The 144,179-nt window shown below is 43.2% G+C and overlaps 2 protein-coding genes across 4 annotated transcripts; both read left to right on the forward strand.

Annotated features, from left to right (window-relative positions):
• The first annotated feature begins 20,527 nt into the window (after window positions 1-20,527).
• LOC311227093 (putative ATP-dependent RNA helicase ddx6) lies at window positions 20,528-68,957 on the forward strand. Of its 3 annotated transcripts, none has more exons than XM_084312627.1 (13): window positions 20,528-20,678; window positions 21,713-22,826; window positions 22,915-23,019; window positions 25,231-25,360; window positions 29,897-30,043; window positions 37,654-37,748; window positions 38,055-38,177; window positions 54,347-54,475; window positions 54,603-54,719; window positions 65,917-65,980; window positions 66,088-66,189; window positions 66,588-66,808; window positions 67,472-68,957. In XM_084312627.1, the coding sequence occupies exons 2-12, from the start codon at window positions 22,584-22,586 to the stop codon at window positions 66,788-66,790; spliced, it is 1,458 nt and encodes a 485-aa protein (XP_084168753.1). In that variant the 5' UTR covers window positions 20,528-20,678; window positions 21,713-22,583; the 3' UTR covers window positions 66,791-66,808; window positions 67,472-68,957. The 3 variants fall into 3 exon arrangements, with proteins under 3 accessions (XP_084168753.1, XP_084168751.1, XP_084168752.1); XM_084312625.1 differs by having other exon boundaries at window positions 20,528-20,667; XM_084312626.1 differs by having other exon boundaries at window positions 20,528-20,667; window positions 66,588-66,794.
• Window positions 68,958-81,295: 12,338 nt separating this feature from the next.
• On the forward strand, window positions 81,296-100,798 carry LOC311226393 (mitochondrial import receptor subunit TOM40 homolog). The gene is made up of 10 exons (XM_084311823.1): window positions 81,296-81,341; window positions 82,025-82,242; window positions 82,631-82,698; window positions 86,414-86,506; window positions 91,536-91,637; window positions 91,814-91,919; window positions 92,483-92,605; window positions 93,001-93,077; window positions 97,730-97,832; window positions 99,605-100,798. Exons 2-10 carry the CDS (start codon window positions 82,026-82,028, stop codon window positions 99,742-99,744), a joined length of 1,029 nt encoding a protein of 342 aa, XP_084167949.1. The 5' UTR covers window positions 81,296-81,341; window position 82,025; the 3' UTR covers window positions 99,745-100,798.
• The last annotated feature ends 43,381 nt before the right edge of the window (window positions 100,799-144,179 follow it).

Below are 144,179 nucleotides of genomic sequence, written 5' to 3' on the forward strand. Positions count from 1 at the left end.
TTGGGGGAAACACCACATTGGTTATAAGGTCGGCCCTGAGCAGTTCATTTCGCCAGCTGTCATCATCCACCACCCAGACTTCCCTTTAAACTTCACCACACAGACTTAACCCTTTAAACTTCACCCACCACCCAGACTTAACACTTTAAACTGCACCATGCACCAAGACTTAACCCTTTAAACCTCACCATCCACCACCCAGACTTAACCCTTTAAACATCACCCACCATCCACCACCCAGACTTAACCCTTTAAACTTCACCCACCATCCAGACTTAACCCTTTAAACCTCACCATCCACCACCCAGACTTAACCATTTAAACGTCATCATCCACCACCCAGACTTAACCCTTTAAACTTCACCCACCACCCAGACATAACCCTTTAGACTTCCCCATCCACCACCCAAACTTAACCCTTTAAACTTCACCATCCACCCCCCAGATTTAACCCTTTAAACTTCACCCACCACCCAGACTTAACCCTTTAAACGTCACCCACCACCCAATCCATCACCCAGACTTAACCCTTTAAACTTCACCCACCACCCAGACATAACCCTTTAAACTTCACCATCCACCACCCAGACTTAACCCTTTAAACCTCACCATCCACCACCCAGACTTAACCCTTTAAACCTCAACATCCGCCACCCAGACTTAACCCTTTAAACGTCATCATCCACCACCCAGACTTAACCCTTTAAACTTCACCACCCAGACATAACCCTTTAAACCTCACCATCCACCACCCAGACTTAACCCTTTAAACTTCACCCACCACCCAGACTTAACCCTTTAAACTTCATCATCCACCACCCAGACTTAACCCTTTAAACTTCACCATCCACCACCCAGACTTAACCCTTTAAACTTCACCATCCACCACCCAGACTTAACCCTTTAAACTTCACCACCTACCACCAAGACTTAACCCTTTAAACCTCACCATCCACCACCCAGACTTAACCCTTTCAACTTCACCCACCACCCAGACTTAACCCTTTAAACGTCACCCACCACCCACCTCACCATCCAGACTTAACCCTTTAAACTTCACCCACCACCCAGACTTAACCCTTTAAACTTCACCATCCTGATAGTATAAAACTGAGTTCTTTGGATTGATATGATGAGCCAGGAGACGAAGGTGAAGTCAATCGATGGTATTTATTGACACAGGAACACACAGAACGAGGAACAGTCCTGGAGACCACAGCCCTCCATGGGGGCTGTGTGGCTCCAGAATGATGACACAATCATGGCTTAAATACTATGTGGGTTCCAAATTTAGCGAGCCACTGGTTAATAAATAGATGATCAGACAGGCTTGGTCGTATATGGTCATATGTGGGGTTATATGTGAGCTGTTGCTGAATCTGATAATATGTCCATCTTTGCTCCTCTCACTCAGTGGCCTGTGGCCGGATACAGAGGTCACACAGGTCAAGGTATTTTGGGTTCCTGGCTGGCGTCGTCACTCGACCCATTGGCACAGTGGGGGCGATTATGCTCTCACCAGAGGAGCTTAGATAGAAGAGCTTAGAAGATATTAGATATTAATGATTATATTAATGAAATATCTATCAACCCCTCTCTTGACATTAATCAAATATGTCAACACAACAGTTCATTAACACTTTGATCGCCATGGTTAAATTCATAATTTACCATCCCTCGCCATCTCTATTTGTCTATGGAGAAGTTCCCCTTCTTTGCAGGGCTATAACTTTTTAAATTGTATTGCTAAATTGACATTATTATGGCCCATTCAATGTCCTATATCTATTGTTCAGGGTGTAGCAACGTTATACTTTTTCATTCACATATTCATACTAAAATACGGTCTAAAGTATAAGTATGTTTTTATCGTTTTCTGCAGCTTTCTCCAGAACGTGATTTATAGCTCCAAATGCATTATATTGATGATGAAATAGTTTGATAGCAATCGGCGCGAGATAAAAAATGTCAACTGGACGTGGTTCTAGAAGATACTACGTATCATCTGATGTTGACCGGATGGGCGGGGGGTCGTTTATAATTCCGTGGGCAACGTTATATCATTCATCTAGTGTGGGTGATATGATCATCAGAGCAGTTAGTAAAGAACACGTTGGAAAATAACGCTGGATCTTACCGTATCTTCCTCGCGCCGTTGGGCGATGAGCGTGGAGCAGAGATATTCCTATTATGGGATGTATAAATACCCTATCCATCTCCAGGTTGTATAATAGTATATACATCCAAATCATGTTGTTTGTCGAGTTATTTGCACCGATCTGTGTTCACCGTGTCAAGATGGAGTCCTGCTAATGATAGCAAGTGCCCGGACGAAATATGGGTGAGCACCACTTCATCCACATGACTTCCTGTTGGGCGATCTGCCGATCGGCCACCAGATGGCGCTCTTGAACCGTTAGAGAGTTGAGTGGAGCTCAGCAGTATATCTCAGGTCCCCGGAGGAGAAATATGATTTCGATCACAGATTTTTGAAATATTGATATCAAAGACGTGTTACGGCATCTTCGGCAGAATGAGCATGGCGGGCAATGACGAGTTTCGGCGATTCCGGCGATTAAAGTGTTAATGGACCATAGTCTGCCGATTATCAACCATTAAACACATCATAAGAAAACTAAACAACAGTTAGAGAGGTGAGAAAGAGAGAGAAGAGGGGGGGGAGCGAGAGGGAGAGAGAAAAGAGAGAGAGACACAGATTTGCATTTCAAAAGAATTACACCTAACCCTGAACCCCCCTTACTCAGGTGCACCCCTTCCGTTCGGATGCATTGATCCTTCCCTTACTTAGGATACACCTACCCCCAAAAGGTTGAGGTAAATCATACGTCGAACCAACCAGCCTTGGATGCGTTGCATCCGGGTGCAGACCCCCTACCCCCAATAGAGGTGCATGCAGGTCTCCCTTCCCAGGGCAAAGTTCTCCTTTTTGAATGAGAAGTCCCTGTTCCAGAGTGCGGCTCTAAGGCAAGATGTCTCTTCCGGTGGTCTGCCTCAGTGTCTTTGAGCTGTCTTCTCCGCATCTCCCCAGCTGGTACCCCGTCTCTTCAGCTCTGCCTCAGTGTCTCTCCTGCTGCTGTCTTCCTTCTCGTCGTAGATGATCTGTACCAGGCTGTGGTGTTTGGCCTCGCTGGGTGGAGGAGATATGGGGCTTTAGCTGCCTCCTCCTCCAGCCTGTAGGTTGGTCTCCACAGAGGACGGCGAGGGCCGTCTGCTGGTGGTCTGGGTCTCTGACGTCTGAGGGGCTGCTGCTGGCATCTCTCCCCTGAGAGAGCCCTTTCTGACCAGCACAGACTGCTGTCTGCCGACCTCCCTCTTTGCCACAGCTGATCCTGAAGACGCGCCGCAGACAGCTGGTGTCTGTCTGGATCTTCTTGCAACGTCTTCTTTGCCATTCTCCATGTTTCCTTCTTTCTGATGACAGGAGTTCTCGTTCTGTTACTGAAGCAAGAGCACCAGCGGTCCTTCTTTGTTGTTCTTGGTCCGTCATCTGGCTCAAATCAATCTCAGCAGCGCCTCCATTTGATAGTATAAAACTGAGTTCTTTGGATTGATATGATGAGCCAGGAGACGAAGGTGAAGTCAATCGATGGTATTTATTGACACAGGAACACACAGAACGAGGAACAGTCCTGGAGACCACAGCCCTCCATGGGGGCTGTGTGGCTCCAGAATGATGACACAATCATGGCTTAAATACTATGTGGGTTCCAAATTTAGCGAGCCACTGGTTAATAAATAGATGATCAGACAGGCTTGGTTGTATATGGTCATATGTGGAGTTATATGTGAGCTGTTGCTGAATCTGATAATATGTCCATCTTTGCTCCTCTCACTCAGTGGCCTGTGGCCGGATACAGAGGTCACACAGGTCACACAGGTCAAGGTATTTTGGGTTCCTGGCTGGCGTCGTCACTCGACCCATTGGCACAGTGGGGGAGATTATGCTCTCACCAGAGGAGCTTAGATAGAAGAGCTTAGAAGATATTAGATATTAATGATTATATTAATGAAATATCTATCAATCCACCACCCAGACTTAACTCTTTAAACCTCACCATCCACCACCCAGACGTAACCCTTTAAACTTCACCACCCAGACTTAACCCTTTAAACTTCACCCACCACCCAGACGTAACCCTTTAAACTTCACCATCCACCACCCAGACTTAACCCTTTAAACTTCACCCACCACCCAGACTTAACCCTTTAAACTTCATCATCCACCACCCAGACTTAACCCTTTAAACTTCACCATCCACCACCCAGACATAACCCTTTAAACTTCACCCACCACCCAGACTTAACCCTTTAAACTTCACCATCCACCACCCAGACTTAACCCTTTAAACTTCACCATCCACCAGCCAGACTTAACCCTTTAAACTTCACCACCCACCACCCAGACGTAACCCTTTAAACTTCACCCACCACCCAGACTTAACCCTTTAAACTTCACCACCCAGACTTAACCCTTTAAACTTCACCATCCAACTGTTTGTGGCCGGTGATCCCATGTTGATATCAGGAAATTCTTGTGACTCTGGATTTAAAACATGAAGAAAAAAAACTGAAAAAAACATTGCACATTATACCAAGTGCAGAAGCATTGATTCAATTAGGGCACAGAATTAGGCTACATGGCTACCAGATTATATCTTCTGCAAGAATACTAACTATTCTATATTTCTACTATTCTACCTGTTTGTTTCTCCTTTTACCAGAGTATTATTTATGTCTACTTTTACCAGATTATTATTTGTCTACTTTAACCAGGGTATTGTGTATAGCCTATGTCTTACTTTAACCAGAGTATTGTTTATATGTCTACTTTAACCAGATTATTATTTGTCTACTTTAACCAGATTATTATTTATGTCTACTTTAACCAGAGTATTATTCATATGTTTAATGGAGGCTGTTCTCCATGCTAAATTTACACAAGTGATATTGCCTGATTCGGCACAACCACACCTTTCCACCAAGCCATCATCTAATTTATCTTTGTATGACAATACCTGGCAGAGCTACTAAAAATGAAATAGGCCCAAGTACAATAAACGTTGTAATTGATATTTCCACATATTTAGGTCCATGTTTATATAGGTCTGCATTTCCTGGTACATACATCTAGATCAGGGGTGTCAAATTCATTTTCACCGAGGGCCACATTAGCATTATGGTTGCCCTCAGGGCCAAGGACAGTATCAGTATAAATGTAATGTAAAATAAATGTAACAACTCCTTTACATATTATTAAATAACTTTCTGTATTTATTACTTATTCAAATTACAAATATTACATATGCATTTGCATAGATTTGAGTTATTTTAACATAAACAGGAATGCAGGAATAGGAGTGGCTGGATCTGCGCTGACATGGCTGACATCATACCTCAATGACCGCTCCTACCAAGTGTCATGGAGAGGGACTCTGTCGGCCACCCACCCCCTGCGGACGGGTGTGCCCCAGGGCTCGGTCCTAGGACCCCTTCTCTTCTCCCTCTACACTAAATCACTGGGTAACATTATCACGTCTCATGGCTTCTCATATCAGTTATGCCGATGATACTCAACTCTTCCTCTCCTTCCCTCCCTCAGATATCCACGTCTCTGAGCGGATCGCGGCCTGTCTGTCCGACATCTCCGCCTGGATGACGACCAACCACCTCAAACTGAACCTAAGCAAAACAGAATTGCTCCACCTGCCGGCCAAATCCTCCCCCCTGACCGACCTCTCCATCACAGTCGAGAATGCAGCTGTGACCGCATCCCCGACCGCCAAGAACCTTGGTGTTGTCCTCGACGACCAGTTGAACTTCTCTGCTCACATCGCAGCGACAACCAGAACCTGCAGATTCCTCCTGAGCAACGTCAGAAGGATCCGCCCCTTCCTGACAAAAGAAGCCACCCAACTCCTCGTCCAATCAACAGTCATCTCCCGCCTCGACTACTGCAACGCACTGCTAGCTGGCCTCCCGGCCACCAAGCCTCTTAAACTCATTCAAAACACAGCGGCCCGCCTGATCTCAAACCTACCGAAGTCGGCCCATGTCACCCCACTTCTTAGGGACCTGCACTGGGTCCCCATTGCTGCACGTATCCGCTTCAAGGCCCTAGACCTAGCATACCGTGCGGCAAAGGGAACCGCTCCCGCCTACCTCCGGTCAATGGTCTCCAACTACACACCCTCAAGACCCCTACGCTCTGCATCTTCTGGCCGCCTCAGACCTACTCCTATCCAACTGTATATTGGATTATCGACGAAACCTTACTTGGTCCCAAGAAGAGGGTCTCGTGTATTATTGGGTTAGGACATTTACTGTACATTGGAGGGGGTTGGGTTAGGACATTTACAGGGGCCAGTTTCGAATTGCAGTCTCCCGTAGGTGCTCTTTGAGAGTGGTTTTTGAAAGTGGTAGTGATTAGGGATGGGTACCGAATTCGGTACTTTTGAGGTACCGAACCGAAACACGTCGGTACTACCGAGTATCGAATCAAGTGAGAAACCAAAAAAATAAATAAAAAAATATATTTTTTATAAAAAATTTTTTTTTTTTTTTTTTTTTTTTTACTTTTTTCTTTTCATGTCAACGTTCACACGCACAATATATGCTTACCTAGGATTTGACTTGATTCAACAACAAAGCAGTCGGAGCAATGACAAGCCGAAAACTGTCGAAATTGTAGTTATTTGAAGTTTGGATTATTTTTTACGACTGAGGTAGGTAAATTAAATTTCGACAGTTTTCGGCTTGTCATTGCTCCGACTGCTTTGTTGTTGAATCAAGTCAAATCCTAGGTAAGCATATATTGTGCGTGTGAACGTTGACATGAAAAGAAAAAAGTAAAAAAAAAAAAAAAAAAATTAAAAAAAAGATTAATAAAAAATATTTTTTTTTATTTTTTTTAAAGTACCGAAAAAAGGTACCGTTGGGTACCGGTATCGATTCACAGGTACCGGTACCGGTATCGGTTCAAATGTGAAAGGTACCCATCCCTAGTAGTGATCCACATTCCTTTACAGCTGTGGGTAGAGCTTTCCACTAAGAACATTCCTGATGAATTGAAAATGGGGGACCCTGGTGGAAACAAGACGAAAGTCTTTCTCTGGTCTGCATCCCCTTAACAATTGTGTGTATTGAGCTGTACTGTATTGTACCCATTCTGCAATCTGTTAATAAAGTTTTCAATCAATCAATCAATGTTACAGATGTAGCATTTTACTAAAACAAATGGCTGTACACAACCTTGCAGAGGCCATACATCCAACTAATGAGGTGGTTTAATTACAGAAAACATGTGTCTGCATGAACACACAAGTTCAACTGTAACTGTACTCGAAAATAAGAGTTGTCTCAGTTCACAACTATATTGGTCAAGTTTTGGGTGGGACTTGTTATGTGTCATACAACATAGCAAAGTCACACAGCCAGTTTGGATCTGACAGTTCAGACAATATTTATTTAGCCACAATAAAGCGTTAGGTTATGACTATAACCAAGTTCTGTTAGTTAGGGGCGATGCTTGGCATCGCCACTGCACTATCTCGCGTACGTGCACGCGTACTGAATAAACCACAAATGTACCTCTAATACCAGTATTAGTCTGACCACACCCCTCATCAGCTTACCTTCATAAGCAGGTGTGTGGTCACCTGCTCTCCTCCTTCCCAAGCTTTCACCACAAGGTGAGGACAAGGGCTGCAGCGGCCGTCCGATGCCAAGCATCGCCCCTAACTAACAGAACTTGGTTATAGTCATAACCTAACGTTCTGTATCGTTAGTGGCTTAGCTTGGCATCGCCACTGCACAAGGGAGGCCAAGCGGAGCCACTTGGCTGACAAATACACCCCGCTGACAGCCCCCCAAAACCATCAGAACAGGGAGGGCCGAGCCCCCCCGACCCCCCCTAATGGAGGGTAGCCCCCCTATTAGGGACGTCACGGGAGGGCGACGGACCCGACCGTGCGAAGAGGCACTCAAGCAACTCAACGCACAGGGTGAGCAGACCGTGGCTTGACCCCACGACTACACACACGCACAACCCGCATGCCACCCGGGAACGAACGGAGGAACAACCTCGTTACTGCCCCCAGAATCACGGGGTCAAGGGCAAACCCAACCCCGTGGCAAGGCCGTAGCAGCGGAGCACGAAGGAAGACCCAGACCCACCAAAAGGACTGGACTCCCTAGAATGGGGGCCCGGAGAAGTCCATGATGCCAGCATCAAGACCCCACCAGGTGGGCACGTAGTGCCCCGCCCCCCACATCGCCAGCGTATTCGGACAAAGGCCCCTCAGTTACTGCACCTGGTATTCCCAGGCGGAACCAACCAGGCCAGAACCTGCCCAGCTTCCGAGATCGGACGCCGTAAGCCGAGCGGGCCCCGTCCCCCCAATAGTACACCGCCTGGCACACTGACCCTGCAGAATAGGCAGTCAGCATGGCCGTAAGCACACAAAAAAGGTTAACCAACGGAAGCAGGCAGCGCACCGGGGAAAAACCAGGCAACAGGCTGTTAACCCTAGCCTGGAGACTGCGGACGAGACAGGCGCCAGAGGGGACAGCTGAACACAGCCGCCCCGGCGGAAGGAGCGTAAGCTGGCGGTGTTGCATGACCAAGCCTCCATTTAACAACCCCCACCCAGAGGGGTCGAGGCAGAGAAGGCTGACACGATTGGCAGACGTCATGAACGTGCAGGGGCACCCTCAAACGGTGAACCCGGGAGTTGACACTGCTCCAACACACCAGGGAATCAACCACCTCGGTGTTACCCAATGCGGTGGTTGTTCCTATAACCCCTCAAGAAAAAACTCCAAAACACACCTGCGGGTATACACCGGCTATACCGCAGTACAAGTGTTTCAGTTTCCAAAAAGGGTTAACCCAGGCCTACGGGTCGCAAACATCACTTCGGACCGGGCCTGGCGGTACGGGAAGCACAGGGTCACCAGAGGAGGTCAAAAAACCACCCCCACAGGCCCCTCTTCGCCATGCGTGAGAGAGGAGCGAAAAATAATGGAGAACCAGCCCCTAAGCACACCGTACCCGGTATTCCCCGGCGGTCTCCCAACCAAGTACTAACCAGGACCAACCTGTGTAGCGGCCGAGATCCGACGAGATCGAGCGCGTACAGAATGGCATGGCTGTAAGCCATGACGACAGTGCTGAGTAAAAACATACCCAACCAGGGTCTCCATAGCGCTTAACCCTGTGACACCCAGACCGACCTGGCATTTTTCCCCCTGAAAAAAGCCCAAGTCCCTCAGGGTACCAGAACAGCAGATCTGCATCCCCGGCGGACAACGGGTTCAACTGATCTGGACCAGCGTGACCAGAACCAGTCCCGTGCCCTAACCACGCCGACATGCCTACTCCAGGAGAAGGGCAGATATGCGTGTTGATCTTAACATGAAAAGAAGGCGCCACCCAGACGTTCGGACGAACCGCGCCTGGTGGCCCACCCCAAGGGCGTGAGACCCCACTACATATGTTCAGATCCATCCCGTCATCATCCCCCAGACATGAACGAGAATCCGTCGACAACCCACCCAGGTCATGGGATGTGGTCGCCGGAAGAGGAAAAACCCCCATCCCAGTTGCTTTATAAAAACGCTGTTTCAACCACAAGCAACCAAGGCGTGCCAGTCAATCGCCTGTTTACAGCGAGCTAGCACTATACGTGCGTCGGGACACACCCCCATCAATGAACAGGCTATTTAGACCTGTCATTGAATCCCCAAGGCGCCCAGGGGAACGACAAGAGGGGTGTGACACTCCCTAACTCCAACACTTCTGGAATAGAAAGAAGGAAGCATCAACAGTATGTATCCCAGTCTACACAGCCGGGGTAAAAAATGTTCACATTTTTACATCCCACCACCCTCCCATAGGAAAGAGACGGGGATCCCCAGAGAGACTTCCCACGCGAGCTGTACAGATTGAAAAGAATATATTGCACCTTGAGCCATGTAAAAAACTGGTTTTAGGGCCTCCGGGGAAGAGGCACCGAACCCATACACACTCAATAAACGAATTGAAGCGAATATACATACAATAGAAAAGGACCCTTCTAGAGGGTCCACTCACTTTGACAATCTGAGGAGGAAGGCTCTGTACTCTGATGGAGGCTTCCTCACATGGAAGAAGGAGTCCGAACTCACAGAAGGCCTGAGTAGGCGCTTGGTGAGGAGGAGCCCTGACCACCCCCCCTGAAAACAGATCCATCACATGGACCTGAACAGCACACGGAAGTCCTACCAACAGAGACGCGCACGGTGACGTACTCTATGGCGGGGGAATTCCTGCGGTGCACACGCCCAATATACCAGGCCGTGGGACCAGGAACTCCCTCCCCCCCCCCCCCCCGTAACGTGCCGAACCGCCACGTGACGGGAACCTTGAAGGACAGGGGGTGTACCCCTGACCGACAGAACAATTGGGAGAGGAAAGGTTACCAGTTCACCCCTTTACGACCCCACACCCATGATACGACGTAACGACAAAAAGAGAATATGACACAGTCATAGTCAGCTCTATGAAGCGTTTCACAGCTCCACACAGCGCATGAGCTAACCTGCTATCTGATTTTTACTAAGGAAAAACACAGAATAGAGAAGGCTCTAAGAACCCCGGTCCAACATACACATGTGCTTCTGTGGCCAGTACAACCCAGTTGTAGGTCACATGACACACACAACCCATCATCACCTACAAAAAATGGCAAAAACACTCAACAGAGGAACGCCGTTTTTTTTCACAATGAGAGAATACATCATTCTTGATTAGTATCGACCACAGGCCTTGCTAAGCACACATGACAGCAACCAAACCAATTTCCTTTTAGGAAATAAGTTTCTCCAGCAGATTTAGCACAACCTCAGCAATCAAGCTAAGAGTCACATCGTATCCCTACCACACAAAAGACACAATTAATGCACAACATGTCTGATAGGAGGTGATAAAGTCCCCAGGGAACCGGGGGGGAAAAACACAATCCTCCTATTTTACCCTCAATACGGCCAGTTAAAACAGGAAAACCTGTTAATGTGTGAACTCACTGTTCATTGTCATTACAGTCTGAGAAAGAACATTCTTTTACTCACTTGTCACCAAGCATAGCTTCATAGGTCAGTTGCCTTAGTAGTGAGTACACGGTACACATAAACACCATGATGTTTCTCACACAACAACCAGATCAATACATCACGATCTGCACGGAGAAGCTAACTGCCAGTGACAAAAACAGCTCACACACAACCCGCAACGTATCCCAAATGCATTGCAACAACACACGTTTTGGGAAAAAAAACACCGTTATTCACAATACATTTAGCAAGGTAAAACCAGAAGACGTGTTATGAGGTCTGGCCAACCCCGTACCTACCCGGAACGCAGATCAGCGAAGTGCAGTCACAAGACACCGTAGAACACAGCCGTCCTGTGTTGTTCGACCCGGGCAGCGTCGCCGCTCCACCAGTCGCTACAGTCCTCTTTGTTGACGCAATCCCCGTCTAGGCTCAGGCAGGGTCGACGAACATCCCCTGTCAAGGATGACGTCGTGGTCAAGAGTGTAAAACATGTTAAAATCAAAGCACGTTCAACAGAATAGCATCAAGCTAACGGCTGCTCCAACCGTTCGGGTGCTATTGCTTCCGCTCGCGAGACGCCGATCTAACGACGCACGCGATCAGAAGCGAGCTCCCGGCGGCGCGCGTGAAGCTAAGCTACCCCGCGCCAGGCCACTGACCGGCTAACCGTAAGCCATGAACATGTAAACAATGACATAACACTCACCCAGACAGGCCGCCGTTCTGAACCCCTCCTCACTTTTTAAGAGAAAAGAGAAAACAAGACGTCAACACCGCTTCACAACGGTGACATTACCACGTCCGGCGGAATCAGCACAGTACCAACTGGCCTGTATAGCTGACTTTGAACATGAATCTGCCGCTATCGCACATTACATGCACATATCCCCTCGTGAAGGAATACTCTCATTTGGATATGAAAGATGGGGTCTTAACACGGCGACAGAGAGAATCCACTCGTCCAGAACACACAGGGATCACCAGTGTCAATGGTCGCGGCCCACTAGTTAAAACTACAATGGTCGCCAGACCAAGGCCTTCTGTCGCCTAGGCGGCTAAACAAAGGACCCTAGCCTGGGGCCGGTTTCCATAAACTTTGTCAAGTAGCCCCCATAGCACTAACAGACAAGTGGAGCCCGCCAGCAAACACTACTCACCCAACCTGGAACGCACCGCTCCTCACAACAGCGGCATGTCCGACAGTTCAGCTGTGGCCTGACAGGTTTCACCCCAACAAACACAGCAAGGAACTGCAGTTGAGAAGCATGCAGCGGCGTGCTCCCAATACGAAAACCGGTGGAGGGTTTTTAGAATGATCATCATCTTCTAGACACTCCAGTACGAAGACAATATCGCCGTATTTTCTCGAAAATAGTGAGAGAGAAAATAAAGATATGATGTCAACGTATCCTTGTTTCCCAAGCTGTTCCTAATCCAATTTCTTCCATCATGGTGTCAAGTGTGGGGATCTACCGAGGCACCTCTTCCTTGTGGTGAAAGCGAGAAGGAGGAGAGCAGGTGACCACACACCTGCTTATGAAGGTAAGCTGATGAGGGGTGTGGTCAGACTAATACTGGTATTAGAGGTACATTTGTGGTTTATTCAGTACGCGTGCACGTACGCGAGATAGTGCAGTGGCGATGCCAAGCTAAGCCACTAACGATACAGAACTAGCATTCACTGCTGCATCGTTTTTGGCTGTAGGTTTACTTTTGTTAACATACTCTGCTGCGATTGCAGTCTGCCTTTTAATTCTTGAACAATTTGTTGTTTTGCTTGTCCAGAGGCTAAATTTGGCACGGGTTTTGTGTTTGGTGTCAAAATGCCGATGTAGATTGTACTCTTTGACGATAGACACCGCATTCACAACACAAAAGACATGCCATGTTTTATCCTAGCCCTTTTCGTGACTGTGATAGTGCATCACAGTCACGAAAGCCGGGGATAGTTTTATCCTTGAGCACAAGCGTGTATTACTTCCCCATCTTTCTTGAAACTGCCTTCTTCCATAATATATCTTATGCATCAACTTTTTTCTTCCTGGATATGTTGGCATCGTGAAGATATTTCTCAATTCGACTTGTTGGTGAAATCGCCGTAGATAAAAACACTGACGTACGTACACTGCGATCTACTGGTCACACAAACACAATCGACATGAATTGCACGCAGGCAACTACGCATGCGCAGATTGATAAGGGCTCTGGCCAATCCAGAGACTCCGTGGGCAATCTGCGCATGCGGAGTTTTAGGGAGTAGGTGCGGAAAAGTGACTGTAGCTCTTGATTGAAAAGTTTATTAACAGATTCCAGAATGGGTACAGTACAGTACAGTACAGCTCAATACATACAATTGTTAAGGGGATGCAGACCAGAGAAAGACTTTCGTCTTGTTTACATCAGGGTCCCCCATTTTCAATTCATCATATGACACACACGACATACAGATAGACAGTACTGCTATCTATACATTTATGACATACCAGATTTGCAAATACAGTACTGTTTGTGATACTAAAAAAAAATCCAGAAAAAGAGTGTATATACATTTGACATAGAAACTGTACATTGGAGGAGGTTGGGTAGGTGGGGTGGGGTTGGGCTGTACATTGGAGGTGGGGGGGGGACACACACTGTACACTGTACATTGGAATACTGACATACATTTGACATAGAAACTGTATATTGGAGGAGGTTGGGTAGGTGGGGTGGGGTTGGGTGGGGCTGTACATTGGAGGTGGGGGGGGGGGGGTTGGGTACGGGGGGCACTGTACATTGGAATACTGACAAGGTCATACTTGGTCTTTACTGTACAACTGGGTTAGGACATTTGTAGGGGCCAGTTTCGAATTGCAGTCTCCCGTAGGTGTTCTTTGAGAGTGTTTTTGAAAGTGGGTAGTGATTCACATTCCTTTACAGCTTTGGATAGGGCGTTCCACATTGATGTAGCATAATTGCAAAACGTGTTTAGTCCCTTGTTTGAGCCGAATCTGGGTTTTACATGATTTGTGGAGCTCCCTCTGGTGTTGTGATTGTGGTATTCACTGACCTTTGGGAAGTATTTTGACATGTACATGGGTACCTTGGTCGTGTAGTGTATCTTGTAGACCAGGCCCATTGCAAGTTGCTGTACTCTGTCGTCTACTCTAAGCCATCCTAGGTTGGCAAAGTGGGCAGGGGTGAGGTGGGTTCTAGGAGTCAGGTCAAGCAGTAGTCTGACTAGTTTGTTTTGAGATGTTTGTAATTTGGTTTTTAGTGCCTTTGAGGTGCTTTGGTACCATGAGGTGCAAGCATAGTCGTAGTACCCTTGAATGAGTGCTCCTGCCAGAGTCTTCAGGGTATTCTTGTTTACAAGAGAGGAGATCCGGTACAAGAATCGAGTTCGTTGGTTGACTTTTTTTTATTACATTGGATGCCATTTTGTAACAGGAAAGATTAGCCTCTAGGATGGAACCCAGGTAGGTAATTTCATCTTTCCTTGTGACAATATTGTCCCCCACTGTAACTGAGAAGCCGTCGGTCTTGCTGAGTTTGTTATTTGAACCGAAGAGAATGGACTCTGTTTTGCCCATGTGTAATGATAGTTTGTTGTCGGCAAGCCATATGCAGATTTTGCCTAGTTCCGAGCATGTACATGTCGAGGTACTTCCCAAAGGTCAGTGAATACCATGACCACAACACCAGAGGGAGTTCCACAAATCATGTGCAACACAGATTTGGCACAAACAAGGGACTAAACACGTTTAGCCAGTGTTCGAATTATGAGGGGGCCAATGGGGGCTCAGCCCCCATAGCTATAGTCTGAGCTAGCTTTTTTTTTTTTACGAATTAGTATTATTTATGTTGCCTAAATAAATTGGTAATAGATCATATTTTTCTTTTCAGTTTTTAAAAGAACTGAGTAATTAATGTTGTGGAATAGGCTGCATTTCACCTCCAAGCCGCTATGCGTCACCCATGAGTTTAACGCTACTCCAACCTAGTGAAGAAGAAGCAGCAAGCAGCTGCTGTAAACAGAAAGCTGCCGGTCTGTGTCCTGCAACTAAAAACATAAACACTAAACAGTACGCCACATGCCGCCAAAAAGAAAGAAAAAAAAAAAGGCTCAACCCGCCGCAAGGCTGTACAAAGCTGGACAGCTTTGGTTTTATAAAAAGGCCAAAGACTGACGCTGTTAGTGTAGCAGCTAGCAGCGCTACTGTCACTGAAGTTGACACTGCTAGTGCTAGTACTAGTGTTAGCTCTGCTGCTCCTGTGCGCAGTGCGCCTGTTATTGTTACCGCGCCGGTTGCCACTGCCAGACCCGAGTCTCCACCACTAGACCTGGACTGCGCTGCTACTCAACCACCACAATGCTGGGGTCCGAGTCAGTGGAACTTTTGGAAAAATAAATATGACTGGTTATTTGCCAAGGAGGGATGCATTGGCTGCCTTCCATGTAAAAACGCCAAGATATTGTTAAATAAATCATTTGGAGCCCATTTGGCAGAGCAGTGGATGAATGGGACTGTGACTAGCTCTCAGAGCAAGAAGTTGAGGAAGAGAATATAGTCGTCACTACTCGCTTTGGATAAAAGAGGTCAGTGGTTTGAATCCCGGCTCTTCCAGTCTGCATGTCGGTGACATGCTGCAGTAGTTACTTTTCTTCTTGTTGTTCTAAGAAGATGCTGCTACTATTTTTCATACAGTTCTTGATTACCTGTGCACATTTGTTTATAACATTATTTATTTTGATTTATACAAGTATTTATTTTATGTTCATTTTATGTTCCCCTGTAGAGAGGAACTGAGGAGGGTAGAAAGAAAGAGAAGTCACTGCTGCTCTGTGAAAATGAGTTTGACACCCCTGTAGAGAGGAACTGAGGAGGGCAGAAAGAAAGAGAAGTCACCGCTGTAGACAACAACTGACTCAATTTTGGATCTAGAATTCTTATTTCTTGTGATAATATAAATTAGATTGGGAGAGTAGCTTAATATAAGCCTAATCTACTGGGGGAAACCTTGTTTTAACCTTTGAATAGACTGCTACCTAATAAGGTATTACACTCTTATCTTTTCTTATATAATTTTTTTTTTTTTTTTTTACGAATTAGTATTATTTATGTTGCCTAAATAAATTGGTAATAGATCATATTTTTCTTTTCAGTTTTTAAAAGAACTGAGTAATTAATGTTGTGGAATAGGCTGCATTTCACCTCCAAGCCGCTATGCGTCACCCATGAGTTTAACGCTACTCCAACCTAGTGAAGAAGAAGCAGCAAGCAGCTGCTGTAAACAGAAAGCTGCCGGTCTGTGTCCTGCAACTAAAAACATAAACACTAAACAGTACGCCACATGCCGCCAAAAAGAAAGAAAAAAAAAAGGCTCAACCCGCCGCAAGGCTGTACAAAGCTGGACAGCTTTGGTTTTATAAAAAGGCCAAAGACTGACGCTGTTAGTGTAGCAGCTAGCAGCGCTACTGTCACTGAAGTTGACACTGCTAGTGCTAGTACTAGTGTTAGCTCTGCTGCTCCTGTGCGCAGTGCGCCTGTTATTGTTACCGCGCCGGTTGCCACTGCCAGACCCGAGTCTCCACCACTAGACCTGGACTGCGCTGCTACTCAACCACCACAATGCTGGGGTCCGAGTCAGTGGAACTTTTGGAAAAATAAATATGACTGGTTATTTGCCAAGGAGGGATGCATTGGCTGCCTTCCATGTAAAAACGCCAAGATATTGTTAAATAAATCATTTGGAGCCCATTTGGCAGAGCAGTGGATGAATGGGACTGTGACTAGCTCTCAGAGCAAGAAGTTGAGGAAGAGAATATAGTCGTCACTACTCGCTTTGGATAAAAGAGGTCAGTGGTTTGAATCCCGGCTCTTCCAGTCTGCATGTCGGTGACATGCTGCAGTAGTTACTTTTCTTCTTGTTGTTCTAAGAAGATGCTGCTACTATTTTTCATGATTCTTGATTACCTGTGCACATTTGTTTATAACATTATTTATTTTGATTTATACAAGTATTTATTTTATGTTCATTTTATTATCAGATGATAATGTTACTTACTGTATCCTGATAAATGCTGCTGTTGTGCCATACAACTATTTATTTTCCATTAGATTATTTTGTTAGTTTTTGATTTATAAGTGCAGAGACAAATAAATGTTAATTCAAGTTCATAAATTTGGTCTAATTTTTAAAATTAAATTGTATTTTTTCAGATGCAAAATGCAAATAAGTAAATATGGCATTATATATCAGAGGTGAGTAAGAAAATGAACAAATATTGATGGTTAAGAATGAGCCTGAATAATGACATCACACAATAGTCTAATGCATAGGTGTCAAACTCATGGCCCGCGGGCCAAATGCGGCCCGCCACGTCATTTGATGTGGCCCCCCAAGAGCGCCGGTAAAAAAATAGCGGCGTTAAAATAATTGTGGGTTAATGCGTTAATAAAGCTTTGACAGCCTTAGTTATTACACATTCTTACACATACATGTGTGTTGAACATCTGAGGTATTGATGAAGTAACAAAGGAAAAAAGCCAAAAGCACTTACTCCTCAGACATTCTTTGACAATTTTACAGCCCAAAATACAAAAAAGATCCAGGCGGAATAGGTAACAAAGGGTTGAAGAAATATTGTCTGAACTGTCAGATGCAAGCTGGCTGTGTGACATAACCGAGCATCTCGCTCAATTGAATAAGAAGCTGTAGGGACGCAAACAAGTCCCACCCAAAACTTGACCAATATAGTTGTGAACTGAGACAACCCTTATTTTGTTATTTTTGAGTACAGTTACAGTTGTGTGTTCATGCAGACACATAATAGCAATTTCATTACGAATTGAAAATGGGGGACCTTGATGAAGTAAACAAGTCGAAAGTCCTTCTCTGGTCTGCATTCCCTTAACAATTGTGTGTATTGAGCTGTACTGTACCCATTCTGCAATCTGTTAATTAAAGTTAATTAAACTATCTTCCATTAGTGGCCTCTGCAAGGTTGTGTGCAGCCATTTGTTTTTGTAACATCTGCTACATCTGTCCCACGTGTTCTTTGCAGCTCAGTTGTTAGTTCTGCCCTTCTTGACTGTGACAAAAAGGTTTTGAACAAACTTAATGTCATACCTTGTATTTGATGATATTCTTCTTTGTTATTTACTTGAATGGTTTGATCATTGATTGATGGAGTAATATGGGGTTCTGATAAACTAAAATTATTTGTTAAAATAACATAAGCTAACATATATTTCTACATCTATGCAAATGCATATGCAATATGTATAACTTGAATAAGTAATAAATACAGAAACAACATGTTTAACAATATGTAAATGAGTAGCTACATTTATTTTACATTACATTAACATTAATACGGTCTTTGGCCCTTTGAGGGCAACCATAATGCTGATGTGGCCCTCTGTGAAAATGAGTTTGACACCCCTGTAGAGAGGAACTGAGGAGGGTAGAAAGAAAGAGAAGTCACTGCTGCTCTGTGAAAATGAGTTTGACACCCCTGTAGAGAGGAACTGAGGAGGGCAGAAAGAAAGAGAAGTCACCGCTGTAGACAACAACTGACTCAATTTTGGATCTAGAATTCTTATTTCTTGTGATAATATAAATTAGATTGGGAGAGTAGCTTAATATAAGCCTAATCTACTGGGGGAAACCTTGTTTTAACCTTTGAATAGACTGCTACCTAATAAGGTATTACACTCTTATCTTATGAGCTTGTATAGCACATCTGCAGACATATTGATCTAGTGTGTAGACTATTCTCTTATAGCCAACTTTTGTCATCACGACTTTATTGTTTTACAGGATAATATACTGTACCAATACTGTAGATCTGTCTCTGGGTACTTCTTCTCTTCTCTCATTTCTGGACTCTTTTTGTATCACAAACAGTACTGTATTTGCAAATCTGGTATGTCATAAATGTATCTGTACTGTCTATCTGTATGTCGTGTGTGTCATATATGTTATGATGAATTGAAAATGGGGGACCCTGAAGTAAACAAGTCGAAAGTCTTTCTCTGGTCTGCATTCCCTTAACAATTGTGTGTATTGAGCTGTACTGTACTGTACCCATTCTGCAATCTGTTAATTAAAGTTAATTAAACTATCTTCCATTAGTGGCCTCTGCAAGGTTGTGTGCAGCCATTTGTTTTTGTAACATCTGCTACATCTGTCCCACGTGTTCTTTGCAGCTCAGTTGTTAGTTCTGCCCTTCTTGACTGTGACAAAAAGGTTTTGAACAAACTTAATGTCATAGCTTGTATTTGATGATATTCTTCTTTGTTATTTACTTGAATGGTTTGATCATTGATTGATGGAGTAATATGGGGTTCTGATAAACTAAAATTATTTGTTAAAATAACATAAGCTAACATATATTTTTACATCTATGCAAATGCATATGCAATATGTATAACTTGAATAAGTAATAAATACAGAAACAACATGTTTAACAATATGTAAATTAGTAGCTACATTTATTTTACATTACATTAACATTAATACGGTCTTTGGCCCTTTGAGGGCAACCATAATGCTGATGTGGCCCTCTGTGAAAATGAGTTTGACACCCCTGGTCTAATGATTAGAATGTTGTGTGATGTCATTATTACTTAGTATTAGACTAATCCTAATGAGATATTCCTCTAAATATGACTTCGAAAACAGCCACAATTCCAGGAAAAAAAATAGTAAAAAAAAAAGATTCAGGGGGCCCCCATAGCTCTCAGGTGATAATTCGAACCCTGCGTTTAGCAATTATGCAACATCAATGTGGAACGCCCTCAGCCGTAAAAAAATGTGAATCCCTACCCACCTTCAAAACCGCTCTAAAAGAGCACCTATACAGGAGGCTGCAATGCGAAACTGGCCCCTGTAAATGTCCGAACACCCTCCCTGTCACCCACCCCCTCCTAATGTACATTTCCCTCCCCCTCGGATGTATATATTTACTGTTAAGATCTCTGTTTAACAAATACTGTATATTTGCATATCTTGTATGTCACAAATGTAACAGTACTGTATGTCATGATTAGATTAGAGTAGATGATTAGATTAGATTTGTATGTCTGAATACTTGTATGTTGTGTATGTCATAAATGTCATTATGAATTGAAAATGGGGGACCCTGATGTAAACAAGACGAAAGTCTTTCTCTGGTCTGCATCCACTTAACAATTGTGTGTATTGAGTTGTACTGTACTGTACCCATTCTGCAATCTGTTAATTAACGTTTTCAATCAATCAATTCAACTGGCATTCATCATTTCCAAATTATGAGCTTTTTTTCAAGGGACCCAGCGTGTTGTCCCGAGCTCCGACACCGCGGGATAACAGCAGGTGGCAGTAGGGTTTTCGAGTTCACATGTGATAAACAGGAAGAAAGTGACGAAGAAGAGAAGACGAAGAAGAAGGCGACCATGTTGAATTAGCAAGAACAAACACAATAGCGACTATTTGTTTCGAGTAATGTACTAACTAAATATACCTACAACACGAGTAATTGATCAGCCGCACACAATCTACCATAATACAACACAGGAAGAGAGAAAGGTGGGTTTGCGGTATGTTTAAGTCATCCAATTTAATATAAAAAAATAGCCGAGTCTCGTTAGCGTTAGCTGGATATGTAGCCATTAGCTAACGCATTAGCTCATCAACCTGCTGTCGAGCCTGCGGATCGTGCCATAGCTCGTTGGCTTGCTTCTATACTGTTAACACGTTGACCTAAAGCATAATCATGCAACTTATACTTAATTAATTGTGTGTTAAGTACCAAATGAATTATGAGGAGTATCGGCGGTGCTGCTAGCAAATGGCTAACGTTAACGTTAGGTTGCTACTAGCATTAGCTAACATTAGCTTTACTTTTCCCGAGACGAAGTGTCACAAACGTATCCTTGACCTGAGATTAGCTCCGTCTTTTTTTCAATGTGCTTATCGCTGACAGTTGAAGCTAGTAGCGACTAGCGAGTCAGTGCTGGTCGGCTGCTAACCTAAGGTTTGTTTGCTGCACCGATTGAAGACCAATCCTGAAAACACGAGGACAAATCTGGAATGTTTGCTAGAGGCAGGTTCGACTAGGGATTGATTGATTGATTACTTTATTAAAAGATTGCAGAATGGGTACAATACAGTACAGCTCAATACATACAATTGTTAAGGGGATGCAGACCAGAGAAATACTTTCGTCTTGTTTACATCAGGGTCCCCCATTTTCAATTCATCAGGGAAGTTGGTATTACCGTATTGCACTTTGTTTTTCAATAGTTAATGTATAATACAACGCATGGATATTACAACACTAGCGGTGTAATCTTTATTATTATTATTTTAATACACACTAGAAATGGAAACTGGCCCCCTGAGAGCACATTAGTACCGTAGTCTTTTTATCCAACCACTTGGTGGCTTACACACTTATCTATTTTTTTCAGTATGACCAGCATAATACCAGCATAAGTTACTGGTATTTGTTATAAAAAGGAAAACAAATATATATATATATATATATATATATATATATATATATATATATCCCTGTGTTTTAGTCCAAGTTTACATCTGCAAAACCCATTTGCTGCTTTTTCTCTCTTAGGTGACACAGGTTTGAGTTGCTGGCTGACTTTGTGGAGGAAACGGGTTGATCACACCCACACACATAAACACCCACACATACACACCCACACATACACACACACACATATATATACATGCCAACGGGAAGACCTGCGGTGTCGGAGCAGAGCAGGTGGAACAGCTGGAGTAAAAAGCAAGCCGACCATAAAGGACTCCAAGGGGGGCTTAAAGCTACATTGCTTTGGACTGTAGTACCCCTTGTATATTTTTTATGTCGGGGAAACTACTTTTTCACATGTGGAGGGACATATACTCCCAGAGTGGAAAGCAGACATTGAACGTCACAGACACACACGATTTTTCGGAAATATAATTGTTTGAAATCTTATTTTGAAGGACAGAGGAAGACATTGAGCAATTCTTATGGACTCAAAGCGAAAGCTGCAAATGTTTAATATAGAAAAAGGAGAAATTTAACTGTTGAACTAAGTATTGCAGACGTTATTCCCTCAGTTCAAATTGCCTTAGCTGTTCTAATTCAGGACTTAAACTCCTTGATACTTGTCCACGTATAATTTTCTATACTGTGTGCGAGTATATTTATGCATAATGAATGCACATTTCTCTTCATTTTGAAGAGCTCTTATATAAAGATTTTTTGTGATCGTACGTCAGTCACTCTGTTGTTGAAGGGGACCGATCTGCACGTGCGTGTGTATATGTAAATATTACAAATTGACTTCTGTTCTAAAAGCTTTGGACTTAAAAGAACAGACAATATTGTTTGCTAATGCTTTATTAGACTTTTTTCTACTTTTTGAAGAGGATTTTTAAAAAGGAAAAAAAAACTTTAAAATCCTAAAGAAATTAAAAAGGAAAGGCGAGAGGACATGGCCACCGCCAGGACAGAAAATGTTGGCCAGGTCATTATGGGACTGAACAAGCAGAATGGGCAGCTCAGAGGACAGCCCAAACCAGCTTCGCCACTGTCGGGACCCCTAGCTCCAGGAAAGGCCATGGCTGTACCCCTAAAGGCGGGAGGTGTCCCACAGGAGGGAACTGGCATTAGGTTTGGAGATGACTGGAAAAAGAGCTTACATCTCCCCCCCAGAGACACCAGGATGAAAACCTCAGTAAGTCCAAATTCATGGGCTCTTTATCTGATACTGACTTAACTGCATGCTTCCCAGTCTCCACTCAACTGCTGTGTGTCTCCCACAGGATGTGACCGCCACCAAGGGCAATGAGTTTGAGGATTACTGTCTCAAACGGGAACTGCTAATGGGCATCTTCGAGATGGGCTGGGAGAAGCCCTCTCCTATCCAGGTATAACTAACCTGTCTCCTTTCTTTCAGTATATCTGCATTAACACTTTGATTACCAGCAATGCGGTGCGCCTTACCCCTGTTGAATGCCACCACCCACTTCAATGATAGCGTTGTGAACGCATAAACTATGTCTTAAATTATGGCTATCTGTCTAATCTGGCCGTCGCTTATCAATGACTTGTTTGCAGTCAACATTGTCGAAACGGATTGTTTTTTAATCGGTTAATTTCCGTTTTATACTATTTTGAAAAACCCTCGTTTTCTTGAAAGTTTCAGGAAAATATAAAGATTCTGTGATAAACGGCCTTTACTGGAATATTCTGGAATACACAAAACGTAATTTTTCTGCCCATTTATGAATCGTTTTCAAATAAATGCTAGATTATCGATAGTATATGTGTACTTATGCACGCTAGAGAAGCGAGCTGAAAAATATATTCTCATTTCCTGATCAGCGCACACACACGGCACACGCTGATATCTCTGTGAAAACGGATCCGATTATCCTAAGACTGGTAAAATAGATTCCTTACCTCAGATCAGATGTTCTCCAAAAAGATTATTCCAATTCCTGATCGCCATTCCAAATATCGATCATGTTTATTGATTCAGCGCTGCGTACTGGAAATACCGATTCCACGCTGTTCTGAGGGTCGGCGAAGACTTGGATCTCTTCGGATGGCTTGCCGGATAAGTAAAATGAGGAAACTGCGGGCTGACCTTCGATCTTTTTTGGAATTCAAAGCTTCGGGGCAGAGATTTGATTTTAATTCGAAGCTTCGAGATTAAAATTTGTTCTTTTATAATATTTTTTTTTCTTTTTTTTTGGGACTTGTACAGCACTGTTCAACTTTGTCAGTGCTGTACAGTTTAAACCTTTTTAAATCTTAGACAAACAAAACACTTTGCTCTTATTAAAACTCAAACAAGTCTTGAGCAAGACAAGTTAGTCTGTTAGGTTATGAAAGTCAGTGAGTATTGTATGACTCAGACTTCAGCAATAATCATGACTCATGAGCATTATAAAATAAAAACACACATGGTGGAATTAATACCATAAACATTTCTTGATGTTTCCTCTTTTTTTTTTTTATATATATCTCTTTCTTCCCCTCCTTTTTCCCGATTTTTCTCCCATCCCACCCTTCCTGGTTGTTGCGTACTTTCCCCTACTGTTGGTCCGGGAGACCGGAGACTGTCACATGCTTTCCTCCGACGCATGTGCGGGCAGGCCAACCTGGCCGCGCATGTTCTCACCGGGGAGAGTGTAGCGTGTGGGAGGCCACACTATCTCTCCTTAGTTCCAACCCTTGCTGAGCAGGCGCCCCGACCGAACTGTAGGGGTCCCTGTCCACAACGCCCAGGACCCACCCTTCAGCTTTCCCACCCCCTGATACAGCCAATTGTATCAGTGTGAGAGGCCAGCCAAGCTGATAGCAACGCCGGGAGCTGGATTCGAACAGGCGAATCTCCCGGTGTTGGTGACGAACGTAATCTCTGTGCGCCACCTGCCCCCCCTATGTTTCCTCTTTTTAAGTAAGTAAAGAGGCCTATGTTCATATTGGTGAGCACAATTTGTAATAAATACATTACCTCCACTCTGTCTGCAACAGGTTTCTCCGCTCACGGCACGGTATGTCCGTATCAATACTAGTCTATGAACGCTATGCAAATTGGGTGACGTGTTGGCACAGTTTGGAAATGCACAAACACAAACCGATGTTATTATCTTTCAGATAACACTAAGCCAGATTTCAATGCAACAAAGTTTGAACCGTACGCTCATGCTCCACAGCTTACCAGTGTTTTCTTCCTGCAACAACTCACTCGTTGCAGGATTTCAGAGCGAGATTCTGTTTCAGTGGCACAAATGAGCAATTTTGGTGATTTAACAAAAGAGTACTTGATTAATTACTCACGCCAATCCCCAATTGGTGGAAACGGCGCCACTAACAAGTGGAGTTGAGCGATAAGCGGCGGCTGGGTAAGTAGATTATTGTCATCTAGTAAATAATTTTTCCAGTTCGCACATATCTATTTTGTTACAAATGCGAGTGAAACACTCTGTCGAGCCCTGCTTTGACGGCGGGCGACAGAGAAAGCAGTGGTCACTAGCTTACTTGTAGATGAAATATCCCTTTTGAGGCATTTATTTATTGGGTGTGGGCAGAAAAAAGTGTCTTTAATTGTAATGTTGTTCCTTCCCAAGGAGGAGAGCATTCCTATTGCCCTGTCTGGACGTGACATTCTGGCCCGAGCGAAGAACGGAACAGGGAAGAGTGGGGCCTACCTTATTCCACTACTGGAAAGAATAGACCTTAAGAAGGACCATATACAGGGTGAGCCTGGAGTATTTTTTCCTGCCTTTTAATGCTTTACTGTTATCCTCAGAGACCCCCACTCCACCACCCATCACAAACTTACCCATTGCCTTTGCTGTGCTCATCCCCAGCTGTGTATGTAACGTCACGCCATCTACATATCGGAGCCGGTTGATTGAATGAACAGATAGTGAGATCAACTTTAAGTAATTATCTCAAACATTTTCATATTAATAAATGTCTATTTTGCCACACTATTAAACACCATAGTGATTCTGCCTATAATCATAGTTTCATGTTTGCTGTTCTGAGCAGTGGTGTCTGGTAGGACATTCCTGGGGAAATCATCCAGCACACAGGAAGTGATGTTTTATGTCATCGGCAGTTTTATGATTGTTCTGAATAAATGGAAGACTATCATTGTTTATCACCAATAGATTGTCGACAAAAAAAATTATTCATGTCATGATCTTGTGGATTACCATTTTAAGATCTTCCGGGCGAATATATATAAATTTTTCTTAACTCTTGACATATTCTATATTACTTGAACATGGCATTTGGCCCACTTATTTGTCACTCGTTCGCCCTGAACTTGTACTGGTCCAATTTGTCAACTTGAACAGAGAATCTGTCTGCTCTCTCAGAACTCTGGCATGTTGAATCGAATGTGACTTGAAATGAAAATAATAATTAAAATGTTTGAACATGTCAGTTTTTAGAGAGCAGACATCCTCTCTGTTGTAGTTTGTTTACACACATTCAACCATTTCAACAACTTGGTGAGTGTTTTGACAAATAAGTGACTAAAAAAAAATAAAAAAAATGCATATTTTTTTATTATGATGTCCTGTCCCCCAAGGGATCCTAAGCTCTGTCATACATACACTATTTTATGTACTTTCTTCAAACGTGCGGTTATTCATTAATGTCTTATCACATCCTATCATTGGGCTTTACTATGGTTGTCATTACTATGCTATTGAGAGACAAAGACTTCAAAGTTTTCCCTCAACATTCTAATTGGCTATGAAATAAATGAACTAGACATGTGCTGTAGGTGATGGCGGGTATATCCCTGAACATCCCCAATTGTCTATCCACCTTGCCCCTAATCTGAGCCGTTGAGTAGTTCATGTTTTTGTTTTTGAGAATAGCGCCACCTTGAGGCAAGATGACTGAATGAGGCTAGATGACTCGCAGGCCTCCTTGCTATTGTAAGGCAAACATATCTGTCAAGTTTGGCAAGGAACAAATCATTGTCACCTGTTTACCAATGCGTTTTTGCAAAACATATGGTTTGGTCTATCGATTATCTAAATGACACATTTGAAGATGTTAGTCCCAAGATTCCACACAGCAAGTTTGATCAAAATCAGATGAACAGGCAAAAGTGTTTTTCCAATAATTCAAGATGGTGGAAAGTCCAATATGGCAGACTTCATAGGTCCTTATGGCAAAGTTGTTGAAAATTGTGCTTTTAGCTTTTGTTTCTCACATTCACTCATACCGATCGTGGAGGCAACCATTGGGAGCAATTGGGGGTTAAGTCTCTTGCTCAAGGACACTACGACACACTGGCTGGGAGGAGCGGCAATCTAACCAGGAACCTTCCGACTATCAAGACGAGCGCTCTACCTCCTGAGCCACTGTTGCGCATGAGTAGACTCGATAGGGTTCATCCCCTAGAGGTCATAAATGCACCGCAAATGTGAAGGGATTCGAATGAAAGCTATTCCGAGTTATCGTGTTCACGCGAAATGCTGAGGCAGAGTAAATCCATAATATCCCCAAAACTGTCGATTGGGTATATAAATACTCTCCAAAACACAGATGGGTCACATACAAATTATGTGCAGCTTTCCAGATGCATGGTTATTTACACATCATCCTTTTTTTTGGAGTGGCGTGGTAACAAAATGGATACCTTCGCAACTTGCCATCTACTGCCTAGGAGGCTGTGCATCCACAGACTGACAGGCAAAACGTTTTTATTAATATAACAATAATATTTATTTATATAGCACCTTTCATACATAGAATGCAGCTCAAAGTGCAAAAAAATTTAAACACAAAATTTGACTATAAAGCAAAAAAAGAAAAACAGGAGCTTAAAACCACAAAAAAAAAAAAGCAAAACACTAAGAAAATGGCTAAAAAGCATAAATGACGACAAGGATTTTAAAATCAGCTAAAAGCAAGAGTATAAAAATAGGTCTTGAGCTGTGCCAGCAGGGGGCGCACGATTTAGTGCTTGAATGCCCACCATCCACTTCAATGTTGGCGTTAATAACGCCTAATCTATGTTTTAAATTATGGCTGTGTCTAATCTGCCTGTCGCTTATCAATGACTCGTTTTCCAGTCAACATTGTCGAAGCGGATTGTTTTTTTATCGGTTCATTTTTGTTTTATAGCATTTTGAAAAGCCCTCGTTTTCAAGGAAAATATAAATATTCCATGATAATCGCCCTTTACTGGAATATTCTAGAACGTTGTCATTTTTCGGCCTATTTATGAATAGTTTTCAAATAAACGCTAGATTATCGATAGTATGTGTACGTATGCACGCTATATAGGCGATCTGAAAAATCTATTCTCTGATTTCCTCAAAGCGATCGCGCACAGACACATCACACATAGGGTGAACGCTGAGATCTCTGCGAATACAACTCTGATTATCCCAAGACTTGTAAAATAGATTCCTTACCTCAGATCAGATGTTCTCAAAAAAGATCATTCCAATTCCTGATCGCCATTCCAAAAATCGATCGTTTTTATTTATCCAACGCTACATACTGTACATATCAGGGTTTCCGTTAGAATTTTTTTTTGCAGGTCTGAGTGTCCGGTAGATTTCAATCTACCGGACAAATGGGATAAATTCCGGTCAGAGTTTATTGAGCTTAAAAACAATTGATAGGCATATATAAAGAATGACATCATCAAGGCATTTATAATATTTTAACTTAAAACTAGGCTACTTTTGCGTATATACAGTCATTAATATATTCCAAATAAAATAAGTCCCTCGAGACTTCGTGCTGCTGCCGATTTGAGGTGTCGGTGGGCAGTCTGCCCGACCTTAATAAACGGCAGTCTGTTATAATCAAATTTTTATGAGCTAACGAATTCCGTTATATTTGACATTTGTATTAATTATATCAAGCGAAGAACTGAGAAATTTGGCAGAGAGAGACGGCAACATTATCGTGGGTTTGCGTGATGTATATCTCCACCTCCCAACGACTTGGTGCTGGTCATAATGTCCTGTGAAAATAATTCCCTCTAAACACAATTTGATTATTTGAATTGTATTAAAATAGGCTAAAATTAAATAGCCTATGCAATGAACGAAAAAATCATTTGTTTCATCGTTGCTTCACCAAGCAGCCGGTCTAATAATGACATCCTGTTGTCAGCGCGAGCTGGCTGCTGATATATTTACGTGAAGCATGGAGCAGCAGTGTTTTTAGGTCCGGTCTGGAAACCGCTCAGCAGCGCCCCCACCCAACAGCTGAATTGCCAATGGCTGAATTGGAGTACTGCACCCTGCCGGCCGGCAGATGGATGCTTCTCGCAAATATATCAGCAGCCAGCTCGTGCTGACAACAGGATGTCATTATTAGACCGGCTGCTTGGTGAAGCAACGATGAAACAAATGTAATTATTGTTTGTTTCGTTCATCGCATAGGCTATTTAATTTTAGCCTATTTTAATACAATTCAAATAATCTAATTGTGTTTAGAGGGAATTATTTTCACCGGACATTATGACCGGAGAGATTAAATATGTCGGACTTCAACAGATTTTGCCGGTCAAATACCGGTAATTACCGGCTAACGGAAACACTGCTACATATGTATTCCACGCTGTTCTGAGGCTCCACAATGAATCCGATCGGCTCGGGTTACATGCCTGAGAAGTAAAATGTGGATTCCGGATTTTTCTTTTCTCATCCATTTTCATTGAGTCCATTCCAAAAGGGTGCATTACCATCTGGGAGACGATGGGGGGCGTTTTTTTCTTTTTTTCTTTTTATACATCTGAGCTCCTACAGGGGCTGCATACCAACGGGAGACTCGGTTGATGAAATATGAATTCAGATTGCTAATAAAACGCTAATTGTCATGGTGGGCATTCAGGCGTCTGGCTGATAACACGTGGTGGGCACTGAAAGTGTTAAAGCTATCCACAGACGCTGCCTGTTTTAGATGTAGTAGGAGATTATTTCAAGCCGTCGGCCTATAGAAACAAAAAGCTGCTTTGCCGTATTTTTTATATTTCATTGTAGGCACCTCGAGCAGGTCCGCACTAGAGGACCTGAGGGGTCGGTTGGAACATATCTATGTAGGCAGTCGCAGAGGTAGGACGGTGCCAGACCATTAAGGCAAATCGTTTTTATTGGGTAGACCAACCCCCATATTTCTTGTCCATCTACATGGGCCTTGCGCAAAAAAGTATTCTATAATGGCATGGAAAACACTGGATGTCTTTAGTTAAATCTTAATTACACTATTATTCATAATGTATTTGTCTTATTTCTTTTACTGTAGCCATTGTGATGGTGCCCACCCGTGAGCTAGCCCTGCAGGTGAGTCAGATCAGCATCCAGATCAGCAAACACCTGGGAGGAGTCAAAGTCATGGCCACCACTGGCGGCACCAACCTGCGAGATGACATCATGCGCCTGGATGAGACCGGTAAGGATTCATAGTGAGCCACTGTGTGGAGAATCATAACTTCCATGAGCCAGTCGGTAGCCTCAAATGGAAGTCGAAGAGAAGGATTAAGCTCGACGGGCCCGGTACAGGGCAGAGATTCATATCACGCCATAAATCAATCAATACAGAATGTATTCATTAATAAGAAAAAAAAGTTCCAGACACTCTTCATTTATACATTTTTTTTATTCTAATATGAACTAAGCGACTTATTAAAGCTTTTTTATATATGAAGAGTGCCTGGAACTTCTTTCTTTTTTCAACGGGCTCCCCTATATCCAAAGAGCACCTTCTAAACACTGGATTCACACTACAAAGACGCTGCAGCCCTCCTTGTTCAAGTCAAGTACGTATTAATTAATGTTGCGTTTTCTTTTTCAAATGTAGCCAAGAGTAAACACCCTAACCCTATGAAAACGGCAGTCAAAATATATATTTTCAGCATTACGTTTGTTTACCAATGATTTTAAGTGTCGTTAGTGAAAGATGAGTTTATAGAAATCTCAGCGCATCGGAAAAAGGCTCATATTGACGTGAGGACATGGCGCAACATAACTTTAGTGTAGTCTTTTGAGAGACTCGGGGCTTTCGATGGGCTTCGAATTTCATAAAACTACACTTCCCAGCTCACACCAGCCCCTGTCAATCATCTGACTTCTAGCGTGAAACTTATTTTTTTCCGGTTATCTTTGGGATCATATCTCACGGGTGGAACAAACCTGAACGTTATTGCCATAAAATAGAACGGAGTTCATAACTTGGAACGCCTAGCAAAAAAAACATGTTGCAATCTGATAAAATGGTGGAGAAATTTACATTATAAAAAAGTAACTGTACTTAGTAGATTTCATTCACGGTTTTGCTGCCCTGTCAGGGGCGCCTGGTGGTACTAAATCCAGATTGAACTCTGCATTGGAAAGAAGATTTGGCCCGATCCATAGATGTGTGACTTGGCCATAATAAGGTCACTTATAGGCCTTATAGGCCTGATATTCTATAGTCATATTTCAAATTGCATGTGTCTGGATGGTAAAAACAGTACTGCATCTACAAAAAAACCTGTAAATCATCTGCCATTTATTCATTGGCTTACATTTTTTGTACACATGATCTCAAGAAGGTGCTGAATATTTTGCATCGGGTCAATGTTAGCATGATGTTATTTACCGTGAAAGATGAAGAGATTTTTTTTTTATTATATTATATATATTCTCCTTTGGTTCATTACAATTTACTCAAGCCTAGTAACGGACACAATATTTCTGACACTGGGAATACATGCAAATGGACCTTGTAGAAGTGGAGCAATCTTCCATTTACTTAGTTTACTCGTTATTGCCCGCCAATCTAATAACGCCAACAACCAGTTTACTCGTTTTTATAATCGTTATTTCCTTTATTCGTTATTGGCATTCATAATTCATCCAGGAAGGCTCCGGGAGCCAGCTGGAACCTGTGTGATATTTCAACACCTCAATACCGCCGCCTGGCGGATTTCGGGCGAGTTGCACTCTACTCTAAACCGGATGTGGCGCTCTGTGCATCCTCTGTGCAATCCTCCGGCAGAGCTATCTTATGTTGATCAAGACAAACACTCGAGTGCATTTGATTGCTTTCGAGATGCAACAATCAATATGCTTTCGAAGTTTTTTCCGTCATACAAACGGAAAATGGATCTAGCAGATCGACATCAAATAATTGGAATTTTTTTTCTCCAGACGCATCGGCCACAGGTAAGGGAATCTAACGTTAATTCCAGCTTGATTGTCCATTTATTTCATTGCAATCCATCTGCTCAACGTATGATGTCGTACTAAGGAAAGCCGTTACTGACGATCAAGGAATCATAAACGACCCCCCCCTTTCCTTCACGCATGATTGAGCATAATGTATACCGAGCATATGCATTTGGATTTTTTAATATAGCGTGTATAGGAATGAAACTCATCGATTATGTATAATATGCGTTTGGGCCTATAACTCGCGTTCTAGGAATTACTGCTCTACAGTAGGCTTGGGCGGTATGACTGTATTACGGTATACCAGGGTATTTAGAAATACCGACGGTATTGAAAATCAATACCGTCAAAATCACAGATGCGTTTCAGTTTCCATTACACTGAAACAGAGTTTTGACAGTGGTTGGTTGTAGTGCACACACAGCAGGCGCCAGCAGAGGGCGAGACCAGTCCTCACTAGTGGAGCGAGCACACGCAGAGCTGGTTGTCTTCTACACACAGGAGGACGCAAACGATGGGGGGGAAACCCGCTTCAGTGGTGGAAATTAAATGAGACACGCTTACCGTTGCCGGTGCTGCGGGCTAACTGGCTATTCTGAGAGCTAACTGTTGTGTATGTGGATCACAACGGTGTTCACGCTTTACGGTAATGTTGCGACAGTGCTGTGAAAATACCGTAAAGCGTTAGCTCTCAGAATGGTAGCCAGAAGCCTGCAGCTCCTAGTACTACTATCGTTTGCTCTCAGAATGGTAGCCAGAAACCCGCAGCTCCTAGTACTACTATCGTTAGCTCTCAGAATGGTAGCCAGAAGCCCGCAGCTCCTAGTACTACTATCGTTAGCTCTCAGAATGGTAGCCAGAAGCCTGCAGCTCCTAGTACTACTATCGTTAGCTCTCAGAATGGTAGCCAGAAGCCTGCAGCATCCTAGTACTACTATCGTTAGCTCTCAGAATGTTAGCCAGAAGCCTGCAGCATCCTCCTAATACTACTATTGTTAGCTCTCAGAATGGTAGCCAGAAGCCCGCAGCTCCTAGTAGTACTAGGATGCTGCAGGCTTCTGGCTACCATTCTGAGAGCTAATGTTACTAGGATGCTGCGAGCCGGCCATCGTTCAGTGATTTGTTTACTTGGTAACACGGGTTGCCCCCCCCCCCTAATGAATATGAAAGTCATACCGTATACCGGGGTATTATGTCATCAAGGTATGACGGTATGAAAAAAATTATACCGCCCAAGCCTACTCTACAGTCTAAAAACATACTTATATTCACAACGGTACTAACGCGACAATCAGGGGGCGAAAACTAGAGCCCGCCAAGCGCCATTGGCGCTCAGTTTTTACGTTTGGCGCCTCCCACTGAGAGGTCTGCCCGCCGTGTGGCGTGTAATCAATCAATCAAGTTCATAACGATACTCTTATTTTGAAAATCTGTGCGGGTCTCATTTCCGCCGCAAGCGCATCTCCAGTCATATCGATGGCTCCGGCAGTTAGCAACATTCGGTTCGTATGATACTCTTATTTTGAAAAAAAAACGTGGCAACAAGTCATATCCGCCCAGCCCTGCAGCGGGATACTATTGGCTAAGGGCTTCTGCTTGTATCAACACAGAGGCAGTCTGCTCTAGTCTAGAAGAGCGGACCTCCAGTTACTACCGTTACAACCTACCGTTACTGTTTAAACAATGACCCAGTCTACTATTCACTTTTAGTTTAATACATGACGAGGCATTGTCTAACGGTATCTAGCTGGCTAGCTACTGATAGCTGCTGATATCAACAAATGCTCCAGCAATAGTCGACTTGAGTGCATAATACCTCCGTTCCCTCGTTAGCTAGCTCACGTTAGATCTATATGTCCCAGTAAACTAAATGGTCTTAACGTTATCTAGCGGGCTAGCAGTAGCTACAGATGGCTCCTGATATCAATGTCTTATAACATTGATTCAATGCATATTCTAGCTGAGGGCATGTTGAATGTGATTTGACCAAAGAACCGTAACATTATACCAATAGGGTCCAGCTGCAGCGCCGGAGAATCCTTTCATGCTGAATGTAGGGTCTAGCTGTAGCGCCGGAGAATCCTTGCTGGAGCTGGAGGCTACTCAAGTATACACACAGACAGTGGAGCTGTTTGCAGATAGCGAGCATTTTGACTTATTGCGTGGTGGCGATATCTCGCAGATAATACAACTACAAGTATGATTATATAATATATATTTTATTTAAAAAAAAAATGTATATAAAATATATATACGTATATATATATATATATATTTATTTTTTGATCCACTTTTTCTCCCATTTTCTATATTTTCTCCCATCCCAATTTCGTATCATCCAATTCAACCCTCCCCTGTCACGAACGCTGTTTCTTGCCTCCCACAAGCCGGCTGCAATGTGGACTAAGTCATACATAGCACAAGTCCCCTCCGGTACTTGAGGTAACAGCAGTCGCATCTTTTCACCTGCGCAGCTCGATCTCTCAGTGGCGAGGAGTAACGCGTGGGAGGCTCACGCTGCCCCCGACACTTCCTGATTCTACTGCGCAGGCGCACCAACCGACCTGTAGGAGTCGCTGTCCACAACGCCCGATCCCCACCCATCAGTTTCCCACCCCCTAATACGGCCAAAGTGTATTAGTATGAACGACCAGCTAAACTGAAAGCAATGTGGAGCGCTGGGCTCGAACAGTCGAGCCCAGCGTCTCCGCCATTTGTGGCGAGCGCCTTGCCCACTACGCCACGTAGCCACCCATATATATATATTTTCTTTTAATCAAAAAAAATTTGGCAGGTAAGAAATATGCTTGGCGGGTAGATTCTTCCCATCTACCCCCCACTGGCCGGTGAGTCAAAGTTTATTTCGTGCCCTGGCGACAATGTATGAATGGAAAAATATAACGTTCCCACATCCGGAAACGATAGATACCGATGTTGAATGGGCCATAGTAATGTCGATATAGCTATAATATTTAAAAAGTTATAGCCCTGCAAAGAAGGTGAGCGACTCCATAGGCTTATAGCACTGGCAGAGAATGGTATAAGATGGGCAAACTGCGTGGCACAGAATTAAGAGGTTAAAACTGTTCCATCACCAATAGGGCTGAACGATTCATGGATTTTAAATTGAAATCGTGATTTGGAATGATGCAATTAGCAATTCGCATTTTTATTTTATTTTTTACAATAAACCTCTGTGGGGCTGCTTAAAAAAAATTATAATCGCAAATGTAATCGCAATCCCAATATCTGTCAGAAAAATCGCAATTAGATTATTTCCCAAAATCGTGCAGCCCTAATCACCAACCCCTCCCACACCACTGAGGTAGGCTATTAAACATGATTCCATACCGGCTGACACTAGGTTTATCCTCTAACGGTCACTTAATCTCCCACATTTAAGGTAATTCTCATTGCTAATTGACATGTCTTTCATGTGAACCGCATTGCTTGTTCCTTTGCACATTCCTATTAACACTTTGATCGCCATGGTTAAATTCATAATTTACCATCCCTCGCCATCTCTATTTGTCTATGGAGAAGTTCCCCTTCTTTGCAGGCCTATAACTTTTTAAATTGTATTGCTAAATTGACATTATTATGGCCCATTCAATGTCCTATATCTATTGTTCAGGGTGTAGCAACGTTATACTTTTTCATTCACATATTCATACTAAAATACGGTCTAAAGTATAAGTGTGTTTTTATCGTTTTCTGCAGCTTTCTCCAGAACTTGATTTATAGCCCTAAATGCATTATATTGATGATCAAATACAGTTTGGTAGGAATCTGTGCGAGATAAAAAAAAAAGTCAACTGGATGTGCTTCTAGGAGTTACTACGTATGATCTGATGTTGACCGGATGGGCGGGGGGTCGTTTATAATTCCGTGGGCAACGTTATATCATTCATCTAGTGTGGGTGATATGATCATCAGAGCAGTTGGTAAAGAACACGTTGGAAAATAACGCTGGATCTTACCGTATCTTCCTCGCGCCGTTGGGCGATGAGCGTGGAGCAGAGATATTCCAATTATGGGATGTATAAATACCCGATCCATTTCCAGGTTGTATAATAGTATATACGTCCAAATCATGTTTGTCGAGTTATTTGCACCGATCGGTGTTCACTGTGTCAAGATGGAGTCCTGCTAATGATAGCGAGTGCCCGGACGAAATATGGGTGAGCGCACCACTTCATCCACATGACTTCCTGTTGGGCGATCTGCCGATCGGCCACCAGATGGCGCTCTTGAACCGTTAGAGAGTTGAGTGGAGCTCAGCAGTATATCTCAGGTCCCCGTGGGAGAAATATGATTTCGATCACAGATTTTTGAAATATTGATATCAAAGACGTGTTACGGCGTCTTCGGCAGAATGAGCATGGCGGGGAATGACGAGTTTCGGCGTTTCCGGCGATTAAAGTGTTAAGATATAGGCAAGGAGCAATATGTGCTAAAATAATATGTAGTGAACATTCGTGGGTAAATAAGTCTTAACTTCTCATTTTGCTCCGTTTGCGTTATAGGGTGGGCATTTGCCTTGTTTTTCGAACCACATATGAAATTACCACAGTTGGGGTCTAAACGATTTCCAGCTCAGAAATTAGCATGAATTGTATTATAAATAAGGTTAATCCAACAAACGAATCCACAGCCACCGCCCCAAGTAGCCCAGTACACTATGTGGAAAATCCCCCTTCAAAAATAAAGTAAAGTTCCCCATTATGTAATCTTCAAAACTTTGAGGTCCCCATAACATATCTTTGAAGTTTCTATGCTGAAGAAACACTCTGACCTTTATCATACATCTATCAATGGTGTAAAAGCCTGTACCATTGAACAAAATTCGGATCAAACTGTCAACTACATGTTGCAGATAAAATCTGACTCAAGATCCAGCAATATATCGAACTTGCTGTGCATATTTTAGGTTCAACTTCAGGTCGAAAATAATGTTTCCAAGTAGGGCTGTACCGAATGCTTCGAAGCTTCGATCATAATGTTGACATTCGAATTCTAAATCAACATTTGAATTTTTTATATTTTTTTTAATTTATTTATCTGTGGCTACACTAATATTATAATATTATACCGGTACATAAGACGTCACCATCACTTTCATACCAACCGTGCCCTTATTGGATTGTTGATGAAACTGATGAGTTATATTCATTAAAGAAAGTTGAATTAATAAAAGAAAAATACTAATTTAATCACTTTATTGCGTATTATTTGTATTTTTCTTTTTGGAAGTAAATGTTTTAGACATTCGAAGCTTCGTTCGAATACTTCAATCGTAGCTTCGAATGTTAAAAAATTACATTCGGTACAGCCCTATTTACGAGCAAGCTGCCATTTTGTACACTAATTTTTCCAAGATCTCTTCACACGCATGTTATTAACTACGTAATTGTGGCTGGATTTCTGAATGGCTTGTTTCAATAGGGAGGGTTCTTGGAACTGTAGAAACTGCACTATGTATGTACATATTTCAGAATTAATCAGTGTTGAGACAACAATGCAAAACACAGGAAAATGCCATCTTTAAATGTTGGAAGGTTTGCAATTCCATTAATCGTGTTAATAATCTTGATCACAATATCAAGCAAAATAATAGCAATTATTTTTGTCATAACTATGCAGCCCTATTATGAGCCCACTAAGTTCTCTGTACAGGGACGTGTTCAGACACAATTGATCAATCTCAAACCCCGCCCTCTTCTTGATCCTAGATAGATTTGACTAATCAATCACAATTAAAGCATCCACTTATCTGTACATATCCCCATCATCAGTATTTCTTTTTGCTGATTGCTTTTTTTAACCATTACTTAATATTTATTCCATCAGTGCATGTGGTCATCGCCACACCTGGCAGAATCCTGGACTTGATCAAGAAGGGAGTGGCCAAAGTGGATAGAGTCCAGATGATGGTGATGGATGAAGTGAGTATGAACCCTAATTGACCTATGTCAAACCCTGCCCTCTTTTCTTGATCCTCCAATTCACAACTGTTGCTTACCTCTGATAAAAGCAAGAGTTGTCATTGGAGGATCAATAAAAGAGGGTGTGGTTTGAGATATGGTAGGTAAATTCCTGTTGACGGAAGAGATCTTATCCCCCCGCGTCCTTGGCAATGGTACAAGTTAATACAAGCTGTCCTGTATTTAGCCTGGGATCAGAACTTGGCAGGGTTTTCAAGTCTGTACAGGTTTCCCTGACATATGAAACTCTTCTGCTTTCTCTCTCAGGCCGACAAGCTGCTGTCTCAGGACTTTGTGGTGCTTATCGAGGACATCATTAGCTTCCTGGCCAAGAACAGGCAGATCCTGCTCTACTCTGCCACCTTCCCCATCAGCGTGCAGAAGTTCATGGTAAGTCGTTGGCTAGTTTACCTCAAGAGTTCAGCCGGCTTCCTGGCACAGGGCCATCGGGCAGCAATCTGTTGTCCCTGCAGCCTAAGCTGCTCTGCCACCATGGCCAGTCCCTCCCCTGCTCTAGTACCACAAAGTGTGTGTATTTGCCATATTGATTGACTGTGATGCAGTGCTTCCCCTAGGATTTTTTTCAGGGGGGGTGGTAGGCCCCCAAAATTACTAGTGTTTTCGCGGGGCGCGCGTGTCACGGATACGTGGTGTCAACAGTGTCGTCATAGACGCGCGCAGTAAGGCGGTTGTTATTATCGGTGCATTTCTCTACACTGAGCTGAAATGAAACGATTGCACATAAATTAGGTAAATAAATATTAACAATATTTATTTACAACACATAAATTTACTTATTTACAATTATACATACAGTAGTGACAACACATATGAACTATTTACAATACAGGGAGGCACATACAACACTCATAACTATTTACAACCAGTGTCAGAGCGAGCGCACTCAAGTTGTTAGGAAATTCTGAGTGCTCAGAGTGCACACTGGACGCTCTGACCGAAGAGTCAGTTTATCAGAGCGGAGCAGATTTTAAGAGTGAATTTATTACGTAACTCACCTTAACCCATCAGGGCTGTACAGTGCGATGATCTCGTCGCAAATTGCCCCTTAATTTGGCCGTTGCGAGTTGGAAATATTATTTGGGAGCAACGTTGCGAGTTGTGATTTCAACCCTTCATTCGCATTTCACTCCTAAATTAATCCATACAAATTGGATACATTTAAAAAAAAACATTAGCCTACAACCAGGGCTGTACAGTGCGACACAATGTCGTGGTGCTATGAAAGAATCTGTCGGCAATGAATGAACTTACTGCGATCACCGATAGCCTGAGTGAAAAATAAGATTTGCGTGTGGAGTGAATCTGGGTCACGCTATAGTACCTGGTACTTGTAGTCTATCGTGCGATTAAAGACCATGTCCCTATCTGCGTAGTCTATACATCCAACACCAAATCCCATAATTCCAAGCAAAACCAAACTGAATGTGGGCTCTCTTCCTTTCAATATGGGCTATTGCATCGCCAAAGAAGCACCTCATTTCAATACATTTAAGACGCAAAAAAGAACAACGGAGTGGATATCAGTCCATCTTATGACAACCACGTCCGATGTGGAGAGATAATAAGATGATGATGATTGATGTGATGATGTGATGATTGATTGACGGGGACACGGACACTTCTAACGTTCAGGTTCAGCTATGCATTAGGTGAGTAGTCCTACCGTAAGAGCCTCATACGGGTCAATTAAACCTTTTTGATTAGTCTTTCCTTCCAGCTAAGTTGGACTGAACATTTCACTGTCAAAAGCGCAAATGTAAATAAGGTTGCGTCGCAACACGGTTTTCAAAATAAAGGTCACATATACAAATACCTCTCAATTCTTATTAAAAAAAGTCACGGATATACATAAACATTAATTGGCATAGATCTCTATAAACGGCCCAACACAATGATCACTTTAGGCACACACTGAAACCAGTAACATCACAAATATGAAGCAGGTAATTACCCATACAAATAAATCTTTCATGGGGTTATTTACAATAATAATTCATTTGATTTCTAAAGCACTTTTCATTGTGAAACAAATGTATGCAGAGTTTCTTGTCCTCCTGATTAATGCAATGGTGTGTGTGTGTGTGTTGTGGTGGTCTCATTCAAGGAGCACTACACAAGCGCGCGCACACACACAGTTTGTTGTTTTTGTTCTATTAGTGATTTACACACTTTCTCAGTTGGTTCATTATAAAAGATACAAACCTGAAAACAAACGCACTTAAATGTTAAATAAAAGGACCACAGTAATGAGGCAGGAGGAAATTTTTTTTAATAATGGTAAATTGTTATTTAAAAATGTGCCCCTAAAAAATATTTTTTGCCCCTAAATTTCTCATTTAGGGGCAAGTGTGCCCCTAGTGAAAAAGCTTAGCGTACAGCCCTGCCCATTCTTCGCCAGGCATTGTACCCTTCTTATACCATCCTCTGCCAGCTCTATTTGTCTATGGAGATGTTCACCTACTTTGGGTGATATACTACTATGGGTGATATATTGATCATAGCAGTTTGTATGGATAATAATAATCAAAAACGCTGAAACTCACCGCAGCTTCCTCTTACCGTTGGGTGATCAGCGTGGAGCAAAAAGTTAGCTATTATGGGATGTTGATCTAGATTAACCATTTCCGGGTTGTATAATACTATATACGTCCAAATAACGTTGTTTATTGAGTTATGGCAACCGATCGATTATCCAGTGTGTCGAGATGGAGCCCCGGGAGCGATAGCGAGTAGCGGACGGAATAGGGGGGACACCAAGCACTTCCGGCCCCACTTCCCCACTTCCAGTTGGCCGATCGGCCACCAGGTGGCGATATTGAACCGTTGGAGAGTTGAGTGGAGATCCACAGCACCCGTCAAGGATCCGTCGGTGAAATATGAATGCCATGACAGAAATTTGAAATATTGATCTCGATGACTGTGTAATCCGTCATTGGCAGATTAAGCATGGCGAGGAATGACTGCTTAATCCGTCAATGGCGAAGAATGGGTTAACTAGGGCCCTATGAAATACGTTTTTATCTGTTCCTGTTTTCGGATTTCCGTTTTTAATTTTTCCGTTTTCATATTTCTCCGATTTATATTTCCTTTGGATTTAAGTATTTAACCAAAAAAAACTATACAAAATTAAATTATGTTTTTAACTAATTTTAATAACCGTACATCTGCAAACAGTGCCAGTGTAGTTCAATGTTCAGTGCCAGTTAGGTTATGAGTAGAGCTGCCGCGATTACCACATTACCGCGGTATCGCTGTTACATCACGGCCACCGCAGAGTAGGCTGAATACCGCGTCACCGCTGTTTTTTATAATAATAATAATAAATTACCCTCCTCTCGTTGGGCTTGCGGCTCTGCAGATATACCCTACTCCTCTATCGAGGTTCCAAGCGACCCTATTGGGTACCAGAAAAGTCACGTGAAATATTGCAGACCACTGATTGGTCAGAAGAGAGACGCGTCACACGTTGTAGCGTCATGCAGTGTGTTACCACCAATCGGCAAGCGCGTGTTAGGTTTTTACTTCCTGAATGTCAGCTCATCACAACACGGCTAATAACGTTAGCTTTAACTCTCCGCCGGAGTGGACTACCATCGCTCCTCAGGAGTACTAAACGAGACATAATGATTTTACTGTCTGCAACGAATGTTATAATAAAAGCCCTTCGTTCTATATACTTGTCTGATTGAAAACTTTATTAACAGACCGCAGAATGGGACAACTCGGCACGCTCTGAGCAAAGAAAGGAACTGAGATATGAATAGAGTATTGCTTGCCTTGCTATGGTCCGGTAAATACGCTGATGTTATTGAACGTATAACTATATAATGTTAATGCCACAAAACGAATGCCTTTATTATAAAGTAGTAACTTTATAGTAATAATAATAAGAAAGGGTCGGGGGGGTTAGGGGTAACCACCCCTGCCCGCGACACCGAGTGAACTGCGCACGACCAGAGGGGAAACTTCGAATCCGTGTTTCACTTTCAATAACTAATGCGTGCTTGCCGAATCCCAAACAATATTCATGCTGCAAAGTCATCCTCTAAAGATAGACATTTAGACTAGAGGCAGGCTATATGCTATAAAGAGTAGACTACTACTAAAAAAAAAATGTATTCAAACTTTTTTTTTTACATTTTTTGTGTGCGTGCGGTAATAACCGCGGCGGTAGGAAATATTTTGCAAATTTTTGCGGTAAGGAAAACATCAATACCGCGGCAGCTCTAGTTATGAGGTTTATTTTTTCCAATTCACACACACACACACAGAGAGAAAGGGAGAATGGCTTATATGAACTATCCAGTTCATATATCAACTTATATCCAGGGCTGTACGTTAACTTTTTTTGCACATAGCACTGGTGCTACAGAGGTTGATAGTTTTGTAGCACAGGCCAAAATCTTATAGCACAAGTATAAAACGTGTTATATTTGTTGTATTTGTAACAGTCACAAATGTGCCTATTGTTTTGTGTTATTTAGTTGCAGTGCCATGTTTGGCTGTCATTTTCATGCTGACAAGTTGACGTCACACAGCCAGACACGTTACATGTAAGGAATTATGGGATTTGGTGTTGGATGTATGGACTCTACTAGGGGTGGGAATCACCAGTTTCATCACGATACGATATCGATTCTTTGGACAACGATATGATATTTGCCGATATCTGCCACGATACGATGCAGCAATCGATATGAGACGATATCATAAGCCCATTTAACACAATCGGTAACATTTAGATCAACTCAAAAAAGGTAACAAATATCATTTGAAAAAAAAATTATTTAGCTCTTCCAGACATTTAAATGAAAAAACAATCTTGTTTTAAATACAAATAGACCTCTTGTTCACTGTAAAGTGCCACGTTTTGATATATTGAGCTTTAAACTTAAAGTAATTTTTTTTGGAATTCACAAGTCACAACACGCAACCTAAAACCCCTTCCTCTCCCAAACCATTCCTGCAATTGTTTTATGTTGCATGGTGATCATGAATTCATTTATAATTTTTTTTTATATTTGAATATCAACATTATCTGTCCATCCTCAGTAATCTATACTCCTGGCTTCGTCGTCTTTCCGGGCGCGCACGCACACACACAGAGAACGGGGGTGTGTGTGTGTGTTTGGAGAGACGATTATGTCAGTCCCCACTTTCTGCTGTTCTCTAGAGTCTATGGCTCTGCCTCTGATCAGGATTAGCTAACGTAACGTTAATTTCGGGCGATGTGGGCATAAAGGAATGGCGACGATGCAAAGCATGTTAGATGCATTTGACCCGTTGTGGGAAAAAAAACACCACAGACTTATTTCGGGTCGCAAAATAGGCGCACTGCTCTGTAGCCCTGCTCTGCTTAATGCCAGCAGAAGCACGGACTGGGCGGATATGACTCACGGAGTTGCCACGGGATTTTGAAAATAAGAGTATCGATATGAACCGAACGTTGCTAGCTGCCGGAGCTATAGATATTATAGCTGGAGCTGTGCTTGGGGCGGAAATGAGACCCGCCACAGGATTTTCAAAATAAGAGTATCTATATCAACCGAATGGCGGAAGTGTAGTGATGCAACACCATTCACATAATCCTCAAAACAATTGGCAAGAACATACTTATAATTGCAATGCGTTTGGTAAACACAGATGTAGCGAACTGATGACATTAATTACGGTTCTGTTCCATTTAGGCTTACTAGGGCCATGGTATTGTGCTCTTTTTTTGGGGGGGTGGCAGTGCATTGTGGGTCATATTTAGGGCTGAAGTGAACTTGTTTCAGCTACTTCAAGGGTTGATGGTGGCCAGTAGTGAACTTGACCTGCGATGTGGAAAGACCACATTAGATTCATATGTATTGTCATCATTATACAGCACAAGTATAGTACAACGAAAAGAAGTTTGGTATCCAACCAGAGTGCAAATGTAACAGTAAAATGCAGTAGTAATATACAATGTACAGGTGATTTAAACTGGATATAAAATATATAAATGAGTAATGGTGCTAATCAGATGCATGTACAGAGTTGTAGTATTAATATGTACAGTGATCCAGCATCGTAACTAGTAAGAGTAGGTAAGTAATATGTATAGATATATCTACAGATATGTAAAAAGGATTATAATGCCGGTATGTACAGACTGATGTGGATATATATATATCAGTGGCGAAGCGTACCGGAGTTCTCAAAGTGCACCAGATTGAAGCATTTCCATCGCATCAATCTGGTGCACTTTGAGAACACACACACACGCTACAGTGTGAGCTCCCCGTGCCCCCTGCCTATATCCTACTGAGTGAGAAACCAATACCAATGCCATTAATTGCTATATTAATATTTGCGCTAATAACTTCATTCACAATTACGGCACATCGGCCTAAATTGATGCCACCTGCCATGCAATGCCACACAATCAATAACAGCAGTTACAGATTCAAAGAAAGATCATCTTTACTGTGCTAGATTTGAAGATCAAGTCAAGAATTACCAAATTAAACGCACAGCAGCCCAGCCAATATTTCAAGACAGACATATATTTGTGTGGAAATAAAATGCGCAGCGGCAGATCCATCAATATAAATTAATTTGTTTCACTCACCATTTTCACGTGGTTCACCTGAAGACAAAATCCATCCTCCTGTCCGTTTGGGTGAACTTTTCAATGGCCCGGTCATAAAGCTGATCAGTCCTTTTCAGATCCAGGAGAATTTGTTTTTCAATTGACATAGAGGATAATGCAGAGAGTCGGGATTGTCCGGTTGTATTCCTCGCATATGTTTTAATTCGCTTGAGGGCAGAAAATGTCCTTTCCATGGTCGAAGTGGTGACAGGGATAGTTACAACTAAACACGTCAGTTTATATAGCTGCTTCATGCTTTCATTGAGTTTTTTTTGTTGAAGAAATAGACGGTCAGATGGGTCCTTTCCCTGAAAATCTGCCATAGAATACATGACACAGAGTTCGGTTTTCAGCCGTGGCAAGTCTAAACGCGGCCCGTAGTAGTTCGCTACGGTAGCCGAGGGGCAAGATCCCTCTAGCATACCTTGGCATCTAAAAGACTACGCCCATTGACTACAGCTCCAAATGTGATTTGCTGATCAAACTGTCACTCCACACCTGGGCTCCTGTTAAAAGTGTATAGGCAGGTCATGCTAGAATACCTTCGATGGAGGAAAGTCTGCCCAGTGACTTGTGAAAAGAAATCTCCGATTGGCTGTTATTTTCTCCTGTACAAAAACGCTCTAATGCGCAGTGAATGGGGCGAAAACAACTATGGCGAGCGAAACAGTGCGGTTTTAACAGATTAGCGACACAAACTATTTTAATACATTTGATTAAAAAAAGAAAGTCATTTTTTTTTTTTATTAATATCTTCTTTCTTCTGAGGCTCACAGGGCCTTCTCTGAATACCTTGAAGGCCCTGAAAATTCGCCACTGATATATATAATATATATATATATGCAGTGGTGGCCAAAATTATTAGAACACTTGGCATATTTTGTCACTGAGTGAGGCCACACAACCAATTGGTATTATTTAAAGCCTCTAGATCTAGAAGTGGCCTTGAAGAACATGTTGCGGGTGCTCCAGTAGCACACCATGTTACCGCGCTGCGTCGCGGGACTCCGTGCTGCGTCACGGATCTGGTTGACTCCGAGTTCGATTCCCGGACTCGCCGTCATTTGCCGAATGTCTCCCCCTGCTCTCTCTCCCGTTTCACCCTACAACTGTCGGTCATGCTTGACCAGAAAAGCGATAAACGCTAAAAAATAAAGTTTTGAAGAACATGTTGCTCTTTGAACATGGCTAAGATTAGTGTTGAAGTTCTCCGGAAATATATGCCATATGACACTATGCCAGAGAAATGTGCTAAAGGTGGACATACCAAATATTAAAGTTAAAAGTGGATAAAAACAGTAGGACTCACTTCATCTGATATTTGTTGTGCTCAGAGCAACCATCTGCATGTTTCATGAACATTATGAAATTAAATCATGTTTTGGAGGCAAGAAAAGGTAAATGTTTTCAGATCTGTCGGGTGTTCTAACAATTTTGGCCGTGTGTGTGTGTGTGTGTGTGTGTGTGTATATATATATATATACACTACCGTTCAAAAGTTTATGGTCACCCAGACAATTTCGTGTTTTCCATGAAAACTCACACTTTTATTTATCAAATTAGTTGCAAAATGAATAGAAAATATAGTCAAGACATTGACAAGGTTAGAAATAATGATTTATTTTGAAATAATAATATTGTCCTTCAAACTTTGCTTTCGTTAAAGAATGCTCCCTTTGCAGCAATTACAGCAATGCAGACCTTTGGCATTCTAGCTGTTAATTTGTTGAGGGAATCTGAAGAAATGTCACCCCACGCTTCCTGAAGCACCTCCCACAAGTTGGATTGGCTTGAAGTGCCTTCTTGCGTACCATATGGTGAAGCTGCTCCCACAACAGCTCAATGGGGTTGAGATCTGGTGACTGCGCTGGTCACTCCATTACAGACAGAATACCAGCTGCCTGCTTCTTCCCTAAATAGTTCTTGTATAATTTGGAGGTGTGCGCCTTTGGGTCATTGTCCTGTTGTAGGAGGAAATTGGCTCCAACCAAGCACTGTCCACAGGGTATGGCATGATGTTGCAAAATGTTGTGATGGCCTTCCTTATTCAAAATCCTTTTTATCTTGTACAAATCTACCACTTTACCAGCACCAAAGCAGCCCCAGACCATCACATTACCTCCACCATGCTTGACAGATGGTGTCAGGCACTCTTCCAGCATCTTTTCACTTGTTCTGCATCTCACAAATGTTCTTCTGTGTGATCCAAACACCTCAAACTTCGATTTTGTCTGTCCATAACACTTTTTTCCAATCTTCCTCTGTCCAATGTCTGTGTTCTTTTGCCCATATTAATCTTTTCCTTTTATTGGCCAGTCTTCGATATGGCTTTTTCTTTGTTACTCTGCCTAGAAGGCCAGCATCCCAGAGTCGCCTCTTCACTGTAGACGTTGACACTGGCGTTTTGCGGGTACCATTTGCTGCCAGTTCAGGACCTGTGAGGCGTCTATTTCTCAAACTAGAAACTCTAATGTACTTGTCTTGTCTTCTTGCTCAGTTGTGCACTGGGGCCTGCCACTTCTCTTTCTACTCTTGATTAGAGCCTGTTTGTGCTGTTCTCTGAAGGGAGTAGTACACACTGTTGTAGGAAATGTTCAGTTTCTTGGCAATTTCTCACATGGAATAGCCTTAATGTCTAAGAACAAGAATAGACTGTCGAGTTTCATAATGAAAGTTCTCTTTTTCTAGCGGCTACGTGGCGTAGTGGGCAAGGCGCTCGCCACGAATGCGGAGACGCTGGGCTCGACTGTTCAAGCCCAGCGCTCCACATTGCTTTCAGTTTAGCTGGTCGTTCATACTAATACACATTGGGCGTATTAGGGGGTGGGAAACTGATGGGTGGGGATCGGGCGTTGTGGACAGCGACTCCTACAGGTCGGTTGGTGCGCCTGCGCAGTAGAATCAGGAAGTGTCGGGGGGGCAGCGTGAGCCTCCCACGCGTTACTCCTCGCCACTGAGAGATCGAGCTGCGCAGGTGAAAAGATGCGACTGCTGTTAAGTACCGGAGGGGACTTGTGCTATGTATGACTTAGTCCACATTGCAGCCGGCTTGTGGGAGGCAAGAAACAGCGTTCGTGACAGGGGAGGGTTGAATTGGATGATACGAAATTGGGATGGGAGAAAATATAGAAAATGGGAGAAAAAGTGGATCAAAAAAAAGAGTTCTCTTTTTCTGGCCATTTTGAGAGTATAATCGAACCCACAAATGGGATGCTCCAGATACTCAACTAGCTCAAAGGAAGGCCAGTTGTATAGCTTCTCTAACCAGCAAACCCGTTTTCAGCTGTGCTAACGTAATTGCACAAGGGTTTTCAAGGTTTTTTGAATCATCCATTCGCTTTCTAACGCGATTAGCAAACACAACGTACCATTGGAACACTGGAGTGATGGTTGCTAAAAACCAGATGTTTGCAGCTAGAATAGTCATTTACCACATTAACATGTATAGAGTGTATTTCAGATTAATTTAATGATATCTTCATTGAAAAAAAAAACAGTGCTTTTCTTTAAAAAATAAGGACATTTCTAAGTGACTCCAAACTTTTGAAGTGTATAGGGGTGGGAATCACCAGAGGCCTCACGATGCGATACTATCACGATACTTGAGTCACGATACGATAGTATTGCGATACTAAATATATTGCGATATTAATATTGCGATATATTGCGATTTACCTTTTTTCAACTGCAAAGTAAAACTGTCAACTTGTTTTATCTAATAAAATAAAGTTCAGTCTGTTCATCTCACTTCAATAATTTTTATTGCAGAACATGGTATTTTCTCAAGTAGACGGATGTCAACACACTGTAATCTGTGTTTCATGTAGCCTACTGCAGCGGTTCTCAACAGGGGTTCCTGTGTGCCGCGGAGAGCTGCCAGGGGTGCCGCGAGATGCCTGGCAATGTTCTTTAAAAATATAGAATGACAACAGTCTTATTTTGAAAATCCTATAGCGGGTCTCATTTCTGCCCACGCACAGCTCTAGCTATAATAACTAGGCTCCGAAAGCTAGCAACATTAAGGTCATTATGATACTCTTATTTTGAAAATCCGTGGTGTCGTGACTCATATCCGCTCTACAGCACACAGCCAATAAGGATGCATGTCCACACAGCAGGCTGAGCAGTGAGCAGTAGCGTCTCTCAGCTCAGCAGCAGTAGCCAGCGTCTGGATCTGGAATGCGGACATTGAAACACAGCAAGGATAGTGTTTTTGCGACCCAAAACAAATCCCTGCTGTTTTATTCCGCAACGGGTCAAATGCATATAACATGCTTTGCAATCCTTGCCATTCCTTTATGTGTTTAAGACCGGAATTAATGTCGCGTTAGCATAAGCTAACAACAAGCTAAAGCCCTGTTCAGAGCGACAGAACAGCAGGGTGGGGACTTAGTTGGAAGGAGGACTGGGAAGGAGGGGGGGGGGGCATTCTCCCTCTATGTGTGTGCGTTTGAAAAGATATGATGAAGTCAGACTACTATATTATATTGATAGTAAATGTACTGAGGGTGGACAGACAGATGTTGATATTTAAACATAAAAAATACAATACATAATAAATTTATCCATGATCATCATGCAACATAAAACAATTGCAGGAACGGTTTGGGAGAGGAAGGTGTTTTAGGTTGTGTGTTCCAAAAAATTTACTTAAAGTTTAAAGCTCAATATATCAAAACGTGGCACTTTATAGTGAACAGGCACTTTATATTATAGTGAATCCAAATTCTTTTTGGATTACAGAAAATTATCCCTAAAGTGCTATCTGTTGCAGCTGCACTGTTTTCCATGAAAATACCATATTTGGATAAGTTTGACCATTTCTAAAAATCTGAAAATCATTATTTAATAAAACACAGAAAAGGATCACCAAGTTACTCTGGATAAAAAAAAAACTTTACAGACAACATTGAGACAAAGCTTCCTGACACATCTCCATCCAAACTCTTGGAAGAACTCATTGAAATCTCATCTGATACCACCTGGAGAGCTAGGTCGCTTTCACATATAGTTTTGGTGGACTCGGTGCGGTTCTGGGGGTGAAGTTGCAACATTGTTGCATTCTTCATTTGGTTCGCCTGCTTTCACATAGAAATCTGTCAGGCGGACCGAGACCTTCTGAACAATGTCACGCGGTCGAAAAGGGCGCTTGTCTATTGGACAGTGGAAATGTGTGTGTGGCTGCGATCCCGTGTGTGTGTGGACTGCGGAGCCCTCCAGATCAGCGGAGCCGAGTTTTGACATGGCATTGATCCATTGTTCTATTGAAGCACATTACCACCATCCTCTCGCTAAACAACTTGTAGACCACAGTGTTTTTATGAGTGCCCACAAGTAGCTGTTTTATTAATAATATAATAAGCCGCGCGCCTCTGTAATAATAATATGCTGGGGTTTTTTCTTCCTTCTTCCCAAGATGCACAGATAGATAGATAGAGAGATTAGATGCAGTGTGCTTGTTTTGCAGTGAGTGCTGCGAGCAGTGGTAATAATAATCGCTTCCTATATTTGGTTCGCGTTTGGTTCGATGAAGCCGAACCGAGACCGACGTTTTCAGGCGGACCAGAGTTCGACTGTTTGGTCGGCGAACCGAGTTCGACGCGCATTCACACAGACCCGAAAAACCGGACTATCGAATTCTGGTCCGAAAGTCCGGACCAAACAGCCCCTGTGTGAAAGCGACCCTAGTTTCAGAGTGTGGTGCTGAGTACCAAGTATCTCATGATGCTGCAGTTAAGGTGTTGATACCATTCAGCCCCACATATCTGTGTGAAGCTGGCTTTTCATCCATGACAGCTCTGAAAACAAAATATAGGGCCAAGTTGAGCCTTGATGATGACATGTGTAACTGAGGGGTACAATTCCCTGACTGTATTGAATAAGTATGGTATCATTAAACCACTACTGAGTTATGTACATTACTACTGGCCATACAGTACACAGGTATATGAGATGAACACACCCACAATAACACGGCTTCACAAGAAATACTGTTTAGAAGAATATTTATTAGCAGCACGAAGATTATCTTACATTACTTATCAAGATTGAGAGTTGCGCTTGTAAGGCGAAGAATGTGCATGAATAGGTCAAGAGCGTAAGTCCATGAGCATATTACGCAGGAGATAATTAATACCACCTGTATCATAAGAATTATATATGGTACACTAGTAGATCAGCTGGAGATACTAAAGGGGTCCCTCCGGTTGTAAGCCAGCAGGGGAGAGGATTTGTCGGTAGCAGAAAGTCTGGGTCAACGAGGAATAAGGAGACTCCAGGTACAGGAGACAGTGCAATAATCCCTTGATCCGTAGACGAACAACGGCTATTCTCCGGTATGCAGTGCCGCATGGAGGAAAGCTAGCCAGCCTCAGAGTACTAGAGGCGGGCTCGACGGTGCTCCTCACAGGGTAAATCCCACACAACAGTGGGTGTAGACGATTCTCCGCTCCAACAGCTACAGGACCAAAGCAAATATAATCCAGCCGAAAAGGGCTCTGTAGTCGTCGGGTAGGTTATCCAGTGTACATATCCACACGGTTCTCGTCTAGGGCTCCTCGGATGACGGCACCAGGTTAAGCCGCCCAGCCTGGATAAGCACACTAGCTCGGTACGATGAAACGTTGGTAATGCTGGTCACTGTAGAACGGTAGCCGCACGATACACTATACATAATAGACTATTACTTAATAATAGAATAGGTCGAACTCGACGATCCAGCGTTAAACTCTGACACTTCAGCTATCAATTCGCACGCGGTCTCAAGGCTCTATTTCGGGGCAAAACGGGCCCACTTCACAGCACGTTGTATCGTGGTGTGAGGCTTCAACTTATTGGGTAACTAACTTCTGTATCCACCTGCGACGTATTTATACGTAAGGTGAACAATCTAGTACCAGCCTTATTTCTGTCTCGTATTCTTGCGCAGAACCGGGCATGTCCAGGCATGTCTCAGCGGTGACTTTGAACTAGACATTGGGGGGTATGGCCGTGGCGCCTAGGGGATCGCTGTCCAATAGGAGAACGAATATTATGGTCTGGCCTGTACTAGGTAAAGGGATATTCCGTGTATATGTACAAAGAATATACAAGGGATATCAGACGATATACAAATACTATACAATATATCTCAAGTAATAAATATATATATTCGGTTTAATCTGACCCTTTGTAACAACATGCATGTTGCCTTGTCAAAGATCTCCCCACGTATTGACCGTATTATTAGCCAGCAGCAGCGGACCTCGCATTGAGCTAGAAATGTCCACTGAGTGAACGAGTGCTTATTTTCTGTATTTATTTATATTTTTTGAGAAATGGTAACTTGGTGATCCTTTTCTGTATTTAAAAAAAATACATGATTTTCTGTTTTTGAGAAATTGTCAAACTTATCCAAATATGCTATTTTTATGGAGAACAGTGCAGCTGCAACAGATAGCACTTTAGTGATCCTTTTCTGTATTTAAAAAAAAAAAACATGATTTTCAGTTTTTTCTTAAATAAAAATTATTTTGAAAGCAAGCACTTTTGTCATCAGATTCAGATTCAGACAATTTTATTGATCCCGCGTGGGGCAATTCATATTTGCAGATTCACCAACAAGCAACAAAAACAAACAAACAACAAAACATCTCAACGACAGCACGGCAAATAAAGAGTCATTGTATCATCATTGTAGCAAAAAAGACAGAACCGGAAAAGTCTTTATCGTATGTAGGGGTGCCCTGGAATATTTTATTGAACACAGGGGTGCCTTGGCAGCAGAAAGGTTGAGAACCCCTGGCCTACTGAACTGTTTGTATTACAGTCATATTCCAACTTAACTGAATGCACACGTGTGTGTGTGGACTAGTACTGTACTATTACGGGTATTGAAATGAACAATGCAACTTCCTTATACAAAAAAAAAAAAATACAAATATATATATACATTTTTTTTTAAATAAATATCGATACTTGGCGTCCCTGTATCGATACAGTATCACCACGCAAAGTATCGCGATACTACTACGTATCGATATTTCCCCCCACCACTAGTAGTGTATATATATATATATATATATATACAGTAAGAATAAATATGTATATACAGCATTATTGTACATGCTATAATCCGGATTCGATGGGGATTTCCCGTGGGCCAAGGGGACAAATATTACATTAATGAGATCCAGACCCTATTTTCTAGGGCTGTCCCCGACTAAGGATTTGGATGGTCTACTATGATTGGCCAAAATGTGCCGTTAGTCAACTATTGGTCGACAAAAAAATAAAAATTAAAAAGTTTATATATATATATTTTTTTCCATTTGGGCTGTGGGGGTGCTTAATGTCTGAAGGAGTCGACTGAAGGCTTCTTGCCCTCTGCAAAAGCATGCAATTGGTCCACTAAGGCTGTCCCCGAACCCCGTTTTTAGGGTTCGAACGTTCGCCACGGTTTTCCGAACGGACGTTCGAACGTTCGTTTTTTTTTTAAAATTAATTATATTATTATAGATTTTACGGGGGGCGGCATAGCCCCTTACGTGACTGCGTCCTGGCTTGCAGATCGGTCACGTAAGGGGCTAGGAGCGGCATTGCATAGTCTATCGGTGAGAAAATTTTTTACATTGGTGGCTGTTCATGTAAACAAAGCACTCAGAAGAAAATAAAGGGAAAAGACAGCAGTCAAACATACCGGTAATATCGTATAACGCACTCACTTTTAGTTGAGTATGCCATACACTGCGGTCAAGTGAGCAGTCTTTCACTTTTGCGTTGTCAAACCAGCCGCTCCAGCCACTTCACCCAGGCGTTGAGCGATGTTTACTCCACAATGTTTTATCTCCAGTTCTTTTGTTTCCAAGACATATCCCAGTAGTTCCCACTCGTTTGAAATCGTACTTCAGAGTTAGGTTGTTGCAAACGGTGGATATTTTGGGCATGGTGCTTGACTGCCAGAGCCGCACGGCTATGAGCACTGCTATGTTGTGTGTAACCCGCTATACCGTCCCCACCTCCCGGGTCCCCACCTCCACCCAAAAATGGATTTTTTTTTTTTTTTTGCAAACGTTCTAACCCATTAATTAAAGTCCGAATGCCAGCGTAACGAACCAACGTTCGGGCTCAGCCTTATGGTCCACTGATGGATACATCTTGATATTTGTCTAGTCTAGTGTGTTCATTAGATGGGTGAAATCCTCTTTCAGTGCCTCTGTGCCTGTTTTCGTAGGCAGTTAGCCTCTGGTATGCGTGCAATTAGCGTTAGGCACGCTTCTAGGCCTCTTTTCTTTTGGAAAGAATGATTAACATTTTTGGTTAGTCGACTAATCGATTAATAGGGGTCAGCCCTACTATTTTCACACTAAATCCCTCACCTGAAACGTGCCGTTACAATTGAATCCATGGGGTGGCACTATTATGTTGCGTCAGTAAACATTGAGGAGGAAGTGCACACACGGACAATCTATATCTGGTGTAGACCAAATTTTTATGTTAAAATGATCAACTACTAGATTACTTGAAATGCCCATCCCTAGCTATGATATGTCAGAATGGCCACTGTGAAAGGGGTCTATTAAATGACTGTTTTTAACCACTTGAGTTTCTTGAAATAGGACTGAGTTGGTCTTCTGCCCCGTTGACATGAGTTCACAAGTTTTCCTTTGCATAAATTTGCATAAAATAGTGCAGTGCAATAAAATAGTTCTCATCTACAGTACAACAATCAGTCTGGATGCAATGAGTCCAAGCAGCAGAGTGTATTAATATAACCATTTACAAATGGCTTCCCCTTTATCACTGGGAGACCATTGAGAGACATCAGGCCTGCGTTCACCTTCTTGTCATCGTTTTCAATATAATGTGTTGGTCAGGTGAATAAAGCAAACGTTGTCACTCACTCTGTGGCTCCTCCTCTGTTCTCTCTCTGTCGCTCCTCCAGGCCAAGCACCTCCAGAAGCCCTACGAGATCAACCTGATGGAGGAGTTGACTCTGAAGGGAATCACACAGTACTACGCCTACGTCACAGAGAGGCAAAAAGTCCACTGCCTCAACACACTCTTCTCCAGGGTAAGTGGTTGATACACACACACGGCTACCTCCCCAGCATACTTGACTATTCTCAGTGCAGTAGAGCTTACCGGTAGATTGTAATGTTGAAGTAATTATCCTTTTTATTTTCCCTTCCATTTTCCAGCTGCAGATCAATCAGTCCATCATCTTCTGTAACTCTACTCAGAGGGTTGAGCTCCTGGCTAAGAAGATCACCCAGCTGGGCTACTCCTGCTTCTACATCCACGCTAAGATGATGCAGGTCAGACACTGGGCAGATATACTGACTTGATCTGATTACATTTTTCTTTTATAATCGACGTGATGGTACCTTGTATACTCCTTGCAGACATTTATTTTGGCAGGTTTGTGAGAACAAAATGTGACATTTGTGGAGAATACGAAGCTCGGCATTACCTCTGGGCACCGCAGCGTGCACCTACATGCTAGCCAAACTAGTGGGACGGCCATGTGTGGTCATACATCACGTGTGGTCATACATCATCATGTGTGGTCATGCATCATCATGTGTGGTCATGCATCATCACGTATGGTCATGCATCATCATGTGTGGTCATGCATTATATGTGGTCATACATCATCACGTGTGGTCATACATCATCACGTGTGGTCATACATCATCACGTGTGGTCATACATCATCATCTGTGGTACTGTGGTCATACATCATCATCTGTGGTACTGTGGTCATACATCACGTGTGGTACTGTGGTCATACATCATTACGTGTGGTCATGCATCATCATGTGTGGTACTGTGGTCATACATCATGTGTGGTACTGTGGTCATACATCATCACGTGTGGTACTGTGGTCATACAACATCACTGGTCATACATCATCACGTGTGGTCATACATCACATGTGGTACTGTGGTCGTACATCATCACGTGTGGTCATACATCATGTGTGGTACTGTGGTCATACAACATCACTGGTCAATTGGTCATACATAATCACGTGTGGTCATACATCACGTGTGGTACTGTGGTCGTACATCATCACTAGGGGTGTAACGATGCATCGATTAATCGAAATATCGATTCTAATGTGACGATTCAACTGCATCGATTTGAAAATTAGAATCTATTATAATCGAAAAAAATATATATTATAATTTGTATTGTTTTTATTGACCTATAGTCCATTCATGCTGAGTGAATCGGTTCCCCCAGCCACATTTGTGTATTCAAATATTTTTTTGGGAATTAACTGATAGAAAATTTATCAAATGTATCTAATCGAATCGTAGTCAACTGAAGAGATTTCATGATGCATTGAATCGTTGCCTGAATAATTGAAATTAATCGTCGTGAGGTCGCATCGTTACACCCCTAATCATCACATGTGGTCATACATCATGTGTGGCCATACATTATCACGTGTGGTCATGCATCATAATGTGTGGTCATACATCATAATGTGTGGTCATACATCATAATGTGTGGTCATACATCATCACGTGTGGTCATACATCATCACGTGTGGTCATACATCCATGATGTGGTCATACATCATCATGTGTGGTCATACATCATAGGGATGCACCGATATGAAAATTTGCCACCGATACCGATTGTTCAACTAACACAATCGGCCGATACCGATACCGATATTTGTGGCAAAATATTTTTTTTAAATATTTTTTAAATAGTGACTTTTTTTTGTAATGTTTTTTTATTTTTTTATGAAACTACTGTATATTTGTCTTACAAATTGTGCTCACCGATATGAACATAGGCCTCTTTACTTACTTAAAAAAAGGAAACATCAGGAAATAGCACTATCTCTCTCCCAGTATGTTCTGCAGGGCTGCAGCTAGATACTAGTTCTCCCAGCATGGTCTACCTGCTGGGCTGCAGCGAGATACTATTGTCTCAACCAATGACATTTTGATTGACAGTCGATTCTGCCAATTACGTCACACACCGCTTGCACCCGCCTCTGCTGTTACCACCAATCGGCAAGCGTGTTGCATTTTTTACTCCTGCTTTTGTCCGCCATTGATTTTGACGACAGGTTTTCTAGAACAACACGGCGCGGCCGACGTTTAGCTTTTAGCTCCGCAGGATGACTTAAATGAGGCATAATGATTTTACTGCAACTAATGTTATAATAAAACAAAGCCTTTCTATACATGTGTCTGATTGAAAACGTTAACAGATTGCAGAATGGGTAAAACTCAGGGCTCTGTGAGCGACGGAAGGAACTGAGCTAGTATGAACGCTTGCTACGTTCGGGTAAATAATATGCTGATGTTATGAACGTGTAACACTAACTATATAATGTTAATGCCACAAAACGAATGCCTTGTTAATCATAAGTAGTAACTTTGATGCAGTAGCTTGTGTGTGTGGGCCGGGGGCGGCGTTAACTTGTGCAGGTCGCAAGTGAACTTTTTTTTGTCTTGACGCTACACAAATTGATGGATATTTATCGGCTACTGCCATCGGCACATTCGAGCTTATCGGCCGATAGGCCGATTGCAGTCAACAAGGCACTTATCGGCCGATACCGATACCCGACCGATACATCGGTGCACCCCTAATCAGCATATTATTTACCCGAACATAGCAAGTAGCAAGCATTACTCATTCATAGCTCAGTTCCTTCCCTTGCTCATAGAGCCCGTACTGAGTTGTACCCATTCTGCAATCTGTTAATAAAGTTTTCAATCAGACAAATGTATAGAAAAGCTTTGTTTTATTATAACATTCGTTGCAGTAAAATCATTATGCCTCGTTTGGTCATCCTGCGGAGCGCTGGTAATCTACTCGTGACCGGCGGGGAGCTAGCGTTATTAGCGCCGGTAGGTTTGTTTTGGTTCTCGCAAGCTATGGCGGAATTCCCGGAAGTAAAAAACGAATAAACGCTTGCCGATTGGTGGTAAGAACAGCAGGAGGTGGGTGCTAGTGGTGTGACGTAATTGGCAGAATCGACTGTCAATAAAGATTGTTCTGTTGCCGTCACCCCTCACCATGCATTGCTTTGGTTCAGAGAGATGGTGCTCTCTCTTATTAAAACTCATAAGTCATAAACAAGTCTTGAGCAAGACAAGAAGTTAGTCTGTAAGGTTATGAAAGCCAGTGAGTATTGTATAAAATCTTACTGTCTTTCTTTCTATTTGATATCCAAAGTTTAAAACCTGACTGTATTTCTTCCTATTTGATACCCAAAGTTTAAAACATGACAGTCTTTCTTCCCTGTTCGATACCAACACAGTTTAAAACCTGACCGTCTTTCTTCCCTGTTTGATACCCACACAGTTTAAAACATCTGATACTCAGTTTAAAACCATCTGATACCCAGACAGTTTAAAACCGTCTGATACCCACACAGTATACCCACACAGTATACCCACACGGTATACACACACACACACACACAAAATAGCCCAGGTGGTGGTGTGATGACAGGTAGTGTGTTTCACTCATTCATTATGAAGGTGATGGTGGTGTGATGACAGGTAGTGTGTTTCACTCATTCATTATGATGGTGGTGATGATGATTATGACTGTGATGATGATGATGACAGGTAGTGTGTTTCACTCATTCATTATGACAGTGATGATGACAGGTAGTAGGGGTGCACCGATGTATCATGTATGTATTGGTACCATTGGCCATTATCAATGGTTTATTATGTGCAGTAAATGGGTTTGACATTGCACCAGTAGGGGGCAGCTGGCGATCCTCTGTTATGAATGGGTTGAGACTTATATGGGTGACATATATGGGCGCTCGTGCACATATACAGTAGTTTCAACCAAATTTTTTTGCCACAAATATCGTTATCGGCGGCAAATTTTCATATCTGTGCACCCCTATCATGTGTGGTACTGTGGTCATACATCATCATGTGTGGTAGGGATGCACCGAATGGGAAATTCTTGGCCGAAACCGAAGACCGAGAATAGGAAACAGTTGGCTGAAAACCGAATGCCGAAAGGCCGAAAATTATTAACACTTTCAGTGCCCGGCCATTAACATGGGAAACTGGAATATTCTAGCATACACAAACGTTGTCATTTTTCGGCCTATTTATGAATCGTTTTCAAAAACGCTAGATTATCGATAGTATATGTGTACTTATGCACGCTATAGAGGCGGGCTGAAAAATCGATTCTCTCATTTCCTCATCAGCGATCACCGGCACACACACGCATAGGGCAAACACTTATATCTTTGTGAAAACGGCTCCGATTATCCTAAGACTGGTAAAATAAATTCCTTACCTGAGATCAGATGTTATCCAAAAAGAGTATTCCAATTCCTGATCGCCGTTCCAAATATCGATCACGCTTATTGATTAGTGTTGGGTCCTGTAAATACATAATCCACGTGTTTTCTGGGCCGGCGAGCACAATCAATCCTTCAGTTGGCTTGAGGGAAAAGTAAAATGAGCAAACTGGCCACTCCCCCTTCAGCAGTGTAAAGTAATGGGGTGCAGAACCACAGGGAGAGACGATAGGGGGCGGTATCTTCCCAATTGAGCTCAGAGAGACTCTGCAGCACTAACCCGAGGCTCGATTGATGAAATATGAATTAAAATCGCCAATAAAAAAAAAAGACAAACAAACGCTATATAGCGGTGGGGGGCACTCAAAGGTCTGCATGAACTAACGACAACGCGTCCGTGGCACTCAATGTGTTAATATAAATATATATATATATATTTATATTATGTATTTATTTTAGGGATGCACGATAATTATCGGGTCGATATCAGCAATTATGACGTCATCCCGATAAACCCGATACAATTATTGATAGCTCCGGACTAAAGTACAGAAAGAATTGTTAATGACATTGACTGATTGTGAATTTTGTGATTGACTCAAATTATATTTATTTGGAAAAATAAATATAGTCACTTTATTTGAAGAGTCAAAACTGTTCTCTTGGCTTTGTATTGTTCATAGTAGTAAAGCTCATGTCATGATAAATCTGGTTAGGTCAAAACTACAGGAATATACATTAAAAAATATATATATAATACAATATTGGTTATCTGTATCGACCTTGAGGAGCAGAAAATTATCTATCGGGGTCAAAAATCAATATCGTGCACCCCTAATTTATTTATTTATTTTTATTTTTGGCTACCTGATTATGGCAAAACTTAACTTAAATAATATTAATAATCACTTATGGGTCCATAAAACATTTATTCTGCACTTTTGAATGCATACATTAATTCCACACTGACTGCTGAAAGATTGTACAATTTAAACATTTTCTCTTTGCATACAACAATGTGCATTAAAGTCCAGTGCATTTTCTTTTCTCTGTAAGATAACTACAACAAAGTGCATTCAGAACAAAGCCAAGGTGCTTTAAAACTGCATAAAGATCTGCATAAAGACACACACACACGAGAGGGAGAATAGCTTATAGCAGACTTAATGATGTTACTGTAGTGGTTACTGAGTCATAATTCACGGCGTTCTAGCTAGGGGTGGGAATCACCAGTTTCATCATGATACGATACGATATCGATTCTTTGGACAACGATACGATATTTGCCGATATCACAAAGTCTCTCACGATACAATACGATACGATTAGATTCAGGTGCCTGCGATCGATATGAGATGATATCATATGCCCATTTAACACAATCAGTAACATTTAGATCAACAAAAAAAAGGTAATGAAAATATCAATCTATTGTTTTTAATACAAATAGACCTCCTGTTCACTGTAAAGTGCCACGTTTTTATATATTGAGCTTTAAACTTTAAGCAAAAATTTTTGGAACTCAAAACTCACAACCTCCCTCTCCCAAACCGTTCCTACAACAATTTGTTGATGTTGCATGATCATGTATAGGCCTACATTTATTATGTATTATATTGTTTATGTTTAAATAACATTTAAACATCAAACTCCTCTGACCTCATCTGGTCTTTCCAAAGATGCGCGCACACACACACACACAGAAAGGGAGAATGCTATGCTGTAACATCTACACACACGGAGCTACTGCTGTTGTTCTTGGGCGGATATGAGACTCGCCACAGGATTTTCAAAATAAGAGTATCGATATGAATCGATCTTATTACATCGCATCGATCCGATTCGATTGTTGATAATTACATCGATGTATCGATCTGGATCGATGTATCGTCCCACCCCTAGTTCTAGCCTACATGGAAGGACTGTTGTATTTACTACATCTCCTGTGACTTAGCGAGGGATGACGTAGCTTAAGAGAGACTAGTGAAAGAGGAATGGAAGCGTTGTTAGCTAGCTTAACGCTAACGTTAGTTAAAAAGGTTTTTAACCGCGACGGGCAGTAGGGGTGGACGGTATAAACCTTTGACTGTTAGCTTTTTATTTAAATTTTATTGCGCTCTGTTTTTAAATTGACTATGTTCTATTTTTATTCTGTATTTTATTTTATTTGTTTTACTAATAACTATTTTATTCTATTTTTTTTAACTGTTTTTAACCATGTACTGTAGCACTTTGGGATCCCAGCGAACAAAAAGTGCATTACAAATCCAATCTATTATTATTATTATTTATAAACGGTATATGGTATAAACGGTATGAATTTGCTCTACGGTATGGATTTTGACTATACCTTGTAACCGCTCTAAAATAGCAATGACGTCATGTAACCACAGCGTGACTATTTCAAGCGCATTTGCCCCTAAAAATAGATGGAATTAGTCATAGATAATAGATATGTGCAAACTGGAAAAAGTTATTTAGGAGGCTTCGCGCAGTGGGCGTGTCAACACGCAATTGTCATTTCATAATAAACACATATCACCGCGGCGCACAGCAAGTTTCAATTTCAGTTCCTGGCATTTTTAACCAGTGGAGAAAGGTAAGAGATTTCCCTATCGTTTTTCTTATATGAATTATTCTGCGTTAATAAAACATACCTGGTGATCAACTACAGTTTGCTGTGAACATTATGATATGCATGTAGTGTTCTGATAACGACGGCTGGGCAGCGGGAGCTGGAAGCTGGATTTTGCGAGAAGCATATGCAGCTGCAGAGCCGCAGAGTAGGGGCGCTTTCAGGTCCGGTCACAGGCCCGCTCAACAGCGCCCCCCACCCAACGGCTAGGGATAGGTACCTTTCACATTTGAACCGATACCGGTACCTGTGAATCGATACCGGTACCCAACGGTACCTTTTTTCGGTACTTTAGTCTCAAGAAATGTAATTTACCTACCTCAGTCGTAAAAAAAAAAAATCCAAACTTCAAATAACTACAATTTCGACAGTTTTCGGCTTGTCATTGCTCCGACTGCTTTGTTGTTGAATCAAGTCAAATCCTAGGTAAGCATATATTGTGCGTGTGAATGTTGACATGAAGAAAAAAAAAGTTAAAAAATAATTTCTTTTTTTTTCCTCCCAGTATCTCACTTGATTCGATACTCGGTTGTACCGACGTGTTTAGGTTCGGTACCTCAAAAGTACCGAATTCGGTACCCATCCCTACCAACGGCTGAATTGCCAATGGCTGAATTGGAGTATTGCACTGTGTATTGCACAGTGCAATACTCCAATTCAGCTGTTGGGTGCGGGGCGCTGTTGAGCGGGCCTGTGACCGGACCTGAAAGCGCCCCTACTCTGCGGCTCTGCAGTTGCATACTATTGGGATTCGTTGGGAGCAGCACAGAGTCTCGACTCGGGACTTATTTTATTTGGAATATAATGACTGTATACGCAAAAGTAGCCTAGTTTTAAGTTAAAATATTATAAATCTACATGCCTTGAGGATGTCATTCTTTATATAGCCTGCCTATCAGGCAAAAAAAATTATTCTAACGGAAACACTGATACCGTGATATATACCGTTACTGTCTATGCTTCAAATTATACCGTGATATAGATTTTAGACCATACCGTCCACCCCTAACGGGCAGTAATGGCGAGGATATAAAGCATGTTAAAGACTCATTTATTGGATCCGTTGCTCGCGGAGTTTACATAGAAACAGCGTGACTCCCAAGACTAGAGAGTTATCACAGGCTGTAGAACGCAGGAAGAGCTGCCAAGCTGCTCACGTTACACGTTGCGCATGCTATGTCTGTAGCCGCGTTTTGATTACGTCATCACAACAACACGTTAGGTTATGAACGTAACCCTGTTATTTGAAATTCTGTGATATATTTTCAGTGCTAGAACCCTTTTTAACCATTTTCGGGCGATAATTTCCGGTGGCCGAATATTCTGTGCATCCCTAATGTGTGGTCATGCATCATGTGTGGCCATACATCATGTGTGGTACTGTGGTCATACATCATCACGTGTGGTCATACATCATCACGTGTGGTACTGTGGTCATACATCATCACGTGTGGTCATACATCATGTGTGGTACTGTGGTCATGCATCATGTGTGGTACTGTGGCCATACATCATGTGTGGTACTGTGGTCATACATCATCACGTGTGGTCATACATCATCACGTGTGGTCATACATCATCACGTGTGGTACTGTGGTCATGCATCATGTGTGGTACTGTGGTCATGCATCATGTGTGGTCATACATCATCATGTGTGGTCATACATCATCATGTGTGGTACTGTGGTCATGCATCACGTGTGGTCATGCATCACGTGTGGCCATACATCATCACGTGTGGTCATACATCATCACATGTGGTCATACATCATCACATGTGGTCATACATCATCACATGTGGCCATACATCATGTGTGGAGCTGCATGGAGCACACTGGGTGCTGTGTGTTCAACTGTTTCTGTTTCAGCACATGTCTGTTTTCAGTCTACTAGTACTGTGACCTTTTTTCTTTCATCTTTTTTCCCCCTCCTTTTTTCCGATTTTTCTCCCATCCACTGTTAGTCGCTATGCCAATTCCCAACCCCCTTCCTGGTTGTTGCGCACTTTCCCCTACTGTTGGTCCGAGAGGCCGGAGACTGTCTCATGCTTTTCCTCCGACGCATGTGCAGCCAGCCGGTAGCCAGCCTGGCCGCGCAGATTCTCACTGGGAGAGTGTAACGTGTTGGAGGCCGCACTACCTCTCTCCAGATCCTACCCTCGTTGAGCAGGCGCCCCGACCGTACTGTAGGGGTCGCTGTCCACAACGCCCAGGACCCACCCGCCAGCTTTCCCCACCCCCTAATACTGCCAATTGTATTAGTGTGAACGGCCAGCCACGCTGGTGACAACGCCGGGAGCTGGATTCGAACACGCGAACCCAGCGTCTCCAGCGTTGGTGACTAACGCAATCTCCGCTACGCCACCTGACCGCCCTTCCTTTTTCTTTTCTTAACCCTTTCACTACCAAACGGTTAACCCTTTCACTGCGACAATACAGAAGGTTAACCCTTTCACTGCCACATGACGGAAGGTTAACCCTTTCACTACCACACTACAGACTGTTAACCGTCTGTAGTGTGGTAGTGAAAGGTTAACCTTCTGTCGTGTGGTAGTGAAAGGGTTCATGAGAGTAATTGATGCTGTAGTGGTGGAAGATGGATTCATTCAGTGATGCCACAGATTACTTGTAAAAAATTATCTGATTACTGATTACTCCTTTAAAAAGTAATTGAGTTACTTTACTGATTACTTGATTATCAAAGGAGTAACTAGGTTACCAAGTCGTCGTCCCTGCTGCTGCCACAACATAAGAGTGTTTATTTTCTTTTTTAATAATGCTTTATTGAAAGTGCATAATGTCATAAATCATGATTGGCTGCTCAGACAGGTCATCATGAGACGTCATCAGCCATCAGGCCATATAAGGTCACAGCTGTCCACTGCTCAGTGGTTCCCAAACTAAATAAAATAGAAAATGTATATAATATAATTTTAATTAAAAATTAAATTGTAAAGGGCGGTCGGATGGCGTAGCGGAGATTGCGCTTGTCACCAATGCAAGAGACTGCGGTCTCGACTCCCGAAGTCAGCATTGCCTGCGGCTTGGGCCGATCGTCATACTAACTCGTGTGGCTGAGTTAGCGGGAGGGAAGTCGAGGGTGGTAATCTGGCGTTGTGGCAGCAACGCCTACAGGTCGGGTCTGGGCGCCTGCTCAGCGAAAGGCAGGAAATGGTGAAGGCAGCGTGAGCTCTCACGCGTTACGCTTCACCGATGAGAGTCCTCGCTGCCAAGTGAAAAGAAAGCCACTGGCTGTCTCCACATGTGTCGGAGGAAGCGTGTGGTAGACTTCAGGGTTCCCTTGTACCGACCAGTAGGAGCAACATGCGCACAACAACCAGGTAGGGGAGGGGGGGAATTGGCATAACGACTAAAATTGGGATGGGTAGAAAAATTGAAAAATCAGGCTGAGAAAAGAGGATAACATTTTTTTTAAACAGTTGTGTAATATAAAACATGGTATTATAGTTTGTTATTCTTATGTGGCTGTGTGCGCGAGCGCACGTCCCATCTCTGGTCTAGCTGACTGTACCCCTGGCTCTCTTATCATCAGCATTATGAGATAGTAACTAAATAGTAACGCCACTTGGAAAAGTAACTAATCAGATTACTGGCTTGAAAAAAGTTAGATTACTATTTACTGAAAAAAGTTTATCAGATTAGAGTAACTAGTTACTGGCATCACTGGATTCATTGTAGCATCAAGGAAACCATAAAAGAAGGAAGGGTCATCACATCAGAATACCAGCGTTCTGGGCAGTCAGGTGGCGTAGAGGAGATTGCGTTCGTCACCAACACCGGAAACGCTGGATTCGCCTGTTCGAATCCAGCTCACAGCTCCGGCGTTGTCACCAGCTTGGCTGGCTGTTCACACTAATACAATTGGCTGTATTAGAGGGTGGGAAAGCTGGCGGGGTGGGTCCGGGTCGTTGTAAACAGCGACTCCTACAGTTCGGTCGGGGCGCCTGCTCAGCGCGGATAGGATCGGGGGGGTAGTGTGATCCTTCCACATGTTACACCCTCTCAGTGAGAGTCTGCGCTGCCAGGTGAAAAGAAGCGGTTGATTGGCTAGACGTGTGTCGGAGGAAGCACCCACTCGGAAGATAGCCTCCACTCTCCCAGACCGACTGTGGGGGGTAAGTGCCCAGCGACCAGGAAGGGGATTGGGAATTGGCATAACGACTAACATTGGGATGGGAGAAAATCGGAGGAAAAAGGAGGGGGAAAAAGATCAATAATTTAAAAAAAAATACCAGCGTTCTATGCTCTGCTCTGTGCTTTTGAAGCATGTATTAAAATTCTAAATATACCAGCTATCTGAGGAAATGTACGTCAACCTATATATCAAATGTTAGTTTGTTAACGATGCAACAAATTGCAGACTATTCTGACATCCGAGGTAATGACCTGTTTAAATGAACGAGGCGATGGTGATCCCATTTAACTCTTGTCAGCCGAAAGTGAAACGTTTCCACACTTGGCACCCATGTGCTCCTTGTGTAGCATAATGTTGTCACTGGGATTGACCTTTCAGCCCAGTCTGAGGTGGTGTTTTTGTTTTGTGCAGGAATACAGAAACCGTGTGTTCCACGACTTCAGAAATGGACTGTGCAGAAATCTGGTTTGCACCGGTGAGTTTCCATTTCGCACCCGTCCGTCTCAGAACGACCAAAGTTGGAAATGTGGTCAGGGAAGTGGAGCAGAGCCTCATTCTGTTTCTGAACCATTGCTCCACCAGATCTGTTCACCAGAGGTATCGACATCCAGGCCGTCAACGTTGTCATCAACTTTGACTTCCCCAAGAATGCGGAGACTTACCTTCATCGCATCGGCAGATCAGGTACAACCTGTTGATTTCCCCTCAGTGATCTGAAAGGGCTAGTTTCCGCATTCATGTTTAAATCTGTTTTGATTGTGACCGAGATTGCCAGTAGTAACACAGTAATTAAATCAGTCTATCTATAACTGGTGCTGCTCTGAATGCTGTGTTCAAAAAGTAGGCATGTGTCTGAATAACCTAACGTTCTTTTACTCACTCTCACTCGCTCTATCCATCTCTCTCACTTACTATCCCTCTCTCTCTGACTTACGATCACTCACTCGCTTGCTCTATCACTCCTCTCTTGCTCTCTTTATCCCTCACTATCCCTCACTCGCTTGCTCTATCCCTCACTCTATCCCTCACTCGCTTGCTCTCTATCCTCTCTCACACTCTATCCCTCTCTTTCTCGCATTTAGGGAGGTTTGGTCACCTGGGCTTGGCCATCAACCTGATCACCTCCGAGGATCGCTTCAACTTGAAGTCCATCGAAGACCAGCTGGTGACGGACATCAAGCCCATCCCAGGCAGCATCGACAAGAGCCTCTATGTGGCCGAGTTTCACTCCGGCAGCGGCGACTGTGAAGTGGAGGAGGTGGAGGAGAAGACGGGACGCCCCTAAAAGAGTGAGAAAGTGTTGGTGAGCCTCTCTCTGTGTCAGAGATGCTGTATATCTCTTGCTCTTTGCTTAGTTGACCATATTCACAATGTGGCTATTTTGCTCTTTATGTCATGCTCCTAGGTGATGGGGCTGGGCGACGAATCAAGTCGGCCCTACTAAGTGGGAACAGTGTGGAAAGATTCCCAACCTGATAATTACATAAGAGCAAAATGGCCGCCATGTGAATATGGTCAATGGGCAAGCGTTTCAATGGGTTGGTTTGCAATTAACCTCCGACACATTTCTCTGTGTACTTGTAGTCATCAGTCATTCATTCAATCTTTATTCCAACTCTAATTCATTGAGGGCAAGCCCTCATTTTCAATGATGTTGAGCGTACAAACTAAATAAATACAATAGACAATACTATGTACAATAAGTGCATGATGAGTAGGTCAGGTTGAGATGTCTGGAGTTGTAATGCGTGATGAGTAGGTCAGGTTGAGATGTCTGGAGTTGTAATGCGTGATGAGTAGCTCAGGTTGAGATGTCTGGAGTTGTAATGCGTGATGAGTAGCTCAGGTTGAGATGTCTGGAGTTGTAATGCGTGATGAGTAGCTCAGGTTGAGATGTCTGGAGTTGTAATGCGTGATGATGGGTCTATGAGCCGTCTTCCTAACCCCACTCTCCTCTTCCATCCAGGACACGCCAGGCTTCTGCACAAACATCTGCTCTTGAAACACAGGCTGCAGGCAACTCTTCAGCTTCACATTTCTCAACCTCAACTCTTCATTTTAGAGCCTGTCAAATGGATGCAAAGGATTTTTTTTTTTATAAATAAGATCTGCCTATAGATTCTTTTTGTCCATTGAGGAGGAAAAAGTCAAACCGTGTCGTTTTGCACCAAAACCAAATTAGCCGATCAATCCTGTGATCAAGATTTAGGCTTGTGTACATATAGGCTAGTTCCTATTTTTGGCATTTTAAAATTTTAATTTTTTCCAGATGGTTATCGTGCTAGAGCGTTATTCCCCACATGCCCATCTGTGAAGAGAGAAAAGATGAGAGCAGGGAACGCTGGCTTCTCTGAGAGAGACGGCAACGCAGGTGTCTATCGAAGCTGTTCTGAACCCGTCTGGATGTGTTCTTTTTTTAGACCATCATCATTGCCAGCAAGTGTATAAAAAAATGAAAGGGGGGAGGGTGGTCTCTTTTTAACATTACAGCGGTGCACGTCCACCAGCCGTCATCCTCCCCCCATTAACACTCTCACCGCTGTTGTCACTTAAGTGCCTTAATCACTCCCACATGCAATCTAATCCATTCATTAATCCCGTCCTGTCACTTCCTCACACGGCAGACGGGAGCACTAGCACAAATAAGAGAAATCGTATAGTAACATAGTAACCTGGGTTTATTCCGACATCCATTATGCAAGTAAAAGAAAGTGTTGTTGTGCACTCTCGTTACTGGCGAGTGTGTGTGCAGAAACGCAAGCTTCAACCGTCAAAACTACCATCCTGAAAGTGAATGGTTATTTAATGTGAACGGCGCAATAACAAAACGAAAAGGGCAGCTTTATTTAAATACAAGTGACTGTTTTCCTACTGTCACTAAATGATGAATAGTCATGTGTGGAGTAAATAAGCCCACCTAGAGACAGACAGGCCCCTGATCTATAGATACTGTGGATGGTACTGTAGCTTGGACTTTTAACACATCTCAGACTGTTCCGGAAGAGTTTAGATCACCCCCCAAGTCAAAGCTGCTTTCTAGCCTATCGCCAAGTGCGGTGTGTGTGAATGATTTAGTCGGAGGAAAATCTTGATTCACAGAACTGATTAGTTTAGATTTACCTGGTCATCATGGGTCCAATTTGTAAAGGGTTCATATAGGATGTTGTTGACTGATGGTGAGGCTGTTGGGTGGCCTGTCTTGGTGCAAAACATAATGGTTTGATTTCTTCTTCCATGTTCGTTTTAGTTTTTTTGCCCAACTTTGGGCCTGTCAAAGTGATATTGTGAAAATATGATTTTGTTTTGTTCAACCGGTAATTATATGGGGAAAGGCCTCTTTAAGTTGCACTTTTTTTTTTTTTTTTTCATCACAAATATTTCAAGTTTGTGAATGTATTTAGATGCCAATGTCTACTTTGAAGCCCAGTGGTGAATGCCAAGTTCTAAAACATTTTGACTCGTAATGTTATTTTTATTTTCAATTCCTGCAATCTCTTGTGTTCCTCGCCCTATCCACAAGAAGTCTTGGAGGGGTTTCCATATGGCACACAAAAGATGAGAACTGCATTGCGAACATCACTTGCAATGTTTTAGGATATAACTTAATTAGCAGGAGGGTACCTTTTCATTATACTTTACCCCCCCCCCCCCCAGCACAGCTATGTTTGCAACTGCAAGAATCTGAGGAACTTCTTTTCTTTTTTTGCGAGGGCCAGGTTCTATTTTGAAAGCGGAATTGTAGCATCTAAACACTGGCAGCTGTGACCTTTTTTCTTTTTGTCCCCCTTTTTAAAAAGAGCTTTGCTAATGATGAAAAAAAACAAAACGGAAAAAAAAGATATTTTTGCTTTTTAAAATTTATTTTTGACAACGCTTACAGCAGGTAGGGGGGGGGACACGGCAGAGGCTTTAGCGATAGGCTAAGGTGGGGGGGTGGGGGTGGGGGCTGGGGTTGCATAAGCCAAGTCTTTTATCAGGTGCTCTCAAGGGGCACCTTGAATATTTTCTTCTCTCTGGTACTTAAAAAGACTTTCAGGAGCACAGCGGAGCAAAGGCAATAGATTTGGATTTGAGGAAGAAAAAGTATCTATTGTTTAAGAATCTGTTTTGCCTCGTAAGTGCTGGAGAGAGAGCTAAGCTAGCTAGCTCGTACCAAGGAGAGTTTCTTGGAAGCGTGGAAGCACTGTGATCTTTCCGACTGTTAACTGTGTGATAGTTGAGGACGATCTAAAGTGCTGAGATTGTTTTGGGGGAGCTCACTCTAAAATCCACTAGGGCAATCTTTAATACGAGGTGTTCAGAATCATTTTTTGAGAAGAGAAAAAAATAATTGTAAATGATTCCTAGTTTACACAAGTCGTTTACGATTACAAAAAAAGAGAAAATAATTTGCTTCATGGTGGTGGAGATGGTTTTTTTTTTTTTTTATATTTTTCGTTTTTTTTATTTTATATATATACAGACTTTCAGGATTTACATTGAAGCAAAACCAAAAAAGTGGAATGTCATGTTATGGCATTTTTTGAGTGATGGGTATGAGAGAGAGAGTGTGTGTGCGTGCATGCATGAGATGTGGCTGAGTAAGTGTGAGATATGTAGTGATGTGAGAATGTTGAGTACATGCAGGAGATGTTGAGTGAGTGACAGTTTACATGCAGCTCTACCCAAGCCAACCAAAAATTAGTTGCGACTGTATGATTAACTGGCCATAATTATTTGCAAGAAAATCAATTGAGTTCTCAATAGGGTTCATTGGGTTAATTTGGGGTAACTATAGTCTGGTTATGTTTATGAGGTCAGGTAATTTTTGGGGAAAAGTTAATCCTATAGTGCTGCATGTAGACTGGGAGGGTTCTTGTTTGTGCTTACATGCACAGGTTTCTGTCTGTTAAATTTAAAGGTCTCATATTATACTCTTTTTTTCAACAAGTAAACATCTATTTGAATTTATTTTCTGAAAATACCACTCGGATTATGCACACACGAAACTCTGATCAAACTGTCAAAACTAGGCGTTGCAGATCCAATATGAATTGAGATCCAGCAATTGCATATCCTATTTCTAGGCTAGATTTTGTCAAACTATTTGAGTGAATCATTTAGGTGGAAAAGGAGTTTACGAGCAAGCCACCATCTTGAAGACTCGCAAGTCAAGGACCACCCATATGCAATGGGCGTATCTCGATGCTATGGAAGTCTAAACAGCTCGTTTTAAAGGCACAGTTTCTAAACACGGGCGGTGTGCAAAATCTGACATGGTTGGTTATCTTATAGTTTGTTTGTTAGGCCCATCGGAGACCAAAATGTATGTGCACAAGCACTGAAAAAGTTAAGTTTATTTCATAATATGTGACCTTTAAATATCATTCTATTTGTCTCATTACTTGGTCTCCTTTTGACCCGTAGAACAGGACCATAATGGAAGTTGTGCCGTGTGGACATGACACTAGCGGGAGGAAAGCTGGGGAGCAGAGCCCTTCTTTGACCAGTGGTCACCAAGGAGATGAATAGTAATGGAACTTTAGAATGTTGAACGCTGTGCTACAGTATAGCTGTCATCCACTTTTGTCCAGATGTATGTCTCGTCTCCATCCTGTGTCCAACTGTGTGCACTCCTGATTGTTTGAGTCAGGAGTGCTTGTGTGAGTGAGGGGGGGGGGGGGGGGGGGTTGTTGGTAAGATGTTTGGGGAAAAGTAACTGTTCAGAAGAAGGAAAAGAGAAAACATGATTGGGGGGGGGGGGGGGGGCGGGTTGGGATTGGGGTGTAATGCAGTTAATGGGATTGCTGCGTAAAGTTTGGGTGAGTGTTTACTGGTATAGATCTGTAACCAGTCAATGTGTAGATGGAATCGGAGTAGTCACTCTTGACCAGATGGTAGTGTGGGGGGGTGATACCAATGCCATAGGAGTCTCCCATGTCACTCCCGACGCAAACGTTACCATTTTCTTATTATGACCCAAAGCCGTAATCACTTTTCTTTTATTCCAGCTATACATGTATCTCTGTGTCGTCCTCTGTCCATATGTTGTCACTTTAGAGAACCTAATGCATGTTTTTTGAAAATCAAAATTCATTCGTTTTAAATCCCTGAAAGGCCAGATGGCTAACTGAGCAGGTCACGTAGAATGATGTCGCAGGCATCTCTGTGCTTTATTTTGAAGAAACATACAGAGCGACATCTGGGTAATTATTTTAGACCTTTTGAAAGTTACACGTGGAGGTGAATCGGAAAGCTTTACTTGCAGTTTCACTATTTAGCATTTACAGCTTTTAAATCGCGATGCCAGAATAACATGACAAGGCTCAGACAAGTTATATATATATATATATATATTTTTTAAGGTCATGTAGTAATTTCGTTAAAGGTGACAAAATGTATTGAACAACAATACAACTTTGTTATATGATTGATTTAAAAAAAACAAGAAAAGTGATCACAGGTGGAGTCAAAGGTGTGGGAAAATGGGTTCTTCTACTTCTACGGTACACCACCTCGCCCGCCCTCCCAGATCCTCACGGCCCTCCGATTCTATCTATATCCTTAATGGGGGGACTGTATTAAGTATGGCTGACCCTAATGTACCTCGCAACGCAAAGAGTCTTAAAGCATCCTCTCTTGCTGTTTAGCTTTACCAAAAATTAGACCTAATGTCGACTAATAAAAGACCATCTTTGATTATCGCTAACTAGCGTTGGTAGTTGACATAACGGCTCTAGTTTGGTAGCAAATGTTAAAGCTAATGCTTGCCAACAGCAAAGGACTTTTTTTTAAATAAGGAGGACTAATGACATTGTAAAAACATGGGGGGGGGGCAGCCAGCCAGCCATACTTCATACAATCCCCCATTGCAATAGTATTAATGGATGAATTGTCCAGTAGTTTTGCTGTTGCAATGTCAACTTTACATTGATCTAACAATTTGTAACTTTAATGCAAACTCACTTGTGATGCTAGGTGAGATTATAATGGTGTGCAGTGGTGGACTGTATTAAATATGGCTGACCCCATTAATGATGTCACTCAATCCTCCTAATCTACCCCACAATGCAAAGCATTTTAACACATCCCATTTTGCTGTTGGATAGCGTTAACGTTACCTACCAAAGATTTGAGCCAATGTCCGCTAACATGTTGGCACCAGCACCGTCTTTGATTAACACTAACAAGCGTTAGCCGTCACATTTGGTAGTTGACATAGCGACTCTAATGTTTGTTAGCAAATGTTGGCGCCAATGCTTGCCAACAACCGAAGAAGATGCTAGATACTTCGCATTGTGGGATAGATGGACATCAAACATGAGGGCAACTGCAATTAATACAGTCCCCCCGTTACCACCAGTATTCCCCTCCAACATGACAGAAATGATAAACCCTGTAGATTGGCTGTCAAAATTTACATTAATAATGACCCCGGTATACCTTTAAAAAAAATAACTAGGGATTTTCTTTTGTCAAAGGGTTCTTATTCAGTCCTAGTTCTGAAGATCAGAGATTGTCAAGTTTTATGGATCGACCTATCTCAAACTCCAGCCACATTTCTTTCTCTTTGCTTAAGCCACAGTTCAGTTGTGATTGGAGGATCAAGAACATGGGGCAGAGTTTGAGATGGAGTCTATTCAGTTGTCCTGTGCTCTCTGTAATTATTGTACCAAGGTTGGTAATGTTCCCCCCTCAAATGTCTGTTTTCAGACCCAAAACCATTGACTTGAATGACAAAGTCAAAAAGCCTCAATTCCTTCACTTGAACCAGGTAGTCAGTGAATGTGTGGAGTAGATCTCCTCGTCATAAAGGTCAATGGGTTTAAAAAATTGTTGATTGGCTGCTCATTAGAACTCAGAAATGTTATTTCACAGATACGTTTTTATTCCCTCAAGTCTATTGATGCAATGAATACAGAGATGCTTCCTCAACCTACTTTGACCACTCTGCCCTAAACTGTTCAAAAAAGATTAATGACATTGAAATAAATACAGGGGTCCTGAAATTCAATAAATTGACCTAAAATTAAAACTGCTGTCCTTATTTTGTGTGTATGTGTGTAGTTTACTATTGGACCAGAATATTTAGATTTTTCATAGGCTACACTCTGTAGTTTGAAACCTTCAAAGAATCATCCAAGTCTGTTAAGATCAGAGATATGATTTAAAGCCCATCTAGATAAATGTAGCGTACTGTATACATTCAAGACTGAGAATACGCTCTGATGAGCTGACTACACTGATCTTGCTGAGTAATGTAAGTTAGTACCCAATCCATTGTATATTTTGGTAATTGTTTGTTCTCTGAATCAATCAGGCTCTGTTCACCCTATAGGGTTTGACTTGAGCAGCCTGTGGTAATTAGTCCAATCACTCAGAGTCAAGGCCTGTGTTAAATACAGCTGCCTGTAGCTCACATTGCTCTAAGCCTGAGCTGACTACACTGTGATCTTGCTGAGTACTGTAAGTTAGTACCCAATCCATTGTATATTTTGGTAATTGTTTGTTCTCTGAATCAATCAGGCTCTGTTCACCCTATAGCGTTTGACTTGAGCAGCCTGTGGTAATTAGTCCAATCACTCAGAGACCAGCCCCCTACAGGTGTGGGACAATATTCTTTAGGGATTTAAGTGTAGTCTATCCAAGCGCCAGCAGAGCGCCGGCGACCGACAAAGACAGACAAAGACTTGGAGTTTTCCTGCTGGAGTTGGAGTTTTCCTGCTGGAGTTGTCCGAGGAGGCAACCGAGTGCATTAGAGCAGGGGTTCCCAAACTTTTCAGGCCGGGACCCAGAAAATAAGGCGTCAGAGCCGCGACCCAATGCACATCGTCAGGCTTTTTTTTTTTTTTTTGCCAGGCGACCGATTTTTTAAGCCAAATATCACTTCAATCCTATTAAGTTAGTTCAAGTTAGTTATTCATTTATATGTGCTATTTATGAGAGGGCTAACTTGTTGCAAAATAATAATAATAGCCTCATTAAAATACTATTGTTGCTTCGGTTGTTTTCAGCGTTTTATGTGCATAATCTGTTATTTAGTTTGAAATGTTCGTTGAAATAAGTAGATTTTTCGTTTTTGTTTATTTATTAAGTTAATATAAAACCATATAGTCACATTTTAGAATACATTAGAATAGAATTTTAGAATACAACTAGAAACACTCTCCTGGCCGCTTATTGCTTATTAACAGCGGAGGAGTGCTGCCGAGTGCTTCCGCGTTTCGGAGTTGGTTAAGGTTAGAAGGGTTAAGTTTAGGCGCTGTTAAGGAGCTGGTTAAGGTTAGCGTTTGTCTTAGAGAATGGCAATAGACAGCCTATTTCCGCACTGCCGCTCTCTCGCGCTGCCGCGGTCACATTGTCACATTCTTGCACTCCTCCGCTGTTAATAAGCAACACGCGTCCTGGCCTGCTTCTGAAGTTCAGTGGCCCAACAAACAAACATTTTTTTTTTTTTTTTTGGGAAATCATCTCGCGGCCCTCCCGTGGCTGCTCGCGGCCCACCTTTGGGTCGCGCCCCCGACTTTGGGAACCACTGCATTAGAGTATCTACTGCCCCTCACCTGCCCTCCTCCAGCAGGCCACTCTTTTGTACCTGCATTTTCTGGTCTTGCCTTGTTAGCTTGTCAACTAACTCGACCTACTGGTTTTAGCTCTTTAGCTAAACCTTAAATCGGCTTCATACACAGACATAGCCTTTAGCAGTTGATCCATAGTACTTCGTATTTTTATTTGTTCCTGCTCTACCTGGTGTAAGCATGGCTCTGTGTTCTGTCTGTCCCTCTCTCCTAGAAAGGTGTGTTCTGTCTGTCCCTCTCTCCTAGAAAGGTTAACTCGGTTAGAGAGTCGTGTCCTTGAACTTGAGTCAGGAAAACAGTCAGCTTTAGACGTCTCGGACACTATAGGCTTTTCTAAGGAGCCTCTAGTGAGGTCTTCTTGTCTGGAGAGTCCCAGACAGTGCTCAGGACAAGGTCTTTGCACCCATATACGGAGCGGCAGTGTAACCGCTCGGCCTCGGCCTCAACAGCACCTGTTCCGGTCCCAGTACGCAGCGGCCTCCACTGAAACCCCGTCTTCCCGTCCTTGTGATTGGCGACTCCATCACCCGGCATATTAAGCTAGGCAAGCCAGCCGAGATCAAATGTTTTGGGGGAGCCAGAGCTACCGACATTGAAGCCAACCTGAGATTTCTGGCGAATAGCATAGTCAAGGCAAAAGGTAACCCACATATCACACCCACTGAAGATAAATTCGACCATATTGTTATACACGTCGGAAATAATGACTGTAGGATGAAAGTCTCTGAGGTCACAAAGATCAACATAGTTAGGCTTTCTGACCTCGCCAGAAAGATGAGTCGGCATCGAGTAATCTTCTCTGGCCCCCTGCCTGTAAACCGGCATGATGATGAGTTCATGAGTAGGATAGCTTCTCTACACCGATGGCTGGAAAAATACTGTAAAGAACAGGGCTTAGGGTTTGTGGATAACTGGTCCTCTTTCTGGGGGCGCCCTGGCTTGCTGAGAAAGGACGGCGTGCATCCTAACATGCAAGGCGCCTCTCTCTTATCTCGCAATATAGACAAGATTATAGCTTCGGGCTGACAGCCACCCCACAAGCATGCCAGGGTGCAGGCTCTTAGCGAGCCTGCTAGTCATGCTAAACCGATGGAGCCTGCCAATCCTTATACCTTTCTTGCTCGGTCCCTCCTCCACCAGGCTCCCCACTTCTCTCCTATCTCTACCCTTAAACCGGTATACCCAATCAAAACTAGAATATCCCGTTACGCTCCGCTTTACCCAGCTCGTCCTTGTGCGATAAACCATGCCAACTTAATTGCGATTAAACCTACCCGCATGGCTGAAAACCGCGCTGCTATGTATACAGAGTGTGTGAAGGTTGGCCTTATCAACATCCGCTCTCTGCCAACCAAAGCTCTTTTGGTAAATGAACTGATAACAGACCATAGTCTCGACCTATTGGGCCTCACTGAGACATGGCTTAAACCTAATGACTTTCTGCCCTTAAACGAGGCATCACCCCCTAATTTTAGTAGCTCCCACATCGCACGCACCTCCAAGAAAGGAGGCGGAGTTGCTCTAATTTACGACTCTAAGCACAACTTTACATCCGACACAAACTGTACGTTTTCCTCGTTTGAGGTGCTCCTGTTGCGTCCCTCTCCACCCAACAGAAAGTGTGGCGGTCTGATTCCTACCTCCACTGCATCCTTTGTAATGGCTGTCCTATACCGCCCCCCAGGCCCTTACACCCTCTTCCTAGATGAATTTTCAACTTTCATCTCTGAGCTTATGCGCTCAGATAACATTTTAATTGTTGGTGATTTTAACATTCATTCCAACAAAACTCTAGATCCCCTAAATAAGGCTTTTACCGACATCATTGACTCTGTCGGTCTCATTCAAATCGTTGACCAACCCACTCACAGTGGTGGGAACACCCTTGACCTAGTCCTAGCCCGCGGTCTCACTGTGTCAAATTTGACCGTCTCCCCCTATGGTGGTCTGCTCTCTCAGACCACTACATCAAATTTCAAATTGATCTGACGGTTTCTCGCCCAGACAGTGTAGAATCCTACATAAGCCGTCGTATTAACGCCTCAACTGTCCCAACTCTAGTTAACTGCCTACCAGACACCCTCTCTCCCTTCCTCTCTTACTCTGGCCCCCTTGATCTCTTTACAGACAAACTTAATGCCGCCCTTCGTAGCACGCTCGACATTGTCGCTCCCCTTAAGCCTAAAATTAAACGTGCTCCGCAAAAACTAACTCCCTGGTTTACGGAGGAAACGCGCTCCTTTAAAAAGGCTTGTCGCAAACTTGAACATAAATGGCGTTCGACCAAACTCGAAGTATTCCGCCTCGCCTGGAATGATAGTTTACGTAACTACAAAAAGGCACTCTCACTTGCCAAAACCTCATATTTTTCCAGGCTCATAAATGAAAACAAAAACAACTCAAAGTTTCTGTTTGACACAGTTGCAAAACTTACGCAGAAACAACCAAGTGCCCTAAACCATGCGTTCTCGGCTAACGAATTCATGACATTTTTTACCAAGAAAATTGACCTCATTAGAGATGAAATTGTTGCTTTACTCAACAATCAGAGTCCCTCCCAACCTCTGACGGGCATTCCCCCTGACTTTGATTCCAGCCATACGCTATGCTTCCTTGAAAACGTCTCACTTAGTGCCCTCTCTAAACTGGTTGGCGCGGCTAAACCCTCAACCTGTCTGTTTGACCCTCTTCCAGCAACTCTCATCAAAAAACTCTTCCCAACTCTAGGCCCTGCCCTACTCAATATCTTCAACACCTTGTCTACTGGCATGGTGCCCCTGGCCTTTAAATCAGCCGTCATTAAACCACTACTTAAAAAACCGAACCTCGACCCTCTAATCTTGAAAAATTACAGACCTATCTCCAATCTTCCGTTCCTATCCAAAGTGTTAGAACGGATCGTTGCAACGCAACTTACTGACCATTTATCAAACAATAATCTTAATGAATCATTTCAATCTGGCTTTAGAGCCTTACACTCCACAGAAACGGCGGTTACCAAAGTCACAAATTACTTACTGCTCTCTCTTGACTCAAACCTCACTTCTGTGCTCTTATTGCTTGATCTCAGTGCAGCCTTTGACACTATCGATCACTCGATTCTTCTAGGTCGGCTTGAGAATCATGTTGGCATTCGGGGTCTCGCACTAGCTTGGTTTAAATCCTATTTAACTGATAGAACACACTGCGTGGTCTATAATGATTTAACATCTGAGACCCTCCCAGTGCAATGTGGTGTCCCACAAGGCTCTGTCCTGGGCCCTTTGCTATTTTCGATTTACATGCTACCCCTCGGCGATATCATACGCAAATTTGGCATAAACTTTCATTTTTACGCTGATGACACCCAATTATATATACCTATTAAGCCAAATGCTTCCTCCCAACTACAAAACCTTAAGGCCTGCTTGCTTGCCGTCAAAAAATGGATGTCGCAAAACGTTCTACTCCTTAATGCAGATAAAACTGAGATGTTAATTGTTGGCCCCCCAAACCACAGAGGCCTGTTTCAGGACATCTCCCTCAACTTTGATACCTGTCATGTATCCCAGAGCTCCACCATAAAAAACCTCTGAGTCATTTTTGATTCCTCCCTCATTTAATGCACATATAAAAAATGTCACAAATTGCATTCTTCCATCTTCGTAATATCGCAAAAATTCGCCCCATTTTAACATTTGAAACCCTGATTCATGCTTTTGTCTCATCACGTCTGGACTACTGTAATGCACTTTTTTCAGGCCTACCTAATTCAAGCATCAAAAATCTTCAACTCGTGCAAAATGCGGCTGCACGGATACTAACTAGAACTAGAAAATTTGATCACATCACACCAGTTTTGTCCGCCCTACACTGGCTTCCTATCCAAGCCCGATCTGACTTTAAAGTGCTACTCCTCACCTACAAAATTTTAAATGGGCTTGCACCGCTCTATCTATCCGATCTCATCTCCCGATACTCGCCCGCTCGTGCTTTGCGCTTACAAAATGCGGGGCTTCTATCGATCCCTAGGGTTAAAAAGAAATCCGCCGGCCACAGAGCCTTTGTCTACCGCGCTCCCTACCTGTGGAACAAATTACCTGCCGTCATCAGGGGCGCCTGCTCTGTCGAAGCTTTTAAATCCCTGCTTAAGACTCATCTTTTCTCTCTCTCCTTCAACCTACCTTGATCTCACCTGGTCGGGGACTGACCTTTAGATTAATCGGTCTAGTTTAGTTAGGGTACAGGGTACTACATGGCACTACAGGGTACTACATGGCACTACAGGGTACTACATGGCACTACATGGCACTACATGGTACTACAGGGCACTACAGGGTACTACATGGTACTACAGGGCACTACAGGGTACTACAGGGTACTACATGGCACTACAGGGTACTACAGGGTACTACATGGCACTACATGGTACTACATGGCACTACAGGGTACTACATGTCTGCTCTTTTGCAGCACCACAAACATGGGAACTCTCTAACTCTTCCCCCCCTTTTCCCTCCCCCCTCCCCCCCCCCCCCCATCTCTCTGAGTGCCCGTCTCCTAGCGCTGACTAAGGTGATGGATGCCTCGGGGTCTTGGCCAAGATTGCAGTGACTGCTCTACATGCACCTCCGAGGCCTTGAATCAGTTATTTACTGTCGTCTGTCCGTGGTCCTGTCAACTGATTAACAGTATTAACAGACTGTTAACAGATTAACAGTCAACGCGGTTTCATTGCTGGGTTAAGTACTTCTATTCTATTCACATAATATGCTTACTTCATATATCTACTCCATTCACATATATGCTTACCACTTGTATCTATTGCTATGTCCGCCCACTACAATCACATGAGCTGTCTAACGCCTGTCCCGTCTCCCTGTCCCCCTGTAATTTGCTGTCCTGGAGTGCTGACCGGAGTGTCGCACGTCCCGTGATGAAGGCCGGGAGGTTGCGACCCCCTCTGCGTGCCCCCCTGTCTCCGGAGGTCTCGTAGTGGTGACCCGAGTGCCGGATGTCCCGCGATGATGTCTGGGAGTTTGCTACCCTCTCTGCGCCGCCCCCCATCTCCCTGTCTCCGGCTGTCCCTGAGCAATGAGTGTTGAATGTCCCGTGACTAAGACGGGGAGGACGTGACCCTCTTTGTGCCGCCCCTGTGCCTCAAATAGATCCGCTATCGGCTCCATCTTTAATCTTTCAAAATGTTCAGTTGCTATCGCTATTAGCTCTATCTTTCAAAATGTTCAGTTGCTATTGCATGCACTCATCTGTGTTTCACTACACACATGAGTGCATGCTTACCAACTGTCCGTCTGCAACACTACTATCACCAACATCTAAGAAGGGAGATCCCCCCTTGAATGGCCCTTCTAAGGTTTCTCTCCTCCACACTGCCTGTGGAGCATTTTTCCCTTTTGTTAGGTTTTAGTGAGTTTTTCCTTACCTTCGCGTGGGGTATGTCTGGGAGTGCTTGCATTCTTTCATTTATTTGCATTTATCTTAAATTTTTTGGACCTTTATGGTGTTCTTGTTCTGTTCTTGACTTATTGTTATGTTTTCTTCTTGACTTGTTTAAAGAAGACCTGTACGGCCCATGGGGACATTAACGTGTGTTGTCGGGCCTTATAAATAAATTTGATTTGATGATTGATTTATCACGTTCACAAAAGTTGTGTATTTACAATTGCAAACACATAAAAAATGTACTTGCATGATTCTGAAGATTTGAGTTTTTAGTTAACTACTCGACAATGAGAAGCATGCAAGTTCTGAGAAGAGTTCAGATTTGTGGTAATGGCTCTGGATTTGTCAACACCAGTTTGGGACTACCTGGAGTCCTTAGAGTACGGCCATGTAGGGAATTTTGTCTTTTTGCTTTTCATGAAGAATCGTATGACTTTGGCCTGAGACTCAAAGTCAACTGACCTTCACAGTCGTTTTTCTTTACATTTTACCACACGAATACACTGCAACCAAGCAACCTTCATAGACCTCCACCAATCTGTAGCTTCGGAAGTTATTTGCCCTCCCCTGCCATCTCCTTTAGCCAATTGGTAATGAATGAAGCTGTGGCCAAACATGCAAACCACTCCCCTGGACTTTTCAGCACGAGTGTTCATGCTGGTTACATACGCAATGATTGACATGTATTTGCACCATACTGTTTTCGCAATGACGGTCACTTATCCAATGAACGTGCTGTTTCAAGAAAATAGGCGGGCCTTAGGAATGACTTAGGTCTTCTTCGTTGGTAGTGGTCGAGTGTGGCATCCGGCTATATCGTCCTCTGGAAATTACAACGTGAGTAGCTAGCTTTCTATTTTATAACATGCGGTTTCACATATAACAGCAATATCACCCATTGTATGTTCAGCACCAAAGATCTACCAGATCGGCATTTGTTTTGTGTATCTGATAGTGATATACTCTCCTCTGGGAACGTACGTCTCTTGTATTATGATTGAATGAAAAGCTAGCTTGGGAGCAGTTTAGCCACTTGACTTAGCGGTAGCAGTAGCTAGCTTAGTTCTAGATGGCGAGCTAGCAAGCAAGCCACTCTTAATGCTGGACACCCCAACATGAACCGTTAAGATGCCAGGCGGAAAGGGTGCTTAGTTGACGTTTTAACAATTCAACTGGCACTCATAACGTCACTGTTGTTGGCTTGGAAATGGTTAAGTAAGTCTTTTTCATGTCAGTAAAAGGGATAATCACGACTAATCGGTCAGTGTAAAGGTTATCACCACACTGCTTTGTATCATATAATAGTAATAATGGCCAATGATGCGTTGACAGCACATCGTCTTGTTGGTTTCAGAAAACGGTAAACACCACTGTTTGCTCCAATAGGCCTGTTTCAGTAGCAGGTATCTTCGCCACAGGCAGTCCCGTTTCTTCTCCCCTCGAAGTAGTTTCGCTCTCTCTCTATCAATCACCCCTTTCCGTGCTGTTCTCCCTGACTCTCATCCTCCATGTGCTTGCAGCATGGGGAGTGTTTTGGCTGCCAGCTCCCCCAACCCGCCGCCGGCCTCTGGCAGTGCTGGTGTGGCTGGCCCCGGGCTGACGGTCCCTCCAGGCTTCAGTATGCCCCCAGTGTCGCCGCTCATCCCCTCTGCCAGCACAGCCTCAGGGCAGCAGGCTGAGGCAGACACTCCTCTGCCCAACCCGGGCGCCTTTGAGGAGTGTCATCGCAAGTGCAAAGGTAAACGTTTGTGGTGGTACTGTTTTAGGGTTGATTCACCGAGGTAGAATACAGTCGAGGCTCTATACACGTTTCTTTTTCCATTTCAGAAGGAGGGACATGTTCTTTCATTGCTGGATACTTTTTTTTGTGAGTCCATATTAGGAATCCATCTGGATTTCAGATTTGCACACTCGTACCATTGTAACCACTCAAAATGTTTGCCACAGTTCCAAAATACAGCCAGATGATTGCAGTCTGGCACCCAGAGTACAGTGAGTCAAGTGAAGAATAGTTCTGTGTACAGTAACTGCCTTTATCTTATTTGTCGACAACAATTACGTTGTATTTTGAAAAGTGTGTTGCCTCTTATTGCTTTCACTTTAATCTCTTTCCATGTCTTTCTTAGAGGTCTTCCCCATGCAGATGGAGGGCGTCCGGCTAACCGTCAACAAGGGCCTTAGTAATCACTTCCAGGTCAGTAAAGTTCAAGACCACCTCTGTTCCTCACCAGCAAAGTGGTCCTTGTTATTGCGAGTAAAATAACCACATCTGTAGGCCAACGTATGAATGTCTCCCTTCACCGGTGCCCTGGGTGTCCTACCACTGTCATGGGGTCACCTGGGTGTCCTACCACTGTCATGGGGTCACCTGGGTGTCCTACCGCTGTCGTGGGGTCACCACCAGGGTGTCCTACCACTGTCATGGGGTCACCTGGTTGTTCTACCACTGTCATGGGGTCACCTGGGTGTCCTACCACTCAGGCATTAAAGCGTTCCGTCTTGAGACAGATTTCTGTCAATTTGATTCGGAGTTCCGTCATTTGATTCGGAGTTGTGACGGATTTTAACCTGGTATAATATGATTTGTAGATGAAACTGATGCATACAGATTGAAACTAAATTGAGCCAATCAGAGGTGTCAAATATCATGAAAAAAAGGCATTTTTTCCTACCGTGCCAAGCATAGTCATTGGCGAGCAATCGGCAGGACGCAGCAACTTGAGAGACCGGATTACGCTAATAGTTCGTCGTCGGAAATGTATAATAATCGCAAGATACATTCAGACAGTGTTGGATGAGATCTAACTAAATGGATTTATGGACACATTTATTAGGGGTGGGGGGGAAAATCAATACGTAGTAGTATCGCAATACTTAGGGATGCCAAGTATCGATATTTAATTATTCATAAAAAATAAAAAATTGCATTGTTCATTTCAATACCTGTAATAGTAAAGTAGTCCACACACACACATGGAATATGACTGTAATACAAACAGTTCAGTTTGTCAGGTACATGCAACACCGATTACAGTGTTTACATCTGTCTGCTTGAGAAAATACCATGTTCTGCAATAAAAATTATTGAAGTGAGATGAACAGACTGAACTTAATTTTATTAGATAAAACATTGACAAAGTTTTACTTTTGCAGTTGAAAAAAGGTAATTAAATGTGAGGCAAAAAAAATCGCAATATTTTCAGCGTATCGCGATATATTTAGTATCGCAATAGTATCATATCGTGAGGTCTCTGGCGATTCCCACCCCTAACATTTATGCCCGGACCACAAAGCTTATTGAAGGGTTAGCGGCGGCGCGACTGCTCTACCGGTGAGTCTCAGCCTGTTATGATATGAAAATGTAATTGTAGTGCTGTCAGATCCTGATACAGGTTGTCTTTTCCTTTTAGCTAACGCTATTAAATAAAGATTTACAGTGGAGGCTAAAATAAGAATGACTTTGCCTGGAAGAAAAGTCAGTCAGGAGATGTTTTGACGGAGATGACGCATCCCCGCGGCAGGGCTCCAGACTAACTTTTTTCACCACCGTCCCAGAACCGTCCCGAAATACAATCTTAACCGTCCCAAAGTGAATGTAACCGTCCCAAAAATCAAATGTCGTTTCTTTACTTTGGTTTTGTCGTCTATAGTTGTTATTGCCATAAGAAACACCATTCAGAGAAGGGGAGAATAAATTGATTTAGTCATAAGGCTCCCAGGTGGAAAGATTTCACAAGAATAATTATGATTAAAAATAAATATATATATATATATACAAAAAAAAGTGTTTAACAAGGTGCTAGTATAGGGATATTTGGTCACGGTGCTGTTATAGTCAACCAATTGGAGCCATGTTGATTATTCCTTCCATAGGAAAATATATTTAAATGTATTTGTATTTTATTTCGTTTTAGTTTTTTTTGTTATTACAAATGTGTGTGTTTATGGTTGAAAATGTTAGAGATAAATAAAGATCAAATCAAATCTAACTGAATAAGTTATCCCTCTCCTAACAAGAAAGAAAAACGTAGTTTAGCTTTAAACTATATAATGTCATTGCGTCCAGAGATTCCACCTTTGATGAACTAAAGTAATGACACTTGACTAGTAATGAAACATGTCCCCTAGATCGCGCTGTCCTCCTGGTCGATATTGATGATAACTGCTGCTCAAATAAAATAAGTCCCGAGTCGAGACTCCGTGCTGCTGTTCCCAACGAATCCCAATAGTATGCAACTGCAGAGCCGCAGAGCCAGGGGCGCTTTCAGGTCCGGTCACGGGCCCGCTCAACAGCGCCCCCCACACAACGGCTGAATTGCCAATGGCACAGTGCAATACTCCAATTCAGCCATTGGCAATTCAGCCGTTGTGTGGGGGGCGCTGTTGAGCGGGCCTGTGACCGGACCTGAAAGCGCCCCTGGCTCTGCGGCTCTGCAGCTGCATGCTATTCGCAAATCCAGCATGAGCCAGCTCCCGCTGCAGCTGTCATTATCAGAACACTACACACATCATAATGTTTACAGCAAACTGTAGTTGATCACCAGGTATGTTTTATTAACCTAGAATAATTCATATATATATATGCGCGCACTGACAGTCGGCTAATTGACATTTCCTGTGAAAAAAATAAAATCCTCTCGTCCCGATTGCGTCCCAAAAAAGGATTTCTGTTCGTCCCAAATCAATATTTGATCGTCCCCGGGACGACGGGACATCATTAGTCTCGAGCCCTGCCCCGCGGGAATAGACTTTACCATAAACCATAGGCTGATATACACTACATTATCTTTAAACATATAAAATGTTACAGGACAGTTTAAAAATGCTATTGTTTTACTTTATTTGCCCTATACACAATACATAATTTGATCTATACATAATTTGAACTATAGACGATACATAATTTGAACTATACACAATACTGAATTTGAACTATATGGGTTCATCTGGGTGTCCTACCACTGTCATGGGGACACCTGGTTGTTCTACCACTGTCATGGGGTCACCTGGGTGTCCTACCACTAGCATGGGGTCACCAGGGTGTTCTGCCACTGTCCTTAGGGTTTCTTGCGAGTGGCCGCACACTCCCGTCCAACAATTGCATATGTATTTCCCCCGTCAGCCTAAAGAATGTACTTGAATTGACTGATGTACTTATGAACTGTAACTTTGCTAAATCTTTTGAAAAGGTTGCTTGTTGCATTTTCATATTTTCGTTGTGTAGCTCATGTAGTTGCTCAGTAACTCCAGTTGTTTTTATAACTTTCTCTTTTCCAACCTCCTTTAGGTGAACCACACTGTGATGCTGTGCTGTTTCCCAACCTCCTTTAGGTGAACCACACTGTGATTCTGTGCTCTGTTTCCCAACCTCCTTTAGGTGAACCACACTGATGCTGTGCTCTGTTTCCCAACCTCCTTTAGGTGAACCACACTGTGAAGCTGTGCTCTGTTTCCCAACCTCCTTTAGGTGAACCACACTGTGATGCTGTGCTCTGTTTCCCAACCTCCTTTAGGTGAACCACACTGTGAATGTGATGCTGTGCTCTGTTTCCCAACCTCCTTTAGGTGAACCACACTGTGAATGTGATGCTGTGCTCTGTTTCCCAACCTCCTTTTGGTGAACCACACTGTGATGCTGAGCTTTGTTTCTGTTTCCCAACCTCCTTTAGGTGAACCACACTGTGATGCTGTGCTCTGTTTCCCAACCTCCTTTAGGTGAACCACACTGTGATGCTGTGCTCTGTTTCCCAACCTCCTTTAGGTGAACCACACTGTGATGCTGAACTTTGTTTCTGTTTCCCAACCTCCTTTAGGTGAACCACACTGTGATGCTGTGCTCCGTTTCCCAACCTCCTTTAGGTGAACCACACTGATGCTGAACTTTGTTTCTGTTTCCCAACCTCCTTTAGGTGAACCACACTGTGATGCTGAGCACTCTGGGGGATTCCAGCTACAGGTTCGGATCCACTTACGTTGGAACAAAACAGATGGGTCCAGCAGAGGTACAGCAGTAACTCCACCGTGCAGTCCTTGTGAAAAAACCTTATGAAAACCTTGTCAAGTCAAGTGTTCCTTTATTTACCCCCTTGGGGAAATTCAGGTGTCGTATCATAATAACAATTAGCTCCTCAGAGGTTTTTATTTATTATAATTTTTGTATAGTGTCCACTGTCCAGGTTTTCTTATCCCCCTCTCTGCCATCACCTCTAGTTTGACCAGGTCAACCCCCACTACGGAGTAAAGATGTAACGGTATGAAAATCATCATGATTATAATGGCAAAAATTATCAGTATTATCACAGTATTGTTAAAACGTGCTGAACATTTTCAAAAAGTGATGATACAAACTGAAGTACCACATTTTATATAGAAAACTCCAAATAAAATTAGCTTAAGGAGACACTGCAGGTGAATAGGGTAAAAAAAATCAACTAATAGATATCACAATGAAACTTCCCCAGTTGATTACTTATATTAAGACAAGACTTTTTTGTATTACAAGTTTTCTGAAATTGTATGTTTAAATATGCAAATGAGGCATGATCTACTTAAATATGCACTAATTTGCATATAATTCCAGGACAGAAATCTGAACATTGGATAAAGCCATTTTCAAAATTATAGTTTCATTTTGTTGACATATTAGAGCCAAAGGTTATTACAGAGGGGATTTTGGATATCTCTTTTTATCACTCCATAAATCAGAAAATACTCCATTCAGTCCATTTTTATGGTAAAATTCCATATTTCGCCATGTTTTTAGGAATAAAATGTGATATAAATCAGGGTATGAATGCGATATCAACAAACCCTTCTGTAAATACCTTCAGAACATAGATATGAATAGAACTGGAAGGTTTGGTGTATATGAGTGCTACTGAAGTGGAGATTTCTGGCTCAGAGTATGAGGAAAAACTCTTAAAACTCATTTTTGGGAAAACGCCTTCAAAGTTCTGTATTGTAAAATGTATCTTTTTATAATGAACCAACTGAAGTATTACCACAGCTGCAAACATTTCTTCTTTCATTGATAACGGTGTATTATATATTATTATTATTAACAGTGTTCATAGTCGGCATCTGCTGCTCTGCTGTTGATGGCAATAACTGGAATGGATTAGCAAAAAACACTCAAACAACGCTCTTGTGGTAAACACAGGTGGCAACTGGCAAGGAGAAAAATATAACTGGCTGGTGAGAAAATAAAGCATTTAAAAGAAGTTCAGGCCCACACACTTCACCCGTTTCCTGTGGTTTATTAACTCATTGGACGCCAGTCACGAGTATAGTCGGGTTAACTCGCAGACGCTTGAGCGCCAATCACGAGTATAGTCAGGTTTTAATCGTTATTTCTTTTATTAGCGATATCATTTTCATCCATCCAACCTGATGTTATCATTTGGGAATGGGTCTGAGCTCGCAAAAGGGCAAATACCGCCGCCTATCGTCTCCCGGATGGTATTGCACATCATTGGATTGTATTGGCTGGGTATGTGCATAAAAAAAAAGGTCCGGTCCAGGTTTTCCTTCTCGGGCATGCAGTATCGTTATACCACATTGACTGGGGACACTCTGAACAGCGTGGATTATGTGTTTTGAATATATAACGTTGGATCAATAAACGCGATCAATATTTGGAATGGCGATCAGGAATTGGATTAATCTTTTTGCAGAACATCAGATGTGAGGTAAGGACTCTTATGTTACCAGTCTTGGGTTACAGATGTTTTTTTCACAGCGATCACAACGTGTGTGTGCGTGCCGTTGGCGCTGACCGCACGGATAAGCGATTTTTCAGCTACTGTATCGTGCATTTCTTTTATCTATTTTTAGTGCTGCTTATAGTTTTTAATATGCTCCCTCTGTACAGCACTTTGTGCCCCTGTGGCTGTTAAAGCGCTTTATAAATAAAGTTGGATTGGATAAGGACACACATACTATCTATAATCTAGCGTTTATTTGAAAACGATTAATAAATCAGCCGAAAAATTACAACGTGTTATAAGGGTGATTATCGCGTATTTCTCTGGAATTATTAGAAATCACAAACTATACTTGTCTTCAAAACGGAAATGTACAGATGAAAAAAGAATCCGTTTTGTACATGTTGACTGCAAGCAAGTCATTGATAAGCAACGGGTGTATTAGACCCATAGCCATAATTTAAGATATATTTTAAGCACTCGCAAATATCCCCGTCCTCCCATTGATTAAATCGGTGGCCATCTAGACCTAATTTCCCGGAAGGGGCGTGGCGCTCAATGAGTTAAAGCAAAACGCACCACAGTCTAGGGCTGGGCGATATGGCCTAAATATGATATCACGTTTTATTTTTACCTTGTGCAAAAAATCTGCATCGAAAAAATAACTCCGGTCCGGGTTTCCCTTCTCGGGCAAGCAGTATCGTGTTACCACATTGACTGAGGACACTCAGAGCAGCGTCGATTATGTGTTTTGGACTATAACGTTGGATCAATAAACGCGATCAATATTTGGAATGGCGATCAGGATTTGGATTAATCTTTTTGCAGAACATCTGATGTGAGGTAAGGAATTTATGTTACGAATCTTGGGTTAATTAGATGTTCCTATCACCGCCATCGGAGCGTGTGTGTGACGTTAGTGCTGAGCAAGTCACGAATAAGCGATTTTCAGCCCGCTTTTGTATCGTGCATAAAGACACGTATACTCTCGATAATCTAGCGTTTATTTTCATAAATCAGCCGAAAAATTACTGTGTTTTGTGTATTCCACTAAAAGGCGATTATCGCGTATATTCTCTGGAATTACTAGAAATCTCAAACTATACTCGTATTCAAAACGGTATAAAACGGAAATGTACAGATGAAAAAACAATCCATTTCGTACATGTTGACTGCAAGCAAGTCATTGATAAGTGACTGGTGTATTGGACCCATAGCCATAATTTAAGATATAGTTTAAGCGTTCGCAAATATCCCTGTCCTCCCATTGAGTAAAGTGCTGGCATAGAAGCCCTAATTTGGTCATATGGGTGTGGCTCTGAATGAGTTAACACATTGACGGGCGCTGATACCCCATTCATTGCCAGGTCTTTATTCAATGGATATAGTTTTAGACTGTGACATTTGCGAGTGCTTAAAATATATCTTATATTATATCTATTGGTCTAATAACGCTGTCGGGTCTCAGTGAGCTGCTTCTAGTCAACATGCCCGAGACAGATTGTTTTTTCATCTGTACATTTCCGTTTTATACCGTTTTGAATAGAGTATGGTTTGGGTGTTTTTCAGTAATTCCAGGAAAAGGCGAGAAATGCATTTGACTGTAATCCAGTCATCACGTTGTAATTTTTCGGCTGATTATCTAATCATCCTGAAATCGACGCTAGATTATCACTGTCTCGTCCATACATGAAATGACCGTCGTAGCGGGGCGCTCGCCCCCCCCTCCTACCCAACGGTAAACCGCCATACACGGTCCACACAGATGGCTGTGATCGGGGTAGAAATAAATGTCGGATCAACGATCAAATTCATACCTTGTATCTGATGTAATGCAAAAGAGATAATCCAAATATTTTATCGCAATTCCAAATAATGCTTGTGGAGGTCCGCACCACACTACCGACCGTTTCACAATGACGGGCGGGCGGGCGGAGTTACTGATGCCATCGTTGTATAGAAGTGGCTCGCCTGAATATTCAGATCGCCTCCTAAAACACACAAGCCCATTTTCAATGAGATGCAATAGCTCCGCCTGGCAGTAGAGGGCTGTGTTGACCGTCTGCCAGCTCAGACAGGGTCTGAAGACTATACCAGAGGCTGCAGCTATGAATTATGAATAGATATAGCGAATAAACGAAATAACGATCCCAAAAACGAGTAAACTCGTTATTGGCGTTATTCGATTGGCGGCCAATAACGAGTAAACTCGTTTTTGACAGGGAATGTGTTAAAGACGAAAGACCCATGCATTAGCATTTTTCAATTATATATTAGATTTAGTTTATTGGATTATTAGATTATATATTGCATATATTTAGCATTTTGTTTTTTTGAGATTATATATTAGATTATATATTGTAACTTTATTGTAGTGCAAATATAACAGAGGGCATACATAGTACTTATTAAAAAACAAAGCATTGATTAGCAAAACATGAAAATGTCAAACCACATTGTCAGAATTGTAATGTTTATTGTTTACTGAAACGTTTGACTGTTTAAAAATAAATGAACCACCACACTCGCACATGACGACTAATTTCTTTAATTGTTACATTAGATATAAATACTGATATTTTTTATGTAAATCTACAAACTAGTAGCTTATAACTGGTAATCTAATGCTTTTGCATACATTTATATGAACTATTCCACTTACCAATGGCCTGGTGAAGCCTGTGCCCAAAACACTGGAGTCGAGTCCACTTGTTCAAAGCCAAGGATTTGACAACGTTGGCTCCGCTGTCTTTTCCACGGTTGTCAATGGAACCTTGTCCTTTCCTATGTGGAACGTTACCGCATCCGTGATCTCCCACCATTGCTTGCTCTTCTTGTTATATTGATAAGGGATGCTGCTGCTAGCAAATGATGTAGTTAGTGTCGTCTGTTTTGGCTGTGGTTTTTAAACACTCAAGGTAGTAGGGCTACCGCGCAACTTAACACATTGGGTGCCACGCCCCTTCCGGGAAGTGCATAGGCTCATGCCACCCATTAACCCCATGTAATCGGTCACCTTGTTTGTAGAGCTAAACCTATATTTTATATTATAGCTATGGATCCAATATCATTGTCAATTGATAGTATGAACCTTCTGTTCAATATGCCATAAAGAAATATTTTTTGACTACGTTCCCGTTTATACCGTTTATATCGGAATGATCTGTAATTCCTGTGAGGCTATTTATAAGGCGCAATGCTAATAATGTTAAATCCATTGGCGTTTCGTCCCTACACACGCTACTATGGTCAAGCATTGGCGTTTCATCCCTGGATGAACTGTGTACTTCTTCCACCACTGTGTAACTGTTGTGTGTTTTGTGCTCAGTCGTTTCCAGTCATCGTGGGAGATATGGACAACAGCGGCAGCCTTAACTCCCAGATCATCCACCAGCTCACAGACAGAATACGCTCCAAAGTGGCCTTCCAGGTACAGCCTAGTCTTCTAGCTTTACTGTCACACCTGTTCATGCTGGTGTCCATTATGTATTGGAGTCATTATCTGGACAATAACTGTTACCATTATTTTTTAGTTTTTGATACCGTATCAATGCTACCATCAGCCTTGAGTGATGTTAACGTGGTCGATACTCGCCATGTCCTCAGACACAACAGCAGAAGTTTGTGAACTGGCAAGGTGATGCCGAGTTCAGGGGCGAGGACTTCACTGCCGCCGTCACCCTGGGCAACCCAGACGTCCTCGTAGGCTCCGGTACGTCGTCCAGGCCTCTGGTCCACTGTTGGCGTACAGACGAACATTTAGTGTTGATTGATTGTATAGAATGTTATATTATATGTTATAAATCGGTTGTCCTTAAACCTACACTGGAACTTTCTTGTGGAAAAACATTTCTTTTCACCTTTTTTAGCAAAGTTAAATCACAAGAGTTGGGTATGAGTTGGGCCGAATAAGAGGGAACCCTCCCAACGGCGATACATGAAACGCAGTGAGATTCCCCTCACAAGCACCTCCGGTCGGGTTATGACCAGTCCCGTGAAATCCATGAAAGGCTACGGTCTAATTTCTAGAGCATGAAATTCAAACAACACAAATGTAAAACCAATTGCCTCGCTTGAAGAAATATAGATTTCTGTCGCCATTTCCTCTTCTCCGCCCTGTTATTAACAAGGTGCTGTTACCTCTTAACGGCCACAAGGTGCCACTCTTCCATAGTGCAGGTTTTGAGTTCAACCCATACGCTTCTTTTCAGCAGAAATGGCTTCATCGTGAAGCCCAAAATAAGCCCTTGGTTTTCCCCCCACTCCTTCTCCCAGGTATTATTGTAGCACACTACCTCCAGTCCATCACCCCGGCCCTGGCTCTGGGAGGGGAGCTGGTATACCATCGCAGGCCAGGAGAGGAAGGCACCGTTGTGTCTCTGGCTGGCAGATACACGGGTAAGGACTCGCTTAATGTCGTTGTCGTTCTAATGCAGCGTGGAGACACCTTTTCAGCTCCTCCTGAAGGTGATTTATTCATGTAATTTAAAGTGCAAAACAACATGCACGCTTTTCTGAATGAAACTGGCTGTTTTCTGCGACTTCACCAATTTTTTTTTTTGCACATTCTCCCATGCATGTCCAAAGATTCTAAACAGTTTTACACAGGTTAATTTAGTTTGACAGTTTATTGAGAGTAAATGTAATTACAGCTACATGAAATGATGTAGATGGAAAAATTTAAACTGCTACCTTATCATTTCAGAACAGACTTGATTTGAACATAAACCCCCCCAAAATAATGTTCTACTTTAACAATGCATTGTCCTAATATTTATCTTTGTTCCTTTCAGGCAATAACTACATCGCCACATTGACACTAGGGGGAGCAGGGGCTCATGCCTCATACTACCATAAAGCAAATGACCAGGTACTTCTCAGACCTCTACTCAGGGGAGGACATTAACACATTGACTGCCACGCTTCTATCCATCAATGTATGATCACTGCCACCAGTCTAAGCCTATGAAGATGTTCACCTTCTTTGCAGGGCTATAACTTTTTAAATTGTATTGCTAAATTGACATTACTATGGCCCATTCAACATCGATTATCTATCGTTCAGGATGTAGGAACGTTATACTTCTTTATTCATAGATTCTTCCAAAAATACCGTCTAGAATATAAGTGTTTTTATCGTTTTCTGCAGTAATTCCTAGAACGTGAGTTATAGGCATAAACGCATATATAGATTATCAACTGCAGTTTGTTGCCGATACACGCTATATTAAAATAATTATAATTATATTATATAATTATAATTCTGTGATCGTCAGTAAAAGCTTTATGTAGTATGGGTTGATTTATTGATCAGATGCAGGGACCGAAACTAAAGCCCGCCGCCCGCCAGGGGCGGTCTGTTTTTACCTTTGGCGCATGACACTTAGAGGGCTGCCCGCCGTGTGGCGTGTAGACGTGTAGTTCATAACGATACTCTTGTGCGAGTACAGATTATAGCCGCTCGTCTTTTTTTTCTCCGCCGCGAATCGTTAAAAAACTACAAGTCCCACATCGCACTCAAGTCAACGGTCCAATCACAGTAGAGTGACTTGACTGGTTTCATGAGAAAAAAAAGCAAATGACCAATCGGAAACTATCATTTGGCTTGTTTACTTCCGTCTGCTCTAGTCTATATCGGACCTCCATGAGCTAACGTTACTGTTTAAACAATGACCCAGTCAACTATTCACTTTTAGTTTAATACATGACGAGGCATTGTCTAACGGTATCTAGCTGGCTAGCTACTGATAGCTGCTGATATCAACAAATGCTCCAGCAATAGTCTACTCGAGTGCATAATACCTCCGATCCCTCGTTAGCTAGCTTAGCTAGCTCACGTTAGATCCATCTATCCCAGTAAACTAAATTGTCTTAACGTTATCTACCGGGCTAGCAGTAGCTACAGATAGCTCCTGATATCAATGTCTTATAACATTGATTGAATGCGTATTCTAGCTGAGGGCATGTTGAATGTGATTTGACAAAAGAACCGTAACGTTAAATAGGGTCCAGCTGCATCCTTGCTGGAGCTGGAGGCTACTCAAGTATACACACAGACAGTGGAGCTGTTTGCAGATAGCAAGCATTTTGACTTATTGCGTGGTGGCGATGTCTCGCAGATAATACAACTACAAGTATGATTATATAATATTTTTTTTTTTAATCAAAAAAATTGGCAGGTAAGAAATATGCTTGGCGGGTAGACTCTTCCCATCTACCCGCCACTGGCCAAAAAGTTAATTTCGCTCCCTGATCAGATGGTTTGTAAATAAAGAAATGTACAATCGCCTTGAAAATAACGTTACTGTCCTCTTACCGTTCGCCGATGAGACTGGAGGAAAAAGATCCCACTTATTTGACGTCGATCCATAGCTGTCAACCCTACCGGTTTTTCCGGTATTCTCCTGTTGTTTTTTTTAACCCTCTTCACGGCTCACGGATTGGTACGTATTTTGTACTTATTATTATTTTTTACAAAATGGCTGCAATTCTCCTCCGTGACGACAGGTGGCAGCAGTGTAGATTAGACCGTTATCACAGGAAGTCAGACCGTTGCGATCCGAAGAAGACAGCGACGCGACCGGATAAAGCTCAGAGCTCAGGGGAGAGAGTAGACTGATGCACCGAGGCGGCCGCGGACCGAGGGTGTCGAATCAACTTAGCCAGTGTCTCTTGATTGCCCACTCTGTGGCTTTTGTCTCTGGAACAAATGCAGGAATGTGTAAATGTGTTGGTTGGTGAACACTAACAGCCGTTTGCTCTGCGCCTCCACTGTCCCCTCCTGCCATTCCTCCACGGATAGCATGCCTTCACTGACGCCCAATTTCCTGAATGCGATTTATACATATAAATAAATTGATCCGTTTTAAAAGTTGTCGTGAATTGTCATGGTATGACAAATACAGTTACTGGTAACTCGCAGGCATTGCAGAGATATTGAGGAAAAACACAAAATCGCATTGGCTTTTTTTCTATCTCATTTTTCTCTGTAGAATGAATGAGAACTTTATTTAACAGATTGCAGAATGGGTACAATACAGTACGGCTCAATACAGACATACAGACATACTACACAGACATAATAGACACACACACTGTTCCAAAAATGATATTCCCATTTCCCACTGCTAAATTAATGACCATAGGTATTTTTTATAGCTTTTTCAGGAACATGGCATGTCTTTTTTTATCATGCATATCCTGTTACCTATATTTTTTTGCGTTTTGCACAATCAATGCGGGCGTGATCACCTGCATTTCACTGTATGTGACAAATAAACCTCTTGATTCTTCTTGAGTTGTCGTATTAATATGTAGCCTACAGTGATGAAGGTATAAAGACACTGGTAATACATTGATTGCTAACTTTAACAGATGGGTACAATACAGTATTGTGCAATACACAATTGTTAAGGGGATGCAGACCAGAGAAGGACTTCTTCCCCCATTTTCAATTCATCATAACATTTATGTATGAATTGTAAGATTTCAATAAATATGAACATGTTAATGCTACTACTACATAAACTGAATTTATACTGAATTTGTCTTACACAGCATTTCACTTTCAACCAGGTATCTGATTAATTTAATGTAGCAACTAGTTCACCCAGTCCTTGTTGGACTGATAACTTTAAGTGGTTGCCTAGTGGAGATTTAGGATTCACTGACTGTAGACTGTAAGAAAAAAAGCTGCAAGAAAACTAAATGTCTGGCATCTATGGTTTCCAAATACTGTCAAATTACAGTAAAATCAAATGCATTTACAGATTACAACCTTTATTTAATGGTTAAAGGGGAACTATTTTACTATTTCTTTCACTATTTGGGCACTTTTACACTTCCTGTGAGTCTATGGAACACCTCTGTAATATATATTTTTTTTTATTCATTGTTTTGTATTTCTAATCAAGTCCTCAAAAACAGCATTTTTCTACCTCAAGATCTCGAGCTGTTTTGAGCCTGGGCTCCTAAACCACTGCGCAGCGTCGTGTTCGCCTGAACATTAACATGCAGCGGTGTCTTTATGACATCACATATAGGGCACATGTTCAGATGACTCAGTTCAGTGAGGGTGAATATTGTGAGAGGAGAATTGGAAGAATGCGCCAATATGAGAATTTTTAGACATAGATCATATTAATATAAGTTCACATAGCTAGGAAACAATGCTAAACACTCAAAAAGGCCATTTATAAGATAGTTCCCCCTTTTTTTTTTGTCTTTTTTTTTTTTGTCTTTTTCCCCCTCCATTTTTCCTCCGATTTTTCTCCCATCCCAATGTTAGTCGTATGCCAATTCCCAGTCCCTTCCTGGTCGCTGCGCACTTACCCCCCACAGTCAGATCATCTGGGAGAGTGGAGGCTACCACGTGCTTCCTCCGACACACGTCCAGCCAATCACCGCTTCTTTTCACCTGGCAGCGCGGATTCTCATCGAGAGGGCGTAGCGTGTGGGAGGACCACACTATCCCCCTCGAGTCCTATCCGCGCTTAGCAGGCGCCCCGACCGAACTGTAGGAGTCGCTGTTTACAACGACCCGGACCCACCCCGCCAGCTTCTCCCACCCTCTAATACAGCCAATTGTATTAGTGCAGACGGCCAGCCAAGCTGGTGACAACCCCGGAGCTGTGAGCTGGATTCGAACAGGCGAATCCAGCTCACAGCTCCGGGGCTGGTGACGAACGCAATCTCCGCTCGGCCACCTAACCGCCAAGATAGTTCCACTTTAATATTTTGATAAAAGGTAATTTACTGTATTTTTATAGCATTTATACTCTACACAGTAGGAAAACAAAATAATACCGGTTTTGACCAGCAGCGACGAGGCAGCTCCATTGGGAGGGGGAGGGGGCGGGGCCAGGAGAAGGGGCGGGGCTAAAACCTGCACGTTTTTTCAAATCGAAATGTTGACAGCTATGCGTCGATCGACTAGATCCATTTCCGGTGTGTATGGCGCAATAAACGCCCAAATCATATAGATTATTGAGTTATGGCAGCGATCCATATACACGGATGTGTGTCTAGAGTCCCGCAACAATATGTGACTGCCGGACTGATTTCCCAGATGCACCGAGATCACCAGATCCATTTCCGGTTGTAACTCGCCCGATCATCCACCAGGCGGCGGTGTCCCACTGTCTCAGCAGAGGCTGCGTGTCGGAATTATGAATACCATGGCGAAAAAATTAAATATGATCTCAATAACGTCGTACGCCGTGGCTTGGCAGAATTCGCATGACCAGCAAACCCGTCGTACAACGTGATTGGCGATCAATGTGTTAAGAAGAGCTTAGGGGAGAAAATAATTACCCTGGAATATACATTATAAATGTAAATCAATGATGGAAAACGAAAAATTATATACTCAATCTCTCTGCTGATTAGGTTCTAATTTTCCCAAAGTGAATTGTATACATTAGAAACGAACTAGATGCATACAATGTATATAATATAGAAGAAGTGCTCTGTTTCAGTCTGTCTGTGACGCTGACACCGTGTCATGTCTCTTGTCTCCTACAGTTACAGGTAGGCGTGGAGTTCGAGGCGAGCACCCGTATGCAAGACACCAGCGTGTCATTTGGCTACCAACTAGATGTGCCCAAAGCCAATCTACTATTTAAAGGTACAACACGTAATACCTACTGATTCTGTTCCCAGCAGTGTTGATCTATTCACATTTGATTCAATGCATTCAGGAAGTGTTTTTATTTTTTATATTCAAATTGTGTACCATCCAACCTATTTTTACCTATTTACCTAAGTAAATGTCAACAGTGTTCTATCATCAGTGGACTTATTGATTGTTAGGGTGACTCACAGTTCGATCAGTTTTTTTTATTTTTTATTACTTCCTGGAAAATAATGAGTCACAATAATATTCACACATACTGTATACTTGGGTCTTTGATAAGCATTGGGAGTTAAGATGGTCCTACCACGTTATTGCGATCATTAGCATAGGGGCAATAATGTGGGAAACAAGGTTACACATCAGTTAAATGGATCATTTGATTAGTCAACAAAGTCCAATAACCATTAGTCGACTGATTTTTAGGTCGTTTTCACAACTGAGCTCTTTGGGTCAGCTTCATTCAAACCCTGTTTAGTTTTCCTCTGAAAGTCTGGTTGGTTTTTGGGTGGTGTGAAAGCTCATTCCAACTCTGGTAAGGACCAAACGAGTGAATTCTGGTCCACCTGGAAACGTGGGTCCGAGTTTGCTTTCAAGTGAACCCTGGTGTGGTTCATTTTAAGGTGTGAGAGCAAACCGGACCAAAGGCAGGACAATTATCAAAATCATGCATTTTCATGCTGATTGGGAAGTTTGTAGACATTTCCCCTATATTTCCAAATGTGAGATTTTTCATCATAACGTTATTATTTTCGCAGCTGGTAAATTTAAGAATAGCCAAATAATATTGTGATAATAAACAAACACCTTACATGCATGATTCAGGTGACAGTAGCCTAGACAGTATAATCTTACTTTGCAATGCAGCTGGATTCGGGAGATCATGTTCTGTGTACCACCAACATAATCTCTCATTTACCAAAAAGTTTTATACTAACATGAATGAAATTGAATCAGGCTTTGTATGGGGGATATGTGTTGCCAGATCAGATTGATAAACCGTTCATACCGTATCCTCTTCATACATTACATTGAATTATTCCTGCACATCCTGGCAACCCAAAGTGAACGTACATCTCCTCAGTGGCTGTGGCAGTCCGCCTCAGAATAAATAAATAATAATAATTAATGAATGAACCTAAATATGCAATTTAACTGATGGATACACAAAATGTATTTTATGTTAATTTAATTTTGTTTCCATTTCTGCAAAATAAGTATGTACATTTTGTTTGGTAAACATTGCACTTAGTCTATCAGTGTACTGTATGTGTGGAGGGGCAGGTACAATAAGAATTTTCTTCCTGTTCCTTTCGACCATGGAATTTAGTGGAGCATTAAGTGAACTATATGTACTGTTGGACTGTAACAATTCCATGTACGAATAAATAAAATGATGATGACAGAAATGAATGAGGACAAAACTACCAAAATGAGAAATATTTCTGCCAACTTTTTACAGTATAATGTTGCAGGTATGGGATTATGTCCAATAAAAAGCTGACTTGTGATCACATGGTTTTGTTTGGAACGTTTGGTGCACTTGACAAAATAGTGTGAAAGCTAACTGAACTAAATGAAAAATGAAACAATGTCGCAACTTCACCCCTGAATCGCACAGTCTACCAAAATATAGGTGTGAAAGCAACCGTAGTCAAGGACAACCCTGTCCCCAACCCCCCCCCCCCCCCCCCCCCCCCCCCCCCTTGTGTGGTGTTCTGTCTTTAGCGAGCGATCTAATGTTCCGTCTCCCTCCTCCCATGCAGGTTCAGTAGATAGCAACTGGGTGGTGGGTGCCACGTTAGAAAAGAAGCTGCTTCCTCTCCCGCTCTCCCTGGTCCTCTGCTCCTTCCTCAACCACCGCAAGAACAAGTTCCAGTGTGGGTTCGGGGTCACCATCGGTTAGAGAGACGCCGGGGGGCACGGGGGGGCGTCCCCAGACGAACTTCAGAGAATGGACAGACGCACAAACTATGGACAGACAGACAGACGATGCCATTATTCCGTTTTCACCTCTTAATCGGTCTCATCTCTTGATGGACAAGGTCATTATTATGTTGTTAATCCCTGTCATTCTCTACCGTGACCCTATTTTCCCTTCATTCTGCATCATACCGATCGATTTTGCGACCAAACTCAAACTGGACCACTCTTGACTGAGCTGTGTTTCTATTGGGGCGATCAGGTTGCTCTCCCGACTGCAATTCAGTCCAATGGGGAAAACCCACAAAAGAAAGAGTTTTCACCCGGAAACAAAGACACAAACATTTCCTTTTCGGCGATTATGAATCAAAGAAAATGCAGTTTCCCTGTGTGACTGAGTTACAGCCAGAAGATCTGCAGACGAGCCAAGATGCCACTCGCTCAATAGTGGTCCAAATGACGCATCAACCTGTACGATACCGGTTCGTAGAAAAATAGGCTTGAGGTTGTAAGTAACTGGAATTATTCTTTTAAGAGTCTAGTTACATAGATTTGTTTGTTTGGTAATATACATTTAGTATAAAATAAATCAACAAAAGTGAATTATAACCAAAAAGATGTTGTTATCCAGAATATGAGAAATGTGTTGATGGGCGATTTGACAGTAGACATTGACTAATCAGCCGACATGAAGAGACCAACACAAGGCTGGAGAGAAAGACGATACATTTGAATACTGTGCCCTTGGTTTTTATCCTTAGTTCAGTGCCTGTCCGGTTTTGGTTTGCTGTTCGCTTTATTTTTTATTTTTATTCTATTTTCTACTGTAAAGTCTGTCTGGGGGGGTGGGGGGCGGCGTCTGGGCTGCAGAAGCAGAGGATTGTATGTCACGGTTCATAATCTATCAGTTTGTTGTCACTTTCTTTCTTAATGGTACATATATATGGAACCGTATATATATATTACCTGTACATATATATTGGAAAAAGGATAAATGCCATTTCTTATAAAAAGAAACGAACGGGAAATGGACTGTTCTTCTCCTTGTCTCATGTTTCTTTATTTTCTCTAGTAGTTTTTTTTAGTAGATCCAGTATACATTTGTGAACAGCAACATCTAGGCAAGAGAGGGGGGGGGTGCTTAGACCATATAGTGCATTATTGCAATTATTGAGAATTACTTTTAAACCTCTGTCTTATGACTGGTAGTAATGCAACAAGTCTTAAAGGTAGAATCCATAATCCTATCAAACGGTGATCCCTAGGCCAAAGAGCCCCACTTGGTTTTGTTATGGTCGACTAATGTGTGGGTTGGAGATTGGGATACATGTGATTTTCTCCAGACTTCTGTTGGCAGAGGCTGAGGTGTGGCCAGCAGTAGCACCTGGAGTTTGCCCGTTTGACATCATTACAGATTCTACCTTTTAAAATGGTTATAATCTCAGGAGTCGAAGCCAGATTTACATCCAAAGATGCTATAGAGGGACACGAGCCATGTCTGCCTCGTCTCTTTTGTATAATGAACCTGCTTCGCCAGTAAATGTGCTCATGGTTGATCAAGAGAGGTGGGAGGGTCTCGGAAGATGTAGCACAAACATATTTATCAGCGAAGAGCATTCATTATTTATGAATGTTTATTAATGACTGCCTATCGTGAGCTGGGAATGTGCTGTAACACTTCTCGTCCACAAGCTGGACTCCCAAGGCACCCACTTACTGTCGGTCTCTGAGACATGCGTCTTGTGAACTGAAGACACTGAAAAATAATCTGAATCTGTTTCAAGTTTTATTTATAAAATGATTTTAGACAACAATAAATAAATACATAGGAGCATAATACAAGATGGATTGCTCGGTGTAGTGAAGGGTGGAAGGCTGAACACGGGAACAGTGCCTGGTTGTGAAGCTGTTTGTCAGTCCTGTGTTGATGAGAAGTCTTCACTGGGTCTTCTTGGTGAAAGACTCCCAGAGGGCGGCCAGCTGCTCCTGCAGTTCCTGGGTGTTGACATCCAGCTTGGTCTTCAGCTCCTCTCCATAAGTAGGGATGGGTACCGAATTCGGTACTTTTGAGGTACCAAACCGAAACACGTCGGTACTACAGAGTATCGAATCAAGTTACTTTTCTTTTTCATGTCAACGTTCACACACACAATATATACTTACCTAGGATTTGACTTGATTCAACAACAAAGCAGTCGGAGCAATGACAAGCCGAAAACTGTCGAAATTGTAGTTATTTGAAGTTTGGATTTTTTTTTACGACTGAGGTAGGTAAATTAAATTTCTTGATACTAAAGTACCGAAAAAAGGTACCGTTGGGTACCGGTATCGATTCACAGGTACCGGTATCGGTTCAAATGTGAAGGGTACCCATCCCTATCCATAAGGGGCCAGGTTCTGCTGCATCTCCTGGGTCTTCTGGGGCACCTGGGTCTGGAAGCTCTGAGTCAGGGGGTCCATACTCCAGGCTCTTCTCCATGTTCTGCTTCAGCTCCTCTTGTCTCATGGCCAGTACAGAGAGTTGAATATTCCTTTTTACTTACTTCTTACTTACTTTTTTACTGTATGAAGCACACTCGGTACACACAGAAGGAGGTTGTTGACATCAATGCTAACAATGCAAAACAGGGGCGCCCCAGTCGTGAACCACATAATGCGCTGAGTCGCGGCACGGCCGACCCGGGTTCAATTCCCGGACCTGTTATTTGCCAAATGTCTTCCCCCCCACTCTTGTCTCCTGTTCCTCCTCTCTCTCTCTCTACTGGACTACCCAGTAGCAAAAAGCGATAAACGCTAACAAAATAAATCTTTAACAATGCAAAACAGTCGGATAGTTGCAAGTACATGCAATCTGGAAAGCCTGCTAACAGTCACAGATAAAATTGAGTATTTAGAAGGTCAATACAGAAGAAACACGGTTATTCTATAACCATAGTTATACGAGTATAGCGAGTGCTCTGCTCGTAGTGGAACTGTCCCTTTATCCAGTCTAATAATGAATAATTTTCTCCACATGCACACACCCATCCGCCTGGCCACACCCACATCCGCTCCTCTACATAAGCGGGGTCGCGGCCACACCATCAGCTCCTTCCCAAGTCTGTCACCACCGAAGGCGAAGACAACGGGGCCCTCAGTGAGTCCGAGCAGAGCGCTCGCTATACTCATAACTATGGTTATAGAATAACCGTATGTTATATATCGTATAGCTTACGCTCTGCTCGTAGTGGAACACAGGAGCTGAGCAGAGTGGAAGCTCGACATGTACCCGCTGAGGCCCCCCTCAACCATCAGAACCGGGGAGGACCCGAGCCCCCAGGACCCCCCTAGAGGAGGACGAGAGGGAATCTGATCCGGTTTAGCACCTCAAACGCACAGGGTGAGCAGACTGTGGGACTTACCTTCACACAGAAGGACCCGTGACCACTCAGGCGCGCATCCCACATGCCACCAGGGAACGGACGGGAAGCAAAACACCCCCATCACCGCCCCCAACATCACGGGGTCGAAGGTCAAGAACCCAACCCCGTGGCAAGGCCGTAGCAGCGGAGGAGGACCCAGCCCTAGGACCAACCTGAGGGCCAGGACCCCCCGAAAAAGGGGGCCCGGTGAGGCCAACAATGCCGTAGCATCGGGACCCCACCAGACGGTCACTGGTGACACCACCCCCCACATCCAGGGATGCGTTCTTCATGGGACGGGGTTGCACGCAGTGCAGCCAAAGTTTTGTGAGCAGAAGCACGTGCACGCACACGCACGGATGTGCACGGCACCTGCGTGCACACAGGAATGCGCTGCACTCGCCAACTCGCTATAAGTACCCACCTGGGCTACTTTGCATATCAATAGCGGCATAGCGCCGGTCGTCAGGTGTGTTAAATACATTCTCAGATACATTCACACCTAACTTGTGAATGAAATGTGTTACATTCCATTCGTAGAGGCAATTAGGCCCAGTCCACACGAGCGCTGGATTTAATGTAACCATGATTGTATGTGCGCAGTTGCACTGTTTGGGCACACACAACTGGGGTTTTGCTACACTGCAACCGCGGTGTTTGAAAACCGGAGTCCAGGGTGAAGATTTGCGCACATCCCGGTTGCAGTGGGTGTGTGTGGGCATAGCAACCGAGGTTATTCCCAGTGTTTACAGCAGAGCTGTCGCAATTATTTCCCATGTTCACGGCAGACTGTCGCAAACAATAGCAAGTTAGCAACCGAGCACGGGGTTAGAGTGATTAGAGCAGAGCCAGCTACACCAGTGTTTACAGCAGAGCTGTACCAAGTAGCGTTATATGAAAATGATTGTAACAAACTTTTGTTCGAAACGTATTGTTGAAGAGTGTTGTGATCGACTGATGTCTGTTGTCGCATTCCTGATCCCACCAAAGTAAAACCTGTAGCTGCGGCTAAACTAAACTCATGTGTTGTCAAGTTATTGTTATAAGGAACCCAGTCCAGACTGCATCCCCTTAACAATTGTTTGTATTGAGCCGTATTGTATTGTACCCATTCTGCAATGTGTTAAATAACGTTTTCATCCATTCATTATACTAGCGTTAACGTTACATTATTACGTTAGCAGCATGTAAGCTATATACTATACATAGAGAATGCCATTCACATTAGCATGTAGCTAACAACACCGGAGATCTTTTTTGTGAGATTAAACTATCCGCTCTTGGTGGTAAATTGTGTTGCTGTTGGTTTTGTTTCATCAACAAATGAGAGGCAGAACACACAGTGAATGTATCCGTTTGTTTATTGCACTTTCTTTCTTTGCTGAAAAATATATGCTTCGTTGGCTAATGGCTAACGCAAGGGTATTTAAAGATGGCGGCTTTGTTTAGTTTTAGCAGGAAGTGTAGTGAGCGTTCAACCTTTTCTGATTGGTTGAAATGGCCTTCATGTCTGAACAACATCGCCGCCTACTGCTTTGGCATTGTACTACATGTATCGGTTGCTGGTTTTCCAGAGTATGCGGTTATACGCGGTTATTCACCTGTGTGGACAGAGGTTTATTTTTTTCACACTTCGGTTACATTAAATCCAGCGCTCGTGTGGACTGGGCCTTAGGCATTGTCTTTAGTCTGTGCTTAAGCGAGGGAACATTTATGCGCGGGAGTCGGGAGCGTGTGTGCGTGCACGTGACGTCATTAGCGTGCGTGCAATCAGTGTTGATATGAGGAACGCACCTCTGCCCACATCGCCAGCGTATCGGACAGGGCCCAAACCAAGAGCAGGCCCTTCCCCCTTGGCACGCCGCTCTGAAGCACTCCACAAGAGGCTACACCCCCACAACATTGTGGGGCCAGTCGGCGCGCCGGGGAGACAACCCCCAAAGAGGTTGATCCCTCAATCCAGGCAACAGGCCCCAAGAACATAACTCGACCTGTGCCCGGAGCACTGCGGACTAGACAGGCGCCTAAGGGGTCTACTGTACCCCGGCGGAAGGGGCGTTCGGTATGCTGTGCACCATGTCGCAACCTCCACAAACCCGACCCCTCCAGCGGGGTCGAGGTTCAAGAGAAGGCTGACACAATTGGCAGACGTCATGAAAGGCACTCATGGGCAGACGGGGTCAAGCCCGGCCTCAACCCGAGAGTCGACTCTGCTACCAACACACCGGGGAACCAACCACCCCCCTATGTTTAGTTTTACAGGAGGTGGTTGTTCCTTTAACCCACCAAGAAAAAACTCAGAAACATAACTGCGCGTATACACCGGCTATACAGGCAGTACAAGTGTTTCAGTTTTTAAAGGGTTAACCCAGGCCAACAGGTAGATGAGAACGAGTTCGGACCTGGACCCGGCGGACCGGGGCCTACACAGGGATGCCAGAAAAAGCTCCTCGACAGCCCCCTCCCATCCCTGCCCAGCAGAGGGAGGGAGGGGTGAAAACAAATGGAGAAGGACCAGGCCCCCTAACACAGCGCAAGGTACAACACACCCGGCTGCCACGACCGTGGAGCCAGAGACGCCCCACGACGCACGGAGGACACCGCGATAGTGAAGCGCTGGTGGAGGGTAACGTTGTGACCGTCTAGACCCTCCGACGGCGAAGACATTATCTCTTAGTTTTTTCGGAAATTTGCGAGAGAAAAAACTGATACAATGTCAACGTAGCTCCTTTCCAATAACTATTTTGGCACTAAACTTAAAGTGGTGTGTTACAGACACTTTTCGGTGGTGAAAATAGGGAAGGAGCTGATGGTGTGGCCACGACCCCGCTTATGTAGAGCAGCGGATGTGTGTGGCCAGGCGGATGGGTGTGTGCATGTGGAGAAAATTATTCATTATTAGACTGGATAAAGGGACAGTTCCACTACGGGCAGAGCGTAAGCTATACGATATATAACAACCTGGTCATTGATGGCATAGCTGAGTTGCCTGGAGAAACCTGGGCAGACACAGAAGAGAAGGTGAGGAGCGTCATGGTGGAAAAGCTCCAGCTACAGAGGGACATTGAGATGGAGAGGGTGCACCGCACAGGGAAACCTGTGGATGGATGCGAGAAACCAAGACCCATTGTGGTGACATTTTCAAAACACAATGACAGATCAGCGGTTGTTCAGAGAGCCAAAAACCTCAAAGGAACAAACGTTTACATAAACAAGGACTACACAGACGCTGTCTGTCTGAAAAGAAAATAACTGTTGCCCAAGATGAGAGCTGTTCGTGAGAGAGCAGATATCGCCTTTCTGAGGTATGACAGACTGATAATCAGGGCCCCGAAGTAGCACCCCAAAGCACCCGAGGGACAGTTGAATGGTTGTTGCCCTTGCCACACATACGTATACATTATGTATATATCATATAGTATACAATGCTAATTAATACTAACCTACCCAAAAAGGGTTTAAAAATGGCACATATAAATATCTGTAGCATAAGAAACAAGCTAGCTGAGATATCAGAGATTTTACTATCAGTCAATTTCCACATCTTGGCTATATCAGAAACACCTTGATTCTACATTTGAGGATGGGGCATTACAAATTGATGGATACAATATTTTTAGGAAGGACAGGAATGCATTTGGGGGACGGGTTGCTTTTTATATTCAGAATCTTATTCCAGTGAAGATTAGGGAATATTTAATGATGAAATTGAAACATTATGGCTGCAAGTACACTTGCCTCATTTGAAGCCTATATGTTGATCGGTTGCTGTTATAGACCACATAGTGCAAACTGTGCAAATAATGTGTATCTAGAGAACAAATATGTGACATGTTGGTATGATTTGAGTAATGAGATTTATTTTATGGGTGACCCTAACATCGATTGGTTTTCATTGAAGTGCCCATTGAAAAAACTACTTCTAACAGTAGCAAATGCATGTGGTCTATCACAGGTAAACCAACTAGGAATTGTTTGAAAAGTTATGGTTCCCAGGTTTCCACCTGCATTGATCACATTTTTACTAACAATGCGGAGCTATGTTCCAAGGCAGTATCTGTAACTGTTGGTTGTAGCGACCATAACTTAATTGCTATTTTGAGGAAGACTAAAATGCCAAAGCTGGGACCAAAAATAATTTACAAAAGGTTGTATAAAATGTTTAATCAAGACAGCTTTGTGAAGGATATTAAAAATCTATGTTGGTCAAAGGTATTGAGGGAAAAAGATCCCCGAAAAATCTATGGGAATTTGATAAAAATGTTATGCCACTTGTTGACAAACATGCACCATTGAGGAAGTTTGAATGAATGAATGAAAAGTTTATTTCTTGGACATGTTATTCTTCTTATTCCTCTGATCCGTCAGACCAAACAATCATAACAACAAATAAAAAAAATCCTTAAAGGAAAAAAACATTTAAAAAAAAGAACAAAGAAAAAAACAGGAATTATAAACAAAAGAGCATTGTGTTTGGTTAGCAGACATGTCCAAAAAAAGGAGTAGAGGGAAGCTTAGCTTATTGATCCCTACCCCCTTACATTTGTATTTGTTCTTCCATTAATATGACTAGAATTTACATAATTTAGTATATTACAATATAGTATATTATTTTTACTTATATTAAAAGTTTACAATAAAAAACATGATTCACTTGACTGCAGTGAATATAGTACATCACTATATACACAATATAACATAATTTTGTTTATCCTCAATACTCATTTCTGTATTTTTTATTTTTTATTTTAATTTCTTTATTGCAGGAAAAATTATTTGTACATTTACAATTGTCAACATCGTACATTTTCCATCTTTTTTCTTTTTTTCCCCTTTCATTTCCCCTTCCCCTCCCTCATACCCACCCCATCCCCCCCACACAGAGGTTGTTGAAAACACATCCGCAAAATATCCAAACATACAGCATAGATGCTACTGGGAAAGAAAAACAAGGAAGTTGCCTTGGGCCTTTGCTCTACACCATATTTACAAATTACATGCTTCTTGTCCTAAATAAGTCCTATATTTCAATGTATGCGGATGATTCAACGATTTACTCATCAGCCTCTACAGCCAATTAATTAAATACGGTCCTAAAGGCAGAGTTGCAATCAGTGATGGAATGGATAGAGAATAACAAACTATTCTAAACATATCAAAGACAAGATAGCATCATTTTCGGTTCAAACCATACTCTAAGAACAAACTCTGTCTTGAAACCTTTGATAAGTGATGTGGTAATTAATCAAGTCCAGGAGACTAAACTCCTAGGAGTAACATTAGACAGTAAATTGTCATGGTCACACCATATATATATAGCCTAGTTGTAACTGAGGGGTACAATTCCCTGACTGTATTGATAAGTATGGTATCATTAAACCACTACCGCTTTATGTACTTTAATTACTGGCCATACAGTACATGATATATAAATATGATGAACACTTCCCACAATAAATCGGTTCCACACAAAGTTATAATTAAGTATTTATTGCAGCAAAAGGTACATAATATACTTCTCTATTATACTTTGAATGCACTTGTAAGGCAAAGGAATGTGCGTAGGCAAATCAATAATGAATGTCCATTCTCTGGTTACGCAGGAGGTAATTATACGACCTGAATCTTAGGGAATTATATCTATGGTGCACTGGTAATATATATAGCGGGAGATACTGAAGGGTCCCCCCGGTTGTAAGCCAGCAGGGGTAGAGGATCTGTCGGTAGTAGAGAGTCTGGTCAACGATGACTAAGGAGACTCCAAGTACAGGAGACGGTGCAATAGTCTCTTGATCCACAGACGAATACAGCTGTTCTCCGTAGACTGTAGCTCCACAGTGAAGAAAGCTAGCCTGCCTCAGGCTCTCTGAGGCGCAGACTAGACGTGGCTCCTCACAGGGTAAATCCCACACACGTGTAGGCGTCGGCGATTCTCCGCTCCATAAATCACAGGACCAAAACAAATATAATCCAGCCGTAAATGGCTATGCAGTCGTCGGGTAGATTAATCCAGTGTACATGTCCACACGATCCTCGTCTAGGTCTCCTCGGGTGAAAGCGCCATGAAAGCAGCCCAGCCTGGATAAGCACTCTAGCTGGTACGAGGAAGCGTTGGTGATGCTGGTCACTGTAGAACTTTAGCCGCACGATACACTATACACAAATAGACTATTACTGACTTAATAGAAATATGTCGCACTCGACGGTATAGCGCCAAACTCTGACACTTCAGTTATTAATTCGCACGCGGTCTCAATGCTCTATTTGGGGCCAAACAGGCCATACTTCACCGCACGTCGTATCGTGGGTGAGGCTTCAACTTATTGGGTAACAACACTTCTGTATTCACCTGCGCCATATTTATATGCACGGCGAACAATCTAGTGCCAACCTCATTTCTGTCTCGTATTCTTGTGCAAGGCCGGGCATGTACAGACATGTCTTGACGGTGGCTTTGAACCTGACTCTGGAGGCATGGCCCTGGCGCCTGTGGACCGCTGTCCAATAGGAGAATGAAATATTATGGTCTGTACTAGGCTAAAGGGATATTCCGTGTATATGTACAAGGAATATACAAGGGATATCAAACGATATACAAATACTATGCAATATATATCAATCAATAAATATATATATTCGGTTTAATCTGATCCTTTGTAACAGCCGCCTCCTAATTAGTCCCACCTAATTAGCTAAGAAGAGACAGATTAACCGCACTGTCCACTACTCAATGTCTGTTGTGAGGGGTCGGGCAGTTCACAAAGTCATAGGGTCATGGTCGTCATCGATAGTATCGGGGAGCCTTGGCAGTTCTATTAGCCTCGCCACGGGTCGGGTGTAGATCCGTCCTTGGACGAGCACTTCGGCTGCTCGGACCTTTCCGTCGGCACCGGTGATCACTTTGCTTACGCGGCCAGCCGGCCACATAGCTCGGGGTAGTGACTGGTCGATAATCATGACGACTGTTCCTTCTGTCAAATTGTCTCTCTCTTTCACCCATTTCTGGCGGATCTGTAGAGACGGTAGGTAGTGGAGTAGGAAGCTGTTCCAAAACTTGTCAGCCAATACTTGACTGTACCTCCACATTCTTCGGCCGTTCGCTTCTTCAGGCCTGTACATTGTCTGTGGTAGCGCGGGGTCCAGCCGCCCCATCAAGAGTGTGTTGGGGGTGACTGGGTCGACATCTGCTACATCACTTGAGACGTAACCGAGGGGCTTTGGGTTCAATACTCCCTCGATCTCCGTGAGGACTGTCATTAAGACTTCTTCCGCCACGGTCTGGGCCCCAAGCACAGCGTACAGGGCTGTCTTTATTGAACGTACTTCTCGTTCCCAAGTTCCACCGAAGTGAGGTGCGTTCGGGGGATTAAACTGGAAGTCAATCTGGGATGGAGCGAGGTGGGTCTTAAGTTCTGGGCCCATAGCTTGGAAGCTCTCTCTCAGCTCTCTTTCTCCGCCTTTGAAGTTTGTCCCGTGATCAGACAATAATATAGGCGGTTTGCCTTTCCACGATGTGAATCTTCGGAAGGCCATAAGGAATGAGTCTGTGCTCATGGTTGGAAGGAGTTCTATATGCATCGCTCGGGTGGTCATGCATTTGAATACAATACCCCACCGCTTCTCGGTTCCTCTTCCTTTCTTTATATACAGCGGGCCGAAACAGTCCATACCGGTGGAGTGAAAAGGCTTGTCGCCGAGTCGGAGGCGACAGGGAGGTAGGTCAGCCATCCGGGGTATACTGGGCTGCGCTCGCCATTTACGACAGTCTAGACAGGTTCGCTGGAAGCGCCGCACTGCTTCTCTCCCTTGCAGTATCCAATAACGACGTCTGATCTCCGCGAAGACTCTCTCTGCCCCGGCGTGATGCACATCCTCGTCGTATTTCTTTATGATCAGCTCTGTGACCTTGTGTCGGCTGTTTAAGACTATCGGGTACTTGACGTCATCCGGTAAGTCTGGAGCTCTCCGCAGACGACCACCCACTCTGATGAGACCATGGGCGTCGCTCTCGGGGGCTAGGTGGAGCAATCTGCTGTCTGATGGGACAGGCTTTGCTCCCTGTAGACAGTCTAGCTCATCGGGAAACGAGTCTCTCTGGGCTCGTTGTAGGAGAAGAAGTTCTGCTTCTTCGTAGTCAGCTGCAGTAATGTCAGTAGTGAGCTGAACCTCTGGGTGGTGCCACAGGAATGTCTTTAGCTGCGCACTCTCTAGGGTGAGGCAATCGTCTATGTCGGGGTCTGTGGAGACGAGTGTGTTCAATCCACAGAACATAGATTTCTTGTTTTCGGCCTCCTCTTTACTCGCTTCCCGTGGGGTGGGTGTAGGCCACTCTTCTTCCGGGAGCTTGAGGAACTCTGGCCCGTCACTGTATAGGTTGTGACGGGTGAGGTCATCCAGGGACATTCCCCGGGTGATGACGTCAGCTGGGTTGTGTTTTGTGTCCACATACCTCCAGCTTGCTACTTCTGTTAAATCTTGAATCTCTGTGACTCTGACTCCCACGAAGACCTTGTATCTGCACGAATCAGACCGGATCCATGTGAGTACTGTCGTGGAGTCTGACCACAAGATTGTTCTTTGCACCGGAATGGTGAGTTCACGTTGGATTAACGTGGCGAGTTGCGCTCCTGCTAGGGCTGCGCAGAGCTCTAGACGCGGGATAGATTGTTGCTTTCGTGGGGCTATTCTTGAGCGAGCCAGGATGAAAGCAGTATGTATTTCTCCTCCCTCCTCTCGGGCACGCAAGTAGGCCACCGAACCGTAGGCTACTTCGGAGGCGTTGCTGAAGACGTGCAGGTCCATCTGGCACGTCTCCGGCCTCACTGTGGGTGGGAAGTAGCTGCGGCGTATGTTGACACCTGGGAGTGAGCTGAGTTCCGTCTCCCACTCTCTCCATGTGGATGCAAGGTGTTCGGGTATGGGGTCGTCCCAGCCCTGGTCCTTGTCCCATAACGCTCTTACAATCATCTTTGCCCTGGTGGTGTAAGGTAGAATACATCCCAACGGGTCATATTGTCTGGCGAGTGTTCTGTATACACTCCGTCTGGTGGTCGGTAGTGCAGTCGACCTTCCCTGCTCCTTGGTCAGGGGTGTGTGTTTATAATGGAGCGAGTCTGTTTTGAAGCGCCAGACTAGTCCTAATGTCATTTCTTGGGCTTCTCCTGGGATGGTCGCCATCCAGGTCTCGCTGCTTGCTGCCTTGTCCTCGGGGGAGAGGCTGCGCAATACTTGCGGGTCGCTGCTGGCCCACTGCCTGAGATCAAAGCCGCCTTTGATCAGGGAGGCGCGGAGCTTGAGTAGAAGGGCCTCGGCTTCTTCTGGCGTCGAGACGCTTTGCAGACAGTTGTCCACGTAGAAACTATTTCCTACACTTTGTCGGACCTCTTCATCAGCTGCTGGGTCCTCTGCGACGTGCTTTTGCAGTGCAAACGTAGCACAGCATGGGCTGCACGTGGTTCCGAAAGGGAGGACTTCCCATTGATAGATGGCTGGTTGCTCATCCCCGATCCTCTCTCTCCATAGGAACCGCAGCAGGGGCTTGTCCTCCTCCACTAGTCTCACCTGCAGGAACATCCCTTTGATGTCGCCGCTGATGGCCACCTTGTCTTGGCGGAAACGTAGTAACACGCCTAGTAGAGAGGGGCCGAGTGTTGGGCCGGGCAAGAGCTCTTTATTCAGATTTTGTGATCCGATCTGGTAGCTGCAGTTGAACACAATACGATCCTTGCCGTTGTGGTGGACTTTGTGGTGCGGCACGTACCATGATTCGGTCGTCTGATCGGCCTCTTTAATGTCAATTTTCTTTATGTGTCCCGCTGTGATTAGCTTGTTAATCTCAGCGCGGTACACCGTCTCTTGAGCGGGGTCTCTGGCTAGGCGCCGCTCTGTGTTCAATAGATACCGCTCCGTCGCTTCTTTTGGGGCGTGGAAGGTAGGCATACCCTCTCGCCTCAGGAGTGGAGTTGCGTATCTCATCACTCCGTTGACTTTGACTCTCTTTGTCCCCTGCTCGAGGAGGGCTATAGCGTAAATGTCTTCCTTGGAACGAATGTCTTTCTTTTCGTTCTTAAAGGGCATTGTCTCTAGTGTCCATAGCCTCTCGACATGCTGTAGGAGGGTGGTGTCTTCTTCTGTCACTCTGGAGTGGAGGCAGCTAGTGGCTGCTGTTCGGTTAAGAGACTTAGCGAGGGGGCCTTGTAGTGTCCATCCTAGGCGGGTCTCGACTGCTGCAGGACAGCCTCTGGGCCCTGTGTGGACCCGGTCAATCGGGACGATGAGGTCTGCATGGTCGGAGCCTATCAGCAGGGTCGGGTGGCACCGTCTATGGGCGGTATAGGTAGTTGACGCAGGTGCACATATTTATCCATCAGCTTGGCGATGGGGTAGGTGTACTGCGACAGGCCTATTTCTTGGCTGGTGAAAGCGTTAGTAATCCTATACCGTCTCTCTGGCTGCCCGCTTGCTGCGATAGTGAAGGAGACATTCTCGCCCTTTATCGTCTTTAGATCTCTTCTTATTGTCCGAATCGTCATCTGGTTTTCGCTCCCCCGCAGCCCCAGCTGGGCCGCAGCGGACGCGAGGAGAAGGGTCTTCTCTGACCCGTCGTCAAGGACGGCGTAAGTGTCCATGACCTTATCTTGGTAACTCAGTGTTACGCGGACCACCTTTAAGAGCACCCGGGCGCCCCCGCTGCTGGCGGGGTCAATGTACATAACACTTGCCTTTGTGCTGCTTGAGGGTGCAGGCTTTCTTCTGTTACTGTCGTGTAGGACATCTAGGTGGGCTCCGTCACACCGACTACACCTCTTCTTTAAGCGGCAATCGGCTGCCATGTGACTGCGCGCACATCGGTAACAGCGTCGGTTGGACTTTATCCATTGACTCACCTCGTCGGCGGTCATCTTCTTGAACGTGTCACATTGTGACAACCAGTGTTCCTTTTCACAGTACGGGCACACCATCTTCCACTTCTCTTTCATCGAGGGGGTACTGTGGTTCTTGCTGCTCGGTACTGATTCTGATTGGTGCATGACGGTCACCAATCTTTGGCCATCGTTTGCTCTCCTAGGTCCCTCTCTGGAACTTGGGGTGCTCCGCATGAACGTATCCAACCGTAGGCTGTTGACTTCTCTCGCCAGGAAGTCGGCTAGGTCTAGGAGGGATGGCTCGGGACCGTTAGGATCACGGTGGTCTCTTTGCCGCCTGAAGCGCTCTTGTCGGGCGGGCGGAAGCTTCTCTAAAATCCTCTCGACATTAGAGTTTGCGTACAGTTCGTGCATACCCTTTTCTCTTTGCGCCCCCAGCATCCCTACCAGGGATTGTACCTTGATAGACAGGTCATCTAGTGAGCGATTGTCTGTGGCTGGGGGTAGGCGGTCAATATGCCTTATCTCTTGTATTATGTAGTCCCATATGCGTCCATATCTTTGGTCGAGTGCTGCTAGAGCCGCGGTGTATGGGGTAGTAGAGGTGGCATAGGCCAGCGCTATATTGTGCGCTCGGGGCACCTTGAGGTGCTTCAATAGGATAGCATATTTGTACGGTTCATCAGCTACATCGGACATCATTGTCTCTAAGCACATTTGTAGCTCCGTGTACTGTGCTCTGTTCTCGTGGGTGAAGTCCGGAAACGTCGGTGTGCCAATGTATGATGCCATGGATGGCTGGCACATCGGTGAGCGTTGGAAGAGAGGCCTCCTAGGCGAGTCCCCTCTTACGCCTCTTGGTGGGCTGGTACCTGCTGGGTACCATGGCCCGCGTATCCAGGTGCTGTTCCTCGGGGCTGGTCGTGCGTCAAGCTCACCCGTGAATTGAGTCGGGGGTCTGTAGCGCAGAGCCGCGGGGGTAGAGCCTGGGCTGTACTGGACCTCCTGGTCCTGTGGAGTACTGTGCTGCTGTCGGGCTTGACTCTCCTCCTCTCCCTCTTCTTCTTCCTCTGGCAGGTCCTCTAGATCCTGTAGTCGTCTATTTAGCCTCTCCGCGGTGTAGACCGTTTCTTCCTTGTAGCTGGGTCTCGCTTGGACCGGTCGGGGAAGGAGTTCGGAGGGGGGTATAGGCTCTCTCTGGTGGTCGGGCTCAGGGTCGCTTGATCGGGTAGGGGAGGGTGCCCTTGACCCCTGTCTTGACGAGGCCCTGGAACCCCGTGCGGAGGGAGGGGTTGTTGCCCTGGTGATCACCTGCTCCATTATCTGCGCTTGTAATCGGTTGCGCTCGGCTTCGCGCTTGGTGAGAGCGAGGTCGCGCTCTGCTTCTCTTTGGGCACCGGCAGCGGCGAGCTGGGCTTCGGCGGCGGCGCGCTGGGCTTCGGCCCGGTCCCTTCCCATATTCTCTTCCGTCTGAAGGCGTCTAATCTCTAGACGTATACGATCTTCGTCGCTCCGTTGCTGCGCTTGAAGGCGTTCTCTTTCCATGGAAGAATGTTCGCGCTCACTAAGCGTCTGTGCTTGGAGTCGATCGCGCTCTGTTGAGGCTGCTAGGCTGGCGAGGAATGCCTGTGCCAGCATCTTGTCCGCCTCGCTGGGGGAAGACGCTGGTTGAGGTGATCCGCTCCTGGCAGTACTCGTTGGAGATCTGTTCTCCTGTGGCGAGTCCTGGAGATCCATCTCCGGGGTGCTCTCCTCTTCTTGTAGCGGGTAGAGTTCCATCCCTGGAGGGCTGTCTTTATCCTGGAGCTCTCCGGGGACTACTTCTTCGGTCTTGGCGGGGGGTAAAGTCATGTCAGGTCCCTCCTGGTCTCCACCGTGAGCTTGGTCAGTTACGTTAGAACCCACTAGGGCCTCTATTGGCGGGGTAGCCTGGTCGATAGGGTTGGACATAATTTTACTATCTACTTTTTCCGCGTTTACCGTCTGTAGAAAGCTAGGTAGTATATTGGCAACGTAATCCTCTAAGTACTGAGGTGTCTGCCGTCTACGCTGCGGGCGATCTACTTTAGGAGAACCGTTTTGTGGAGTGTTCATCATAGGCCATGTCAATATTAATACCACTATATTAATATTACGCTAGTTACCCTCCGGCTCGAAGGACCAATTGTAACTGAGGGGTACAATTCCCTGACTGTATTGATAAGTATGGTATCATTAAACCACTACCGCTTTATGTACTTTAATTACTGGCCATACAGTACATGATATATAAATATGATGAACACTTCCCACAATAAATCGGTTCCACACAAAGTTATAATTAAGTATTTATTGCAGCAAAAGGTACATAATATACTTCTCTATTATACTTTGAATGCACTTGTAAGGCAAAGGAATGTGCGTAGGCAAATCAATAATGAATGTCCATTCTCTGGTTACGCAGGAGGTAATTATACGACCTGAATCTTAGGGAATTATATCTATGGTGCACTGGTAATATATATAGCGGGAGATACTGAAGGGTCCCCCCGGTTGTAAGCCAGCAGGGGTAGAGGATCTGTCGGTAGTAGAGAGTCTGGTCAACGATGACTAAGGAGACTCCAAGTACAGGAGACGGTGCAATAGTCTCTTGATCCACAGACGAATACAGCTGTTCTCCGTAGACTGTAGCTCCACAGTGAAGAAAGCTAGCCTGCCTCAGGCTCTCTGAGGCGCAGACTCGACGTGGCTCCTCACAGGGTAAATCCCACACACGTGTAGGCGTCGGCGATTCTCCGCTCCATAAATCACAGGACCAAAACAAATATAATCCAGCCGTAAATGGCTATGCAGTCGTCGGGTAGATTAATCCAGTGTACATGTCCACACGATCCTCGTCTAGGTCTCCTCGGGTGAAAGCGCCATGAAAGCAGCCCAGCCTGGATAAGCACTCTAGCTGGTACGAGGAAGCGTTGGTGATGCTGGTCACTGTAGAACTTTAGCCGCACGATACACTATACACAAATAGACTATTACTGACTTAATAGAAATATGTCGCACTCGACGGTATAGCGCCAAACTCTGACACTTCAGTTATTAATTTGCACGCGGTCTCAATGCTCTATTTGGGGCCAAACAGGCCATACTTCACCGCACGTCGTATCGTGGGTGAGGCTTCAACTTATTGGGTAACAACACTTCTGTACGGGCATGACGAGTAACTAGGAGGTCGCACATTTTAGGCTCAGCTGCTAGCATGTAATTTAATCCTACAAAACTAATCAAAATATCACTCAAAGTCGCGCAGTATAAGTATAAGAATATCCGGAATCTAAATGTCAGGAAAAAACGCTAAAGAAAAAGCAAAGAAGGATAGAAAGAAAGCTGAACAGTCTGAGGTGGAGGAGGAGGCCACCAAGTCGGGTGAAAATAAGATGGCTAACGCACACGAGGACGTCGACGAATCTGATGATGAAAAGTTGAGTCCAGACAACCAAGATATCATGAAAGCCATACTGACTATGAAAACTGGACTGTATAAGAAATTCGACAAAATGCAAATAACAATTACGGAAATAAAGAAACAGATACAAGATTGCATAAGCCGCATAGAGCAGACTGAACAACGGATTTCTGACGCGGAGGACAACGTTAATAAGCTGATACCGAAGGTTGGCACTCTGGAGAACACCGTTAAAAACCTTCTCGACAAAGTGGAGGACTTGGAATGCAGGAGTCGAAGAAATAACGTCAGGTTGGTGGGGCTACCGGAAAAGGCAGAGGGCCAGGATGCAACTGCATTTTTGGAGAAATGGTTACCGGAGGCTCTGAATATTGAACCAGGGGGCTTAGTATTGGAGCGTGCTCATAGAATCGGTGCGCCACTTGACTCTCAACGCCCAAGGACCCTAATCATGAAGTTCATGAACTTCAAGGACAGAGAGAGAGTACTGAGGGCGGCTAGGACCAAGGGACGGGTCCTTTATAATAACGAGCCGGTTCGTCTTCACATAGACCTCTCTGCAGGTGTGCACAAGAGGCAGCGCGGATACGACGAGGTGCGGAAGAAGCTAAGAGACCGGGGGATCCACACGCACCGAATCATCTTTCCAGACCGGCTGCTGGTAACTCACAACGAGAGAGCCCGCACCTTTCAAACACCGGCGGAGGTGGAAAAGTTTATCCGAAGCATTTGACGGTCCCGGCGTTGGAAGGCTCCGAAAGGAAAGTAACAGTCATACTGAGCCTACTGTATTCTTATAAGTGAATATATAAATGACGTTATAAAAATAGCCATTTCCACGAAATGAGGCGTGGTTGGACTATGACTGTTTAGTTTTCCTCTGATTTTTATTTGTATTCTTATTCGGACAGGACTGAGTCTAGTTCAATGGACAAAATCAGCACTGGTTTAGACTTTTCCTACAACGCATTGCAGATTCTGGGGCAGGCTACAAACATTTAACTTTTTACATTTTCCTCGTCTCCCAGCCTGCGTGCGCGCGTTCCAGGTTTGTACTAAAAGTGTTTCAGATTTGTAATAATAGTGTTTGGCGTTTAAAGTAAGCCCCTGACCTAATGGATACTATACCTACAAGTTGCAAGCATTGCGCAGTTCAAGACAACACTAGATATGTTATTTGTGATTAGTATTTAGAAAAAATGAAAGCTAGTTTGAGCTTAGGGGGAAGACAAGTTAGAGAAACTCGTTTGGCCAGTAGTGAAATGAGGGGTGAGGGGAGATGCATGGGCATCAGGTTAGTAGGGGGTGGGGGGTGGGTGTTTTTTCCTGATGTGTTTTATTATTTTTTCTTCTCTCATATGGGTGTGGCTGTCTGTGTACCTTTTCATAAGGGATATATATATATTAATTAACTAATGTCAGAGAACTGCAAGGTGAAATTTACTTCGTGGAATTGTAGGGGCTTGAACAAAATTACAAAGGTGAAAAGGGTAATGAGCAGGTTAAAATATTTGAAATCAAAAATTGTTTTTTTTACAAGAAACGCATCTTTTGAATGAAGATGTTCCTAAAGTAGCAAAAAGGTGGCAGGGCCAAGTGTTATCTGCCCCCTACACCACTCATGCCAGGGGGGTTATGATACTAATTCATAAGTCTGTCCCATTACAGGTACATAATGTAGTAAGGGACACTGCAGGTAGATATATTATGGTCCAGGGTAGGTTACTGTCTTAAACGTTAACGCTGATAAATGTTTATGGTCCCAATGAAGAGGACCCTAAATTCTATGATAATTTATTTTTGACAGCCTCAACTCTTCCTGGACAATACATAATAGCTGGTGACTTTAATTGTACGTTGGACCCTTCAAAGGACAGGTCAACTGGTCTAGAAGGCACTCACAATAAGTCGAGAAAGACAATACATCATTTTATGAAGGAATTAAACTTGTTGGATATTTGGAGGCATGGCAATCCAAATGCAGTGCAGTATTCCTGCTATTCCAGCACTCACAAAACACACTCACGCATAGACTACTTTTTAGTCTCAGCACTGCTTGCCTCCAAAGTAGGTGAATGTCAGTATAGCAGTATAGTTCTTTCGGACCACGCAGCGGTATCCTTGAACTATGAAGATACTAACCTAGTGAATGACCCACCAAGATGGCGTTTTCAACCAGGATGGCTCACGGATCACACATTTATAGACTTTTTGGAGAAACAGATTGACCTGTATTTTGAATGCAACAAGTCCCAGACCTCTGCTGGCATAAGGTGGGAGGCTTTCAAGGCTTTTATTAGGGGACAAATAATCTCTTTCACTAGCTCAAAGAAAAAGGCTACAAGACTTGAAATGGAGAAATTAGATCAGGATATAAAAAAAATGGAAACGGAAATTTATCATAACAAACATACGACTACAGATGCTCATTCAAAACTACTACTGCTTAGATCACAGTACAATGAATTAGCAGCTAACAAAGCCGCTGCCGACCTAATAAGACTCAAACAGTCCTACTATGATCAGGGGGAAAAGCCTGGAAAACTTCTCGCCTGGCGCATTAAACAACAACAAGCAGAAAGATCCATCAATTGTATTGAAGCCCCAAATGGTAGAACTATAGTGGACCCAACAGAGATTAATGAGGCTTTTAGAGTCTTCTATGGGAAATTATACAGCTCTGAATGTTCTCCTAACCTGGACATGCAAACACAATTCTTAGACGACCTAGATATTCCCAAAATTTCAAAGGAGGAGAGTAGGGCTTTAGATCAAAATATAACTGGCGTTGAAATTGCTGATGCAATCGGCTGTATGCAGGCTGGAAAAGCAGCAGGCCCAGATGGCATCCCCATAGATATTTATAAGAAATTCCAAACTAAATTAATATCACCCCTCTTGGAGATGTTTCAGGAATCCTTCGAGAATGGTCTTCTCCCCACATCTATGAGAGGAGCCCTAATCACTTTACTTCCAAAACCAGGGAAACCTAATACAAAATGTGAAAATATGCGTCCAATCAGCCTCCAAAATTCGGATACCAAGATTATTAGTAAAATTATTGCAAGAAGACTGGAGGTCCTTCTACCTAGGGTGGTGGGGGAAGACCAGAATGGATTTATTCAAGGGAGACGCCCTACCTAAAGCTGTAAAGGAATGTGAATCACTACCCACCTTCAAAAACACTCTCAAAAAACACCTACGTGAGACTGCAATTCGAAACTGGCCCCTACAAATGTCCTAACCTAGTTGTACAGTAAATGACCAAGTAAGGCTTTGTCAATATTCCAATGTACAGTGTAAAATGTGTGTGTGTCCCCTTCCCAACCCCCCCCCCCCCCCCCCCCCCCCCACCTCCAATGTACAGCCCTCACCCAACCCACCCAACCCCACCCCACCCAACCAACCTCCTCCAATGTACAGTTTCTATGCCAAATGTATATACACTCCTTTTCTGGACACTTTTGTATCACAAACAGTACTGTATTTGCAAATCTGATATGTCATAAATGTATAGATGTAGCAGTACTGTCTATCTGTATGTCATGTATGTCATATATGTTATGATGAATTGAAAATGGGGGACCCTGGTGTAAACAAGACGAAAGTCTTTCTCTGGTCTGCATCCCCTTAACAATTGTATGTATTGAGCTGTACTGTACTGTACCCATTCTGCAATCTGTTAATAAACTTTTCAATCAATCAATCAATCAGACAGGGTTTTCATAACGTCCGACGTGTGCTCAATATTTTATATAACCACAAGGGGGCGACAGACACTGCCTTACTCTCACTGGATGCAGAGAAGGCCTTCGACCGTGTCGAGTGGCCTTATCTGTTTGAGGTGTTAACACGATTTGGCTTTGGAGACACATTCGTCAAATGGGTTAGATTGCTTTGTACAGGGCTTACGGCAGAAGTTCTGACGAATAGCAAGGTCTCTAAACCCTTTAAAATTAGTAGAAGTTGCCCACAAGGGAGCCCTTTATCGCCCTTACTTTTCATTCTTGCGATCGAACCATTTGCTATAGCGGTGAGGATGCACAGTGATATTCATGGGATTCGAGAAGGTCATATAGAACATAGGATAGCCCTCTTCGCCGATGATGTAATATTAATGCTAAAAAATCTACACAGGTCTATCCCAGCACTCCTAAGTCTTATTGAAACATTTGGGAAAATATCTGGCTATAAAGTGAATCACTCCAAATCATCTATAATGTTACTCAATGAAAGAGAAAGGGAGGATGGGCTTGTTTGTGCTTCTACTCTCAACTCAACAGATACATTCACGTATTTGGGAATAAAAATGGTCCCTGAGGTGAATAAGATTTCTCAGATAAACTATGACCCAATTCTGGAAGCTAGTACTTCTTCAATAGAGCGTTGGACATCCCTACCCATCTCAATTATCGGCAGGATTAATATTCTAAAAATGAATATACTCCCTAAATTTCTCTACCTATTCCAGAATATCCCTTTACCCCCCCCCTCGTCTTTGTTCACAAGAATCAAGAAACTGTTTACCAACTTTATATGGCAAAATAAACGCCCCAGATTACGTCTATCTCTACTTTACCTACCATATGACCGAGGAGGCCTGAAATGCCCAAATATCCAATGGTATTACTGGGCAGCACAACTGCGGACAATCATGTTTTACTTCTCATCGGAGAATCCCCCTGCTTGGATCCATTCAGAATCCTGCTCTGTTAAACCGAGCTTACCCTTGCACCTGTATTTGTACTCTGGAGACCGTAAATATCTGAAGAAAAATACAGACAACCCCATTATTTTAAACATGATAGATGTGTGGTTTGACGCACTCAAATATTTGAATATAAATTCGTCCCGATCCAGGTTCAGTCCTATTTGGGGCAATGCCAATTTTAAATCAGGGCAAAACGATAGTGGATTTAAAGTATGGGCTGAAAAGGGGTTAAGGAAAGTGCAAGACGTATACAGGGAGGAGGATGAAGTATTCATGTCCTTTGCGGAAATATCTACAAAATATGATATTCCGAAACATCACTTTTTTAAATATCTTCAGCTAAGGAGTTTTATATCATCTCAGAACCATTCATTGGATATACCGAACATTTCCATCTTAGAGGTAGCAGTCACTAGACACTGTTATGGTAAAGGTATAATTTCAATGCTATACGACTTATTTGTATCTGGTTCAGATGAATCATCTGAATCAAAACTGAATCAATGGAACGAAGACATAGAGGAGGAAATATCTTTAGAAGAATGGAGCGTGGCATGTAAAGAGGCACAGAGTCAGACAGTCAGTAGCAACCTAAAACGTATACAATATAAATGGCTGATGCGTACATATATAACTCCTGTTAAATTGCATAAGTTTAATGATAATATTCCAGATACTTGTATTAAGTGTAGTGAGGAAAGGGGGACACTGTTCCACTGCATATGGGAATGTGTGAAAGTGAAAACCTTCTGGCAAGATGTTATTGATCTGATCGATCAAATCTTATCAAAGAAGTTGCCATTGAATCCCAAGCTTTTTATTCTTGGTTTATATCCTACCACCCCACATCTACAACGCAAAGAGTTTAGATTTATAGATATGTGCATATTACAAGCAAAACGTGTAATAGCTCTTAATTGGAAAAATGTTGATGGACCAAGAATTGGTATGTGGATTAAAGAAATGGCTTCAAATATGTCAATGGAAAAGATGGTGTATATTGTTAGACGTAAACAAAACATTTTTGATAATGCCTGGGGACCATTTGTGTACTTCTTAAAGCATAATACGAATGTTGGGAACTTGCTTCAACAAGAACGGGATTAGGGGGAGTACTGTGGGACAACTCTTATCATTGTGTAAAAACGACAAGAAACACCCTTTACTTAATGTGTAAAACATTTTGGTTGTATTATTATTTATTTATGTTTATTTTTTATTTAAATCTGTATCCTTCCTATGTGAACCTGTTTTTGAAGTTAATTATTATTTTGTGGGGTGGGGTTAGGGGAGGGAGAACGGGGTGAAAATGTTTGCTGAATACTGCTCTGCTGATATACATGTTGTAATTTGCAAACTAAAACCCAATAAATATATTGTTAAAAAAAAAAAAAAAAGAAAAAAAAAAAACAACACTTCTGTATTCACCTGCGCCATATTTATATGCACGGCGAACAATCTAGTGCCAACCTCATTTCTGTCTCGTATTCTTGGGCAAGGCCGGGCATGTACAGACATGTCTTGACGGTGGCTTTGAACCTGACTCTGGAGGCATGGCCCTGGCGCCTGTGGACCGCTGTCCAATAGGAGAATGAAATATTATGGTCTGTACTAGGCTAAAGGGATATTCCGTGTATATGTACAAGGAATATACAAGGGATATCAAACGATATACAAATACTATGCAATATATATCAATCAATAAATATATATATTCGGTTTAATCTGATCCTTTGTAACACTAGTAGTGAAAATGGGAAGAGGGATTTCTGTTGTTAAAAGATGTGCTCATTTGTTACCACTAAATTCTATCAAACAGGTCATTCAAGCTCTGGTTTTGTCAAATCTTGACTATTGTCCTGCAGTATGGTTGAATATAACGACGAATAAACTGAAAAAATTGCAAATGGTACAAAACAAAACAACACGTATAGCGCTTCGCTGTGAGTACAGAACTAATGTTGCAGCGATGCACAGTTGTTTAACTTGGTTACTTGTCAAACATAAGTTACTCTGCTCACTCCTTGTATTCACTAGGAATATTATTGTTACAAAGATCCCCTCAATTTTATATAACAATTTATCTATAAGTCTTGACAGACACAACCATTCCACCAGACATGCTTTTGCACGAGTGGTTTGAAAGCTTGGCGTTGCTAATAAACATTTTAAATAATTTTTATAAACTGGTCAACACTGCTCAAAACGCCTTTAGCTGCCTGATGCGCCTGCGCTGTGATGCGTCTATACTTTCCGTAGCCGCATTTCTGCAGGACGCTCTCTGATTGGCCGACGGCAGTTTCTACACTGGTTAGGCTTAGGCACTCTTTCGAAGTAGGTTAAGGTTAGAGTTTGTCTTAGAGCTTGACGGCAAGTTCTTTCGACGGTTAAGCTTAGGCACTCTTTCGAAGTTGGTTAAGGTTAGAGTTTGTCTAGAGCATGGCGATAGAACGCCAGGTAGTTTGCAGGCTGTTCGACGCGGAAATGGGCAAAGACACAGCTCGTCACGCGATTGGGCAAACGTGTCAGTGGCCAATCAGAGAGCGTCAGTCAGTGGCCGATCAGAGAGCGTCCTGCAGAAATGCGGCTACGGAAAGTATAGACGCCGCTGGCATCACAGCGCTTGCGCATCAGGCACCCAATGCCGGAAATAAAGCTGTGTTGACCAGTTTATAAAGATTATTTAAAATGTTTATTAGCAACGCCGAGCTTTCAAACCATTGCGATTCTCTGTCCAAGACCCTCGTGCAACTGTGAGTACCTTTGAAATTTCTCTGCGATACTTGTATAATGAATGGTTTGCGTCGGACCAGTTCTTCAGGGTAAATCTAGGTTGGTTTCCTATTGAGGAGCAAGGGACTGTGGATTCACTCTGCCAAACCTTGTTGGTGTGCATCACAGTCACAAAAGGGGCTAAGTGGCCCTCAGTGCCTCGTGGTCCATTGCTTCAACATGGGGAGCTCCTCCACCGGCCTCTGGAGGTCTGCTACTCAGTGATTGTAGACTATGTAGGGGGGCAGCTGGACGTCCGTGGTGCTCATGTCCTCCAGACGAGCCTTCAGCTGCTCTGCATTGTTGCAAAGCTGGGTCAGAAGGTGGTGAGTCAGAAGAATCACAGCATGAACGCTTTGGGAGATCCTGGCACTATTGAGAGACAGAACAACATCAACATGTATTAATGAGCAATTCACTTTCGGATGCTTCTCTTACTCCAATTGGCTGGGCGTCTTACTTGACTTCCTGTCCCAGCTCGGACTGTTTGATCGTCTCTAGAGCCTCCTCAGTGGTGGATGTTGCCTTGTCCACGTAATCCCAGAATGCATCTTTCACCATGTCAAGATAGTTGTCAGCAGGCCCGGACTGGCCATCGGGAGCACCGGGAGTTTTCCCGGTGGCCTGGCCTGCACAGATAAAAAAAATAATAATTATTATATAAAATGGGAAAATATTATAATTTTTTTGTATTATAATTTTATTTATTTTTTGCCAGGCCATTGTTTCTAGTTGTGGCGGCGCGATAGTTAGATAACCTAGGTGGGTGGGGAACAACCAGGATTTCACTGTCTGCCACAGAGTTGGAGAACTATCTGACTCTCTCTCCCTCACGCGGATCACACACACACACAATGGAGCCGTGCTGCCGCTTGTGATTGGTGGAGGCGGGACCAGGCGATACAACTGATTGACAGCGGAGGTGGTGAATGGAATGGCAGATGGCACTCATTTCATTTCATTTCAAACCTTTATTTATACTCGTGAAAGCACTGAGGTTTCCCTCATTTACAGTGATGACGAGTTAACAAAGGACACAAATATCATAACAGTTAATAATTACAATGAATTACAATTACTACAATGATGGATTAAAAACAATTACATGATTCAGTACATAGGTCAAGTGCAATGCCTTTAAACTCCATGAATGACGGGAATGTTCCGAGCTTTAGAGTCTTTTGCAGGGTATTCCATGTGTATGGAGCATCGTAGGAGAAGGCAGATTTTCCAAGCTCAGACCGAACTCGAGGCACCCTCAGATGCAGAATAACAGCCAGGCAATGAGCCAGGTAGTGAGGGACTCGGGAGAGATACAGTAGAGCGAAAGTCAATTAACGTTGATGTCAAGATGGACAGTGGAAGAAAGAGAAAGGGTGGCGGAGAGAGGGATAAAACAAAGAAAAAGCTTGCAGCAAGGTCAAGGAACTAGCAGGTTAGTCAGTGATAAAAAAAAAAAAAAATGTGGATGTTAGCTAGCTAACGTTACCATGCAATGCATCATCTCCCCTGTCAAAAGCCCAATGTTAAATCTGCCAAGAAACAAATAAATAATTTAACTCTTGTGTCTGAAAACTAAAGTGTTATACTCTTACCATATTAGGGGACTAAATTGAAAAACACCATAAAAAGATTATATGTTGAAATAATTTCCCACTTTCTTTTCCATAAATATTTTATTCAACTTCAGATTAAAAATGAAATACTCCCACTTTTCTGAAAGGAGTTGTTAAATCTGACATTACAAAAAAATTGTATGATTGGGGCTGAAGTTGAATAAACAATTTATGAAAGAGAAAGTCAAAATAATTCCAAGATAATTCAAAGATTACACACCTTTGCCACATATATTGGCTACAAACATAATCACTGCAAAGTTATCAAAATCTGATCAGACACAAGGGTTAAGTTGTTCCCTTTCTAATTTCCTCAAAAACATCTAGTCTAGTTAATGTGATCAATATTATTTGACAATTGATGCTTTTTGTTGGACATTTCAGTCAGTGAGCTCATACTTTGAGCTCATTTTATGGTTAAAATGATTGAGACAACGCAATCTTCTGTCTTCGTTGTGCATGCATGCGTGTGCTCACCACACGCGATACATGTGTCACTATTCTGGCAGTGGCTACTGTTATTATAGTATTGTAATGAAAGGTCTGTTATTTAATGTTTGTGTAAAGGGCTATTTTAACTGTTGATGGGTAGTGCATCAGTAACGTGAATATGGTATTGTGCTCTTGCTCTGTTTGAATAGGTGGAGAGAGTGGTTAACTGTATTATAATAGTAAATAGAAAAATATGTTGTGCTCTTGCTTTTTTCTTTTTGAAGGTGGAGAGAGTAGCATTGCTAGTGCCACAACAGTTTTATTTGAGGTTCATAACAGTAAATTGTACTAAGCAATTGTTGGCTCATTAGTTTGTGATTCACATGCACTAAAATTCACCAGAATGCAGGAAATTAAGTCTTTGTAACAAAAAAAATCCTGGTGGGGCCTGATTGGGGCTATATTTCGCACTATATCTCCCGGTATGAATTATTTCCCCAGTCCGGCCCTGGTTGTCAGGCTAGTGGCGGCTGGGTGGCGCAGCGGAGATTGCGTTCGTCACCAACACAAGAGACTCCGGTCTCGAGTCCAGGTGTCTGCGTTGCCTCCGGCTTGGGCCGGCCGTCATACTAACTCAATTGGCTGAGTTAGCGGGAGAGAATTGGGGGGTGGTAATCTGGCGTTGTGGACAGCGACTCCTACAGGTCGGTCAGGGCGCCTGCACAGCAAAAGACAGGAAGTGGTGTAGGTAGTGTGACCTCCCACGCGTTACACTTCACCAATGAGTGTCCGCGCTGTCAGGTGAAAAGAGAGCCGCTGGCTGTCTCCGCATGTATCGGAGGAAGCATGTGGTAGACCTCAGGGCTCCCTAGACCGACCAGTAGGGGGCACATGCGCGCAACGACCAGGTAAGGGAGGGGGGAATTGGCATAACGACAAAAAATTGGGATGGGAGGAAAACACAGAAAAATCTGGTGGAGAAAAAGAGGATTAAAAAAAAAAGATAGTTGTCAGGCTGATCCTGCCTCAGGACCTTGGCATTTATTTGCAAGCTGTTGCAAAAGACAGAAGATTTAGATTTTAGACAGGGAAAAAAGATTAATTAATTTATATAAATTCAAACTATGAAACATGAAGACATTCGCATACCAGTGAAAATGGTAAGTACAAAAACCACAAGGACCTTCATGTTTGATCTTGATCCTGACTGATGGATCAAAAAGAGATTTGATAAACGCCCATTCCATGTACATTTGTATCATCTCGTTCATTCATGGTTGAGGAACATTGGTTTTATGATCAGAAAACATCTTACCTTGTTCAATCTAAGGAGAGCTACATGAGGCTAGTTAAGGCTTCATTACTCGAATGTAAATGTGACTTTGATTTATGAGCGGGTGTGTCCATGTGACGTAGGTTCTCTCTCTCTCTCTGTCTCTCTGTCTCTCTCTCTCTCTCTCTGTCTCTCTCTCTCTCTGTCTCTCTCTCTGTTTCTCTGTCTCTCTGTCTCTATGTCTATCTGTATCTCTCTATCTCTGTCTCTCTCTGTCTCTCTCTGTCTATATCTGTCTCTCTCTGTCTATCTGTCTCTCTCTGTCTCTCTCTCTCTATGTATATCTATCTATCTGTCTCTCTCTCTGTTTCTCTGTATCTCTGTCTCTATGTCTATCTGTATCTCTCTATCTCTGTCTCTCTATCTCTCTCTCTGTCTCTCTCTCTCTCTGTATATCTATCTGTTTCTCTGTCTCTATGTCTCTGTCTCTATGTATCTCTGTATCTCTCTATCTCTGTCTCTCTATATCTATCTCTGTCTCTCTGTCTCTCTCTGTCTATCTCTGTCTATATCTGTCTATCTCTGTCTATCTATGTCTATCTCTCTCTCTCTCTCTCTCTCTGTGTATCTGTGTCTCTGTCTATCTCTGTCTCTCTCTGTCTCTCTCTCTCTGTATCTGTCTATATCTGTCTCTGTCTCTGTCTATGATAGGTTAATAGGATACTAGATTACTAGGATAATAGGATGCTCTTGCTTACGTAACACCTCTGTCCTAAAGTTGATCTAAATAGTATTGATGACAGTCAAAGACACTACATAATATGACGGGTCAAATGTCAGTACAATACCGTCTATCCCTTTACGGTGTGCGTGTGTGTGTGTGTGTCTGTGCGTCCGTGTGTGTTTGTGTCTGGATGTCATAAACTTATACTGTCAGCAGTCAAAGAGGGACAATTATAATCCATTTGCGTCCGTCTTATTATAATTATAGTCTGGCTCAGTGAGCATCTTACGTTTCCTGACCACGTCTTGCAAAGGGGGATAGTTCACTCTTCTTTACTCTCTTTTATTACATTTTATATAAAATTCTATTATCCACATCTCTCTCTATATTGTTATCTTTCTCTTGCTCTATTTAATGTATATCCATTCTCATTCTATCTCTATTCCTCCATACTGTATCTATCCTGTCATCCGTATGAACTGAGTATATTACAGAGGTGAATTTAATATATACACTAACTACAATAAAGAGCTGAGGATATGAATTATTGACCGGATGGAAGTTGCACTTTTGTTGTGGGAATTGTCACACACACACACACACACACACACACACATGGATGGAGAGAGAAAGGCAGAGGGAGAGAGTGAGAGAGAGGAACACAGGGCGACAGTGGCTCGGGAGGTGGAGCAGTCGTCTGGCAATCCGGAGGTTCCCGGTTTGATTCCCGCTCCTCCCGGGCAGTGTGTCGATGTGTCCTTGAGCAACACACTTCACCCCTAATTGATCCCGATGAGCAGGTTGGCACCTTGCATGATCGCCTCCGCCATCAGTGTGTGAATGGGTCAAATGTGAGGAACAAATTGTAAAGCGCTTTGGATCAAAATGCTATAGAGAGAGAGAGAGAGAGAGAGAGAGAGAGAGAATATACGAGAAAAGGCGGACACCCACAAATCAAGTCACAATTCTATCCCAGTAATTAAGCATGAACTATCCTCATGCAGATATCCTCTCTCTCTCTCTCTCTCTCTCTCTCTCTCTCTCTCTCTCTCTCTCTCTCTCTCTCTCTCTCTCTCTCTCTCTCTATAGCACTTTGATCCAAAGCGCTTTACAATTTGTTCCTCACATTTGACCCATTCACACACTGATGGCGGAGGCGATCATGCAAGGTGCCAACCTGCTCATCGGGATCAATTAGGGGTGAAGTGTGTTGCTCAAGGACACATCGACACACTGCCCGGGAGGAGCGGGAATCAAACCGGGAACCTCCGGATTGCCAGACGACTGCTCCACCTCCCGAGCCACTGTCGCCCTGTGTTCCTCTCTCTCACTCTCTCCCTCTGCCTTTCTCTCTCCATCCATGTGTGTGTGTGTGTGTGTGTGTGACAATTCCCACAACAAAAGTGCAACTTTCATCCGGTCAATAATTCATATCCTCAGCTCTTTATTGTAGTTAGTGTATATATTAAATTCACCTCTGTAATATACTCAGTTCATACGGATGACAGGATAGATACAGTATGGAGGAATAGAGATAGAATGAGAATGGATATACATTAAATAGAGCAAGAGAAAGATAACAATATAGAGAGAGATGTGGATAATAGAATTTTATATAAAATGTAATAAAAGAGAGTAAAGAAGAGTGAACTATCCCCCTTTGCAAGACGTGGTCAGGAAACGTAAGATGCTCACTGAGCCAGACTATAATTATAATAAGACGGACGCAAATGGATTATAATTGTCCCTCTTTGACTGCTGACAGTATAGGTTTATGACATACAGACACAAACACACACGGACGCACAGACACACACACACACACGCACACCGTAAAGGGATAGACGGTATTGTACTGACATTTGACCCGTCATATTATGTAGTGTCTTTGACTGTCATCAATACTATTGAGATCAACTTTAGGACAGAGGTGTTACGTAAGCAAGAGCATCCTATTATCCTAGTATCCTATTAACCTATCATAGACAGAGACAGAGACAGATATAGACAGATACAGAGAGAGAGAGACAGAGAGAGACAGAGATAGACAGAGACACAGATACACAGAGAGAGAGAGAGAGAGATAGACATAGATAGACAGAAATAGACAGATATAGACAGAGATAGACAGAGAGAGACAGAGAGACAGAGATAGATATAGAGAGACAGAGATAGAGAGATACAGAGATACATAGAGACAGAGACATAGAGACAGAGAAACAGATAGATATACAGAGAGAGAGAGAGAGACAGATAGAGACAGAGAGAGAGATAGAGAGACAGAGATAGAGAGATACAGATAGACATAGAGACAGAGATACAGAGAAACAGAGAGAGAGACAGATAGATAGATATACATAGAGAGAGAGAGACAGAGAGAGACAGATATAGACAGAGAGAGACAGATATAGACAGAGGGAGACAGAGAGAGACAGAGAGATAGAGAGACAGAGATAGAGAGATACAGATAGACATAGAGACAGAGAGACAGAGAAACAAAGAGAGAGAGAGAGACAGAGAGAGAGAGAGAGAGACAGAGAGACAGAGAGAGAGAGAACCTACGTCACATGGACACACCCGCTCATAAATCAAAGTCACATTTACATTCGAGTAATGAAGCCTTAACTAGCCTCATGTAGCTCTCCTTAGATTGAACTTGCAAATCCCTCCCCTTTTCCTCCTCTCGTCCAATGTCCTGCCTCCTGCAGTGCCACATGTCGTTCCCCCCTCCTAGGCCCTCCCACACCCCTCCCTGTGCGTGCAAGGGCGGCGGCCGGCCATAGATTGATGGGGGGGGCCCGGCCCCGGGCCTCTGAGGTAGTGTGTGTGTGGAATAGGTAACAGTGCTGGAGTTTTATAACAACATTGTAGGACAAAGTCCCTTAGCGGTCGCCCTGCTGTACATAGCGTTACTCCATGTTGCATCACCAGTGCTCTGTCACTAAATCTTTAAATACAATGGATGATTATTACAAATGGGTTATAGTTAATTCAGTGCATGATCACTAGCTGGTCAGGGGGACTGTAAGCTAAAACATGACCTGTGGCACTGCTACCTTGGCCTGGACATATGAGCTCAGCTCGGCAGCTGTGGTACTGCACAAGATGGGATGGATGGAGATCAGTGTTATGTGACTTGTACAAAATTAGAAAAGTAAGGCCATGCATATCAGCTAAACAGTAGAGTCCTGGAGAACTTCTGGGTTAATAAACATGCATCCTGATGCTGAATGAAGAGTTTGACCGTGTCATGTGAATATGGGGTATTTTCCTTGTGCCTGCTTATACTGTAATTTGATTTGATTTGAAACCTTTATTTATTCTCGAAAAGGGACATTGAGGTTTTACCCTCTTTTGCAAGGCAGTTGAGATTTACAAATAAATTTACAAATAAATATCAAATAAAAAACAGTTAGGCCTACATAATGAGGTTGGGAGGTTTGTGACCATGCTCTTACATTGTCCATAGGATAGTGGGGTATTGATTTTGAGTGAGTTGAAGATCGTTCCAGGAAGCTTGTGCATCAAAACGAAAGGCAGATTTATCAAGTTCAGACTGAACTCATGTGACCTTAAATGTGAGCCAATCATTTGAGTGGGTCAGATAAGGACCATAATTACAATCCTTAAATCCGCTTTAAAGATGAACAGATACCAATCCCTATGTTGCCTCTCTGCTAGAGGAGACCAAGCCACCTTATCATACAGGATGCAATGAGTATCATCAGTAATGATAGACCGTGTCTAGGGGTAAAAGAGTGGAAGGGAGCCTACTACCACAGAGACTCTAGGATCGAATCCAGCTGTCAGCGGTACCTCCGGCTTGGTCAGTCATCCCTACTAAGTCTCAAAGGAGTTCAAAGTCTCCCTACTCACTCACCAGTGCCTCTACTGAAACGCCCCCCCTCTACCTTAAAGAACTCATCACCCCTCACTCCTCCTCACGACATCTCCGCTCCGGCCAGGCAAACCTCCCCAAGCGCCCAAGGACCAAACTCCGAACCATGGGAGATCGGGCTTTCTGCTCATCCACTCCCAGTCTGTGGAATGCTCTCCCTGACCACCTGAGAACACCACAGACTGTGACTTACTTGACTTAAACCCTTTTGCTCTTTGGGGAGCATAGGTCATTCATGAAATCTCTCCAGCTGGTTCTGTGTTGGGCGATTTTCTCTGCTTCCTTCCATGATGTTCTTTCTACCTTGAGATCCGCCTCGACAGACCTTCTCCAGCTGTTTCTGGGTCTTCCTGGCTTTCTCTTCCCCTGTGGGTTCCAGGTTAAGGCCTGCCTGGTTGTGTTGGAGGATGGTTTTCTCAGGGTGTGTCCAATCCAGCCCCATTTCCTGCGTTTGATTAGGGTTTCAAGTGGTTCTTGTTGAGTGGTTTGCCAGAGCTGTTCGTTTGTGATGGTGTTTGGCCAGTAGATTCCCAGGATGTGTCATAAGCATCTGTTTATGAAGGTTTGCAGTTTGTTTGAGGTTTCTGCTCCGTATAATAGAACTGATTTGACATTGGTGTTGAAGATGCAGAGTTTGGTCTTTGTGGAGATGTGGTTTGAATTCCATGTTTGCTTCAGTATTAAAAATGCTGTTCTTGCCTTCCCTATTCTTGCTTTGATGTCTTTGTCGCTGCCTCCGTCCTTCCCCACGATGCTTCCCAGGTATGTGAAGGTGTCCACCTCGTCCAGTGCCTCTCCGTCCAGTTGTACGGCCTCTTCTAAATTGTGGTTAATCTTCATCTCCTTTGTTTTTGCTTTATTGATGTGTAGTCCTGTGGTAGCTGCAATTGTGGCAAGTTTTCTTATGTCGTCGGCAAAGTCCAAATCCTCTAATTGAGACCACATTGTCCACTGAATGCCCAGATTTTGTTCGGCTGTGGTTTGTTTCATGATCCAGTCAACTGCCAGAAGAAAGAGGAAAGGGGACAGTAGGCAGCCCTGTCTGACTCCTGTCTCTACTGTAAAGCTGTCTGTGAGCTGGCCGTTGTGTATTACTCTGCAGAATGATTGTAGGTACAGCTGTTGGATGATGGTTATGAACTTCGTTGGGATACAGTAATGTACCATGAGTTTCCATATAGTGATCTGTCTAGACCAGACCTGGGCATTGTACGGCCCGCGGGCCGGATACGGCCCGCGGGATGATTCTGACCGGCCCGCGAAAGATTACATGATAATAATTTCTTTTTTTCTTTTTTTTTTATATATATATATATATATATATATATATATATATTTTTTTTTTATGTCAACGTTCACACTCACAATATACGCTTACCTAGGATTTGACTTGATTCAACAACAAAGCAGTCGGGGCAAGCCGAAAACGGTCAAAAGTGTTTGATGTTTGGATTTCTTTTTTCACAACTGAGGTAGGTAGATAAAATGTTTAGAGACTAAAGTACAGAAAAAAGGTACTGTTGGGTACCGTATCGGTTCAAATGTGAACGGTACCCATCCCTACTGAACACACAACTGCAGGGCAAGGGCATTTTTGCTCATGAAATGCATAGCCATGTGAAAGCCTTCATGACAAAGTTGCAATTAATTTCAAGGCAACTAGGCAGCATCAATCTCAAACACATGAAAACCCTGAAAGAAGTCAAACCATCAGCTGATCACCGGCACAGGTACTCATCCATGTTGGGAGCACTGCATGATGAATTTTCAAGGCGTTTTCAAGATTTCAAAAAGGTTGCCTCTCCCTGAACGTCAGCAAAACAAAAGAGATGATTGTGGACTTCAGGAGGTCGGGAGTCAAGGACTACAGCCCCCTCAGCATCGACGGGGCACCGGTTGAGAGAGTGAACAGTTTCAAGTACCTCGGAGCCCACATATCCGAGGACTTGACATGGACCACACACATTGACAGTGTTGTGAAGAAGGCACGACAACGCCTCTACTTCCTCAGGCGCCTAAGGAAGTTCCAAGTCAGTCAGAAGATCCTTAGGAACTTCTACTCATGTACAATAGAGAGCATCCTGACTGGCAACATCACCTCCTGGTTTGGGAATAGCACTGCACAAGACCGTAGCAGACTACAAAGAGTGACACGTTCAGCCGAACGCACAATTGGAGGGGGGCTTCCCACCCTCCAGAACATTTACAACAAGCGGTGCAGGGGGAAGGCTAAGAGAATTATTAAGGACTCGAGCCACCCGAACAACTGCCTCTTTGAACTGCTGCGGTCAGGCAAGCGATACCGGAGTCTTAAGGCGAGCACAGAAAGACTCAGAAGAAGCTTCTATCCCCAGGCCATCAGGCTGCTAAACGAACAATAAACACTATGCAACAACCATCAAATGCACACAGCACACACACCCACACGCACACACTCACTTAAACCACACAAACACACTTTATATTTATTGATAAAGGATTTGCACTACAACTCGTACACCCACTGTAAATTGTACCTAAATTGCACCTCATCCCATTTCTGCCTTGCACTATATAGTATTGTATTAGTACACTGCACAGTATTGTATATTATATGGTAACTCAGTTACGTCTATTCTGCATCGAACATTGTACATATGTCTATACTGAACACTGTGACCTCATTTTTTTTTTACTTCTAATTTACATGCTATACTATGTTATTTTATTTCATACTTATCTTGTCTTGCACAGTCTCTGGAGCGTAACAGTAAGAAGCATTTTGTATAAAAGTATTCTGTACTTCTGTATGACAACTATTAAAGAAACTTGAAACTTGAGGATGAAATGCAGCTGGTGATGTTCAGCTTGACCTCATTGACCTGCAGTCTGATTCACTACTGAAAGAGCACTTTAAGTCAGCATCACTGCTAGAGTTGTACTCTGCTCTCAAGGAGGAGAACTTTCCAAACATGAGGAGACATGCTCAGAAGATGTTGGTTCTCTTTGTATCCACCTATATGTGAACAGACATTCTCAGTCATGACGTTTTTGCCAAGTCCAGGTACAGATCCTCTCTCACTGATGAACATCTGGCAGCTGTGCTTCGCATCTCCACCTCAGACATGCAACCTGACTTTGATGGACTTGTTAAAGCTCAACAGAGACTGGATTTATCACACTGAATAAAAAAAAAAGCTGAAGAACACTAAAATGTGGAAATATAACAAGTGAAATGGGACACTTGATATTTTTTTTCTTTTTTTTGCACAGTTCTGAAAACATTAAATGTTTAATATAGGCATGTAAAGTAAAAAAGGCTACTGGGACACTTTTCTTTACACAGTTCAGTAACATGTCTTGTTTATTTTGGCTATAAGATGATGTGATGTCTTTAGAAAGCTAAGAAAATCCTTGTTTCAATAGTATATGAAACTCAAAATAATAACTTTATTTGTATAGCACTTTTTCATACATGCCCTTTGTTATTAATGTTTCACATTTTGTTTATCATTTTGGAAATAAATTCTATTTGAATAAATTATATTTTTGAAAGCTAACCTCACCTTTTAATTGCCAAATAATAACATACACTCTTACCAGGGGTCAAAACAATGCCATTTACTGCTTTTTATATAGAAATAAAATGTATATTATGCATAATTGAGTTTGGAATTTTGGCCCGGCCCTCCAACATATTTTCAGTTGCTCATTCGGCCCCCCGGGAAAAATAATTGCCCACCCCTGGTCTAGACTGTCGAATGCTTTGTGGAAGTCGATGAATGTGAGGTGGAGAGATGTGTTCCATTCCAGGGTCTGTTCTATGATAATGCGGAGGGTGGCAATGTGATCTGTACATAATCTGTCCTGTCGGAAACCCGCTTGTTCTTCTCGGAATTCTTTGTCCACTTCTTTGGACAGTCTTTCCAGGATGATCCTGCTCAAAATCTTCCCTGGCACAGATGTGAGCATGATGCCCCTGTAGTTGTTAGTCTTTCAGGTTGCCTTTTTTGGGGAGCTTCACCAGGTATCCCTCTGCCCAGTCGCTTGGCACCTTTTCTTCATCCCAGATCTGTCCAAAGAGTTTGTGGAGTAGTGTTGTTGCCATTTCTCTCTGCCTTACTCAGTTGATTACTGAGAGCACTAGACCAAACCCTAAAGATCATGCTAAATCCACTCTCATTGACTTGATATTTTCTAACAGATGTGACAGGATCTCTGCTAGTGGTGTTTTTGATTTAGGCATTAGTGATCATTGTCCTACGGTATGTGTTAGATCCACAAAGCTGCTGAAATCAAGACTGCGTATTGTTCAAAGAAGAAATCTTAAAATCTTTAACCCCCAAACCTTTTTGGAGGACATTGCTACTAATAATAGTCTATGTTTAGCAGGGTCTGATAATGTGCAAACTGCACTGGATTCTTTTATAAAGACATTTAATTGCTTTGTAGATAAACATGCTCCTTATAAAAGGACTAGGATTAAGGATAGGGTGGCACCGTGGTTCTCAAGTGAGCTGTCAGCATTATTTTCTGAGCGGAACTCTGCGTGGTCACGTGCTAGACGCACTGGGGATACGCAAGACTGGCTTTCCTTCAGACAACTTAGAAATAGAACTACTGCAGCTGTGAGGAAGGCTAAATCTGATTACTTTTTAGACTTAGTCTCGAATTCCTACTCTAACCCAGCTAAATTCTGGGGTGCAGTAAACCTGTCAAAAAATAACCCTGCTACATTGCCATTGTGTATTAATGTGGCTGATTGTAAAATCTCGGATCCTCAGGAAATTTGTCTTGCTTTCAATAAACACTTCATTGAGGCTGGGTCCTTATTTGACAGGTTGCAAACTGGGCTGGCTCCACTGGATGTTGACTCTGACCCTAGCCCAATCTTCGATCATGCCTCGTGTGTACCTACATTTTCCTTCCAGCCATTTTCATCTAGTGAAACTCTCAATATCTTGCAATCCATAGACCCTAAGTGTTCTACTGGTGTGGACAATTTAGACTATTTTTTTATAAAACTGGCAGCCCCTGTCATTTGTGAGCCATTGTCACACATCTTTAACCTTTCTATTGCATCTGGCATAGTCCCGCAAGTGTGGAAATCTGCCAAGGTGCTCCCCTTGCATAAAGGGGGGGATAGGGATAAGATGGATAACTATCGTCCTATCTCCAAACTATCATGCCTAGCCAAAGCACTGGAGACCTTGGTAAACAACCAATTAAAAACCTTTTTCTCAAGTTGCCCAGTGCTAAGTACTCACCAATCAGGTTTCAGAGCAAATCATAGTACTATTACAGCTGTTACTTTGGTCACTAATGACATTATTTCAGCCCTGGACAATGGGAAGCATTGTGCAGTTCTCTTTGTAGACCTCTCAAAGGCGTTTGATACAGTAGACCATCACTTGCTTTTGAATAGTCTAGCTAGCATTGGCCTGGATAAAGCCGCTTGTGCTTGGTTTCAGGACTATTTATCTTCAAGGTGTCAATCTGTGAATTCAGGTAACTTTCAATCTGATTTCCTGCCATTGTCTAAGGGTGTACCACAGGGTTCGGTATTGGGGCCGGTCCTCTTTACAATCTATATTAATGATATTGTTTCTAGTCTTTCAGCACTAGCAGGTTGTCAGGCTCATCTTTATGCGGATGATACAGTTGTCTACTGCATTGCGGATACTGTTCAGGAAGCTATTGTGAACCTGCAGCTTGCATTTGACACTCTCCAAAATGCTCTAGCTAAGCTCAAGTTAGTGCTTAATGCTAGTAAAACCAAGTCTATGATGTTTTCTAGAGCCAGGGTTATAGATTATGACATGCTACACCTAACAACAGCAAATGGTTTGTATATTGAAAGAGTTAGTGAGTATAAATATCTTGGTATATGGCTGGATGATAAACTTTCTTTTAAATTCCATATAGATAACCTAGCTACAAAATTACGGCAAAAGATTGGTTTCTTGTACCGTAACCGCGCTAGTTTTCCCATGTTCTGTAGGAAAAGAATTATACAGGCTGTTTTTTTGTCAATATTGGACTATGGTGATGTCATTTACAGGCATGCGTCTGCGTCTACATTAAGGCCTTTGGATTCTGCCTACCACTCCGCCCTAAGATTTATTACGGGTTTGATTGATTGATTGAAAACTTTATTAACAGATTGCAGAATGGGTACAATACAGTACAGCTCAATACACACAATTGTTAAGGGGATGCAGACCAGAGAAAGACTTTCGTCTTGTTTACATCAGGGTCCCCCATTTTCAATTCATCAGGACATATATGACATACATGACATACAGATAGTCAGTACTGCTACATCTATACATTTATGACATACCAGATTTGCAAATACAGTACTGTTTGTGATACAGAAGGAGTCAGGAAAAGGGAGTATATACATTTTTTTTTTGATCAAATTTTTTTATTGACATTCTCACAAAACAAGACAACACATTAACCACAATCACAATACATAGAACTTCACAAGAAAATAACAAAAACAATAATAATAATGACTAACAATTATACAGACAAGAGAAAAGAAACCAGAGTTCAACCTACTAAATTAATTCCAAGGGGTACTATCTAATAAATGGTCTTTCCCAGTGTTCAGTCCCGATTCCCGGCCGTGTGACCCCATATTAATAAAACGTACATCTCCAATCCACCACAAGGACCATTTTTTGGGGGAACACGACCTGAAACCAGAGCAATGAACCTTCATGAAAAAACAAAAACCTGTAGGTGTTCCATAGACTCACAGAGACCGTGTAAAAGTGGCCAAACAGTGAAGAACTAGTTAAATAGCTGCCCCCCCATAATATCCCCAGCTAAACTCAAGATGACAAGACAAGGGACAAGACAGACAAAAACATTTCCTCCTCCCCCTCCCAAGAGACCGCCGGACTCACCCGAACACGCACCCCAACCCCGCTCAGCCGCACACTGCGGTCTTTACCTTCTCAGCTGCTGCGAACCACAGGTCAATTCCAGCCTGCCCCACCCCAATCACCCGGGCTGTGGATATCTCAAGATAAATCACATCCAATAGAGTTAGGGACCAGTTAATCATTGTAAGCTTCTCAGGCTCCTTCCATCTCATTGCTATTAGCTTCTTCGCTGCTGTGACGCCCGCTAGGACAACCCTTTTCAGTTGTACGGACGCGGGTAGTGTCGTTATATCGTTCAGGAGTAGCGTAACAGCTGTGAATGGGATAGTTAAGCCACACAGATCTGAAAGTTTGTCCGTTATTGACCTCCAGAAGCGGGCCACTGGTGGGCAATCCCAATACATATGCATATAAGTGCCTGTGGCCTTTTGAGAGCACAAAGTGCACCGAGAGTCGGTTATCAGTCCCATAGCAAATAGCTTCCTAGGTGTAAGATAGGTCCTATGAATATAATTAAAATTAATTTGCTGGTGATTGGGGTTGCGGGAAGATAATGCCACATTTGCCCAAACATCATCCCAGTCAAACTCGGGGTCCAACTCCGGGATATCCACACGCCAGATTGTATCCAATGATAAATTTTTATACGTGGATTGAATTAAGAGCGTATAAAAGTCGGAGACAAACCCTCTGGATGTCGTCCTGTCCACTATGAGCCTGAGGAAGGGGTGTGGGTGCAAGGCTTGAGCCCACGGTACGCCATGCGCCCTCAGTGCTGACCTTAGTTGAAGGTAAAGAAAGAAGGACTCGCCGGGAAGATCATAAAATTCTCTTAAGTCCTGAAACGCACGGAGGCCGTTCTTATCATAAATATCCTCCAGAGTATGCACTCCCCTCCTTTGCCATTGAGGAATATTAACCGGCTTGTGTCCAACAAGTAATTGCTGGTTATTAAAAATTGGAGAGTCCAGGTGCCAAGGGCATTTAACCCCACACGACCTCTGTACATTACGCCACGTTTGGATCACGTGAGTTATGATCGGTCCATACCTCAGCCGGCATTTCGCAATAGAGACAGTGGAGTACACTACATCCTGCAATCTTAGCGGAGACACCGCCGCCGCTTCTAAGGAGCGCCACGATACAGCCTCTACAGGGTCTAGCCAGCACATCAGAGGTCTCAGTGAAAAGGACCAGAAATAAAGTTTAAAATCAGGGATTGCGAGGCCCCCATCTTGTTTCCTACGTTGAGTAGTAGCCCTTTTGATTCTCGGGCGTTTGTTATTCCAGACAAACTTAGATACCATCGATTGTACCTTGCGCCAGTGGTCTATTGGAGGGGGCAGGGGGAGCATTGAGCTAATAAAATTTATCCTAGGCAGGATGTTCATTTTGATTATGGAAGCCCGGGCTTGTAAGGAGTTAGGAAGGGACGACCACCTGTCTAGATCCTGGCGTATTTTATCATAAGTACCCGTGAAGTTGTACTTAGTAGTTTGGTTCAGCGTGGGGAATATCTCTATGCCCAGGTATTTAAAATGTTCTACTATGGGGATATCAGCTGGTAGTCGTACCGCCTTGGCCAGTTCATTAAGAGGTAGGCAGGCTGATTTGTTCCAGTTAATCTTAAAACCTGACAATTTACCAAAGTCGTCGATTATCCTCAATAATTTTGTGGCCGACCGGGAGGGGTCGTCCATGAAAATCAGCAGGTCATCCGCATAGAGAGCAATTTTGTGTGGAGTATTGTTGACCATTATGGGGACGATGTCCTCCGATTGCCTAATAAATTGGGCCAAAGGTTCGAGGGAAAGCGCGAACAGTCCCGGGCTCAGAGGGCAACCCTGTCTAGAAGATCTGGAGACTGGAAAGAGTGTGGAACAGTTTTTGCCTGTCAGTATCATCGCAGACGGCGAGGCATACAGGACTTTAATCATATGAATAAAACTCTTTCCAAGACCCATGACCTCAAGTACCTTCCACAGGTATGACCACTCAAGTCTGTCAAACGCCTTCATGGCATCCAAAGACAGAACTGTGGATGGAGTTGTATTGTCTTTACTGTTATCGATTACATGCAACAGCCTCCTAAGATTATCTGCAGCCAGACGCCCCGGGATAAAACCAGTTTGATCGCAGTGTACCAATACAGACATAAATCTCTGCAGGCGACGGGCCAGCACCTTGGCAAACACCTTTAAATCGGCCCCGAGAAGACTCAAGGGTCTATAGCTACCACAATCATTGGGATCTTTGTCCTTTTTGAGAAGTAAAGAAATCAACGCCATATTGACATCTCTTGAGAACTCCCCTTGTTCGATAGCGTAATTGATCATATCGAGCATCAATGGACCCAGTTGGTCCCAGAAAGCTAAATACACTTCGGGTGGAATACCATCCCAGCCTGGCGCCTTACCCCTCTGCATTTCAACAATAGTCTCCCTCAATTCTACGAGAGTAATCGGTCTCCCCAGTTCCTTGGCCTCTTCCTCAGAAATGTGGGGTATCTCAAGCCCGCCAATGAACGATTCAAATCTAGAGTCATCCAGATTACCCTCTGAGCTATATAACTGTGAGTAAAACTCTTTAAAAGTGTCATTGATCTTTTTCGAATCAGTAGTGACTGCACCCTGGCTCGTCCTAATCGAGGGGATATCTGAGAAATGATCATTTGAGCGTATTTTCATTGCCAATAGATGGCTAGGTCTGGAGCCGTGAAAATAGTAATTTTGTCTTGTCCTATGTATCAAAAACTCAGACTGTTGTTTAAGTATGGAGTTTATTTCTTTTTTGACTATCTTACGTTGTGTGTTTAGTCGTTCATTATAGTCAGTTTGCAAGGATGCGTATAGGTCCGCATATAATGATTCCAGTCCTTCTAGCTTTTTTGACCGGGATTTTCGCAAATTGGAGGCAAATAGTGTGACATGACCCCTGATGAATCCTTTCAATGCGTTCCACAGGACCCTAGGGTCTTCTACTGTGCCAACGTTGATCTGCAAAAATTCAGCTAGTTTACTCCTGAACTCAGAACAGAAGTCATCGTTCTTTAGCAAGGTCGAATTAAAACGCCATCTGGGAGCTCTTGCGGAGAGCCTGCCAAAGGTTGCCGTAAGGAAAATCCCCTTGTGGTCTGAGAGAGCCAAGGGAACCAATGAGACATCGAAACTATCAAACATATTAGGGGACGCGAATGCATAGTCAATTCGAGAGAAGCTTTTGTGTCTGGCTGACAGGTGAGAGTAATCTCTGAGGGTGGGGTTGCATAAGCGCCAGAGGTCTGTGAGCCCCGTGTCTTTGGCCCACATCCTGAGGGCCTTAGAGGCCCGTTTCTGGTCGCTCGTTTCAGAGGGCCCGGACCTATCCATCTCCGCATCCCAGCACGCATTAAAATCGCCACCCACAATGAGAGCGTATCCATTAAGTTCCAACATATTCTTCGTGATTGTATTATAGAACGCTGAATCAAATGTGTTAGGAGCATACAATGCTATTATAGCCATCTTCCTATGCAAGAATTCAACTTTTGCTATAGTAATCCTTCCCTCCGTGTCCGACCATACATCCAAGATTTTGATATCAAGGTTACGTCTTGTGACTATGACTACTCCTTTCGTCTTATCATCGGCTGAGGATGAGGAGATAACGTGATATTGCCGATTTGCCAGTCTTGACACGTCACCTACCATTAAATGCGTCTCACTAAGGAGAGCAAGGTCAATATTTCTCCTCTTCAATAGCCAAAGGACACTGGCACGCTTGTGTGGGGCGTTAAGCCCTCCTGCGTTCCAAATTAAAATATTCAATTTAGCCATGGTCGAGCTTGTATAAGTGCGTAGAGAACATACCCGTGCAGCCAGGCTGAGTACAGAGGTGCCGATCCCGGCGGGCCCGGACGGTCAATCCCAGGAGTTCAGAGGAGGAACACTTACACATATATAAGACAACAGTACATAGAACACATAAAAATACCACCCCAGCTACAGCCCCCCCTCCTTCTACTCTAAACCCTAACCCACCCGTCCTACTATAAGTTCCTCTATACCCACTCTCCAATCCCCACCCTATGCCCCATCCACTGAGGATGGTCATCTTCCTATCACTTCCCACTAGAGACATGGATCAATAAGACGCTTCCCACTCCCACCCCCCTCTAGATAAACCCCTGAGTAAACCCCCACTAGTCCAATAAACACAAATAATAATAAAATAAAATTCAATAAAGATATCGGTCGAAAACCACCTGAGCCCTGGCCCCAACATGAGACAACCATAATGGTAAAAATAGCCATTATTAAATAATAACTCCGCATCAACCTGCAGCCCTCTATTTCCGAATCTGCGCTTCAACATCACATTGTTATAGCCCAAAAAGGTATAGGAAAATTCAATACAAAATTAAATTAAAG

This window comes from Notolepis coatsorum (assembly GCF_963971535.1).
Source record: "Notolepis coatsorum genome assembly, chromosome: 4".
Lineage (NCBI taxonomy): Eukaryota > Metazoa > Chordata > Actinopteri > Aulopiformes > Paralepididae > Notolepis > Notolepis coatsorum.

Excerpts from the sequence above, each read along its gene's own strand:
- LOC311226393 (XM_084311823.1), top strand. The coding sequence starts at position 82,026 with ATGGGGAGTGTTTTGGCTGCCAGCTCCCCCAACCCGCCGCCGGCCTCT. Across the intron at positions 82,699-86,413 it reads GCCTTAGTAATCACTTCCAG|GTGAACCACACTGTGATGCT; the intron begins GTCAGTAAAGTT and ends AACCTCCTTTAG. Across the intron at positions 93,078-97,729 it reads ACCATAAAGCAAATGACCAG|TTACAGGTAGGCGTGGAGTT; the intron begins GTACTTCTCAGA and ends TGTCTCCTACAG.
- LOC311227093 (XM_084312627.1), top strand. The coding sequence starts at position 22,584 with ATGGCCACCGCCAGGACAGAAAATGTTGGCCAGGTCATTATGGGACTG. Across the intron at positions 54,720-65,916 it reads TCCACGCTAAGATGATGCAG|GAATACAGAAACCGTGTGTT; the intron begins GTCAGACACTGG and ends TGTTTTGTGCAG. Across the intron at positions 65,981-66,087 it reads CAGAAATCTGGTTTGCACCG|ATCTGTTCACCAGAGGTATC; the intron begins GTGAGTTTCCAT and ends TTGCTCCACCAG.